The 140,735-nt window shown below is 47.8% G+C and overlaps 1 protein-coding gene and 1 long non-coding RNA gene across 2 annotated transcripts; one reads left to right on the top strand and one right to left on the bottom strand.

Moving 5' to 3' along the window:
* The first annotated feature begins 82,792 nt into the window (after positions 1 to 82,792).
* STUM (stum, mechanosensory transduction mediator homolog) lies at positions 82,793 to 134,053 on the top strand. The gene is made up of 3 exons (XM_031438462.2): positions 82,793 to 83,155; positions 127,716 to 127,895; positions 132,558 to 134,053. The coding sequence occupies exons 1-3, from the start codon at positions 82,963 to 82,965 to the stop codon at positions 132,590 to 132,592; spliced, it is 408 nt and encodes a 135-aa protein (XP_031294322.1). The 5' UTR covers positions 82,793 to 82,962; the 3' UTR covers positions 132,593 to 134,053.
* On the bottom strand, positions 132,249 to 134,142 carry LOC135318792 (uncharacterized). The gene is made up of 3 exons (XR_010377152.1): positions 134,017 to 134,142; positions 133,308 to 133,419; positions 132,249 to 132,684 (listed from the first exon to the last, which is right to left on the bottom strand). It is a non-coding gene; the product is annotated as an uncharacterized LOC135318792 (long non-coding RNA).
* Positions 134,143 to 140,735: the final 6,593 nt, after the last annotated feature.

Genomic DNA, 140,735 nt, shown 5'->3' with positions numbered 1-140,735 from the left:
TTCCTTTGTACCAATTTCTGTTAGATATTTACCTAGGAATGGGATTGCCAAATCATAGGGTTTACACATGTTTAACTTGAGTGGATTCTGCCAAACAGTTTTCCAAAATGGTTGTCCCAATTTACACCCCCAAAACAGTGTCAGAGAGTTCCATTAGCTCCATGTCTTTACCAACACTTAGTATGGTCAGTTTGTAATGTTATTTTTGTTTATACAGTTTTTGATTGCCAATAATGGCTGAATATCTTTTTAATATTTCATTGGCTATTTCAATTTCTCTATGAATTTCTTATTCTACATTTTGCCCATTAAAAAAGAATCCCAGTAGGGGAGGGATAAATTAAGAATTTGGGATTAGCAGATACAAACTACTATATATAAAATAGATAAACAACAAGGTCCTACTGTGTATAGCACAGGGAACCACATTCAGTATCTTGTAATAACCTATAATGAAAAAGAATATGTATATATGTATAACTGAATCACTACACCGTACACCAGAAACTAACACAACATTGTAAATCAACTAAACTGCAATTAAAAAAAATTCCCCACATTGTTTACTGTAAGGGTCACAGTTCTTTGTAAATGATGTAAATATTCCCCTGTTTGTTCTTAACTTTCAAATGCTCTTTACCATACATTATGTTGCCTGGTTTATTAACAGAGTGAGGCTAAAGAAAAACAATGCTCTTGCAGGATGAAGGAAGAAAGAAATGATCATGGGAGACTGGGGTGGGCGGTTGAAGCCGGGGTCTGTGCAGAGTGAGAGGCAGAGAAGGGCTGTTTCCATGGCCGCCTCCACCACACATGGCCTCACCCTCCTTGCCTCGTCCTCCTTTTTAAAAGCCACTATAGAAACTGCCTCGTTGTTTTTCCTGATTATACAAGTAATACAGGCAGCCTGTAGGAACAAAAGAAAGCCATGTTACTTCGGGGATGAGGAAGGATGAAAGACTTCTGCTCTGCTCATAAAGCCATGCTGCTTGGTGGCCACCCCAGAAGGTGGGCAGCTCTTGTTCACAGCTGTGTCCCTGGTGCCTAGAGCAGTGCCTGGCATGAATGTGGAGCCACAGGTGACTACAAGGCTCCCCCTCACTTCGAGTACCGCCTTCTGAGCCTTGTGCAAGAGGAGGAAATGTAGTTTGAGCTGAAGGAGCTCCATGAGCACGGAGCCCTTCTGGGGCCCCCTATGGGGGACAGAGAATGTCTGTGAGGGTCCAGCTGTTTAGTTCAAAATGCAGGCCACAGTCGTGCTGTAACCAGCACGCTCCTCCACGGTCTGAGCCCTGGCATCTTTGGGGTCCTTGTGGCCACTTGTTGCCCGTGGACCTCAGATGGAACTGTTCTAGTCGGTCGGGGAAGTTTTGGTGAGTAAGTGGAGAAGTTGGGGTCTGCCTTTTCCTCCCAAGAGTTTTCTTGGCCCCCTGCAGTTTTGTTTTCTCCCACCCACTAATACTCTTGAAGGCTGTGCCTCCAAAAGGGGTAATGGGGGGGCTGGAATTTTTGAATGATTGGCAACACTTGAACATAGATTATTCCAAAGGGACACTGGGGACAGCCAATTTAGAAAAAGCATCTTCTCTCAAAATGAATGAATTGAATGAATGAATGAAAGGCAGCCCCCTACAATGACCTTTATCATGACCCTTAGCATTTCCTACTGAACCTGTAAATTTTTTTGAGGACTGGCCCTTATTACTTGAGAGTCTTATTATACCTCTAGTGCCCTATGAATGAATGAATGGATGAATGGAAGAATGGGTGACTAACACAGCTCTCCTACTTGGTAATATAGATAAGTTTTAACACATGAATTCTTTTGTATTCTTAACCCTTAGCCTAGCATCTAGCACTTAGTAAATGTTTGTTGAATGAATGAATGATTGAATACACATATAAATATGTAAAAAAAATTTCTTTGACTTGCCTTTAAAGAAGTTGGGGGCAAATCCAACAGGGCCTGGTGAAGAGAGGAACCCTGTAGTGGTGGGCTGAGTCCAGCAGGCAGGTTGAGCCCCTGCCAGTGCCCAGTGCTCTGCCGGAGCCGCTACCCACCTCTCTGCCCACGGAGGCCAGCTTCTCCTGAGTGTATTTCTCACACAGCAGTAAGCCTAGTTATTTTGAAACATGAGGCTGACATAAAGAAACTCACAATTGCCTCAGAAAATTATGTTCCCTTTCAAGCCCACGTAATTGTCCTGGACGCTAATTTTCTGCAAAAATGAGGCTTGATTGTGATGGACTGAGATGTTCTAGAAAGAGCTGCAGGAGGATCACAGCTTGGTCTGTAGGTCTGGGGCCGATGCAGGGACTTAAGTGCTGGCAGCAAGCTCGTTTCTCGAGTGAGAGCAAAGCCATGTGTTATGGACATTTTTATCCCCTTGCTTCTAGTTTAAAGATCTTTGTCCCTGTTCTCTCAGTGACTGAGCCGATCTTATTTTACTCCTTTGTTCTTTTAAAAAACATATAATGAAAGAAAGGGAAGAAAATAAAGCTACAGGTAGCTCACCAATTTGAGGGGGAAATAGATTCACCAAGCCACAGCTACATTACAATACAGTCGGGAATCTCTGTGTTTAGGAAACAGAGCTGCTTTGGAAATCATTACATAATTCTAGTCAGAGTGCAGAGTTCCTAACCGAATTCACACACAGGCTCTTTTCAACTGTTATGATTTATTGTTCAATAATTATTCTTTTTTAAAAAAAATTGCATCAAAATCAGTGATTCTCCTTTTTGTACAATTTCAGAGGGCGGAAAATTTAGTTAGAACTAAATACACACAAATAATTTAATGTTTTAAGATTTGATGTTTTGAATTACAGTAGAACTCTACTCTGGTGTGATTTGTTATTTGACTTAAGAGAACTAACTGAGTTGAATCTAATTCCCTGGAAGACAATAATAGCAACCCAGCACCCCCATTCTCCACCCCCAACACATTTTAAACAGGGAGGGATCTTGGAGCTGTGTCTGGTCTCCTGGATTTATAGCTGAAGCCAGAGGTAATGTGATTTCCCAAAGTTCAGCCAGCTAGCGAAGGCAGAGTGGGAGAGCACAGCCATTCCATCCCATGTCTTCCCCACTCTGCCCCAACAGGAACACGATTCATTCATGAGTCGAGGGCTAGTCTACTGGAAAGAAGCATTCTCTTATTGTGAGATGAACATGTGGGCAGGGGGATAAGGAAGTGGCAGTGGGTACCAGTGATGATTCAGACTCAGGAAGCCAGGTCAACCCTGGATTACACTGCGGATGGGGCATGGAGGACAAGTCCCCTCTCCAGACCCAGGGACTGTGTCCTGGGGACACAACCAAAGAGGCCTTCTTCTCTTAAAGCTGCACAGAGCCTAGCTAAACTCATGGACTCTCTTCAACCGTATGCTACATCCTGTTTTTTAATAATCCGCTCACATCACTGGCTTTCTCATTTATGCTGTGAATTCTTGAGGACAAAGAGTATCTGGCTCATTTTTGAAACTCTACCTAGCACAGTAACAGACACAAAAAGAACTTAATAAATGTTTGCAAAATAAATGAACAATGGCAAGGAAAATTATATCCAAACAAACACTGAAGTTAGTTTTGAGGGAACACAAAAAGGGAGGAAATTTGCAAACTGCAGTGAAAGAGGCGAGGAAACGACTGACTGGTAGCTTGATGTTGCCCGTTGTCTGGGTGTCCCAGAGGCTCCCCCATAAATGGCACCCTTTTCTCTACCCTGGGCTTTAGAGACACTGAGAAATAACACAAAAGAGGAAAGAAAAATATCCCCTTTACTACAGATAGGGGCCAGCTTGAAGGACAAGACTTTGAGTCAGTGGTCTTGCTAATACTGAACCCCAGAATGAGGTGGACCTTGAAGGCATGTCTGGACCTGCCTTGTGGGTGTGGGGACAAAGGTACCAATTAGGTACATCTATCTCCTATGGGCGGGAGAGGAAAGGAGAAAAGAAAGGCCAGGACTATACTTAAAAAACCTTTCCTATTGGGAGTGAGGAAGAGTCCTTTCTTCTTAACAGTGATGGTGGTGGGTTTGGGGGTTCTCGTGGGGTCATTGCACTTTTAGGAACCCCAGTCTCTCATTAATAAATATTAGGCAAAGCCATCTCTTATTCCTTCCTTCTTTCTTTGTGATACATTCCTATATGATACCATGAAAACGTCCCCAAACCCCAGTGTAGTAGACTCTGTTGGTGCCCCCACTATGTTCCCTTGTCTCCTCCACCCAGCATGCCCCCACCCCAATTCCAGCAGCCGGGATCTGCTCTGGTTAATGATGTATAAGTACCCAGATCCCTTGCCCCAGGGGTGGGATCATCGTGAAGCTCCCAGGGTTTCCCATCTGGATTAAACTTCAGTTGCCCCCAGAAGGAACTGGCTTGATTAAGTGGCCTAACTAGGTGATACTTTCTCCCCTGTCTCATTTCTTCCCCACTTCCCTCCTACTCCAAAATAAACCACCACCCAAATCCTTCTACCAGATCTGCTTCTGAGGGAACCCAAACCAAGGCACTCCAGATAGATGGACTTTCTCCCTTTCCAATCTATCCTTGAGTCAAGCGTGGAAAGCGTTATCCTCATCCTGTGAGTGACGTTTCCGAAGAGCTGCCTCTTTATAGGTGGACAGCCATTTGTCTTGGTTTGCCTCGGATGGTCCACTTTACAGCCATTTGTCTTGGTTTGCCTCGGATGGTCTGATTTAGCATTTCTCTTAGAAGAAAAGTGTCCTGGCTTGGATGATAAATTATACAGTCGTCCCATTTCCAGGAAAGCTATGGTTGGCAGGGGGAGTGTGATTTAATACAATCACATAGGCTGTTAGAACTGGAAGGGGTTTTGGATTCATCTAGTATAAGCTATGTGTTTACAGATGAGGCAACGGAAGCCTTGGGCACTGGGAGAACTGCTCCTGATCAGGCATTTGGCGCCAGAGCTGGCCCTTGAGGCCAGGTCACCCTTTTGTGGAACAACCCTAATCTTCCCTTCCTTGAGTGCATTGTCAGGGCAGCTGCGTGGACGCAGGCTGTAAGTTGCCTTTGCCACACTGACCTTATTGTGAAGTCAAGAGCAATCTCTGCCTTTAAAATCTGGCTATGTAGTAAATCTTTGCTATTAGGAAGCTTGACTAGGGCTTGGGGAGTTCATTCTGTAGGTTGGAAATAAGTTGCCCTACTGTCCACTAGATGGTGTCCAATACACACACACATCCTGCATACACATCACTGGAAACGCACAAGTAAGCATGGTGTTGATGAAAGAAACCCACAAGATCTAATCCATCCCAGTTTGGTTATGTTTTGTTTGCTGGCAGCTTGCTCTAGAAGAGATGTGGGAACTGACAGGAGCGGAGGAATATGTGCCTTTTAGACACTCTGGTTGTGCTGTTGGAGGCAGAGAAAAACAGGGGCTGTCGGAGTCATTCTGGTAAGAGGTGACGGTGGCCTGGACCATGGCTGTGGGCAGTGGGGATGGAGAGACATGGATGGATCTGGAGGCAGGAAAGACAGGCCTTGATGGAAGGTTGGATATAGCACTCTTTGAATTTACTAGTTTCAATCTCTCCTTCTATAAGATGGCAGAGGTGTTGGCTTATCAGTGTTGACATTTCCAGTGCAGAACGGAATAGATACCCAATATCTGTCGACATTTTGGATAATAATGAATAAAGTAGTTGACTTGCTGAGTGCTTAATGTGAGCCCTTCTAAGCACTTTCCATGTGTTAATTTCCTTTATTCCCTCCAAAATACATGTCTTGGGCCCCTGCCCAGATCAAAATCTCTGAGACTGTCTGGGCTGAGCCAGTATGTTTTGAAAAAATCTCCCCAGGTGGTCCTTAGACACTCTGGCCCTGGTGGGAGCAGCAGCTGAGGCCTAGGCAGGCTTGTCCTGTGCAGGGGACCTGGGGGTCCCGCCTGGCAGAGCTGCGGGTCGAGGTCTCCCGGTGGCCTCAGTCCATGTGCCTCGTCCACGTGGCCCTTCTTCTCACTTGGGTCTGTCGCACAACACACCTTCCGTCTGCCCTCCCTCCTTCTCCCTCTCCTTCACAGAGCACCGCCAGGCCCTGCTCAGCCTCTTTGTCCCTCACCCGAGCCCAGGAACGCTTCTGTGGGGTCGGCCCTGGTCCCCTCATTCAAGAAGCCCTGTCCACTTGGTGCCCTCCAGAGGGGCCGTCCTCAGCAGCCTGGCTCCTGCCCTCTTTGCAGGGACGGTGCCTGGGCTCCACCTTGGCCCTAGACACAAGCCTCAGGCCCACAGCCGCGGACCTCAGCCCTCCTCACCCTGTCTTGCTGCTGGCCTTCTTCAGGGCCCTGGCAGCCCCAGCTCCAGTAACCTCCACTGAACACACCCTCCCAGCCTCTTCTCGGCTGCTACGCCTTCTCCTCACCCGTGCTTGGAGCACACAGAGTCGTGGGGGGCCTGGGCCAGAGCCCTAAGGATGTGGCCACGGGAAAGCCTTCGCTTTGCTGCTCCCTTCTCAGGAAAAGTAAGAAACATAACTGTATTTAGTTCAACAACCGTTCATCGGATACCTAGTGCTGAGCTAAGCCCCACGGTGACCAAAGGGAGTAAGACACCCTCCTTCCATCCAAGGGCCTCACGTCCGTTCACAGATGCAGCCGAGAAACATCTGTTACATGACACCTGGTGGAGAAAAGGTGTCGAGTGCACTGGTCACAGGGAAAGGCGGATGTTAATTAAGGGTATGAAAGTCTGAGAAAGCTTCCAGGGAACACTATTGCCCCTTAAATCTTGGCTCAAGTGTCACGTCTGCCCCAGAAAACCTCAAGCCCTGTTGGGCAGACCCCCAGGTTGATTTAGGAGCCCTGCCTCTGGGCTCCCGCAGCTGTATGGCACTGACTGCACTGCATGGAGAGCCCTGATTCCCAGGTCCCTGTGCTTGAGCAGCTTCAGGCAGGAACCATGTCTCCACTTCCCACCCCAGGAATCAGGGCCTGGGGCACAGTAGCTGTTGTGTATTTGCTAATGAAAAGGAGGTGCCACTTGAGCTGGGCCTTTGTGGACTGGGAGGAGTTAGTGCGTGAGGGGTGGGGGTGGGGGCACAGGGAGGTGAGATGCGATCAGGAAGAAAGAAAGCAGATCTACTTCTGTACCTCCTCCTCCGGTTTACTCTCTGGGGCATCTGAGCAGCAGGGACCCCTACTCTGCCTCCAGGCAAGCTTTGCCAAGCCAGCCTTCTTCCTTAAAGCCCAGGGCACTCACCCAGGGTCTATACCCCTGTCTTGTTCTCTGGCTTAAAGGGGTATGTGGCTGGCCAACAGCCCTTCAGGGGGTGGGTGGCCCATCTTTTCTCTCCCTCCCCAGCAGCCGTGGCTGAACCTGCTGATCTCATCTCTGGTGAACTTTAGAATCACCAGGGAAGCTTCTCAAAAATACAAATGCTTTATTTAATTGGTCTGTGGTGAGGCTTGGGGACCATCGTTTTAAAATTTCCTCCAGTGATTCTAAGGCACAGCCAGCTCGGAGGAGCACTGAGCTAGCCCCCAGCCGGGGCGGGGTGCTTTCCCCCTGCAGAGCCTCTCCCCAGCCTGCTTTGATCTGCTCCAAGCCTCCTTCCCAGCAGTTTTATCTCAAGCAGCACATCCCAGAGCCTCCTCTGCACTGAATTATACCCATCCCAGCAGACTGCTAAGGTGTGAATTACTGGGGCCAGAGCTGTAAAGACATCTCCTGGCAAATAAATTAAAGTGTTCAATCATTTGGCCAAGATCCAAGGCCAGAGAGATGCTCAGCCCCTGGAGGGAGTGACAGGGGGACGAGGGAGCATGGGTTGGGAGAGCTGGCAAGGGCTGTCTCTCTGAGAGAAGGAAGCCTCTGAGGAAGAGGGGAACAGAAGGAAGTGCATGTGTCACAGCCAGAGAAGAGGGCCCCCTCCCATGAGTCCCCTCTTTGGAAGGCTGGGACAGAAGACCCCTGTCTGGGGTGTGGAGGTCACAGGCAGCAGGGGCTACTGCTTGGGGGTTGGGAGGGCTGAGCATGGAGGTCTGTCTGGGTGGGCAGTGTGCCATTAGCCAGATAAAAATGGAGTGTTTAAAATGCCACCACACAACTGCCCTTCAGGGACTGACCAGACACAGACATTTTCTTCAACAACTGCCCTTCAGGGACTGACCAGACACAGACATTTTCTTCCTGAGAAACAAGGATCTGGCCTCCCAGCCCCCAGGCCACAGATAACTGGGGCTTCCACAGGCAGGGCTCCTGGGAGCCTGCAGTCACTATTTACACCTGTGAGTGATACCCCCAACAGCAGCTTGTGCTCAGTGCTGCTGTCTTGGCTCTTGTAGAATCACAGGCTCGTGACACAGGTGTGAGGGTCTCTGGGGCAAAGGGGGAGCAGGGAGGGTGATGCTGGCACATCTGCTCTTGCTGGGACACATCTTTAAAGATGGCTCTCTTTCTCCTTCAGCGAGTATCTGGGCTTTTGTCCAGGAACTGCCAGTGGGGACATCAGCTATGGACCACAGATCCCTCCCACGTGGCCGTCCTGTCTGTGGGATCTCACAGGCGTGTGGTGAGAGAGCTGGTTAGGCACGGTGGTGGTGAGCTAGGCTGAGGATTGGTGCCCAGCCATGCTTGGTCTATTCCTTGACCACGAATGGTGTCTTGGCAGCAGTTCATCTCTGCCCTGGACTGGAGGCCTCAGGTAGGCCTTTCCTTTCCACTTGCCAGACAGTCAGATGTCCAAACATAGGGCCAAAGGCCAGGAGCATCGTCCTAACACCCCAAGGGCAGCCCTTCTTGGGGTCCCCAGTTATGGTTCTGCACGGCCCCAAGAAGACAGTGGTAATCTCAGCACAAACCAGAGCTGAGCCTCAGTGGGGGGAGGGGGGGTTCCTGTGGCACCGATAACTGAACAACCATTTGGTTAGATAGCCCTTGCTTGGCACTCTTAAAATTCGATAGCACACATTCCAAAATTTGGATTGGCTAATTGTTCAATTGAGTCACTATTCTAATTGGACCATATTTAAGACTTTTTTTACATAAGTGAAAGTGAAAATTATACATCCACCTATATAAATGAGGAAGTAGGCTGTTCACATCCTCTGATTAAGAATTAATGTTGCTCTGCCTGTCCTGGAATTGTACAGAGGGCAGCGGGGGCCTGGAGGTATAGTTGGGTTATTCTGCATTCAGGCACCTGACACCCTGAGGAAGGATGCCTATCAGCGTTTTCAGCGCTGTGCCAGCAGAAGGGAGGCTGGAATGATGTCTACCGCCACGTCTACCACAGGAGGGCGCAGGGCCAGGGGAACACAGCCTAGGGTGAGGACTCGGGCTGCTGGCAGAACCTGTTTATCCCTCACCCAGAGGCCGTCATCAATTTCCAATTAGCGGGCGGCTTGGCGAGCAGCTGCGGGCTCCAGACTCCACCAGATTAATGAAGGCACCGTCCCTGCTGGAGACAGCGCTGCACAAGGATGAAAGTCAAATTAGGTTATCCCTATGGAGGGACATCCCAGGCTTTGGTTTGGGACTGTCGGCTTACCTCTGGCAGGACCAGGCATGTCCTTCGGCTCGAGGGTGAACTCTGCCCATGTTCCTCTGGGCTAGGGTGCTGGAGAGTGGGAAATTTTTACCCCTGGAGCTGAGCCTCACGGCTCAGGGTCTTCCTTCTAGAGGGGAAGCAGGAACTTAGAACAGAGCTGTGGGGTTTTCTGTCATCTTGAGCTTGTAGCACGGAGGAATGCTGGGGTCCCAGGGCTGGGAGGGATTTGGGCAGAGGGGCTGCATTGTCGTGCGTATATAGATGAGTCAGGGGGACTCAGGGATGGCTGGCCCCTCGAAGTGATGGAGGCGACTCAGACTCCATGATGGTAAGTCTGATCAAGCCTCAGGCCCCTGCTCTGTTGACAAAAGCAAGCCTATTTGCAATAACAGGAAAGAAGAGGCCAGGAACTCTCACCTCTTCAGTCAGAACACCGAATGGTGGCAACACTCTCCAGAGCAGTTGCTGGGGGTCTGTGGGGAGTGGCCCACACTCCCTTCTGCAGAGGCAGACCCCTGGGGAGTATCAGCTTTCCTTACTGACTTGCCATAGTGTACCAGATACAAACAAGTTTTCATAAAACTCAAGGAGACATCTGCTAAGAAAAGCAATTCAATGGGCAGTGAAGTGTTCCTCTGGGGAGTCTCCACGCTTGTTCTATTCTCTCCCTCTCCCCCGGCTGCTCAGAGGGGTCTAAGGTGTGGATGGGAGCCCAGTCTGAGAGTCCTGGTGGCCAAAGGCTCAGGTAGCCCAAGATTCAGGACCGGCCCTTTGTCTTCCTGCCTGGGTCCTCAGGAAGGAGGGAACAACTGGGTGCTTTGACAGATTGGGAACCTACCAGAGCAGGTGGGCATGCGGCTCATCCTGACCCACTCTCAACACCTGTGTCACTAACTTCACGACCACCATAAACTCTCCCATTCCCATTGCTCAGTGTGTCCAGCATCAGATAAGGAGACGTGAGAGGAAGGGGGAGAAATGGGCGACAGAACTGAATTAACACGTTTTCAGTGAAGCCTTGAGGCTGAAGTGCCAAGGACTTGGGCTGCGTTCACAGGCTGCGGACCCGGATCCTCGGCTTGGGCTGGAAGGTCCTGAGAGGGGCTAGGCCTGTCCGCAGACACGCAGGGGGTGGTCTTCACAGGAGCCCCGCTTGATAAGCTGGTCAGACATCTTCTCCATCTATAGATGGAAGACAAAGTAGAAGGGTCCCAGGCAAGTGAAGTCCAGGCAGAACAGAGACATAGAGAGAGGGTTCCGTCATCAGACCCCATGCCTTCTGCCCTCACTGGTTCTCAATATTTAGATCCTAGAAGAACTTTGAGGAGGAGGTGTACAAGTGAAGATTTCCAGCCCCTACTCCCGTAATTCTGATTAAGGAGGTCTGGGGTGGGGCCCAGGGATCTGCATGTTAACCTGAGGGGCCAGGGGGACCACACTTGGAGAAGCATTGCCTCAGTCCAGCAAAACAAATAAGTTTCTACAAAGATTTCCAGTTGCTTTAAATTCTCCCAGAGGCTCAAATTAATTGACAAGTATTTTCTAAGAGCCTACAATCATAGTCCCAAATCAGTGCCCGACTCATGGATGAGCATGTGGGTTGTACAGGGCCCCACAGGCAGAAGGGCCGCCACATTTGAAGTTTAATGCTTTGTAGTGGCTGTTTTAAATTCTTAGTAATTTTATGAACTTGTGCTTCCATAAGTGATGGTATAATGGATCACGGCAAGGGCTTGGAGCCTAGGTTCACACTGCTGTCTCTGAAGGATGGGTTCTTAGCCTCATAGACCCTGTACTGCCCCATGACCACTGCTGCCAACTTTCCTAGGGTGGGTCTGGGCAGAGATGGGGACAGTCAGGGTCTGGCTCCTGGGCCCCTCCATATGGGGGGCCCTGCATGGTAGCAGCTTGTCCCACATCACAATGGTTTGCAGTGCCCCCTTGTGTCTGGAGGCCCCAGGATGGCAAGGGCCCAGCCTCCCATTCACCCCTACCCCCAGGTCCAGGTGCAGTGGGTGGGCTGTGGGTTGGGACAGTGGGTCCATAGAACCAGGAGATGCCTGGCTTGACTTTCCCAGACCTGGCTTCCTGACCTCCAAGAGGCTATGGCTCCCCGACTGCAATGAAAAAGAAGGAAGCCACATTTATTGAACACATTTTACCCCAAATTTCATTTCATTTTCACATTATATCCTGGTGCCTAGGACACTGGCATGTGGTCAGTGCTCAAAAAAGATGAGGGAGCAAATGAATGACTGAGTAAACTCTTTGAGGTAGATATTATATTCTCTCCCTTTTACAGGTGAGACGTTGACATTTAAGGAGGGCAAACAATTTGCTGGAGGTGGAGAACCAGCACGTGGCAGAAATGAGATTTGAGTGCATGTTAGAACTCCAAAGCCTCTGCCCTTTCACCATCTCCCAAGTGTGAAGTCATGGTCCAATACTCACCCACTGCCATATGCCTGTGAGCTAAGGTTGCTCCTGGTATGGTCTCCTGGTTGTCCAAGAAAGGAAGGAGGGGTTGTGAGCCCAGCGTGAGATTTTGTCATTGGATTTTCACTAGTACTGCTCTCCGTAGGGAGAGCAGACGAAAGAGCTATACTCACTAAAATTATGATTCATTGGACTCAATTAGGATTCTTCCAATTGCTTAAAACAGAAACTTTAACTCAAAATGACCTAGACAGTACTATTATCTCATGAAACAGAAAAGTTTACAGCTAATTAGACCTGAGGGTTGGTTGATCCCAGGACTCTTTCCATCTCTTACTGTGCCATCCTCAGTGTTGGCAGCTCCAGATGTGACATGTGGATACAGTCACTGAGACTAGATTAGAGCATTCATCTCATCTAGGGTGGAATGAGTGTGTCGGGGCATCAGCTATAAGGTCCCCACGTCATTAATGCACAGGCAGCCCTGCTTCAGGATCTCTCTGGAAAACATTCCAGAAAGAAACCATCTTTCCTGCACTGCCAGAGACCACTGCCCAGCCTGGGGAGCCCGAGGGGTCCAGCATATCAGCCACATCAGTGGTGGCAGCTCGGGCGGTAGCAGCAGAGTTAGTGGGGCTGATGATGGTACGTGGCCCGAGAAGCAGCAGCAACACACGTCCAGTGTGCTTGGTAGTCAGCCAAGGCGCTGACAGCAGCCATCACTGGAGGGGCCTGCACCTGAAGAGCAGGAGCAGGAGGAAGACTGGCAGCTGGCACGGGACAGCCAGGACTTGTTTGTTAGCACACCTGAGATGTGCCTGGGGAACAGCAGAAACAACTGAGGTTTCTGCAGGTGGCTGACATCCAAGCCTAACAGACGGTGTTGCAGGACAATGGGGCACGAGAGGATCCCAGGTCTCGGTTGAGTCCCCGAGACATGCCCCATCAAGCGAGGGTCCTTGGCTTCATGCAGGAGAGAATTCAAGAGTAAAGTGAAAGCAGATTTATTCAGGGAGATACACGCTCCATGGACAGAGTGCAGTCTGTCTCTCTTAGAAGGGAGAGCGGCCGTGAGGTGAGCGGGTGGTTAGTTTTTATGGGCCAGGTAATTTCATATGCTAACGAGTAAGAGGATTATTCCAACTATATTGGGGAAAGGATGGGAATTTCCAGGAATTGGGCCTCCTGTCCACTTTTTGGCCTTTTCCCGTCAGCCTGGGACCTGTCATGGCACCTGTGAGTGTGCCATGAGGCTCAAGATCTACTGAAAGTCGAATCTTCTGCCATCTTGGTTCTAATCAGTTTTTGTCGTATCCTCAACAGCTGTCATTCTTTCAGTGGTTGTGCCCTGCCCTCTTCCTTCCTGTCTCAGTGGGTTGGGGCGAGTTAGCAGAGCTCAGCTCTTCTAGCCAAAGTGATCCTCTGGTGCCCAGACAGTGGTTACATGTGCAATGCCTGTGGGAGCCCCCACTGCGCAGGGTCTCTCCCAGCTCTGCCTGGGGAGGAGTTATCACAGCTGGGACATACAGCCAGGAGACACCTTGACCAAACTCTTGTCTTTGTGCGTGCCAGTGATCACTTAATGCTACCTCTGGCTGTGATGCAATGAGATTGGGAGATTTTCTTCTCTCCTCCCCTCCTTTTTCCTCCTCCCTGTTTTTTTTTTTTTTGCACTTTTCCGTACTGCTAAATTTAAAAAATATTTCATAGAATTTTCTGAAGAGATATATCTCATGGTCCAAAACTAAAAAATATATTTACAAAGTAATTAGTAGAGTCTTCATTAATTTATTATATCTCCATCTGCCCAGGTTCCCTTCAGACCCTCTCTTTTCCATTATAATATCTTTTGGTTTATCTTATCTTATATCACCTTGTGTATACCCCTAAAGTTTCTTTATGTATATGCAAGAAAATAAAAAAATGTTAAAATTTCTCCCTTTTTTTATACATACATACTGCTCTGTACCTTACCTTTTCATCCTACAATATGTCTCGGAGGTCTTCATCAGTACACAGAACATCCTCAGTGTTTGTAGCATAGCCCTTTGTGATAGAACATGATAATACCATGATTTTTAAAACCAGTCTCCTAGTGATAGGCCTTTGGGTTATGCCCAGACTCCTGCTATTCCAAATGATGTTGCAATAAAAAGTTTGGCACATACATTATTTTGCATATGCACAAGTATTCCCGGAGGCTACATCTCTAGACGCATAATTGCTAGGTCAAAGGGTACCTGGAGTTGTAATTTTGATTAATTCAGCAAATTGCCCTCTGTAAGTGTTGTACTAATTTATGCTATCAAGAGTGATTTTTTTTCCCCACAGTTTTGCCCACAGAATTTATTACCAAATTTTTGGAATTTTGTCAATCTGACAGGTGAAGTGTATCTCAGTATGGTTTTAAAATCTTCTTTATTGAACTAAGTTTTCATACAATAAAATGGACTGATTTTAATTGTACACTTCAAAGAGTTTTGACAAATGTATATACCTGTGGAACCAACACCCTCAATTAAGATATAGAACATCTTTGTCACTCCAAAAGCATTACTCATGCTTCTTTCTAATCAACACCCTCCCAATTCTGTCCTGGGAAACAATTGCTCTGATAGCTATCACTATAAATTAGTGATAATAAGTAAATTCATTAATTAGTTTTAAATAAATAGATGAATAAAGATAATCAATAAATTAGTTTTGCCTGTTGTAGAATTTCATAGAAATGAAATCATACAATGTGTGCTCTTTTATGACTGGTTTCTTTTGCTTACCATGATTTTGAGATTCATCCATGATATCGCACGTATCAATAGTTCATTCCTTTTTCTTGTGAAGTATTATTCCATTGAATGAATATGCAACATTTTTTGGATTGTTTAGTTTTTCACTCAGATATTGATGAACACTTGAGTTGTGTACAGTTTGGGACTCTTATGGACAAAGCAGCTATGAACATTCATGTACAAATGAATCTCTTTGTGTTCATATGTTTTTATTTCTTTTCAATGATTACTAAAAAGTGGAATTTCTGAGTAATATAAAACATGTATGTGTAACTTGTTAAGAAACTAGTCAACTGCTTTCCAAAGTAGTAGTATCGTTTTCTGTTCCCATCAGTGAAGTATAAGAGTTCCAGGGGGTGGGTGTAGCTCAGGGGTAGAGTGCATGCCTAGAACACACAAGGTCTTGTGTTCAATTCCCAGTACTTTCATTTAGAAAATAAAAAAGTAAATAAATCTAATTACCTCCCGCCCATAAAAAAAAAGCACATTAAAAAAAAGAGTTCTAATAGCTTCCCATTTTCATCAACATTTTGTAGTCTTTTCAATTTTAGCCATTTTTGTGGGTACATAGTGGTGTGTAATCATAGATTTAATTTGCTTTTCCCTGATGGTTAATGACGTTGAGCCTCTTTTCATGTGCTCGTTGGCCATTTCTATCTTTTGTGAAGTGTCTTTTCAAATTTCTTTCTCACTTTTTGTTGAGTTGTCTCCTTAATATTGAGTTGTGACAGTTCTTTATGCATTTCTCAGTAAGGATTTAACTTGCATTCCCTTGTTACATATGAAGTTGAGCATCCTTTCACATGCTTAGGAGCCATTTGCAGTTCCTTTTCTGTGAACTGTCTATTAATACCCTTTGCCCACCTTTCTATTGAGTCATGAGTCTTTGTCTTGGTGATTTCTATGGGGTCTGTGCGCATCAGGAGGAGTAACCTTTTATCTGAGATAGGAACGGCAATGACTTCCCCTGGTGGGTTGTTTGCCTTTACTTTAGCTCACGGTGTTCTTTGCCTTGCAGAAGATTTTGATGGATTTGAATCTGTCAATCCTTTTTCCTATGGCTGCTAGATCTTAAGTCATAGTTAGAGGGGCCTTTCTTATTCCAAGATTACCAAGGAAATTTACCCTGCTTCTTCTCTCTCATGTCTTAGCCCAAGTTATTTAGAGGACAGAGCATGAAGCAAAACTATAAAAATGCTTTATTAGGAGATGCAATCACAGGGCATCAAGAGAGAAGGTAAAAGAGGTTTGAGGAAGGGGAGGAGGGGAGGCAGGAAGGCACGTACAAGGTAGCATGTTATCAAGCTGGCCATGGCTTCACAAGAAACACAGCAGGTTTCCCCCAACCAGATCTTTGGCTGTCATGCTTCAGAAAAACCCCTTAGTGGTAGAAGGGAAAGGAATTATCCATTGACTCCTTCGTTTTGTGTCTCATTGGTCCAAGTTGGCCCCAGTGGTGCCATGGCTCTGGACTTCCAGGCTGTGGCCTCTTGGAGCAGTCAAATCTCACACTTCACAGCCCAGAGCTTCATCTAAATCTGGAAGAGGCAGGAGGTGTCAGAGGCTCCGTGGGATGGCCCTGTTCATCACGGTGCTGTATTTCCTGCCATGGTGTCCCTGTGGAGCTGTGCCAGAGCTGGACCCCTACTGTAAGCAGATAGGGTAGAGGGTCCCCAGAGAAAAAGAACCAGTCATGGCTTTATTGACAAAAGAGAAGCCATTTTTGGCCTAAGCCATTCTGTGAGCTAAACCTGACCACAAAGCTTGCCCTTGAACAGGTCTCAGTAAGTAATGACCTTCAGGGAAGTGAGAGAATGCAGGAACAAAGGAAAAGCAGTCAAGAAACTGTAGTTCAGTGAAAAAAAACAGAGTTCTGGTTCCTCCTCAAGGGATGTACATAACAATCTGAAACATACATATCTTTGAGTTCTGCAGGAACTGAGGCCCCCACCCAGGTGGAGGATGGAATGATGCTGACTTTTCCTGATCCTTGCAACTTCAGTCAACTAAAGCTTGGATTCTGTCAAGCTTTACGCTAGACTCCTTCCCCTTGGTGGTGGGAAGGCACAGGCAGGGGCTCACACCAGACTTTGCCCTGGAATCCACTTTCACTATCTGTGAATCACGGTGTGAACCGATAACTGCCTGCTGTGCACCAACCACAAAGCCAGCTTTGTCTTATCTTGCCCATTCTTCATTAGAGTATTCTAAATAATTTTTATTTATAAAAATATGTATATACTCAATTGTATTTAAAGGTATTTTGGTGACTATTCATATCCTATGATTTTGTGCTCCAAAGAAAGGTTGAAGCAATCTTGTCTGGGAAGGAATGAAGAAGATGGAGAGCTTAGGCTCTGGGTGCCTCAGGGCTGTCTCTGGTCCAGTTTTTAGGATAATGTAACTCTTGTTTCCTCTCTCCCCTCCTCTCATCCCATCCCACAGCAAGCAGCAGAGCCCCAGCCCAGGTCTGCAGAAGACCCACTACCCCATATGCTCTCTGAACCTTTCATTGATAAGCTGCTTGTGGGCAGGAATGACAGTCTGACCCAATGGCCAAGCTGTCCTTTGTAGAACTCTCAAATTCTCCCCTGCACAGTCATGTGATCTCACCTTTTCCTCTTTTTCTCTTTCTCTTGGCTTTGGAGAGGCTTTATAAATGGGAAGAAATCAAGTGTATGAGCTAACTAACTAGGGATTTGGTTGTGAGGGTCTTTGTTCCTCCGTCAATGGCTGAGTCTAATCAAGTAACTGTTCAAGGAGTTGAGTTTATTATGCTGTGCCTCAGGATACCAAACAAACCTGCTTGTCTCTCCAAATAATCCTCAAATGAAGGAATGTCTCAGCCAAGTTGCCTGTGGCTGCAGGTAATAAAAAAACATAGCTCAACTCACTTAAACAATAAGGATAGCTATTGTTCTGCATACTCCAGTCCTGGCGTGGGTAAGCGTCAGGGTGGACACCATCCAGAGCCTCTGGCGTTGTTTCTCTGTGAGCCTCTCACTCAGCCCTCCTCTGTGTGCTGGCTTTATCTTCAGGCTGCTACAAGATGGCAGCTCAAATTCAGCCTCATAGTCGAATAGGACAATGTTCACAGGAGGAAAGTGAAGCTAACTTCCCAGAAAACACCTCATTGGCTTAAATGAGGTCACATGCCCTTTCTGGAACCAATTATTTTAGGGGAGATGCGAGTACCTACTCCTAGAGCTGGTGATAATTAAACTTTCCCTGAAGCACAGGGGCTGCATGGGGTGAGCATTATACCGGAACTCAGTTGGAGTTCTGTCAGGAGGGAAGGGAAATAGGTAGGCAACCAGCAGTGTCCCCCAGAGATGGTTCTAGATCCTTCTCATTCTTGGTTAACTTCTTCTGAGTCTTTTGTGGAAATTGGCCTTGAATGATGAGAACAGCTTAAATACACAGAGAAGAATGTGGAGAAGGAAAGAGTTATGTGAATATGTAAGGACTTCCTAGGAAGTCTGTGGCTCTGTCTGTTGGAGAGGGTGCTCTGACCTGCGGAAATGACCATTTGACAACGGGACAAGCACGAGTCATCTGGTTATTCCAGCCTGAGGAACATATACAAATTGACTATTCAAGACCATTAGTTTTACTTAATTTTTACCCTGTGACCTCCTTAATTCAATTTCTCAAGTAGATTTTCTTACCAAGAAGACAGTGTTGACAGTGGACAATATAAGTTCCCTGATCTTGTCAATTAAATGTTAAATGTCATATTTCTCATTCTAAATGAAAAAATAGTCATTCTGATTCCTAATAATTAGTAATTCCTAGTAATTTCTTTGGAATTTCATTTAAATCAGTTTGCCAAGGCCTGGTCATCCCTGGTGAACTGAGGACATTTGGACCTCCTGAACTGAATGATCAGACCATGTGTTAAAATACCTAGATAAGTGTAGATGTATAATATCCTCATGAGGGTGATTGTGACTGTTGGTGTAAGGTTCTGGATGATCATAAAAGAGTGACAAGAAGATGGGTGGACCCGTCCTGAAAATAATTTGCTGTTTTTAATCTGACTACACAGACTTGGTTGGCCAAGGTGGCAAATGATAAGGTTACAGGTAATAAGACCATCCAGGAGACATTTGGACATTTTCTAGGTACATGTTTCAAAAGAGTGGGGTGGCAGCTGCTGTAACCTATAGTCCATGGAACTCTGTCCTGCCTGCCTGCCCCCATAAGAATTAGCTTAGCACATTGTTAGGGCAACTGTGGTTGTAGAAAAACTTTAGCTACTGTATATACCCTTAATTAATCAGTCAGTGAACACTTATAAATCACTGCCTATGTGAACACAATGAGGGGGTATGAAAATCATAGCGTGAATAGATAACCATCACAGTATCCGAAAGACTGGGTTTGACAGAAAAAAAACCTGCCTTGTAGATAGAAATTCTATTTGCTTATATAACAGGGTTGCTGTCACTTTAGGCACAGCTAGATCCAGTTGCTCAAATTCCCAGGGTCTCTCTCCTTTTCCATCTGGCCATGCTTGTGTTATATCATTGCAGGCACCATGGCTGCTGGTTGTCTTGGACTCACATCCTCCTGGCTTGGCCACTCCAGATGAAGGAGAGGCTCTCTGTGTTCATAAATTAATCTTAGGGAAGCCTATGTTTGGCTCTAATTAGGTCACATGCCCCTTTCAAAACCAATTACTATGGCTGGAGGATAAGGTACAGTGACTGGCACATTCTGGGTCAGCTCTATCAGTCCATATGGGATTCTGGTAGGGAATATGTTTTACCATTATCTATCTTTTAAATTTATATTTGATTTTTTATTGAAGTATAGTCACTTTACAATATTGTGTCAGTTTCTGGTGTGGAGCATGTTTCATTCATACAGGTACATACATACATTCTTTTTCATATTTTTTCATTATAGGTTGCTACAAGATATTGAATATAGTTCCCTGTGCTATACACTAGACTTGTTGTTTGTTTTGCCATTATCATCCAAAATCATTTTGCAGCCCTATGCAGTTGTTTGCAGAGGATGTCGCAATAGGGGTGTAGGAAGCTTGAGTGACATAGTTCCTGCACCCCAGTTGTAAAGCTTCATCTTTGACTGGGGGAAGAGGGAATTGATTAGCATCTGGTTTCATTCCCTGCTCATTGAGAAGCTTGCTAGAAAGGGGCAGTTTGAAAAGAACTAAGAGAAATGGGACTCCCTTAGAATAAGGGAGACTGAAGCACATTTGTGTGGAGTGTATGAATTATGACTCAATACCAACCCATGAGGGCTGCCAGCATCCAAATATGCAGGCCATCTTATCCTATTTACATTAATATATTTGGTTACCTAATTTGCATGTACATGAAACCTACAACCAGTTGGGAAGGGGTGACAGAGCCAGCACATACAGCTATGGAATCTAGGACCATTGTGTAACTGAGTTTGCTATTTTGCATATAATCCACAGTCTCTGATAAAAGTCTTTATATTGGATCCAATCCACCGGTTGACCCAGGCAGCTGCTGGGGGGTAGAATTTCCATTTTACAAGGTGACCATGGAACTGTTCCAGACACCCAGAAGTTAAGTATGTGTGGACTTTTACCCTGACTTCAAAGAAATGTGTGTGTTTTACATAAAAAGAGTGAGTTTAGATAACTTTACACTGGACAAGTTTTGTTAGGTTGAACAATCCAGTAACAAATATAAGTAATTTGAAAAGCTGCCTCTGGTTATTTTCTACTGGTTACAGCAAAGCCAGTGAGCGTAACAGGGTTCTTGTAGGCTGACCTGCACCAGGCTCACCTCGCTTTGCCTCAGTCAGGGCCCTGGGAGGGAGTGAAGAGGGGGACCTCAGAGCTTCTCCCGCTCTCCTGCCAGAACGACGGCCTGCTCAGCTGTGGCCGGCTCGTCCCTGGCACTGCTGTGCCCACACTCCCCTCCCAGGAGGCCCAGCCACACAAGGGCCATGCTCATCTCTCCTGGTTTTCCTGGAGGCTGAGGGCAAAGCTCTGACTCCCACACCTGCTTCCACACAACTGGCTAAGTATGGCCTGTCACTCCATCAGCTTTTATTATTCTGCAGATGTTGCTCAGAAGAGGGGGAGGCATTTGGAACACAGGTCCTGTTTGTCTTCCAGGCAGGCCTTTGAGGAGGGTGGAAAGGCTGTCATTTCAGATCTGAAGCACGGTGGGTGGGGGTCCCACAGTCTGGCCTGTGGCAGTGGCTGAACTGGATCACTGAGCCACCCCAGGATCATTACCTCCCAACCACCAGAAAAACTCCACTTGCAGCAGACAGCCTTCTGCAGAAGGAGCTTAGGAGCTCAGGGACATTTCCGAGAAGCAGAAAATAGCCTCCTTGTCTCGGCCCCGCCCCCCACTCAGCATAGGGGCGCAGGTGGGGAGTCTCCTTGTGTCCATTAGCTGTACCTCCCTGCACTGGACTCCCTTAGTTGGTCCTTCCAGAGGGCACACTGCAGAAGTGAATTGCAGAGGGAAAGAAGCGTGTACATTTCAGCTCTGAGAATCCATTTCTCTGTTTTCAATAGTATTAGGACTTCAAGAAGAGGGCAGCACACTTTAGGGCTTGTTGGATCAGCTATTTTTACTTCTCTTTTGCTAGCTCTTAGGCCTGCAGAGCATTTACCTTGACAATAGTCATAATGATCCGAATGCCGGCAGCCTGCCTGTGCGAGGGGCCTTTTCTTTTCCAGCAGCCTCACGTAGATCATCTCATTTGAACAATCCTGGTAATCCTCTCTGAAGGCTCTCCAGGGCATCTGAAGCCAGCTCTTCTGGGGCACTTTGAGGCCCAGGAATCAGAGGGTGAGTTGCATGTTGCAGGGTAAGAGTGTGTAATTTGACAGGGGTAGAATCTTCCCTGGAACTCTCAACTCCAGCCCCCAGCGCAGAGCCTTCTGGCTGACTGATGGCTGCTTAACAAGCCAAGATGTATGAAATCCTTCAGGGAAAGGGTTGTGCAGTTTCTGCTTCACATTTTGTTAGATGATGTATCTATTTCCGGGGCTGGGTGCTATTAGCACGCAGGGCTGGCTGTGCAGTGCCCACTGGGACAGCGTCGGCAAGGGGCCAGGGCAGGGCTGCCCACCTGCCTGCCTACCGCCACTCTGCACTGCAGACTGGGCAACACTGGAGGCAGGTGGGCAGAGAAGCACCAGGTTGCTGACACAGGCTCTGGGCCCAACAGACTTTTTGTGTCTGTAGTGGGAGAGGGTGGTGAGGGGGAGGTAATTAGGTTTTTATTCATTTATTTATTTATTTTAATGGAGGTACTGGGGATTGAACCCAAGACCTCATGCATGCTAAGCATGCACTCTACGACTGAGCTACACCTCTCCCCCACCCCCTAATCAGACTCTTAAAGACCAGTCAAATAAACAAGTTCAATGAGAAGGACTAGAGGAAATCGATGGGGAAGTTCTTTAAATGCAGTTTTAAAAGCAGGTAAGTGTAGGTGGCTAGGGAGGCAAGTGAACAGGAAACACTGACAGGTTCAAATAAGGTCTAAGTACATCTCCCCTCACCCCACCCCCGACCCCGTTGACAGTTGGAATTCATGCTCAGGAATCACAGAAGAGGCTGTCAGGCATGTGGGGACAAAGACACGCTTTTCCTGGAGAGGTGGAAGGGCGAGATTGGAGGGTGAGTGGGAAAGAAATAGAAGTGATTCTCAAAGCCTGTGCAGAAATACTTCCCTCAAATGCATCAGGTGCAAATGAACTCGAGACCTCGTTTTGCACCTGTATTGGACCCTGGGGCATGTCCTACATGTGATCAGGAGCTTCTCTGGAGAAGAGCCTGGCTGGGAGTGGGAGGGCAGTTAAAGGAATTGGGTGGGTAACCCCGTGTGTGTCCGGAGGCAGTAGCAGCTCCTGCAACCTGTCAGCATAAACCAGACAGTCAGTTGGGCTAAGTTTTCCCAGAAAATTTCTCTCCTGGGTCAGCTAGGGCCCCATCCAGGTTCTGTTCTGGTTTCCCTTCTGACAGAGCAGCCCCTGCAGGTGGAGAGGCAGACTTGACCAAAGACTCCTTTTAGTGATAGCAACATCCTGATATCTACAGCTCTGGTGCCTCGCTCATCAGCTCATCTGGCCACGCTGAATGGCGCCAGGAGCACTCACTTAGGAGTCCAGACAGGTGGGCTAAAGCCCCAACGCCACCACTTCTGAGTCTGACCCCTCCTCTCTGAGCCTTGGCGGTTCAGGTAGAGGTAGAGAGCAGTGAGTCACCCCTTCCTCTCCCTGCCAGCACCTTTAAGGGAGAGGGACTAAAAATGCCTCCCTGCCCACCTCCCTTTCCCAGAATTAGAGATTTGAGAAAGGTATAAAATACCTGAAGTTTCTTGGACAAGCTGTTATTAATATTTCCTTTGTCAACGTCATGTCTGCAAGGCATGTGAAATTAATAATAAAGGCAATAGTAACAACTTGCCCTTATAGAGGCTTTTTGCTTTCTGAGCCCCGCTACCTGGATTATCTCATTAGAAATAGTCACATGACTCCAGGAGAATTTATGGGGGAGGGGTCGGCAGCTCTGGAGCTGTACTTGGTTCCAGGCATTGTGCTGGCGCTGCACTTGTATTCTCATTTAATCTTCGCAGCCTCCCACCTAGTCACGTGGCCACCTGGACACTTGGCATCAGGAGCCTGATTTGTGAGATGAAGAAAATGAGATTCAGGGAGATTAAATGTACTTGTCTGCCTCACCTCTGGTCCTTTCCTTTTTTCTTTTTTCTTTTTTTGAAGAGGCAGATATAAATTAATCAATGCTAAATAAAAGCCACTTGCCCATGGCAGCCCTGTAGACTCTTCGACCCCCTAGAGTTCTGACCTGGAGCTGGGAGAGTCACTTACAAAAACAGGCAGTAAATAATTGAAGAGAAATTGCACCCTGTACTCGAATCTCTTGGAGGGCACAGAGGAGGATCCAATTTATACTTCCCAGCTGTACCTCTAGTCACTCCTTTCTCACCTCCCTGATTCCATTCCAGATTCTCCTGCGCTCCACGTTTATCACCCTCTCCCAGACCGCACCTCTCACCCAGCCCAGCTGCCTTTTGCTTCCCTCCCTTCTCTTCTGTGTTTTGTATTCATCTTGTCATTTAGATTTTAAATTTCATATTTGGTGAAAGAGGTAGTTCAGACTTGGATTTACGGCATTCATAACTCTGTGCATCCATCAAAAGGAAAATATAAATTTAAAAAATTCATTACGATATGTTTCATTCAACAACTGTCATCAATGCTGCCTGCTGTCGACAATCATAAGCCATTCCAATGTCAGAGTTAAACACCTGTGACCCACCTTGCTGAAGAAACAGAACCATTTCCACCACCGTTAGAGGCCTCTGTGTCCGTCTCTGTGACCACGTCTCTGCCCTTTTCACACAAGGGGCAGGCATTCTCCTGAACGTTGTGTTTATCATCCCCTTGTTTTCCCTACAGTTTTGCCAAACATGTAACCTATGTAGTACGTTGTTTGGTCTTGCTTTTGATCTGCTTCATAAATGGAATGATATCATATATATTCTTTCTTTTTAAATTTCATTCTAAGACAGCCTTATTGAGATGTAATTCACATACTGTACACAAGGCACCCATTTAAAGTAGACATGTGCATCCATCACCACAGTCGATTTTAGAGCATTTTCACCACCTCAAAAATAAACTCTAATTATCACTCTCCTTTCTTCTCAGCCCCAGCCTCAGCCCTAGGAAACCACTGATCTACTTCTTGTCTCTGGGACAGAAAAAATAGGATTTGCCTATTCTGGCCTTTTCTATGAATGGAGTCGTACAGTACGTAATCTTTTGTGACCAGCTTCTTTCACTCTGAGCGATGTCTTCAAGACATACCCATGTGGTAGCTCGTATCAGTATTTCATTCCTTTTTTATCATAAAACAATATTTCATAGAATGGATGTGGCACATTTTGTTTACTTGTCCATGGATGGAGACTGGATTTTTAAATTTGAACACTATGTGAGATTCATCCACACAAATGTGTGTAGCAGCTATTAATTTCCACGGTAGCTTATGGACTCTGAGCATGAGATAAACATTGAAGCTGTTTCTGGTGTTTTGCTCCGACAAATTATTTTGCTATAAAGATTCTTATAGTTTCTCCTGGAGCACATGTGTGAAGTTTTCTCTAGGTATAAACCTAGGAGTGGAATTGCTGGCTGATGGAACTTTCTATGATGGTGGAAATGTTTGATTCTGAGTTCTTCACTGTCCATCACGGTGGCTGGGAGCTACAATGTGGCTCTTAGCACTTGAAATGTGGCTCGTGTGACTGAGAGGCTGAATTTTAAATTTTATCTATTTTAATTCATCTAGATTTAAATAGCCGTTTATGGCTCGTGACTGCCGTATTGGAAGTCCAGCTGTCTAGATAGACTTTCTTATTCTATTGCCAGCAAAGGCTGCTGGTCCCTCCTTCTGCCCTGAATATTTGAGTGAACGTGAGTTCTGTTCTTGCTTAATCTGTCCTTGCTTAATGGACTGAACTGATATCTAGGTTCAGAGACTTTCAGGGGGAGGGAAAGGAAGAGGAGGAAGAGGAAGAGGGGAACGGTGGTGGTCCTGCAGTGGTGGTCAGACTGTGACTTTCAGCCCTAGCCCTGGGGAGCCAAAGGTGGAAAGGAGTTGAGGCTAGGGGGACACTCAAGTGGTCCTGTTGAGCAGGGGTGTGAGGTGGGCTCCACTTAACTGGACTTTGGGGTTTCAGGCATGGGTGACATCACAAAATCCACTCTGACGTCTAGGCTGCAGAGCATGGGATTTCAAACAGGAGACAGCATCCCACTCTGAGACTTCATGCTTCTCTTGTTATTTAGTTAAGCTGGGATCAAGAGAGCTGGGAGGGTTCTTTAGGGACACTTGCTTAAGCCCTGGTCCCTTCTGCAGCTTCCTGCTCTGGCATCAGAGGTCACTGTGTCCTTGGTCTCAGATGTCACAGGATCTCCAGCTCTCACATCTGTCTGTGTCTCCCCGGTGGCCTTGGCCTCTGGGCTGCTCTTTCCACCCTCTTAAACATGACGTCACCTCTGTATCATGTGCTGGGGACACTGTTTGGCTTTGAAGTTCCTAAAAAAGAGCCAGCTTTGATGGATCGCTTTCTCGCAGAACTTGAGCGAGCTGTAGATGGGCTCCTCGTGACTGTGAGATGTCCCAGACGCCTCTGTGGAGGGACTGCGTGGCTGCTTTTGTGAGGGGGTGGCTGTGTTCTCTGTCTCCTGGGCTGCTCCAGCCTTTTTTCTTTTTGCACCTCGAGTGGGTCTCCAGCTGGCTAAGGACTGGAGGGAGGACGATTTAGGGGTTGACTTGTCCCTCTCCTACACCCTCTCATGTCACCCGCCCTGTCCCGGGGGTGACAGATGCTCCTCCTCCTGAGAGTTCTGTCCTTTCCACTACTTTCTCTTCTTTCTTCCCAAGCCTGTGGCTGTCACCATCCAGAGTGGCCTGTGGTCACCATCCAGACACAGCTATCCACATGTCACTGATGTGGATAAAGTCGCCCTCAAACACAGGTGTCCTTGATAATCTCCCCCATACAGTGTGGCCACAGCTTCTCCCTGGATGTGTGGGTCATGCCCCCTGCATGGCCACATTATCCTCTGTGGCCCTCAGGGACCTGCTATGATACACATCCCTTCTTCCTCCCCCTGCAGCAGCCCACCAGGCTGATGTGGACCCCCCCACACAAGGCCTCCACCGCAGGGAACAGGCTGACCCTTGGGGATCAAGTGGATATTTTTCCTTCTCTTTCTGCAGATCAACTTACCTCTCTCGCTGTCTCCCCCCATCTCCCAGGGCCTCTCAGGCCAGTCTTTCTGGCTCCTTCTCAGATTCCTTCTGCAGCCCTGAAAGCCTAGGAGTCAGTCTTGAGTCAGACCCTTCGTAGAAGATGCTGCTTTTGATTAGCAATCCCAGGGCTCTCTCGGGGGCTTGGGGAGGGGGCTCTGTGAGGACTCCTAGCAATTTTAGTGGGAATGTATTCAAACCCGTTGCCTTTGACCTAAAACGTAAGGTCTCCTCATAGTCCTCATTGCCCCTGTACTTCCTGTGGTGCTCTCAGCATGGGCCGAGGGGGAAGAAAAGGACAGGGAGCTTGAGGGAAAAAAGATTATTTTTGACCTTGAGAACTCCCCATCTAGCTGGGGACCCTAGACTAACACACAATAAAAGAATGCAAATAAGAATAACTTCCTCTGATCGTTTAGCATTTAATAGTTTGCCACGTGGTTCAGCTGGTCTCAACCATCCCCCTGGAGTGCCCCTACGGCCCAAGTGCAGGACGGCAGAGGGCAGTGAGTTGTTCTCGGGGGTCTGTGGTGTAGCCCAATGTGGCTCGTGTGCAGCTTTAAAGTCTTCCAAGTCCAGTGTCATCTTAAATCATCACGGGGATTTCTCATTCTACTCCATGCTAAGCCTGTGTTGACCTAAATATAAAAACAATGTGCCGAATTATTTTCCTTGAAGTAAAACAAAGGCACCTGTTGATCCTGCAGTTGGAGAGATGGGGGTACCCCCCACAATTAACCTCAGCCTCAGGGGATGCTTACTGTCATTGGAGATGCAGGGGAGTTAGTGCCTTGGGGCTCCCAGGACGAAGGTTGACCCCTCTCTTGTAGACTAATGCCCAGAAAACTAATGCTCAGAGGGGAGGGACCAGCCCAGGCTCACAAGTGTGGGGCTAGGTCTTCATTCCAGCTCTCTGGACTCTCCTGATCAAAGGCTCTTTGCATGTGCAACTGGCCTGACCAGCAGGGAGCCGAGTGTACAAAACAGGAACACACACTTTCTCTCTCTGCCTGGCAGTGGGAGTGGGTCAGGGGAGGTTTTTTTTTTGCTGAGAGATGGGCAGTAAGTGACTTTTTCTTCCAAGGTAAGAACAAGATTGCAAAGATAAAGAACAAGCCCTCGGTCATTTCATTTTGATCATCTTGGGAGTCACCAGTGGACTTTTGGAGGACTGAGTGACAGAAGGGCACCTTGCCTCATTTCCCCCCCCCACTAGCTCTGATCACCTGATTTGATTTGTTCTAGTTAACCCCCAGCCCACGAAACACAGTACAGCCCCGGGAGGGCCTTCTGCGGGGCCCACAGCCTGCAAGCCCCGATGCCCCTGCTGTACTGGCTTGCTCCCATGACTGGCAGGCTTTCAAGGCAAGTGTCTGTAGAGGCTCTCACCCATCCTCCACTCCGCCCACACACCTAACTGACCTCCACTCCCCACGCCCTCTGTAAAATGTAACCACCCACAAACCACCAGCACCCTAATTGACATGCATTTTTTTTCTTTTTAATAGATTTTATTCTTTTAGAGCAGTTTCAGGGTCACAGCAGGATTGAGCAGAAAATAGAGAGTTCGCACATAGCCCTCCCCACCCACATGTATATACTCCCCTAACCTCAACATCCCTCATCAGTGTGGCATATTTGGTACAATCGATGAACCAACATGGGCACATCATTATCAACCAAAGTCCATAGTTTACATTAGGGTTTACTCTTGATTTTGTACATTCGGTGGGTTTTGACAAATGCATAATGACATGTAGCCATCATTATAGCATCATACAGAATAATTTCATTGCCCTAAAAATCCCTTGTGCTCCATCTATTCATTCCTCCCTCCCTCCCTCTCCCCAAACCCCTGGAAACCACGATCTTTATATTGTTTATGTAGCTGTACCTTTTCCAGAATGTCATTTGGTTGGAACTGTACAGTTTGTAGCCTTTTCAGACTGGCTTCTTTCACTTAGTAATATTGACATGCATTTTTGCTTCCATAGTTGACAAGTATTTTGACCCAGACTCAGTTGTTCCCAAACCTGGTTGTGATTTGTTACTGCACTCACATAATTTAATTAATATTATGTAAACTGATAAAACCTGCATGCAAAAGGTTTTCTTGGGAAATTAACCTAAATGTTTTGGAAGAATTTAATGAAGGCAAATAATACAAAACATTTTAGATATAGGTGAGAAGTAGAGGGAGAGATATTGAAAAACCAGGATTCTGATTGCCTCACAAGCATCTTTACCACTTCCCCCCACTTTAAAGAAGTGGAGACTGGAAATCCTGTGAGAAAGAGGACTCATAACTCCAATGGCAGATCTCCAAGCAAAGCCTTGACTCCATATTAAAAGAATGGAGGAATATTTATGTGATTTACATAAAAAGAAAGTGTTTAAGGGACACTTCATTTTAAGTGATTTCATTCTTTGACTGTTTTGGTTAACATACTGACTTCCAGGTATGAACATGTTGGACAAGAGGTCTCTGACTCACTGCAGTTCTAGCGGGATGAGGGGCTGCTGACTTGCCAACTCACTGGAATTCAGAGAGTGTGAGTGAGGCCCATGGGAGCCTGGGGATTCAGTGGTACTTGGCCTAAGTCTTAAAAGAAGGTCAGATCTGGGGTTGTGACGTTCCACAGCCCTAGGGGCCACCATTCTCAGGACCATCATTTTCTTCCTGGTCCTCATTGTGCAGAGTCTCCTCCCACTTGGGCTTAAGCAGCCTAAAAGCAGGGACTAGGTGTGGTTTTGCTCCCCATTGTACCTTCATAGTGCCTGGCACACAGTAGGCTCTCAACTAACATTGGCCCATGAATAAATAAATAAAAGGGTCTCATGAACACCAGAGAGGTTCCTAGGTTACCTGTTTGTGTATGTGTTTAATTTTTTTTAGAGCAATTTTAGGTTCACAGCAAAATTGAGAGAAAGGTACAGAGAGTTCCTATAAACCTCCACTGTCACAGATGCACAGCCTCCCCGTTATCAACATCTCCAGTAGAGTGGTACCTTTTTGACAGCTGATGAACCTACATGGACATATCATCATCCCCTAAAGTCCGCAGTTTACACTGGGGTCCACTCTTGGTGTTGTATATTCTTTGGATTTGGACAAATGTATAACGACATGTATCTATCAGTATAGTATCATACAGAGTGTTTTCACTGCCTTAAAAATCCTCTGTGCTCTGCCTGTTTACTCCTCCCTCCCCCTAACCCCTAGCCACCACTGATCTTTTTACCAGCTCCATAGTTTTGCCTTTCCCAGAATGTTATAGAGTTGGAATCATACAGTATGCAGCCTATTCAGACTGGCTCTTTCACTTGGTAATATACAGTTAAGAGTCCTCCAGGTCCTTTCATGACTTGGTAGCTCATTTTTTTTCAAATTGAATAATATTCCATTGTCTAGATGTGCTTCAGTTTATTTATCCATTCACCTACTGTGGGGCATCTTTGTTGCTTCCCAGCTTTGACAATTATAAATAAAACTGCTATAAACAGCTTTACAGTGCTATAAACAGTGCACAGGTTTTTGTGTGGACATAAGTTTTCAACTCATTTGGGTAAATACCAAGGAGCACGATTGCTGGATCATATGGTGAGAGTATGTTTAGTTTTGTAAGAAACCGCCAAGCTGTCCTCCAAAGAGGCTGGACCACTTTGCATTCCCACCAGCGATGAATGAGAGTTCCTATTGTTTTACATTCTCACCAGCATTTGATTTTGTCGGGGTTCCAGATACTGGCCATTCTTATAGATGTGGGCTGCTCTCTCATTGTTTTAATTTACATTTCCCTGATGACGTATGGTATAGAGCATCTTTTTATATGCTCATCTGCCATCTGTATACCTTCTTTGGTGGTTTAATGAGTTCAGATTTACATCTCCCAAAGGTAGAACAAGAAGGAATGTTCTGAAAACTTTCCCTTGGAGCTACGTGGGGACTGCCTGATGAAGTGGCATGGCCACTGCTATTTACTTTACCTGTTCTGTTTCACTTACCACATCAGGCCCCCACTTTGCCCCCAATTTAGTATATAGAGCATAGAAGCTAAAGTAGACCAAAGACCTTTGGTCAATATGAAGTGTTAAACAAAAAGATAGAACAAAAATTAGGTATTAGTATATTAAAGTACCAGTGGAATTTGCAATAGCCAAGACATGGAAATCGCCTAAATGTCCACTGACAGATGGTTGGATGAAGAATTTGTGGTATATGTATACAATGGAATACTACTCAGCCATAAAAAAGAATAAAATAATGCCATTTGCAGCAACACGGATGGAACTGAGATGATCATACCATATGATATCACTCATACATGGAAACTAAAAAAACAGACATAAATTAACTTATTTAAAAAACAGAAACAGACTCACAGACATTGCAACATGTTCCCCAGGGAGAAAAATTGCCCTGGTTGAGAGCCACTGGTATAGAGCCTGGCTCATAGAAAGTGCTCAAGAGATAGTAACTATCATTATTTGCTGAATAAGTGGATTGTTTAGAAGGGAAGTAGAACATGGTGCTTAAGAGTGTGGACTCTAATGGGAGTTCGAGATTTGCAGATACTAACTACCACATATAAATAGATAAAAAAGTTTCTTCTGTATAGCACAGGGAACTGTATTCAACATCTAGAAGTAACCTGTAATAGAAAAAGAACATGAAAAGGAATATATGTATGTACATGTATGACTGAAACATTATGCTGTACCCGAGAAATTGACACAACATTGTAAACTGACTATACTTCAATTAAAAAAAAAAAAGGAGTATGGGCTCTAATCTCAGACTGCCCACTTTCTGATCTCGAATCTGCTCTGTGACCTCAGGCACATCACTTACCATCTCTGTGCCTCAATTTATCATTTGTAAAAAAGGGAAAATAATATCTACTTCTTAGGGCTGCTGTAAGAATTAGATTAGATGATCCAGATACAGCATTTAGAATAGAGTCTGTCATACTGTAATCCTCAATAATAATAATAATTATTGCTGGGGGAGAGTATATAGCTCAGCAGTAGAGCACATGCTTAGCATGCACGAGATCCTGGGTTCAATCCCCAGGACCTCCACCTAAATAAATAAATAAACTTAATTACCTCGCCTCATCAAAAACAAAACGAAACAAACAAACAAACAAAAAACCTAAACCTAATCTTAACTGACTTGATCCTATCCTAATCTTAACCCTAATCCTAACCCTTATCTTCCTCTAGTCTTAACCAGAATCTCAACCCTGACTATAACCCTACCCTAACCTTAACCCTAACCCTAACCCTAAATTTAACCCCAAACTCAATTACAACTCCAACCTTGTATCAGTCAGTTTCTCCAGAGAAACAGAACCAATTGGGTGTGTGTGTATATATACATAAAGAAAGATGTATTCTCAGGAATAGAACTATATGATTGTGGAGGCTGGGAAGTCCAACATCTGCGGGGTGGGCCTGCAGGCTGGAAACTTGGGAAGAGCCAATGTTGTAGCTCAAGTCCAAGGACTGTCTGTTGGCAGAATTCCCTCATGCTCAGGGGAAGTCAGTCTTGTTCTATGCAGACTGTCATCCAATTAGATGAGGCCCACCCACTCTATGGAGGGCAATCTGCTTTATTCAAAGTCACTGATTTAAACATTAATCTCGTGCAAAAAATACCCTCACAGACACATTCAGAGCAAAGTTGGACCATATATCTGGGTACCATGGCCCAGCCAAGTTGACACATAACATTAACCATCACAAACCTCAACACAAATTCCAGCCCTAAATCTAATTTCCCAAAAGAGTCCATTGTCCCTACCAAGCTGATCACCTCTGCAGATGGGCTGGTTGACAGGACACTAGGGGCCCACTTGGTGAGTGGAGCGAGTGTGGACACCATGGATCTCTTGAAGTCGCCTGCTTTGGCACAATGGGGTTAACAGCTTGGGGGAAGGGGATGTGGGCAGAACCACAGCAGAAACAGTATCTTCTCAGACCAGGCCCACCAGGCAGCGTGAATACTGGTGGTATTTGTTCTATAAGGTAGTGTAACTTCAGAATGCAATTTTACCAATTTGGCCTGCACACTGAGTTTAAGTACAATTGTAGCAAATTGTGCTGATTTCTATTTCACAGGCTTGGATTTAGTGGCTTTTGAATTCATCTTCTCAATCTATGTAAATTATCCACTTTGGCCCCAAATCCAGTCATTTTTATAAGAGGACTGTAGTGTTTTAAAAAAATTTTTTGGAGGACTGTAATTTTTGTAGGAGGATTTTATACCAGCTTCTGCTAGCACTGGCTCACTGGGCATGGACCCAACAGAAGATTCAAGTGAAGAATGAAAGAGCACTAGTGAAATTCATAGGAACAAAGAATACTTTTTAGAGAACAGAGGAAAAGCAATAGATGGTTCTGACTCTGTACAATTCAATAAATGCTTTTTGGATACATGCAAAGAACTGGGATTGGCACTACGGGAAATCAAATATGAGAGAGAGAGATGATTACCAGGCCTGGGGATGGGGAAACTGGAGAGGGGGCAGCAGGACCAATCCATAAATCACTTCCCACTCCCTCGTCCAGTGCTTCAGTGCTACGGTATCAGAAGGGCCTTCCCTGTGCACTCTAGAGAGAAGGGCAGCCCTCCTGTATGAGTCTAGGTCCCATGGAGAACAGGAGGTATATTCCATAGGGATTTTGAAGAGCATTAAGGAAGAGTTAGGAGCAAGGAAAGAAACCTAACTAAGGAGAGTGAGGTGCCCAGGGACCAGCACCACTGAGAAGACACTCCCAGTCCCAGGCCTGAAGAGGCAGGAGGAGGGAACGGGAGTGTCAGCATCTGGTTAGAGCTGGAGCGGCCTGAGGGGCGGAGCTGCAGTCCTTGAGGGAGGCAGCCCCTGCCAGGACTGAGGATGGGAGGAAGCTAAGCAGACATTCCCAGACTTCCTTCTCCTCCTGCCAGTGGTGCATTGAAACTGGCCTACACTGGCTCAGGAGAGCCCACTGTATGTATCTCTTCCCATCAAGCTGGCAGTTTGATATCTCTCAAGGTGGATTATTTACAACACAGAAATGGGTAAATGCTACAAATCAGGATGTTTTTCCTTGGAGAACTGGCTAGTAAATATTTATTAGCACACAACTGACCCCACCCCCCACCCCCACTCTCTCATCTCTCCTTTCTGCCTAAATTAATAGGAAGGCAGAAGGCAAGGGAGCTTGGGTGAAAGAATCATTGTGCGTCTGCCCCTGTGGGCACAGAATGGGATTCAGAGGGAGGACAATGGATGAATTGTGTGGGAGGGAGGGCCAGCACCAGAGAATAACCAGCACATCCTACTGTTACTCTTTTTGGGGGGGGGGGGATTAGGTTTGTTTGTTTATTTAATGGAGGTACTGGGGATTGAACCCAGGACCTTGTGCATGCTAAGCATGAGCTCTACCACTTGAGCTATACCCCCCACCCCCTGCACTGTCACTCTTGACCCCTTGTTTATCCTGCTCTAATTATTTTAAGGAATATATCAGGACCTTCCATACTGCAGGGTTCATTGTTTACCATCTGGCTCTCTCACTGGAAGGAAAGCTCTTTGAGAGAAGGGACTCTGTTTTCTTTTCTAAGATGTCTTTAGTACTTGGGACAGCTAGCAGATTTTCAATAACTTTTATTGAACGAAAGATTACAAGAGTAAAGTGGCTTAAGAAAAGTGCTGGGTTATGCAGAGGAGAGAGCCCATCTAGTGTGGAGTGCGGAACACCCAGAAAGAAATGTCTAGCAGACAGTCAGAAATATAGAGGTCAGAGCTGAAGATACAACCTGATCATGTCTTACCAGATTGAGGGCCTGATCGTGGATGATGCCAGTGTGCTGGATATCACTGGAAGAATGCCAGAAGAGAGGACAAATGCCGAAGACAAGCTTTGGAGGGAAGGAAGGAGGGAGGAGGGGAAAAGAACCAAGGAAGCAGACAGAGAAGTCCTGGACAGGGGAACAGGAGAATAAGCACGAAGTGTGGAATTTAACAAAGGCAAATGTCAGGGGGAAGGAGATGAGTGATGCCAGTGAAAACTGGTGTTTAGTTAACACTCAACCCATGTATGTGTTGAATGAGGTCGAAACAAAGCTTGAGAAATGGCTACTAAACTGTATAATGAGGAAATTACTTATGACCAACATGAGGCATTTTAATAAAGTGATGGACTCAGAAGCCAGATTCTGGTGAGTCAAGGAGTGAATGGACTATGTTAAAAATTGAGTAAAATGCTACAACATGGATGAAACTTGTAAACATTCTAAGTGAAAAAAGCCAATCACGAAAGATTGTGTGATTGCTCAACTCTGTGAATATACTAAGAACCATTGAACTGTACACTTTAAATGGGTGAATTTTATGTGAATTATATGTCAGTAGAGCTGTTACTAAAAATTTATTATGGAATATTTTTCTTACAAATACATACCCTGTATTTCACCTACTCTAAGGCACCATCAGTTATTAGTGCATCACTATTTTATGTACCACAGAGAAAGATAACAGACTACCACGTAAACCATGGCACAAAGCTATTTTTTCTTGTCATATTGATTGTGAGATGCACCCCAATTTCAGAGAGATTAAATTTTTTAAAAGTGTGCCTTAGAATCCATGAAATAAGGTACATAGCATACATATGTGGTTACAGAGGAGGCGGGTGTAGCTGGATATAGGCAAGGTCGTAGACAAGTATTATAGACTGAGTACCCGGCTACTCACCCCAGCACAGTTGTAGCCCTTTTCTCTATCCCCCTCCCTTCCCTTGTTCTGGCCACCATCTTGCTTTTTGTTTTTTTAAATGTGGTACAGTATACATAACATAAAACTTACCATTCGAATCATTTTTAAGTGTGCAGTTCAGTGGCATTAAGTGCATTCACATTATTGTGCGACTATCACCAGTATCCATCTCCAGAACTTTTCCATCATCCCAAACTGAAGTTAAATAAGCTGAGTTAAACAATCCCTCCTCATGCCTCCCTTCCCCGGCCTGGTAACCACTATTTTACTTGCTGGCTCTGTGAATTTGGCTACCCTATGTACCTCACAGAAGTGGATTCATACAATATCTGTCCTTTGGTGACTAGCTAATTTTACCCTCCATAGCATCTTCCAGGTTCATTCATGTTGTAGTCTGTGTCAGAATCTTCTTCTTTTAAAGACTAAATAATATTCTATGGTATGTATATATCACATTTTATGTATCCCTTCATCTGCTGGTGGACATTTAAGTTGTTTCCACCTTTTGGCTGTTGTGAATAATGCTACTATGAACTCTGGTGCACAAATGGCTGAGTCTCTGCTTTCAATTCTTTTGTGTATATACCCAGAAATGAGAATTGCTAGATCAAATGTAATTCTGTGTTTAACGTTTTGAGGAACTGCCATGTGGTTTTCCACAGTGGCTGCACCATTTTACATTTTCACCAGCAAGCATGAGGGTCCTAATTTCTCCACAGCTAACATTTGTGTGTGTGTGTGTGTGTGTGTATGTGTGTGTGTGTGTGTGTGTTGTGTGTGTGTGTGTGTGTGTGTGTGTGTGTGTTTAAACAGCCACCTTAACGGCGATGACCTCCATCCTGATTTTGAGTGTGTAATCTTTTGCTTTTCTTTATAGTTTTACAAAATTTACGTACCTCTAAATAATACATTATTCAATTAGGCAAGGATTAAACCTTTATTTCGAGAAATCAGTTATTCACTGTTGGGTGCCAGCACCCTGCTAGATGGTGGAGGCCTGCCCTGTGGTGCTGCCAGCCTACTGGGCAGGATGCTTTTCCAACGTGGGGTTACAGGTAGGATGCACGCCCTCAAGGGGACTCAAGGAAGAGGATTGTTTAACCTAGTTTAACCTAGTCCCAGGGGGTGGGGAGGGCTCCTGAGGAAATAACTTTGGACATTTGGTAATAAAGAAAAAGCCACGTGAAGGGGAGGCAGAATCAAGAGAAGGATTTTGATTCGGGAAAAGGAAATCTGCCCCAAAAAAGGAGGAAGGAGAGAGGGACAGATTGAAGATGCCATTGCGCGGTGATGCCAAGTTCCAGAAGAGGCAGGTGAAGTGGGCTGTAAATCACTGAACGACGGGCCTCTGCGACAGTGATTTCTGCCTTTCTGCAGGGCATGTGGGGAGGTGGTCTCCGGAGACATGAGACAGGCGCCTGCTCTCGGGATTCGCAGGTGGGGGCCTGAGGCCGGAAGGGACAAGCTCCTGGTGCTCACTGGTCCTGCAGTCCCGCTCCCAGAGGCCTTTGCGGGATCTCCGCGAACACGGGAAAGGCGGACTGTGAATGAAGCAGCTCGGCTGCAGTGGGCCGAGGGGATGGAGGGGAAGGGAAGTGCCGGTGCCTGCAGCCAGGAGTCTCTCGCCACCAGCACAACACGACACGACGAAGACGACGGAGGAGCCGCTCCACCCACCCGTGCCATCTGCCGCGTGGTCACCCTTCCGCTTCGTTCTATTGATAGGCTCGGGGAACTGTTCCACCTCAGCACAAAACAAGTTGACTTGAATTAAAAAAAAAAAAATCTGCAAACAGCAAGTGGGCTGTGGGACAAAAAGGGGTTCAAGCCCCTGGTGCTCCTGCCCCTTTCCTTTGACCTCCCCACTTCCATGGCCAGTGTGTGCAGAGTTTCCCGGTTAGGGGTAGGGGTGGGGCCAAGGTGGCTAGCCCTTCCACTGTGTTCCAGAGCCTGTGGGGTGGAGCTGGAAGGAAAGGTCAAAGGCATCTTGCTGCTGAGCAGCCCGGGACACCTAGGATGGCCATGAGCTCGGAGGGGAAACTGCACAGGCAGTATAGCTCAGTGGAGGGAGACAAGTTCAAATTCTGGCTCTTCCATTTACCTGCTGTGTGACCCGTGGAAAGTTACTTAACTTCTCTGAGCCTTGCTTGCGTCAGCTGTAAAGTGGAGATTACTGTTCTTATTTGCAGATCAGTTTGAGGACTAAAAGAGATAATGTATGAGAACTAACTGTTAGAGTGCCTTTCCTATAGGAAGCACTTAATAGAAAGTAATTATATACTTATAAGGGAATGCCACTCAGTAACAAAAAAGAATGAACTACTGATACAAGAAGCAATGTGGATGGATCTCAAAATAATCATGCTGAGTGAAAGAAGCCAGATGGAAAAAAAAATACATACTGTAATATTCCATTTATATAAAACTCCAGAGGATGCAAACTAATCTCTGAAAGAAAGATCAGTGGTTGCCTGCGGATGGGGGAGAGGAGGGGAGGGATTACAAAGGGTCCCAAGGAAACTTTTGGGGGTGATGATATGTTCACTATCTTGACTGTGTTGATGGTTTCATGGGTGTGTACATGTGTCAAAACTTATCAAATTAAATACTTTAAATATGTATATCATTTATACCTCAATAAAGCTTTTAAAAGCAACAAAAGTGTAATTATGATGATGATGAAGATGGTATTGAGTTGTTTCAAGACCCCACCCTCCCCATTCCTAGATGATCATCTTTCTCAAAAAACAGGAGAAATTCTGCAAAGAGAGGCTGACAGGATATTCCCTTACATAAAAGCTGTAATAGAACTCCTCCAGGGTCATAGCAGAGAAGAGCTGTGGAGATAAAGTGAGGTGGGAAGCCCCATAAAAAAGACAGGCAGGACCCCCAGGCAGGACCACTTCTCTCCTGCCAGCATCATCCGGTTCCCTGGCCCAGCAGCTTTATCTCACTTTTCGCCTCTGAAACGGCTTACTTCTAGGAAAGTGGAACTTACTCCTAAAATTCTATTGGTTCCCTGAGCTAACTCCTGATTGGTCCATTTGTAGTGCTTCATTTGCATGGAGCTCACTCCTGATTGGTTATTTCTCTCCCTCCTGATTGGTCCATTTCTACAAAGCTTATTCCTAATTAGCCAACTTTTGTCATACCTTATTTGCATATGATGTTGCAAAGTGTAAACTGGCAGCCTATAAAAGCCTGTGTAAACATACAGACTGGGTCCAGAGCTTGGAATGTTAACTCCTCTGGGCCTGCTGGAGTAATAAACCTGAGTTCTCCAACTCTCTGAGTGCTGATTAGTCTCTCGCCCAGATCCAGGTTGCTGTCAAAACTGAGCTATAACATCGAGCTGTAACACGCACCCCGGGGAAGGTTCTAGAGGCTGCTGGGATGTACCCCCTCTCGTTGAGAACTATGGGCTAAGGGAGCTGAAGGGAAGGACAAGTGTTCCTCCTGGAAGCCATTCCCTCCCAGCCCACCCACGGTTCAGGGACAGGCTGCTGGCAGCTGAGGGGCTACCCTTCTAGCCCTTGGATTTGGCAGTTACAGGCAGACTACAGCTACAGGAGTCCCATGGGCCTCTTCACAGCTATGTTTCTCGTCCTCTGTTTATGCTTTGACATGTCTGTTGGTTTTTTTTTAAACTTTTTTTTTTATTGAGTTATAGTTATTTTACAATGTTGTGTCAAATTCCAGTGTAGAGCACAATTTTTCAGTTATACATGAATATACATACATTCATTTTTCATTGTGACATGTCTGTTGTGAACACAGCCACCCCCCATTCATAGTGGAAGTCACTGCAGTCACGATGCTAAGGCAGGAGGGCATCAGAGAAGGTGAGAGGCAGAAGGATGTCATCTGACTCAATTCTAGTTTTTGCTCAGGGGAGACAGAGGCCAAGGAAGCCCAGAGACTCTCATAGTTGGTGGCCACTCCTGCTCCCTCCGCCAAGCAGAGGCTGAGCTATGCTGTGCGCTGCACATGGACCCTGGACTTCTTCCTTGAAGACATCTGCGTGAGCCCTTCACCCTCAGCCGCCGTTCTCCCTTTGCTCTTCTCCTCGCCAGGCTGCAAGGGCAGCCAGACCTTTGTCAGTCTTAAGGGCTCAGCTGGGGATGCACCACCCCGGGAGTGTTCCAGAGTCTTTGTGTGTGTGTGTGGAGGGGTACGAGGAGGTTTGGAAGACTGACTGTCACAGCCATGCTCCTGATCCCTGGAGATCATGGGATCCCAGTCACAGAGCTTCTGCCGCGGGCCCCAGGGTAGAGCGTGTAGGCCTGAGGGTAGCCCACAGGCGGATTTCATCTGGTCCATACAGACATTGGTTTTTACTCTAATTGCATTAGTTGCCAATAGGGAAAAATTGAGAGACTGTAAATAAAAATCCAGATTCCCAGCTTCTTTGACAAATTGGGAAATCTGGCATCATCATGTCCACCTTCCTGAAGGACAATAGTTGTCTGGGGCTGAGTCACAGCTGCTCCTCTGATAATAGTAATAATAATAATGATGATGATCATACTAGTAATATTAATATCTAACACTTAGGGAGCTCTGACGGTGTGCCAGGCACACTTCACATGCAATTCACTTATCACCGCCCCCCCAGGACCAACTTCTATTATTTAGGGTCTTGCTCTGACACCTGCAGGCTTCAGTTTGTAAGTCCTGCTCCAGAGGAGGAGGAAGGGCCTGTAGGGAAGAGCCGGGGACCCCAGTACATCTTTCAGGCTGCCTTGGGCTGATAGAAGAGCACATCTCCTCAATGCTGTGCCAGCCACTTTCCAGATCCACTTTAATCTCACTTCTGCCACTTGGCAGCAGCCATCACACTTCACCCTCTGCCACCTCCCATTGCCCACAGTCACTTCCAAACACCAACAGCCTTTTTGGTCTGGCTTTAGGAGGGTGGAAGAGCTTCCTGATCAGGGCCAGGGCCATCTGCCAGATATAACAGCACGGAAGACCCGAGGAGGGTTGGGGGAGCTTGCTGGTGTTGGTTTATTACCTTGGGGAACCTTGGGAGGCAAGTCTTGATGAAATTTCATATTGGAATGCAGCCTTAATTTCACCAAAGTGTTTAATGAAATGTCTCAAGTCCATGCAGCCGAGCTGAAGCAATGTGGGCCAGCTGATGGTGAATTAAATGGATTTCTAACTAATGGAAAATTTCACCCAGACAGTTGTGATTGTTGGATTGATGTCAATGTGGGTCATTGATGAGGCCAACGCTCACTAGAAAGAAAACAGAAAATATGTTTGCCACATGTTTAGAGGATGAAGCCCACAACGCTGAGATTAAGAGCCTGGTCCTGGGAACAAGCAGATTCACATTTAAACGCTGGCTCTGCTGCTTATTAGCTGTGTGACTGCAGGCATCTCCCAGAGGTTTGGTTCTCTCATTTATAAAGTAGGGATAATAGCAATGCCGTTTTGTGGAGCTGCTGTGGTCTGATTGAGTGGTCTGATGCCCTGGGGAGTTCTCAGTAACTGTCACTCTGATGGAGACCAAGTTCATCATGACGCATTGCTGTGGGAAAGCTAAGCAGAAAACTAAGCACAAAGGCCTACTGCTTCCCCAGTTAAAGCAAGTGTGTGCCCACCTTGCTTCCACAAAGCTCAACTCTGTCGTCCGCTGGGTCAAAGGGAGATGGCAGATGGAGGGTCACAGGGTGTCAGCTCCCCTTGGACTCTAAGGACAATGCCGAAGCCAAGATAATCGCTGGGTGAGAAGAAAAGGAGAAGCAGCTGTAACGAAGGAACGCAAATTGGAGTTAGAAGAGGAAGAGGGCAGAGGAAGGTGGGGGGCAGGTGAGGGAGGGAGACACAGAGGGCCTCTCTGGTCTTGTCCTTTCACGGTGGAGAGTCTCACAGTGTGACAGATGGGGACCTCGAGGGGGCTGGCAGTGTCCCAGAAGTGCCTGCGGGGGGTGCAGGGTGGGTGATTGCGATAAGGGAAGTCAGATCCGCTCAGACCCACTGGAAAGTAGAACAAATTCTCAAGCCCCAGCTCGGAGGTGGTCGCTGCTGGTTCATTTCCTGCGCTCTGGAGGTGGCTCTGGCTCCAGCTGAGGAGCTGGAAGCCCCTTTCTCTTCTGAGAGCTCAGGAGAACTGTGTTCAGGTTTGCTCTCATATATTAAGAGGGACATATGGAATATTTTGCCTGAAGTGAGAGGTGAAATTTCCTCTGAAGCTCCAGTCTCCTAGTTCCTGGCCCATAGCGGATGCTCACTCAAAGCTGAGAAAGGAAAGGAATGAAGCTGCAGTGGGAGTGGGCGCTAGCAGCTCAGAGGGGCTTGGAAGCCTGTTCTGATGGGGGTAAGGACAGGAGGGCTTCCCGGCGTAGCCAGCCTCACTCCCTGAACAGACCACACAGCCCTTTTGCAGTTATCAAAGTAATACGTGCACATAGTTTAAAAAAATCAAGTGGTGCACGAGGCTTATAATGAAAACGCTATATCCCTGCCCTTCCCTTTCCCACTCCCCACAGGCAACATTATTAGTAAAATGATCTTCCCTTGGAGATATTTATTGCAGCATTGGAAATGTCTAATTTTGCAATAAAAAAGGCTTGAAAATGACCTATCAAATGGTCAATGAATGCTATACAACAGCAGAAAAACAAGGAAGAACTCTTCATGTACCAATATAAAATGATCTCAGTATTAAGTGCAACAAGTGAGACGTAGATGAATTTGCATAAATTGCTGCCAGTTATGCAAAAAAAGGAGAAATGTAGGAATGATCTATTGATGTCCTGGTATCACAGAGAAGGATTTCTCCTCTTCTCATCCCCCCCCCCCCCCAGGATAATAGCTTCACTACTTTTAGTTAATATCAGTAGTCAGTGTATAATTAGTATAACTGTGTAAATATTGTTTATGGCAGAGCAAGTAATATGCACTGATTCTATTTCCTTCTTTCCTTTGTTTATCCTGGGATTAATTATTAACTCATTTAAAAATTTACCCAGTTATCTATGTACCTTGTCTTATTTCTCCCCCATTTGCTCCTTCAGTTCTGGCAAATGCCTAACGGTATGATTTCTGAGTGGTGAGACCTATCACTTAATGTATTGATCCCATTTCTGCCCTGGCGATCTCCCTCCTGGAGCAGCTCTCCCTCCTTCTCCAAACCCTCGGCTTGCTCTCCTCTCCAGGCCCACTGTACAGCTGTCATCCAGGGACTTGCACTCACTGCTCTGCTCATTCCTAGCTCTGCTATTTCCTCCAGCCTGTATCTTCTTTCTTGGTTTACAGCCTAGTTTTGGTGGAGCACATCCTGCAGCAGCTTCTTAAGACAGGGTACATGGGAAGTCAATTTGAGTCTGTTTACACCTGAAAAATATCTTTTTTCTACCCTCACACTTACTGATAACAGCTGAATATAGAATCCCGGTTGAAAGTATCCTTTCCGCCCTGAGAGTGCTGAAAGCATTGTTCCCCCATCTCCTGGCTTCTAGTGTGCTGCTGAGAAATTGGTGCCATTTTGATTCCTGCTTCTCTTATTGTGTCCTGTTTCAGTTCTCTGCAAGCTTTATGGATCTTCTCTTTATCTTTGGTGTTCTGACATTTCAAAATTGGTGTAGGTCTTTTTTCATGTATAATGATAAGCCCTCAACTGGCTCTTTCAATATAGAAATACATGCCCTTCTGTTCCAGGAATATTTGTATAAATATTTTAAAATTATTTCCTTCCACTTTAAAATTAAGCTTTAACTCTCTAAATTAAGAAAAAAAATCTCATCTATCCTGCTTTTCCTCTTTAAGGTCTTTTTTTCTGGCAGGTTTCCTTTTATTGAATTTTTAACTTAAATTCAACTAAATTTTAAACTATTATATATATTTTTAATCTCCAAGAATTATTTCTTATTTTCTTTTTTCCCCCTCTTTTTTAATGGGGGTACTGGGGATTGAACCCAGGACCTCATTCATGCTAAGCATCTGCTCTACCACTGAGCTATTACCTTCCCCCTCTTTCTTATTTCCTAATTATTTCCTTTTCCAAAAAGGGCACAGTCTGCCCTTGCTTCTCAGAGTTTTCACTAGAATTCTCTTTGAAATTGTCTTCTGCTCCTTGTACCGTCTCTGGGATGCTCTTGACACCCACCCTAACCCTGCCTTTGTTTGATCTCTTTTTCATGTTGAAGACCTTTCTCAAATATCTTTTAATCCTTGACTATCTCTTTGTGTTTCCAAGAGGCTCTGTAAAGCAGATGAGAAGTTCTGAATGCTTTGGTGAAGTGTGAGGACAGATGGGGCTGCTTACATTGGAAATTGCCAAAAGTCAGTATTTAGAGATCTTTTTCTCTGGAGTAGTCAGCTCCTCAAGAGGAGAATCCTCTAATCTCTTGCGTGGGGGCGGGATGAGTGAAGCAGGACCAGAAAATGGGACCCAGAAACCCACTGTGCAGTGTTAGGACTGCAGTCCTGAACCTCATTCCCACCCCTCACTTTGCCTGGTACTCCCAGATTTGGAGCTCTCTCTCTCTCTGCTTCGCCAGAGGACAAGCCTTGGGCTTCTTGCCTGGGTGGGGGTGAAGGGGCTGCTCAGTTGTGCAGGGCAAAGGAGGGAATCTGGAGTAGGGGTTCTCAATCAGCATAGATGTCCACACAAACCTCCTCTTCCCAGCCCCACTCTTGCTCACAACTTTCTGTACATGTTGCCTCCATGTCTGGGGCATCCCAGGTTTTCTGCAGGGTAAACTGTTTGGCCTCTCATCTGGACCGGCCTTTGCAGACTTTTCTGCTTCTCTTCATCTGCTAATTTTCCTCCTCCACCTGCTTTCTATCTTCTAAACTTTGCCAAAATTTCCTATCTATAATTGCCTCCTCTCATATTCTCCTAGTCTTTAGGTTTATACTTTCAAAAACCACATTTGTTTTCATTTCAGTGGGGTTTTTGGAGAAAGACAGGATTAACACCTGGAGTCATGTTTGGGAGGATGCACATTTCTTGTTCTGGATTCCAGCCTGGATTCCAGGGCTTTTCCCCGCTCTCCTGATGGTTCTGAGCAGTGGCCAAGCTCTCGGGGGTTAGGAGAGCTTCTGGCCCAGTACCAGAGCCCCTCTTGCACTCTGGATGGTCTCCTGTGTTTAGAGTCTTATGTTGGAAAGTTAGAACCAGTAAGAAATAAAATGCCACCTCTGCTCCCACTCTGGGGACATCGTGACTTTGGTTAGCAGAAGCCAGAAGCTTTTCCCTTTCAGGGCCACTTCTAGGCAATCTTTTACCCACAGGCATGACGAAGTTGATCAGGAATGTCTCAGACTGGGCTTGGGCTGGCTGGGTGGAGCTGGACGACAGAAGCTAGCCCCAGTGCAGGTGATGTGAGGGAGCCTGGCAGCGAGTGATAGCGAGGCTGGGGAGGCAGGGAGCTGGCGGCCCTCAAACTCCCAGCTGTCACGGGGAGGTGGAGGTCCCAGACAGCAGGCGCTTGGCAATCAGAGGCAGGGACATATGGCAGCAGGCGGAGCCAGCAGGCTAGGCTGACAGGCGCTTGTCTCTGGGGAGGTCCAGCCTCTGGGAGCCGGAATATTCTGGTTAGACTTCAGGGGAAGGTGGGATAACTATTCACAGGGGCATGGTGACTGAGGCAGATTGTGGTTATATAGGGGACAGTTCTTGAGACTGAAGTATAGGAGTGGGGAGGGACAAGGGGACAAGGCAAAGGTCCTGGAATCTGAACTGAAATAACAGAAAGTCAGACAATCAGGCCTCCTGTAACAGGCTTGGGACAGATGATTCTCAAGCATAAGTCAGCCATGGCCCTGGGGGTGGCGTCAGGTGGACCCAAGACCATGGATGCTAGAAATTAGAGAAGCAGGACCTGGACTCAACTTGCTCCACACAGAGGACCTTTCCCCAGGTGGGAACTGACTTTGACCTCTCAATGGCTCCGCAGCAGAGTGAGCAGGAGGGAGACACACCATCCTCTGCTGGGAACTCATACATTGGCTGGCACCTCTCCCAGGCTTGATGATCTGGACAGGGGGAGAGAATGAGCTTCTGTTGAACAGACACTTTACAGGCATTATCTCATTTAATCTTCCCATTGGCCCTCAGAGACCGTCTCGTCACCTCATTAAGCAGACAAGGAACCAAGGCTCAGAGAGGTTGAGCTGGTTGACCAGGATCACACAGCTAGTAAGTGGCAGACCCAGGATTCAACCCAGGTCTGCATGAAGCCAAACACAACCTCTCCCTACTCCACTTTGCTGACTCCCAAGAGGAATTCCTTCAAGGCTTGAGCAGGGTCACAAGCCTCGACTACAGGACCTCCTGTGGACAGACCCAAGGCTGCTGTTGAAGTTGATCAAGGCCTGGAATCAGCTGGTGGGGCTACTTCTCTTGTAATACAGCAGCCCTGAAACCCTGGGGTGCCCAAGGCAGCTAAGCAGAAGCCCGAGTCTGCCTCTCCCCAGCACACAGGGGAGTGTGTGGAGGGGCAGTGCCCTTTGTAGCCAGTAACAGGATTTAATTTGCAAGCCTATCCTGATCCCTCCTAAGTCTGCCAAGTTAATTGGGTCTGGGGCATCTGTGGGCTGTGATGAAGCATCTATACAAACCAGGAAGAGTTGGTCCTGCTGGTTTTGTTGATATGTGTCCAAAGTCCCAACCCCCAAACCACCTCCAGCTGCTGCTGGAGTGTCACAGCTCAGAGCTCGGTCCCTGAGGGAGATTTCAAGAGGAGGAAACAATATGGAGATAGACAGATTAGGATATAGAGGTAGAAATAGGAATAGAGGCATACCTTTAGTAGAAAAAAGCTACCACTTACTCAGGTTCATTTAATCCTCATAGCAACCTGTGAAGTAGGAACTTTTATCCCCATTTTACAGAGGAGAAACCAGGGCTCCCAGAGGTTGAGTGACTGCCCAGGTGTCAGTGATGGAGATCCAGACCACGTCTTGTTCCTGGGGCCTGATTCCCACTACAGTGAGCAGCCCAGGCTGGGCGTGGTCCCTGAATTTAGTCCTTCCTTGCTCCTGGCAAACTCCACACCCGTGGGACTGGAGATCTGTTGCCCCCTGGAAGCCCTCCCGGCCCCAGCCTCTGTCCCTTATCTGCTCTGCCTTTTATTGGAACCTTCCCAACACCGATAATAAAGGTCTGACTCAATTCCTTTAATTTTTAATGTTGTTGAGCCATTTCCATAGGCCAGACACTTCAGTAGGCACTGGGAGAAAGTGGAAAATAAAATGAGATGAACATGGACCTCCTGTAGAGCACAGGGAACTGTATTCAGTATCTTGTAATAACCTATAATGGAAAAGAATCTGAAAAAGAATATGTAAACATATAACTTAATCACTTTGCTGCACATCTGAAGCTAACACAACATTGGGTCAGGGAAGGCTTCCCTGAGGCAGCGATGTCGCCACTGAGGCCTGAGGAGGCCTGTTAGCCAGGTGGAAGAGGAGAGTGTTCTCAGCAGAGGACGTGGCACGTGTGAGGCAGGAGGATGCATGGGAAACCTATGATTTTTTTTTTTTTTTTTTTGGTGGGATGGGGTGTGGTAATTAGGTGTATTTGTTTATTTAATGGAGGTACTGGGAATCGAACCCAGGATCTTGTGCATGCTAGGCATGCACTCTACCACTGAGCTATACCACCCAAGCCGCCCTCCTCACTGGGAACCTATGAGTATTCAGCACAGTGGATGATGGGGGAAGGTGCACAGAGAGACCAGCAATGTGGGCAGGGGCTTTCTAAACCTGCGGCTGTCTGTCAGCCAGAACATGCTCGATTGAGCCTCCCCTGGGGTGGGCCTGAGCCTTGCCCCTCCCCACTGCATCCCCAGGGAGGTCAGGTCCAGGTCCTCCCACCCGCCACAGTTACAGGACCATGCCCAGCCAGGTTCCAAAGTCTCACACTTGGTCTCCCCCTCCTCATAAACCCTTTCCTCTTGCCACAGGAGTCCTGGCAACATCCAAGACCACAGGACCCCAAGCCATATTTTATAATCCTTTCTAGCAGGGTTTGCTGCCCTTAGCAGCTTGGGGCAAGAGAAAAAGAAAAGGACAATCTCCTTCAGTGATTTTTGCTGGTACAGATGATGGAGACCCTGGGCTGGATTTTCCTGAGCTCAGGGGTGGCCCTGAGAGCCTGGCTCCGGCCCACTGCCTCTCCTACCTGTTGGGGGTGAGTCACCCCTGTGCCCCCTCAGGGGCACAAGCTGGGGGAGTGCCCAGAGTCTCCCTCAAAGGGACAGTACGAGAGGGACGTCATCACAGGCTTTGCTGGGTGCTTCAGTACATCCTGCAATTCTAGAACCAGACTGACTCTCTCATTTCCTTTGATTAAACTTTTGTTTTCCCTCAGCCTACTGGATCCATCTTTCTGTTATTTAATTCCAACTGTAATAAAAAAATCTATTGAACTGCACACTAACACAATATGAGGCTGTGAAGCAAACAGCAGGCCTGGGAGGGTGGAATTGAGTAGAGAGGAATCCGCAGGGCTTTGCCATTTTCATGTTCTCCAGGACTTACAGTCTGATCACATTTTGATTCAGCATGTGGGGATGGGAGACGGGAGACGGAAGACGCAGTCAGTACAAGCTGGGGGCTGGATGGGGGGCAGGAGGCAGGCCCTGTGCTGTCCTTGTGGATAACAAAGTGTTGTCCTTTCCCTCAGCCACAGCTCCCTTCCTTATAGCTTCCCATGCGTCCAGGTCCTGGGCCTCCACCCACCCACTCTTAGGGAACCCTATGAAACAAGCCTCAGGCCCCCTTATTATAGTCATATCTTTAGACTGAAATCAAATGCTCTGACCCACCTCCTAAGCCTCTAACCAAATTATCCTTACTCTTTCAGCTTCTGTCTTTCTGTTTCTGGCCTTGCCCCACCCCCACAGACTATACTCGGAGCTGAATCTCTAGCTTTGACTCCCTGAGCTTTTGGTCCCTTCTGGGCCACTGTCAACCTATTCCCTGGACCATTCTTCCAGCCCTCCTGGTTAACCTGGATCCCACAGTTGGTTCAGGCAGGCTTGGGTGTTGCCCATCCTGGTTATTGGGGTCTCTGAAAGAGAGATGGCTGCTCTGGCTAACTTCCTGCCTTGGGGACCACCCCTCTGTGCTGGCAGAGACTGACCCCTCCATATGCAGCTTCCCTGTGGGGTCTGGGGAAGGAGGACTGGTTCATCCCAGGGGCCCAGGAGCTGCTGGAGATGCCCTTTCAGACCAGCAGTTCCTATGAGAGGGGGGAACCCAGAAGAGAATTTCAAAATAATGAAAAAGGTGGTATGCACAAGAATGGGCCCAGCACTGCCCAGGTCCCAGCCCTCCACTGGAATGGGGTCCCCAAGGCCCACACAGGGCCAGGTGTTAACCCTCAAGCTGTGGGACCAAGGGAAGCTCCTGGGTTCCTTTGGGGGCTCCTGAGAGAAGATATCAAGGCAGCAGCTATTTGCCAACGTGTGTGAGTGTATTTCAACGTTTTATCAACAGGTACAGCTGTACCGGTGCACACCAGCTGGCTTGCAGTCTTGCTTGGTTCTGCTGAATGACAGTTGGGTAGAAAAACAGACTTCAATTATAGTGCTCCTTTATGAAGGCAGCTGCTTTGTCTGAAGGCCCCAATGGAGCCACATTCCCTCAGGCTTCCCCAGAGAGTGGTCAGGTTGCTGACCTCAGGTTTCTTGTCCTGCCCTTGTCTGCTGTTTCTGAGAGGAGGGGAGGGGACTGAAGGAAAGTACATAGAGGTCAAGAACTCAGGCTCTGGGATCAGACTTTCCTGGAAACCCAGTCATAAGCTGTGTGACCTTACGAAAGTTGCTTAACCCCTCTGAGCCTTGGTTTCCTCATCTGAAACATGAGGCTAATAACACCTCTCTCCCTGGGGGCCGTAAATGCTCATTATGTTAAAAGTCAGTAAAGTACCTGGCATAGAATAAGTGCTTAATTAATGGTAACTAATATTATTATAATTAATTTGACTCTGATGTATCAAGTGCTATGTGGCGCTTAAATAAATGAACGAGGTACCTCCCTCCTCCATCTTGTGTGGAGACAACCCTGCCTATAATGGTCTATGGTCCTATATTCCCATAGAAAGGCCAAGAGGGTGGAGGACCCCTGCCACATAGGGCCAGTTCCCATACAAAGACAAGGGGCTGTTGGCAGAGGGGTCTTTGACCCTCCTCAAAGGTGGTCTGTCCTTGGGGATGGGGCTCTTCATGACTGAGGCAGAAGGTGGAACAGGAGGGTTCCTGAGCACAGGCCAAGGATAGGCCTCTAGTGCTCAGGGCAGGGTAGAGGCCAGCCTGGGGACAGGGCAGGCTCTCTCTGCCCTGAAGGCAGGATGCTTGCTTGTGTTTCTTTCTGGAGGAGAGCCAGACATTTACTGCACAGAACACTGCCTGTTTCAAATGGGCACTTACATTAGAGTTGATATGTTTCTTTAAGAGGTTTTCCAATGTATGCACCTAAATAGACTATGGAATCTGTCTCTCCATCTACCTACCTATCTAGGGTTCAATTAGAGATCACGGCTCAAATCTGGTCTCTCTGCTACAACTGGCAGTATAAAATCTGCCACACCTAGACGAATAGAAACTGTATTCCTGGCAGCATTGTTTGCATGTATAAACCCAGTGCTGCTGGTAATAGCAAAAAAAAGGGTTCTCACACCTTTGCAATGGAGATAATTGCTTGACTTTCTAATACTGATAATTTGTAAAACAATATTTATACCCATTGCCTGAGGCTAATGCCACAAGACTACCACATCCTTTCAGAGACACCTGTGACCTATGTATACGCTGTGTCCTTGGTGTGAAGCACCTGCAGGAAGGCCAGTGAGATGGCCCAGATGAACAGGAGCCCATGCGATTCTCACATTAGCAATGGAAAGAGGTGAGGCTGCATTTCCTACTCATCAGGCACTAAAGCTTAATTGGGCCAGAAATACTCCCTGGTTCCTGCTTCTGGAAGACAGATCTCAGCTGTCACTAAGCATCTGTGGTACCCGGAAGGGACAAGTGGAGTTCTGTGGGCTGGAGGCTTTGAGAAGGAGATATTTTTCCTCAGTGCCAATTATGTGCATGGCATTTGGTTTTCTTTGTCTGAACATTCACGTCCAAATCTCTAGCCCTGGGGCTCACGTTCTGAGCATGCCTGAGTCCCCAGCACTGCTAATGCCGTGACCCTCAGGGGAGCCTCTTGGTTGAACCCCGGAACTACAGGCATTGTAGCAAAGGGGGACCCTGAGCAGGGGAGGCTTCCAGAGGCAGGTGAGGGGAGACTTGAAGAAGTGATGGTCTTGGATCTTGGAGGGGGAAGGGAGGGCAGTGGGGGAGCTGTGGGCTCTAAAGTACGGTGATCCTGCTCTCTGGGAGGGGGAGACAGGCAACTAGCAAACTCATAGATTTGATTATATCTGGTGGTGAAGTGGGCTTTGAAGAAAAATAAAACAAGATAAGGGGAGATAGGGAGTAGGTTTGGAGGGAGCAGTTGGAGCAGCGTAGGGCAGAAAGCAGCAGGGCAGAAGGGTGCTGCTGGACCAGCAAGGCATTCGGAGAACAGAGGTGGGTATGGCTAGGGAGATGCAGTGCTGGGGACGTGATGTAGCTGGAGAGTTTTGGGGTCAGCGGGGGTCATTACTGATGTAACTAACAGGGTCTGCGAGGGGGACTGCCAGATGTTTGTGCTGAGCCCTCCGCTCTGTGAAAGAACCGTCGCCTTATTCCACCCTAACCCTCCCAGCCAGCCCAGAGGTGAGCAACAAGTGAGCCCACCACCTATCAAGGGAGGAGGCAACTGAGCCCAGAGAAGGGAAGTGACTCATCCAAGGCCACTCGCCCCGAGAGCTGTCTCTGCCCAGGGAGTGGGAGGAAAGGCAGTGCTGGGCTGGCTCACCTTCTGAAGAAAGGGAAGGGTGAGGGGAACAGCTTCGTGGAGGCGAGGCTTGGCTTTGCCGGGTGAGCCTCCCCCATCTGACACGAGGACCTTCCCCTGTTCCCTGCCCTCTTCCCTTTGCCTTCCTCAGTTCCTGCCCTTTCCTCTTCTCTCTAAAGCCCCTTCCTACATTTCCCACCCAGGGCCTATGGGTGTGGTGTGGTGGGTCCAAAAATGGGACTGGATTCTCCTAGCACCTCCTTGTGGAAACTCCCAGATTCTGTGACTTCCCTGATGGAGAGCTGCCAGGAAACCCCAGCCACACCCCGGGCCAAAGAGGAGCCTTTCCCTGGCGAGTCTGCAGACCCTGCACGCGTAGTGCAGAGTTCCAGGGGTGCGCGTATTCCAGGCAGGTCAGGATCTGACTTCTCTGCTTATTAACTCCCATGGGGGCTGTTGAGCAAAGGATCGGCTCTGGTAGAAATTGCCTGTGTTTTGAAGAGCCTATTAATGCAGTCACAGGCCAAAGGCAGGCCATCACTGGCATTTTAGCTGCCCACTGTAATGATCCTTCAATCGACTTGAAAGTCTGAAAGCCGCTCCTTTGAGACATTAATTAGCCTCCAATTAATGTAAGACAGAAGCTCACCCTGGAGAGCAGGATGAGCTCCAGCTCTGGAGTCTGTCCCTTACTTGTCTGCAAATGGGCCAGCACAGCACGATGAGGCTTTCATCCTTTCTTAGCAAAACAGCAAAATAGCTAAATGTAAAAACTGAAGGGTCTTTGGAGGTTCATTTATTTCCTGGGCCTGTCGTGGAAGAGACCCCCCAGGACAGGCCCAGCCGCACCTCCAGCTTTATCTCCAGCTTTATCTCCAGCTCCTCACCGTGGTCTAATCCCAGTACACCAAGAACCTGCGTGTGCGGCAGCTTGGGTCTTTAATTAGCAGCTTTGGAACTAATTAAAGTGTCTCCATGAAGGGAGATGCCAAGGTTTCTCCAAGAATTATCTTTAGCAGGTTGAACATGGGTTTCTGAGGGGAGTGGTGCTGTCATGGTGACCCCTCTGTCCCCAAGAGGAGGATCTCACTGGTCAGGGCAGGCAGCGGGGGCGTGAGTGGGGATGAGAAACCAGGTTCCTAAGTGGGCTTCCGTTTACACCTCAGGCAGTTCTCAGACATCTGCACTATTGCCTGAGCGCTTACGGGACAAAACGAATAAACCCCCAGCTGAGGAGGGCACTCAGCCCTGCACACAGGTGACAGAAGAGGCAGCAGAGGCCAATGGCAGCACCTCACACCACGTCCACTCCAGGAGGGAAGTTTGAAGTTGGCCAGCTCACTCAGTCCTTCTTTTTCTTTATCTCATCCCCAGGAGTGTATTCTCAGGACCCCAGCTCCCCAGGATGCGAGGAAGAGGGAGCAGGAGCCCAAAAGGATGTCTCCACCATGGGCAGGAATGCAGCTGATGCTCTATTTTCCTAACCACTCCTGCCCTAAGCAACCCCAGGCAGGAAGAGTCTTGGAGGCAGGGACAGGGGCAGGGTCACAGAAGTGGGGATGGGAAAAAAGAAAAGATCAGGACAATGAAAGGAAAAGGTGTGTGTGAGACAGATGCATTTCCTCTCCTGTCACCGGCATTCCACCACGCACACGCATGTGCGCGCCTGGGCACGCACCTGCACACATGCGTGTGCACACACGCAAATACTTCGAAGCAGAGGTGGGTAAGGAAGGAGTGAGAAAAAACAGAGGGAGAAAGGAGGAGGATGGAAGGCTGTATGATGGGATAAACATTCATTCCTTAACTATCGCTTGAACTCTAAGGACAAAGCAAATTGTGGCCCCTTTATCACTGCTTTTGAAATACGGCTGTAATTAGCAAATATCAAGAGTCTTCCACGCTGGCTGTTCTGCTAAGTGCTGGGCAAGAGAGAGCTGCCCTGAGGCCATTTGCAGTCTCTTTTCGGGGAGGACTGTCCTTGGAGAACTATATTTAAGCTAGCCCATGGTGGGTGCTGAACAAATGATGAGGTATCCGGCTAAGAACATGACTTGGAGAAACAGCTTGTCTATTTGTATTTTCATATTTTGGCACTTATTTGTGAAATAGAGGCTTAATTTCCAATTGAATTCTGAAGAAAGGTTTAGGTTTAGGTTTAGGTAGCTTCCTTGGGCTGGACAGGCCTGGGTCATTTCCCTAGTCATCATGACAATACGGGTGCCCCAAGCCAGAGACCTGAGGGGGCTGGGCTGGTGGTTCCCTGCTACCACCTTTAGGGTTTAAGTCATTGGTGGCCCCAGGATTTGAATAGGGAAGGGGAGCCACTTCACTTAGAATAAGCTACACTTTCATTTTGCAGCTGGGCAATCTAAGTCCCCCAATTTGTTCATCCTTAGAATATTGTCAGCACGGGAGGCAAGCCCCAAATAGCTTTTCATCTTACAGATCCAGGTCCTCCTAAACTTAGGTGACCAGCCTTGTTGCTCAGATGAGGGGTGCTAAGCCTCTTTTTGTGGCTGGCTGGAGGGCATTTCTACTCAAAAAAACTGGGAGTATATAATGATGCTACCTGTGTAAGGAGTTATGCAAACAAATTCTAAGAGAGTGTAGACTGTTACTGTAATAAAAACTGCGGAATTAAACCTCAGCTAAAATTGGAGTCTGGACAGGCCTATAGGGGAAGCTCTCAGGCCCCACCATGCATCCTTAATTACTTCAAACCGGAAGAGATGTACACCCACATCTCAGACACGAAGGTGTTGCCTACTTACCTAGCAGAAACAAGAAAACTCTTCACTGGAGGATAGCCCAGCCAATCAAAGACGGTAGCAGCCCAACCAATAAGAAGCCTCCATACTTTGGACTCCCAGTTCCTCCAATGGACTCTTTGGTTATTACAGCCCTTTTTAAACCGCTCTCCCTTTTCCGTATAAAAGCAAGTTCCTCTTCCTTGTTTGAATTTGTCTATGGTCCGCTATGGTTCGTGTATCCCGAATTGCAGATCTGGCTCTTCCTGAATAAGCTCGCTTTTGCTGGTAAGATAACTGGCTATTTTATTATTAAAGTGGATGAAAGCAATACGACAAAGTTATTCTGATACATATTCAATGATATAAGAAATCTGTGTGTGTGTGTGTGCGTGTGTGTCTGTCTGTCTGTCTAAGTGTGTAATAGAAAAGTTCATGTAAGTGACTAGTTCAGTTCTTTAACCCTCACCCTAGGGGTCACTTAAGCCCTGCTCTCAGGAGTTGGTCCCTTTTGTCCCGGGTTGGGGCAAGTCCAGAGTATAGCCCCACCCTTGGACACCAGTGCAGGGAACACCTCCAACCTCCCTCATAACTTGAGTTAGTGATGAATTTCTTTATGGCCTGTTGTGTAGCAGTCCTAGGGAGCTAGCCTTTTCTCACTGTTGCCAGCCCCTTGTTTTGTCCCTAACCACCCCTCCCACCCACCTCCTCAGGCCTGGAGACCCTGTGGCCAGTGGAGGACAGATTCCCTTCACTAAGGATGTCTGAATCTTACCTTCTGGAGCCAACTCCATGCCTGAATATTTGCAGTGACATTGCCATCAGCTTCTTGGGATCTACCTGCTTGACTTGGGATCTACCAGCTGAGCTGGGTCTCCTTTCTCTGCCTGTGCTCTGACCACTGGACCTAGCCGATCCTCTTGGCCAGCACATGACTTGACTTTTGCCAATCCCTCCTTCCCAGAGAATTAGATGCCACCTGCTTCATGCCTGAGTCCCCACCTGGAGTCTGATGATGGTGGTGGTGGTGGGGATGATGACAATGGTAGCTACCACTGTGCATAAACGTTGCCTCTTTTTAAAATTTTTCTTATGAAGAAATTTTAAAAAAAGAGAGAGAATAGTAAGGAACCTCCATGTATCCATCTCCCAACTTCAACAATTATCAACTTGTGGCCGATCTTGTTTTCTCTATTCTACCCACTTTGGTTACCTGTTCATTTGTTTACTGGCATCTTTGAAAACAAATCCTAGATTTTATGACATTTCAATCATAAATAATTTCAGTCATTTTGAACAGACTTCATTTATACATATATAAAATATATCCATCATGTCATTATCACACCTAGCTTAATTAATTACCTTTCTATAATTACCTTTAACCAGTTGGTTTGTCCAAATCAGGAGTCACACAAGGTATGAATATTGATTCATTTAGTTGAGTCTCTTTAGATTCCTCCACTTCTTTGTCTGTAACAGCCCTCTTCCTTCCCTTTCATGCCTTTGATTTGCTAGAGAAACTCGGTGATTTGTCGAGTAGAATGTTCCGTATTCTGGACTGGGATGAATGCTTCCATGTGATGTCATATAACTTGTTCTCCTATGTTTTTTATATTTTCAGTAATCTGTTATTTATGTTTAGAAACTTGATTAAATTCAGGCAGTGGTGTGTTAAGGCTGAGAACCATTAGGAACAGACATCCTGGAGGGTACTTTACCACTGACATTGTTTAGAATTGCTAGTGCCTGGTGATGACAAAAAAACAGTTGGTTTTATATTGGTTTAAAATTCTTTACAAAGTAACCTGTTGTGTACAGGCTGTCCCTTGCCTCTCCCAATCCCCTCTTTTGCAGGCAACTAGATTCCATTTTTTAGGCAAGAATATTTCAAAGGTGGTGCTGTACACTGATAATTGCATCACAACATGAGGCAAAGGGGTCTAGTTTGTCTCTTTCTGTCATCAGGTGGTTCAAGTTGTGTCAGCCTGATGGTTTTAACAGCTCAGATTCATTTATTTAATAGGGATTGTGAAATAGTGATTTTTCAATACTGTCATTTCATCTGATTTATTATATGATTATACTTTCTATAAAGAAGAATTTCTCTCCTTTTGTCAGGTATATGAGTAAGGAGTTGGTGCCCTAGTAACCTTGAATATTGACTGATGAGTTTTATTGTTTTTTTAGTATCATTTGGGCACATAGGTTTTTATATGTGTGATGCCTCCAATCAACTGCAGTTATTATTCTTTTGTGTTGCTCAGATTGTCTTGTCTTAGACCTGTGGATACACCTTGTGATTGGCTTTTTTGTCCTTTGACATGACCTCAGTGTTTCAGTGGGACGGTTTGTTATGCAGTGGTAGATAACCCAAACATCTTTTTTGTACAGAAGGAAGCATTCTGGATATGCCACTCTGCACCTTGATTTAATCACTCAGTGAATGCTGGAGATCCCTGTGCATCACATACATTGATTCTTATCTTTGTGATGACCCAGATTGTAGATGGAGATCTGAGGTTCAGAAAGGTTTAGTGACTTGCCCAGAGCTGCACAGCTATTGTATTCATTTGCTAGGGCTGCCATAACAAGGTACCACAGATTGGGTAGCTTAAATAACAGCAGTTAATTTTCTCACAGTTCCAGAGGCTAGAAGTCCAAGGCCAAGGTGTGAGCAGGTTTGCTTTCTCCTGAGGACTCTCCCCTTGCCTTGAAAGTGGCTGCCTTCCCACATGGTCTTTCCTCTGTGTGGGCACATCCTTGGTGTCTCTGTGTGTGTCCAAATCTCCTCTTCATACAAGTTCACCAGTCATACTAGATTAGGGCTGACCTAATGACCTCACTTTAACATAATCACCTCTTTAAAGGCCCTATTTCCAGAGTAGTTACCTTCTGAGGTACTGGGGGTTAAGACTTCAACCTATGAATTTTGGGAGACATAAAAATGTGTCCAAGAGTTTGTAACCATCTTTGATCTGCCACATTGGGTTTAGACTTGTACATATACATAAGATCTTCTCTTTGTGAGGCTGTGGGAGATATTGGAGAATAAATTTGTACTCTCTCAAAGTAATAGGAATGTGATGGGTAAGAATTCAAGTAAAAATAAAGAACTGGTTTGGAAAACATGAGAGGAGAGGGTAAGAGACTCCCATCCCCACCCCCACCCCTACCACATTGTAAGTCTAGTTCAAGAGAATGATTTTTAGGGAAAGCTTGGCTAGGAGGTTAAGGAGCACAGCTCTTTTGCAGAGAGTGCCTCTGTGTTGTGATTATTGCCATTTGCTTAACACCTAATTACCTCTATCTTATTACACTGGAAAAATGTAAAAGGTGTTAAGTGGGGCATAAGTGTCCCCCAAAATATTAATGTCAGGTGTCTCTGAGTCGTGGCACTATTGGTAAATTCTTTCTTTTTAAAACTTTGCTATACTTTTTCCTGCTTTCTCTGAGAATTTCTTTCTTTTATAATGGAAAAAATAAATAGTACAGACATGTTTTGAGACAGACTGGGCCATTCTCTTTCCCACTCTTTTGTCCTGATGAAGGATGGTTAGATACTAGCAAATAGCACCTGGAAGGAAACAGAAGCCCATGGGGCATAATAAAACCCCAGGGCATGGGGTGGCTGGGGCTCTGGGGAAGTACCAGTCAGAGCCTAGTTGGGAAACCAGGGCGCGTGGCAGATACTTTCCTGGAGGAGCCAGTCCAGCTCCTCAAGCACAAAACAGCCCTGAGGCTGTGCAGTTGGCCATTCCAGGAAAGGTGTATAGGGCCTGTCGCTTTGCAGCAGCCGGTGTGGCCCTCGGGTCTGGGCCTGGAGCGCCCACGGAGCTGCCGGAGACTATTGGCTTCAACCCACAAGGCCAGCCTGTCCTCCGCCCCTCGGAGCTGCCTCAGTTTCCCCACAATACCCTGACCAACTGCTGAATCTACTTCTTGTTTTCATAGAGATGTGAAGATGTGGGGGGTTATTTGCTTGAAGTTCTTTCTCTCTCTCTCTCTCCCTCCCTTCCTCCCTCCCTCTGTTCCTACTTTCCTTCCAGTGGGGAAGAGGGGAAAGGGGAAGAGAAAATGAGCAAGAAGACAAAGCACAAACCCTTTCTCTTTAGGCCACCAGCTGCTTCATCTTATGATCCCTCTGACCCAGCGCTCAGGAGGCCCTCCGGCCTTGGAGAGAGAGAGTCATGTGTTTAGTCCAGAGTGGAGCCTGGCTTGGCTTGGCCAGCAGAAGGGGCCGGAGTGGCTTTCCCCAAGGGAGCCGGGAGGGGCCCCGTGTGGTGATGAGGCAGCCTGTCTGGCTCAGGCATGTGCAGCCAGAACATGAAAGGAGCAAAGGCAGGGATGCTGTGCTGGGAGGCACCGGGTGCAGGTGTTTTCATGTTTTTGAACTTCATAGCTAGACCTAGCTCTGCCCTGAGGGGTTCCTGGAGCCCACCTGCTTGCCAGGGGAGGGCTGGGCTGGGAGGATGAGCAGAGCATACTGAGGGAGGCAAGGCCCTGCTGAAGCGGAAAGCTGGCCACAAGTCGCGTCTGCCAGCCAGGACAGTGATGTCTTGCTCCTGAGTCGCGCTGCCTGGCCACAAAGTGCTCTCATTTTGGGCTGCCGGTTTGGAAGCAAATCTGGAAAATTCTGTTTGAAGGATAACAATAGTGCACTTGTCAGGAGTCCACAACTTACGATGGCTTGGATATAAAATGACTTTCTTCTAAGAAACTTGGGAGCCTCCTCTGCTGTGCACAAAGCACAGGTCACACACTGGCTGGCTCTTGGGTTTCTCAGAAGCCACGGCCAGGTTGTGAGGTGCTGTCAGGGGCGCACAGGTGTGCTGGAGGCACCATTGTAAGTCAACTCTGAGGAATTACTGCAAATAGAAAAGGTGCTGGAGGATTGGAGCCAGGCAAACTTGGGCAGGTTTTTTAAAAGGGTATAAGACAGGTTTTAACATCTACATTTTGGTGAATACAATGTCAATCCATAAGAAAATGCTACAAAAATTGTAGTTAGTTGATTTTTTTAGGTACCTAGGGAAAAAAGCAGTCCTCATTAGATACCATTGATTATTTAAAATGAGCTTTCAAGGATTAAAGCTGGATTACAGCATCTTCCTCTCCCAATACTGATACCAAAACCAGAGATTTTATCAGGAAGGAAAATCATGGGCCCATGTCACTCATGAATATGAATACAAAAACACTAAATGAAATATTAGCAAATATTTCCAACATGGCATTAAAAAAATACATCACATTGAATTGAGTGTATCCTGAGTGCTTGGGATGGCTTAATACTAGAAAACTGCAAATATAGCTTGCCATATTAACAGATTAAAAGAGAAAAACCATCTAATCATCTCAATAGGTGCAATAGATTTACTTTCTTGAACTTGAACCCTGCATGCTAAAAACTTTTTCTAAATTAATTTTTTGAAAACAAGTATCCATTAAAAAAACTAAACAAATAAAATCTTTTTTTTTTTTTTTTAGCAAATAAAATCTTACTAGAGAAAGTAAAAGAAGGATTTCCTTTAAAATTAAGAATGAGACCAGGAGACACCCTATCATACGTTCTATTGTATTGGAGGGTTTGGACAGTTCATTAAGATTAAAAAAAGAGATTAGAGAGCTGAAGATTGGAAGGCTGGTAATAAAACTCAGTATTTCCTATGATTGCTACATAGGAGAAAGCCCAAAAAACTGACATGAAATTATTGACATGTTTCATACCAGAGTTTAGCAAAATTGCTGGATATAAGATTAATGTATATTTCTGCATTCCAGCAGCAAACAATTAGAAATGTAATTACTATTGAAGATGGTAGGGAATATCAAATGTCTACTAAGAGCATCAGAGAATGTCAAGAACCTACCAGAATGTGTGCAGGACCTCTATGGGGAATATTATACAATTTTGTTAGATATGATATTAAAGACCCAAATAAGTGGATATGCCAAACTCATGGATAAAAAAACTCATGGATCATGAAGATGCCAATTCTCCCCAACTTGATCTATAGACTCAGTGCAGTTCCTATCAAAATCTGAACAATGTTTTTCATGGAACTTGATAAAATCATTTAAAAATGTATATGGCAGAAATAAAAGGGCAAGAATAGCAGGGTACCTCTGAACAGGAAGAGCGGGAAGGTGGGGTATGCCTCCACCCATCAGGACTTAACATGAACCACAGTAATTAAGACAATGTGGTATTAGTGTAAAAGACGATATGTCTATGTCATAGTCAGCTCGAGCTGCCTAACAAAGTACCTTTTGACTACGTGGCTTAAACACAAACATTTATTTCTCACAATCCTGCAGGCTGGGAAGCCCTAGGTCAAGGTGCAGTGTCAGTTCCTGACCTGTAGGCAGCTTTCTTCTGGCCGTGTCCTTACATGGCTTGGTAAGCCGTGTTCTTCTCCCCACACCATGCTGCCTCCCGCAATCATCTGTCACCTTCTACTGAGCCCACTTCTTAAATATCTCTCAGGGCTGTCCTCCCCAGCTTCTCCCCATCGCCCCCTCCTATTCAGGGCCTTATCATCTTTTGCCTGAGTTATTGTGTAATCTCTTACCAGGCTTCCTGGCTTCTAGTTTCTGCCTTTACAATCTCTTCCTTACATTGCCACCAGAGCTTCTTTTAAAAAACAAACAACTGCTTTAAGACTAGCTGGGTCGATGGAGTGGGGAAGCAGTTTCCCAAAGGGGACAGGAAAACATGCTGGGAAGCACTAAGCTCACAACAAGGGAAGGGTCCTATGTGTGGGGGAGAGGCGCCATATACGTGAGTGTGTAATACGTATGAGTGTAATACATCTAAGTGTATTCAGGTAGTTGTCACTGGGATCACAATTCCAAAAGTACATACATTAATAAATTTTTAAAACCCTGCCATTTATTGATCACATACTTTGTACCTGGCACTTTGCCTACACTGTTCTGTTGCAGTCTCCCAATAATTCTTTGAGGCAGGCAGTTCTGGTTCCTTTTTAGGGATGAGCACATTAAGGCTCAGAGAGGTTAGGGAGGTTCCTGAGGTCACACAGTGGTTGAACAGTGGAATTAGGGTTCCCCACTCCCGCCTCGCCATTGATCTTTCTGGCTCCAAAGCCTCCTACCCACAAATGAGTGCATCATGTTCATGACACATGAGAATACATTGGAGGAAATAGGCCTGCTGGACCTGAAAAAGAAAGACAGGCAGAGACCTTCAGTAGCAAGCTACTGGACACTGGGACACCCACGTGGAGGCGGGAAAGCCAAGGAGAAGGCTCCTGCCTTGCGTAAGAAGTTTGGTGAGTGACCTATGATTTTATAGCCCTTTCTTTCCCACCTCCCTCTTTGCTGTGTATTTCTGAGCTACTCAATTCTAGTTAGGCTTTCCACTGAGTGGAGGGAAGGTGGGAAAAGGGTCGAAGATTAAAAAAACTTAATTAAGACCAGTTAACTAGCATATCTGTCATTAGAAGGGCAGATCACTGAAGTGGCTGTGGCTGGGACTGGGGAGTTGGAGGGCTCCGTCCCTGCTTTGCTGTGGACTCTGTGGTCTCAGGATGGCGCTCATCCACTCCCAAGTCACCTGTGGGATGTGGGGTCCAAGTCAGATACTTGTCCTTCCCTGCATCATCATTTATGAGAGATGAGCATGGATGGTTGTTACAGTTTTTCTATATGAATGTCCTCGAAGCTTTCTTTTCAAGAGCAAAGTGATTGGGGAAAAAACAGTTTGATTCTTATATTTTTCAGTAAAAATGACTTTAAAGCTCCTAGGGCTAGGAATAGGAATAGAGAGTGACTGCAAATGTGCACCAGGATCTTTTCTGGGTGATGGAAATGTTCTAAAATTTGATTGGGATGATGTAAATTTACTTAAATTTACCATTGAATGGTATGTAAATTATACTCTAATAAAGGAGTTAAAAATGATGACAAAATTCTGGAAAACTCTAGACCAAATAACCACGGTTGCCTCCCAGAGAAGTCGCTTTGTGGCAGGCAGCGGTGAACGGGCTGTGCTGGAGCGGGAGAGCTGTCAGATTGGCCCAGGGAGGAGGGGGGCATGAATACAAATTGCTCTATCACACAAAAGTATGTGGTTAAATGGTACCAAAGAGGCAAAAAAACAGAAGCAGGAGGAGGGCCTTTAGGAGGTTTTGATGGGATTCAAATGCAGATGAGAATCCCAGGCAGACTCTGTGAGGGGCTGGAGACCAAGAAAGGAAGACCACGCAGGTCACACACGGTCCCATGGAGAATTAGGAGAGGCAGGGCTGGGGGACAGAGGCCTGGGTGAGACACTCCCTCTTCCTAAGCACCAGGTGACCTAGCTGGACCAGACAGGCCCAGAGTGGCCATGGTGGGGCTCGGGAGAGCATGCAGTCATTTGCCTGCAAGGCTTTAAAACTGGGGACAATGATGTCACCAGCTAGTAAGTGGCAAAGCCAGGATTTGGACTCTAGAAGTAGGATTCTGGTCCTTGGCCCTCAACCATAACCCCATGTTGTCTGTCTTATTAGAAAGGAAACCAAAGCTCAGAGAGGCTGACTGAGCTACCCAAGGTCACACAGCAGAAAGTGATAGGGTTGGGACTCAAATCCAAGTCTTCTGCTGCCAAGGCTGAGGCCGACGCCACTAGTCTCATCTTTCTGATGCAAAGGAAGGCATGAGGACCTAGCTAGTCCTACTTTTTTCTTTGCAGGACACCGGCTGCTTGAAGGAGGCCGTGGCACTGAGGGAGAGTTGGAGGAGTGGCATCTTTCCAGGTGCAGTCAGAGGTTGGGGAAGGGATGGCTCTCTATAAGGGGAAACCTTGAATCTCCTTTAAATACTCTTTTTAGGGTTCTTGTCATTTATCCCAGCAGGAAATGACTTGACAGGTGCCTGCTCAGCATCTAAAAAGGCTGCCAGCCCCTCATGACCAAAGAAATCACTAGGCTGTTCCCCCCACCCCCACCCCGGGAAAAGCCTTCAACTCACCTCCTTCAGGCTGTGCTTTTCTCTCTTATTATTCACTTTAAGAGTTCTCATTCTTTTATTCAATGTGATAACACACATTGAATACATACTAGAACCAACGTTCATTCATAGCTCAATGTGCACACTTGGCCCGGAGCTGGCGAGGGTTCCGAGGCCAGTGTATCCACTCTCCTGAGTGATCTGGGGAGTAAACAGGGCAGTGTGGGAGAAAGGAAGGGCACACTACGTCCCCTGCCCTGGATGCCCCAACAGGGACCCTGAGAGCAGTGTTATCACCCCTGCTTTGTATGAGGGAACCTGGGAGAGAGAGGGATCCAATTCCCTGTGAGTCCACCCAGCCGCCTCCGTTCCCCTAGAGGTTGGGATGTGGCATGCCATCTTCCCCATCCCACTCCCTCCCTAATCCCTGTGGCAGTGTCTGTGGACACAACCTGTTGACAACAGGACGAAATGCCTGTACCTCTGTACTCCCGTGACTATTGCCTCCTGGGAGCCCCCACCGCTAGGGCCCACCCTGGACCTTGCTTTATTCCCAGAGCTGCTCCTCTGCCTCAATCTTTACTTCCAACCAGCGCTTCACCCTCTGACTGCAGCCTCCACAACACACCTTCTTAGCTAAGCCCTGCGGGAGAAAATCACATTGCCTACGCATTGGCCTGTAATCCAACCATCCATCGTCACTTGACTTGGTCCCCTGATTCCCCTAATGACCGTGCAAATCTTCATCACTTTCTTCCAGTCCTCCATCCTCCCATTGACACCCCCCACAACTTTATTGAGCAAATCGCTCTGGGTTGGGTGCCCAGAGCATGTTCCTGATGGGTTTATAATGATTAGTTTGTGTATTTGTTTCCCCAACTCAGCTGTGCCCTTCCTGGGGTCAAGATTTGTCCCTTACTCATCTTTGTGTCCCTGGTACCTGACACAACACCTGGAACCTCTGTGAGTAAAGCAGGGTGACCAATGGCAGAGGCTGGCTCAGCACATCACCCACACAGCACATCACCAGAGCAGCTCAAAGGTTGCATCCTGGTACATGCTGCTTAGCTGGCATTGAAACAAGAGAAAATCTGTCCCTGCTCTCTGCTTTTCTGCATTCTAAAATCCTATGTCGGGAGATGAAACTCAAACTGCAGCCATTCGGTCCTTTACAGGGAGGTTTCCATGGTGACTGTGGCCCATGCCCGGTGAGGGGCAGCCTGCCTCACTGGAGCAGGCTGAGTCCCACCTGTGTGTCCTTCCCTCTCCATTGGGCAGGTCGATGTGTTTCCAAGTCTCTTCTCTCCTACTTCCCACACTGAATAGGAGTTTAGACCATGAGCTTCCCTGCAGAGGTGAGAGCGGGAGAAAGGGCAGCAGCAGAGCACTGACCCTGAAGGGCAGGGCTGCGCCCAGACACCCGGGACTCCTGGGACCTCCACCAAGTGCCACCATCCAAAGTCACCTGATCCAGGTGGAGCCAGGGATCTTTCAGCCTCTCTCTCAGAGGGTGGGGAGGGATCTCAGGGAGATGTGTCAACATAATTTTCGCATATTTCTCACCTCTGTCCTACCCGTCTGGGGTACAACTCAGCTTTGTGGACAAGAACTGGCCCTTTGGGGTCTCAGTTTTCTCATCTGAACAATGAAAGTGTCAGGTGCAATGTTAGTAAGTTCTAATTATACTGCGTTTCTGGGTCTGTCGGCTCCCACTCCCACACACTCCACCACCTTCTCTCTCCCCTCCTTTCCCACCTCACCCTCCTCACTCCTCTCTGCTCTCCTCCCTGCCCCTTCCGCAACGTCCCTTCCCATCCCCCTTCCCTGTTCCACTGGCTCTACTGGCCAAGACCTTCCAGGTCTGCCCACTGACCTCCTGGTCTCTCAGGAGTGAGATCCTGGGAGTCCCTTTGTCTTTCTCTTGGGTGTTTGGACCTCTGTCCATCCTTGAACAAAAAAGAGGGTAAAGGATGAAAGTGCATAGACCAGGCTGGTACATGGCGAGGTTGCCCACCAAATTATGAAGACATCTCTCAAGGCGCCCAACCCCAACTCAACTATGCCTCTTTCTCTTGCCTTTCCCCATTATTTCCTGTCCCCATCTGCCCTGCCTGCAGCCTCTCATGCTGGTCATTAACTCTGTAGGAGCTAGCCCAGCGCCCCTCTCTCAAGAACATTTGGTCTGTGAGTCTGGTTGCTTTCAGTCCCTGCCTCATGGATGAGCTGAGAAGATCAAATGAGATGATGCTTATTGGCTGCCAGCCCAGGGCTAAGAAATTGAGCCCGGCACTCAGCAGACAATCTGGTATCCTCTACTCGGGTAGGTTTAAAGCTTCAGTAGAAGAGCAGGCCTTGGGTCACCCTACCACCTATCAAGGGGCCAGGAAGCCCGCCTTGCAAAGGCCATTTTGGAGATGGAGGCTGATGAAGGAGTGATGGGCTGTGGATGTGGGGGCTAAGGCAGGCGCTGCCAGGACCACTGTGTTCTTGCTGTTTCTCTGTGTGACCTCTGACCACTTTATTTTCTTAATCTGTGAAAAAGTTGATCATATCTACTTCATTTTGTTGTCTAGACAGGGACTTAACCAGGTGACAGTGAGAAAGCACCTGGCATAAGACCTACATCTGTAGTGCAGCTTTTTTTTTTTTTTTAAGTGGAGGTACTGGGAATTGAACCCAGGACCTCGTGCACGCTAAGCACATGCTCTACCACTGAGCTGTGCCCTCCCCACTTAAAGCCCAGCTTTTAAGCTTATTCTCTGGAGAAGATTTCAGAGCAAGAGGACACCTTCAGGCACTCAGCAATTCCTCCAGCCCCAGAGGGCCCCCAGCCCCCCGGGAGACCCCGCAGAGGAGAGTGTGGCAAAGCAAAGGCCTGTGGCCTGGAGTGAGGACAAGAGGAGCTACCAACTTGGAAATTTAGGGCCTCACTCTCATGTCACGGCTCTTCAGCAGTCCTCTTGTTCATGGCGTGTTCACTCCATAATGCTTGGCTGCTCCAGCCTCTCCCATGCTTATAGCCCCTTTTACAGCCAAGGAAACTAAGGCACAGAGAAATTAAGTAACTCGCCCAAGGTAATGCAGCTAGGGATTGGCAGAGGTGAGATTCAGCCAAAGCTGTCTGATTCCAGAAATGATGATCTTACCCACCACAGTATTTTGCCTCTGTTTTTAAAAAAAAAAAAAAAAAAGTCTAAAAGGAGCTCCCTTGTCTCTGCTTCATCCTCAGGTCAACTTTCCTTCTGTCTTTCTCTCCCACTGGGCCTCTCAGCAGCGGCTGGCTGGCCTTTCCTTCCTCAAGGCTCTGCAGTTTGGGGACAACCCATGGGTTTCCTGAATCGACTCCCTCAAAGGATATTCAAAGTCTGCAAACTGCCAACCTCGATGGCTTTGCTCAGTTCTTGTCCTTCCCATGAGGACATGTCTTCTTTATATCATCCATCATTGTGTAAAAGAGCTTGTTGGACTCTGGGAAAATGCCCACACGCTTTCGGGGATATTCATGCTGCTATCCCATCCCAAGTGCACCCCACTCCTTTTGGCGGGATGTTTTCTCTGGAGGGCCATATCCCAGTAAGGCCTGCCTGCTCCGGCCCACTGAGACCCCCTGCTGACCAGCAGGGCCCAGAGCAAGTTCTGTTCCCCAGGGCCCCAGAGAAAAGCTGCTGCTTTTCCTGTTTCCATGACTTCAGCATCATTGTAGGCTGAACTCCTCCTCCTCTTTAACATCTTGGGATATATTTACTCAGAACAGAATGGTATCTTTCTATCCTTGTCTCTTGCTTGAGTTTTTCCTATTATTTGTCAGTTTTAAAGTAATGAATTTGGTTACTAGCATCCTCAACTGATAACCAATTTGTTTTTTTTTTTTTTTAACTCATTCAGACTGAAATAGATTGACCTGTTTCTTTGATCTATTGGAGTTACTGTCCTCACTGATACATAGTGTCACATCTGGCCAGGGAGATCCTCTTCAGCCAGGCTCCTGAGTCCTTCCATCCTGGTTCTAGTTGTCTGATCACTTCCTCCTCGCTGCCTGGTGTGATGAGTTGCTCAAGGTGACGTCATTTTCAGGGACCTCTTCTGTCACTAATGGTGGGAGAGGCCTAATTGAGTTTTCAAAGGAGTTCCTTACAACATCCATTTCCCCAGGGCAGGGAGAAGGGATAGGAAGGTGGGAGGTAAATCTCTTTTTGTTTCAGGCTCATTCAGGAGGTTTGAGCCAAATTCCTTTGGGTTGGGGGAGAGACCAGGGCTGGTCCTGGGAGGGGCCCATCCAGAAGGAGTGAGGAAGTTTCCCCAAGAAAGGTGAAGGGCTATGTTTGGGGATTTCTGAGGGTGGCAGGGGGCAAGCCCTGCTCCCTTTGGAGCCGGGGGATCTGTCAGATCTCTGCAGGGGTGGTCCGTGGATGCAGGAGGCAGTTTACGATGAGCTGTGGACTTGGATTCCTCTAAGGGGATCCCTGCTCCCAGGCTTAGCTGGGTAGAAACAAAGCTGCCCATGGACCATGCCAGCCTGGCAGTCGGCAGCTTAGATACAATCTTGGGAAGGAAGGCTGGAGTCCTTTCCTGGTTTGCAGCAAGTTCTGCTCTCTAATCTCACACAGCTCTTTGGAGGAGGAGGCAGAATTTGACACCACTCTGGAAAGGGGCTCAGAGCCACATTTAATTTAGTATAAGAGAAGTCATCTGTGACCAGGTCTCCAACTTTGAGACACATTCTTTGACTTAGGACATTGTTTTCCCTAGTCCTAATTCTCTGAGGGAACAGGAGGTTGTCCTTTCTCCAGATGTGAAGGAGAGGAAGGGGAGAACCAGTTCTTTAAAATCCTTCATCAAGGCCAGCAATTAAGCTTCCTCTTTGTGCCCCATCATCCCAAGAACTCCAGTCTCACCCAGTGAGGCCCTCCCACCACCCTCTCCTCTATCACGCAACTTTATTGAACTCCAGCTGCTTGAAATCACTTGCAATGAGGAATATGCCAAGTGCTCGGTCACCTCTGGACCTTGGTGCAGCACATGCAGTTGTATCTGTTAGGACTACGTACAGCTGCAACAACAACAAAACCAATACGTAGTTTGAATATGGCCTTTGAATATGGCGTGTGAAAGAAGCTAGGCGGGAGGCTCTCCGGGGCTGGTACAGCTGCTCCTTAGTTGTCAGGGACCCAGGCTCCTTTTAACTTTCTACTCCACCATTCTCAGCTGTTGGTTTTCATCCTCAAGTTTACTGTATGATACAACGTAGCTGCTGGAATTCCAGCCATCAGGTCCATGTTCTAGGCAGGAAAATGGAGGAACGAGGCTGCATCTCCTGGGTGAGACAGAATTCCTTTCAGGAAACCCTATAAACTTCTATTAAATTTCACTATTCGTAACTAGCAACAAGGGAGTCTTTTAGCTGGGCACCTTGCCCACCAGGATAAGATGATATTCTTCTCATAAGAAAGAGATTGTCAGATATTGGGCAGGAACTAGTAGTCTCTGCCACTCAATGTCCTTTCTCTTTGTTCAGCTGCTCAGCTTTGCTACAGCTTCTTTAGGAGTGAGCCTTCTTCTAGGTGCTTCTCTAACCCCAGACTCACCCGTTATCACACCATATTGCACCTGCTAGTTCACCTTCAGTCTTTCCTCTTGAACAGTGAGCTCCAGGAAGGCAGGGACTGAAGCTGCTCAATTAATGCTCCTGGCTCATTGACACTCAGATTGGCCATGTGACTTGCTTTGGCTATTAAGATATTTGCAGCCTGAGGCTTGATAAGCAACTGCAAATTGGGGCTTGCCTTCTTACAAAGTTCCCTCTTAGAAGCCACCTACCATGGAGGCCAGGACAGCATTCATTCTAGAACATTTCACACTAATTCTCCCTGTTCAGGATGCTGTTATAATCCCCAGCTGATCTTGCTGTTTTTTCCACTTCTAAGTCATTACCACAACATGTACCCAAATTGCTTTTTTTTTTTTTTTTTGAAAGAAAAGGCATCTCTTCCCAAACCACTGGGGATGGCATGTGACTTGCACCTTCACAGCTTTGGAAAGCAACTGGCATATCCAATACAGCATTCAAGCCTGTCTGGATGGCAGTTTGTAGGGTAATAAAATGAAAAGTAATTTATAAGTGGCAAAGAATTTGAACCGAAGCATAACTCCATTTTGTGCAGAAAGCCAAGCTGTTCTGCATAGTTTGTCATCCAGCCAGGGCTCTCCAACTTGCTCAAGCCAAAGGCTTCTACCTCCTCTCCATCTCTGACTGGCTCCTTCTAATTGAATTCTAAGTGGCAGGGCTCCCAGTATCCCCAGTTAAGATGTTTGCAATCTCTCAGCTGAGCCAGCTGGTCTATGCTCTTTGCAAATGGCTGACCTGGGATGAAAAATTTTGGCTACACTGTTCCAGAAGCTTGCTCCCAGAAAAAGCGTATCGTAACAACCACTCCAAACTGTAGTGGCATTTTAAATGACAGTTGATTATTTCTCACCATCCTGTGGGCTGCCTGAGCTCAGCTGGGCAGTTCTGCTCTCCACGTATATCATTTAGGTCACTGATGTGGTCACACTCAGCTGGGAGCCCACCTGTTGTTGGAACATCCAAGATGGCCTCTCCATCTTCAGACCTTCTCCCACCCGGCCTTGCATCATTCAGTAGCCTGACTTGTGCTCCCTTCAGCATGGTAGCTGGCTTCTCAGAGGGAACTTTGTAAGAGGGCTAGCCCCAGTTTGCAGGTGCTTATCAAGCCTCAGGCTGCTAATATCGCAGTCGGCCAAAATGAGTCGCATGGCCAATCCGAGCGTCAATGAGACAGGAAGATATTCAGCCACACATACGGGAGGCATGGTTCCTTGGGCCACTGATGTACCAGTCTACAGAGGAGGCCTCTGAGGAGAGTGACACAGGGGAGGGGCAGACTAGCCTGGAGTGAGCTGAGTTCATTTTAGTATACTTTAGTTATATAACTTACTCTTTGAGCCCTAGAAACAGAGCCAGTGGGTGAATGTTACAGGTGGACAGATTAGAGTTTTAATAGGAGCTCCCCAACAGGGAGACACCTGCTTTGTGAGATAATGTGTTCCCCATCATGGGAGGTGTCCAAAGAGAGCCTAGTGGGGTTGTATAGGGAATTCTTGCCTGAGTTGGGAGCTGGATTAAGTCATCGTAAGCTTCCTTTCAATCCTGTCTATTTATTTATTTATTTTTAATTTAAAAACATTTTTATTTTGTTTTTTTTTGGGGGGGTAATTAGGTTTATTAATTATTATTATTATTAATTTAATGAAGGTACTGGGGATTAAACCCATGACCATGTGCATGCTAAGCATGCACTCTACCATGGAGCTATATCCCACCCCCAGTCCTGAGTCTAAAGCTCTCCTTGACAGGCCAGGAACAACATTTGTCTCACAGGTAGCAAGTTCACATGTCAGGCCACGTGTTGGGGGCGGGGCAGGGATCATAATCTTCCAGGTGGAAAATATCTTAGTGGCTGTCTGTATGTTTAGGAACTCAGTCTCTGGGGACTGGGAACATTCTTTGTGCTCTCGTTGATTGACAGCTGTGTTGGGGATGAGCGGGTGGAACTTCCTGTGCTGGCCAGCCCTGAGGAAGACAAACAGGAAGTCCTGACTAAACCTTCCAAGAAGCACTTCAACTGAAGTCAGGGAGAGGGCAGGCAGGGCTCTGCAGGGTAGAGGCCACTGTCCTCCCTCCACTCAATCACTCCACTTTTGTGTCCTCATTTCCTTGTATGATTTTTGTATGAAGAAAGTGTTCTAAGGTTAAGAAAGTAAAAGCTTAAAAATCATTCAGAGAGATTCATTTGTAAGAAACATGAGGTCAGCTCAAGGGCCCTCCTGCATGTGGGGGCATGGGGTGGGGGCGTCACACACAGGGTCAGGGAAGGGAAGGGTTCCCCGAAGGCCTTTGCCATGGAGGAGGGAGGCAGCTGAGGGGAGCAGGGGCAGCTGCCCCTCCTGGGGTTGTGGGCAGGGTCTAAAGTCAGCTCCAGGACCATGGCTGAAGGTATAGTCTCTGTGTGCTTGGCCTATTTACCCAGGGGTGGCCCCGTGTCTACTTGAAGATGGTGTGAGGTCTCAGATGACAGAGCCAGGGCCAGGGATGCTAAGGTGACCACCCTCTGGGAGCACTGAGGGAGAGACTGGTCTGACTGGAAAATCTGTAGCTTCCCCTCAGCTCCAGCAGCCCCGCCCCTGGGTGAGCCTGGGAGCCCGGGAGCTTTGGCTACAGAGCACGTGGCTTTCCCTTAGGGGGAGGCATCTTGGCTCTGTGACTTAGGGAGGCCCCTCTCCTCACAGCAGCTTCAGGCAAGGGGTCTTAGGGGAGCAGGCCCCTCAGACATGGCCCCTTTCCACCCCAGACAAAAACAGAGAGGCGGACCAGCAAGGCGTTCAGGGTTGAGTATTTTGGCCCCAGCTGGTCCTTCTGAAGGGAGAAGCAGGCTAGTGCGTCGCAGCCGGCGCTCTCTTCAACGCCTCCCACCTCCTGCTCCAGGACGTTTCCCTCTGTGGTACTAGTTTTCTCTTGCTGCCACAGGTCACACAAGTTTAGCCACGTGAAACCACACACATTATTCCATCACAGTGTTTGTGGGTCAGGACTCTGGATGTGGACTAACCGGGTTCTTTGCTCAGGGGGGCACGGGGCTGCAATCCCGGGGTTAGCTGGCCTGATTCTCCTATGGTGGCTCAGCTGGGAAAGAACTCACTTCCAGGTTCGCTTGAGTGGTTGGCAGGGTGTATTTCCTTGCACTAATATGGCTGAGGCTTCCTGCTTTTTGCTGGCTTTGGACTGGAAGCTGCCTTCACGTGCTAGGCTGCCAGCTCCTGCCTAGGTTGTGGGCCTCCCCAGCATGGCCTGACTTCATCAAGGCTGCAAGGAGGGCTTCTCACCTTAGGGGGGGGCCCAGTCCCACTTTAAGGGCTTTTCACCTGATTGAGTCAGGCCCACCCAGGACAATCTCCCTTTAAATTAACTGACTATCAACTGAGCTGAAACCTTAGTTATATCTGCAAAATCCCTTCACCTTTGCCATATGTCATTGGTTAGAATAAATCACAGTTCCCACTCAGGCTCAAAGGGTGTGAGCAGCAGGGAGTGGGAATCATAGAGCTGGGGTGTGTCCAGGTTCCAGGACGCTAAGCCCGCCCCTTGCTTGCTGGGACCCATACCCTCCCCACCCCCGCTCCCCTCCACACCCATCTCCAGACCTGCTCTTCTCAGCTAGTCATCAAAGAGTCAGCTTTCCATCTTACCCCAAGATGAGTTTTCGCCCAGCTGTCTGACAAGGTAGTTATGATCAGATCAAAGAAGCAAGTCCCCCAAAGAGAATTCAATGCATTTTCTTTGTCTGGGGCCTCTGCCTTATCCCCAGAAAGTGACCAGTGGTGGAGATTTTAAGGATCCATGATTAGGGAGTGGTAAAGATGATTTATTGAAATGCTGGGAAGGTCACTCTTAAATACACTGCTTAGATGACCACGTAGTTTGCTACTTTGTAGGATCATGCCATACAGGGTTCTAGGGTCCTGCCTGCCTCCTCCCATCACCCCAGTGGACAACTGGCCTGATAAATCACCTGAATTTTGTGTGCTGTATTTTGCAAGTAGGATGACTAGAGCTACCTAGCAGTAAGGGAATTGTCCCAGTCTCTATAAAGTGTCAATAATGATAATGGTAATACATACCACTTTTATTGAGCACTTCCTGTGTGCCAGGCTTGTGCTAAGCACTCTCTATGCAGCCCTCAGGGCAACTTTATGAGGTGGGTACTATTATTAGCTCCATTTTACAAATGGGGAAACAGAGTCTCTGAGAATCTGTCTCCTGTCCCAGGCTATGAGGTTGTTGAGTGGCAGAAACAGGATTGTCCCTCCCTGGAATGTCTGAGTCCGGAGCCTATGTGACAGCCTTTCGTGGGCACATCCTGTCCTCAGTATCGAGTGTGCATGTGCACACATCCCCGGACGTGGTCACACCAGGGGTCTCCGAGTTTCCCCTGGGACCCTGGGAGAGTGGGGGTGGGGATGGGGCGCAGGCCTGAGAGCCTCCTGGGGGGCCCTTTGCAGCACGGATGCTCCAGGAACCCCCTGAGAGCCTTGGAAGTAGTGACATACGTGCTGGGTGGTTCAGGGAGAAACAAACCAACCTACGCCCAGGAACTAAGTGCCGAGAGAGACCAGCCTGCGGTGCCTGCCAGAACAACAGAGCTCCGTGTCCCCATGTGTCATCACAGGAAGCGTGAGACCAGGCAACTGTGTAAAAGCAGCCTGGGGCCTGGTGGGCGGTGCCAAGAAGTGGGAAGAAGGGGCTGGGGAGCAGGGAGCCAGCTGGCCAGGTTACTCGTGAGGGGCCGCCCGGCGAGGCCTTCCAGTTTTAGGGCCGGAGGGAGTTCAGTAGACAGGCTTGGAACCAGGTGGGTAAGAAGACACTGAGTCTATGCTGTGACCCATCTTTGGTGATCTGAGGGTGCCCAGGACTGACAGCGCCTGCCTTCTAGGTTGTCTGGGCTTTGTGGTTGCTGTCTTCTGTTTTGTTTTCTAGCATGTTAATTTCTTAGTTAGATGCCAGGGCTGTGAGTATGATGGTGCATGGTCCACCCTTGTGCCCGGGTTCACATTATCTTTAAGGTAAAAGGCAAGCTCTCTGTCTGTGTCTTGCCTTTCCTCTCCCAAACCCTCCTCTCTCTTTCCCTCTCTCTCTTCCCTGTTTCTTTTTTGATTCCTCCAGGCTTCTCTCATCCTCTAGCAAGTCATCAAGCTCTAGGACTCCCACTGCTTCCGAAAAGACATCAGTGAATTGGGGGATGTCTGGGACAGCCGAATAATAAAAGTTGCATGTGGAGATACATGAATTGATTGGTGCCTGAATGAGTAGGCGAATTCAATTCACATTGATCGAACACCCAGGATATGCCAGCCTCTGTGCTCAGCCTGGTGTGGGAGGGGATTGCAGGGAAGAGGGGCTGGGGGTGGGGGGTGAAGACTACAGATGGTAGGAGCCTCATAGGAGGGCGGGAGGGAAGGTTGGCCTCTTTGCCTCAACCAAGTCTCCTTGCTCCAACTCCACTTGGGTCCCTAGAGAGAAAGGACAGGGAGATTGATTTCCAGTTTCCACAGCATCTATGCCATCTGTCCTTCTTAGCGCCCCTCCCCACCTTGGTCCCCACTGTCATGCCCACTGCTGACTGCAGTCCCCTTCTGTTTGTGTCAGAAACAGCCAAAATCTAATGCAGAGTTTCCAGGCTAGTTAGGGGACTGATACCCATCAGAAAGTCCCGCTCCTTTCCACTTCTGTACCCAAGTGGAGGAAGAGAAACCCCAGGAAACCAGAAGAGGGAGAATTATTACCCAAGAACCAGAAGAGGAAGGGTTTTCGTGAGTGAGAGGATGAGAACTCTGAAAGATTCCTGCCTATCTTGGAGACCCCCTTTTTCTGTGACCCCCAGGATCCTAACCTCCAGACCCAGGTCAGAGGTCTGGTCTGGCCCCCACACCCTCAGCCTTGAGGACAGGCTGGGAGGAGCACAGCAGTGAGCCAGGTCATCTGTGGTCAGTGCCTGGCTCGACGGACCACAGGAGAGGAGAGGTAAGGTCTTCTGAGGTAACCCCATTTTTTCTGTCCATTGGTTTGATTTATTGTTCAGGTCTTCAGCTGTAATTACAGGGAAACGCAAACCTAATCCCCACCATGTTTAATCAGGAGAGCTGATTTATAGATAGATTACAACTTAATCAATTTATTAGGAACTGAGTGGAACCTGTGAGTAATAGGCTGGGTGAGGCCAGCCTGTTACTTGGGACACAGAAAAGGAGAATGAAAGCCAAAAATGTGGGGGGAAAGGAGAAGGGCTAGGATGTGAGGAGAGAGACAGGCCATGGGGAGAATCCAAGGAGAGGGAGAGATGGCTTGGGCTGGGGAGAAAGCTTTTGGGACCAGTCTAGTCCAATTCATTACTGACTTTTCTGAGTCACAATGTCTTCATCTGTAAAACAGCCATCATTGATCCCTCCCTCACAGGGTGGCTGTGATGGTAAAACATAGAAGAGAGGTGCAGTGGGGAGCAGGGTAGAAGGAAGAGGTAGGAAATGGGGAGGTAGGAGGATAGAGAACAGAGAGAAAACGTACAAGAAAGAGAACAGTGACAGAAACAGATTCCAGCACTACATGAGTAATTGCCATGGAAGTTTGCTTCATGCCCCAAACATCCTGGCTCCCCTTCTTCCATAGTAATAAACTTCAAATTTTTGACCAGAATATAGTTTTCCAGTTTCCCTTGTAGTTAGGCAAGGCCATGTGACAAAATCTAGCCAATGATTAAGTGGAAGTAATCGATGCAGGTCTAGGTGATGCCTTTAAAAGGAGCAGGGATGCTCCCCCCACCCCCAACCCCAGCTTCTGCACCATCCTGGACCTTGTGGACAAGGAAACACCCTTGGAACAGCAGAAAGTCCAGATGGAAAGAACTGGGGTCCCCGACTCTGTGGACACCATATGAGCATAACCAGTCTTGATGACTTTGGGGGAACTGAGCTACTTTACTGACTTAGAATGTTATAAAAGTGAGAAATAAATGAATATCTTGGTTAAGCCACTCAGTGTTGCATCTCTCTAATATGCAGCTCAATCATATTCTAACTCGGTGCTGTCCAGTCAAACTTCCTGAGATGAGGAGCATGTTCTCGAGCTGCACTGTCCAGTATGGCAGCCACTAGCCACAGGTGGCCACTGAGCCCTTGAAATGTGGCCAATGCCTCTGAGGAACTGAATTTTAAGTTTTGCTGAATTTAATTAACTTTCAGCAGCCACAGGTAGCTACGGCTACCACATTGAGCAGCACGATTGCTGCTACTTGTCCCAGACGGGCTCCAGGCTGCTCAGGCCTCTCTAAAGACAATACTTTTGCCCTTTCAACTGCTTCCCCATATAGAGAAGAAGTCCCTGGGGTAGAGTCCTCTCTGCTTCTGGTGTTTCAGAATTTAGCCCAGACTTCAGCGGGCAGGGGTCTACGAGTGCTTGGTTCTTAAGAGAGTACAAATCTGCCTGCTTTTAGATCAGAAAGACCTTTGCTAGCTCTCCTGTTCTCTCTCTTAACAGCATCCCACATTTTCCCTAGTAACCTGGTCTGCAGCTGCAGCCTGACCAACTTCAGAAAACTATAAAACTGTTTGCACAGGATGTAGGACTTGCCGAGGTAAAGCTCTGGCTCTGAGTGTCTCCTGCAGGTCTCTTAAAGAGACAGCAGTCTCCCTCCACCCCCAGGACTTGCTTGAGCTCATCCTAACATAGTTTTCTTAGATTATCAAGACTGTAAATTCAGTGTGATAATTCTTCCCTTGGTCCTTAAAGGCTGTGTAGGACAAGGAGCAAGATTGTTTAACAGTAATGCTGGTGCTTACTCTGGGTTCCAGGCCCTTCTTCCCACATGTGGAGATGCTATGCCCAAGCTCACCTTCCCTCTTGGGGGATAGGTTGCTTCTGCCACACTTCACTCTTCCCTGTGAGGGGTGACTTCATATGAGCACTAGGTTTCCAAATACTTCTGTAAACAGCTAGTGTCCAAATCTAGACCTCCTGGTCTGATTAGTCCTCCACAGCCAAGGTTGCTACCATGTTTAGCCTATTAAATAAAAAAAAAAAGACTCATAAAGGGGAGTGCCCCCCGACTATAACAGGGACCCACACTGGGTCCAACAGAGCACCCTGGCTTCAAAATGGGAAGACAGGAGAGGGGGGCCATGCCTCCATTTCTCTGTTTGACCTTGGCCTTATAATTGTTCCTTTTCTCTCATCATTTTCCTCAACAAACATTACACCTGCAGTTTCAGGGGAGGAGTAGGGAGGACACATGTCACTTTGGGAAGGAGGGTAAGAAGTTCCATTCACAGAGGGAGCAGGCAAATGATCTACCTGATCCAAAGATCTGAAATATTACTACTGTTTTAATTTATGATCTAAATCCACATGCCTGGTCTTTTAGAGTCAGAAGGGTAGGCAGGAAAACACCTATTCAACAAATGGATAAATGGAGGCACAGAGAGATGACTTGCTCTGACCAAGATCACACACAGTTGGATAGAAGTGAAGATGTGAGAAGAAGCCAGGCTGAGCTCTACCTTTAAGACCACATTTCACATGAGTGTTGTGTCTGGGAAAGGCAACCAGAAGATGTGTCTGCGGAAGTCAGCCTGTGGATGGAAGTCCAAATGCATGACTCACGTAGATCAAGATCAATGACTTTAGAAGTTCATCACCAAGAAGCCCACTGTCTTTGTAGTCACTACAGGGGTGATTGTCTAGCATGCATCCCCAGACCCCTGTTCTGCTTAGAGTAACCCCGCTTTTTGAGGGGCCCTTCTACCCACTCCTTGACGTTTGATGGGTGCTGCCAATCACAGAATCCCACTCATTACAAGCCTGGTCAAACTTCATATCCAACCACAGTATCCTGGCAACAGTGACTGATCCAAGAGGTGGGCCAATCAAAACTCCTTCCCTGTGGAAAAGGAAGAAATGTCTTTCTGCTTGGCTTGCTTGAGACGATATGAATCTAGAGTGTTCAGAGGCCATCTTCCTCATTACCTGGGGAGAACCACTCTGCAGAATGAACAGAATGAAGCCACCCCACACAGGGAATCAGAGCTGAGAGAAGGAGAGAGAGAGAGATTAATTGATTATATGACCCATTGTTATAGTTGGACCCCTTCTCTGGACTCCCCAGCCATGTGAGCCCATTGTATCAGTTAGGGTTCAACCAGAGAAGCAGAACTAGCAGAATGATAGATATGGATCTCAGTATAGACGTGGATTTATTACAAGGAATTGGCTTGTACAACTGTGAGGGCTAGTTAAGCAAATCTGAGGTCCACAGGGAGGCAGACAGGGAGAGAAAGTCACAAGCAGGGTGGAACCCCACCCCTCCCCACAAGAGCTGAAACTTGATGTTCACAGGTCACAAAGGGAGATCTAGAATGGAAAGAGCAATTGTTGACCTAAAAGCCACTTGGAGTCACCCCCTCAGAGAAGGCCTAAGCCTCCTTTAAAAGCACACCTAACTGATTAAGTCAGGCCCACTCAGGGCAGTCTCTCATAGATTAATTCAAAGTTGACTGATTAGGGACTTTAATCACATATGCAGAATTCCTTCACCACAGCACCTGGATTAGTATTTGGTTAAATACCCTAGAGAAGATGCATAGATGCTATCAAATGGCACTGCCTCCATTTATTCTCCGACTCTTGAGAGAGATTATCACCTGCAGCCCACTCTAAATGGAAGCAAATTAGAAAGGGAGTTCTGGGAACTGTAATTCAGCCTTGCTAAGTTCATACAGCAAAAAGCCATCTCATCCATAAGTTCCTTTTTTATTCCCCCATAAGCTAAATTTGAGTTGGGTTTTTTAACACTTGGGATGAAAAGGCTCCTGACTCAGCTGCCACTGACTATCTTGCACATATTTTCTCCCTTAATCTGACACGGAGATAAGTATTATTTATAATTTTGGAGACTCAGGCCCAGAGAGGTTAAGAAATTGTTCAAAGACACAGAGCTCCAAAGAAAGCCTGTCTTTCTACTGCCAAAACTACAATGTAATCTTTGCCAAAAGGAACCATCCTGGTTGATATATGAATTTCTTGTACAGTTTGGAAACTGACTTAAGCAAAAAAAAAAAAGTTTTTTTAGCTAAAAAGAGGTCCAAAGCTGAGGTACTTTATTCAGCTGATGACAGAACAAGGCCAAACAACAGATTTTATCTTCATAAACCAATGCCTAGCCTAGATGTATTTGGCTGATGCAATCAACTGTTTGATTTGTTTCCCCTGTTGTGTTTATGAGTCTGATTTTGGGGGGAGATTATTTTTCTAAAGTTTCAACTTTTTTGGAGGCCTCTTCTTACCTGAAATAGCTTAGATCTTAAACTCTCCTTCAAACATCAGCCATGGTCACAATGTCAAATAGACATAAACCCCTTGCAAGAGGGATTAAGAAAAAAGAGAAAGCCTACATGAGTAGTATCAGGACTGAAAGAGGAGACATCATTACAGATGTCACAGATGTCAAAAAGATACTAAAAGGATATTATGAATAATTTTATGCCAACAAATTCAGCAATTGAGATGAAATGGACAAATTTCTTGAAAATGGACACAGTGGGTGAGACTTTTGAGCAGGGACTCTAGTGAGCTGAACCTCCTAACTTCCTAATCCAGTGGGCAATTTTGGGGTCTTGATCCTTCTGTGGCATTTGACACTGCTGACTGATCCTCCTTAAAAATCTTTCTCTTTTGGTTTCCATGAAACACAGTGTTTCTCCTTTTAAACCTCCTTCTCCCTCCTTCTCCTTTTCTGCTAATTTCAGTAGCCTCTGGTGAATCTCCTGGGCCCTCTACTCTTCTTATTCCACAGGGTTTTAACTATTATTTGTATGCTGATGGCTCCCAAATCTGCAGCCCAAATTGCTTTACTGCCTCACATTACTTCATTGCCTCACTTTGACTGACTGATAGTCAAGACAACTGGTTACTTAATCAGCAAGTGCCCACCACCCCTTGGATGTCCTCAGTCCCTCAAACTCACCTTTTTCTCCTTGTTTGCTAATAATATCCAGTGTTCACTTGGGAACTGTCCCTCCCCCATTCCCCATCCATGTAGGCCAGAGAGAGTCCCCCTCTCATGAGACCTAATTTTACCCCTTCAACTGAAAAAAAGAAAAAAACCAACCAGCACAGCCTAAAAGTTGAGAGTTATGTTATAGTCAGGGAACTTACTGAGGACTATAGCCCAGGAAATAGCTCCAAGGAATTGTTCCAAAGAGATAAAGGAGGAGCTAGGATATATAGGAGTTTTTGCTGAAAAAAAGAAACAAACATGCAGTCGAATATCAAAAGATTACTGCTAATCACAAAACCTCCTGAACATCTCCAGTTAAGTATTTAGTGCTTTTCTATGGGAAGTTGCAAGAGTCTGGGTTCATTGAAATTATTTCTTTGAGAATGCACCTTAACTATCTAAGGCCAGTATCCCATTTTTTCCTCCATCCTGAATCCCCTCAGGGCATACAATCATGGTGGCTGCAGTGGCTGATGGCTTGATGGAGAGCAACAGTTGTTGTTTATTGAAATGACAGGCAACATTTTTTCTGTCCATAACCCCCTCAAATCCATCCTCCACACTGTTGACTGAGTGGTCCTCCCCTAAACTGTATCTCATTATGGTGGTTTTAAAGCCAGGGCCCAAATTCTTTGATGTTACTCCACTGAGAGATGGGGTGTCCTCCATTTGACGCTAAGCAGGTTTATGACTGCTTCGACCAATGGAGCCCACAGAATGGATGCTGTGTGACTTCCGAGGTTAGGGCAGAAAGTCTGTGCAGCTTCCACTGGTCCTGGGAGGCTCATCGTCCAGAGGCCCCCTCTGAGAAATTTCCTCTCAGAACCCTGCCACCACATTGTGAAAACTTCAAGTCACGTGGAAAGGCCATGTGGAGGTACTCTCCTAAAAGTCCCAGCTGAGCCAGCCATCAAGTTATCCCCATCAAGATCAAGGTACCAGAGATAAGAATTGTTTTGGAAGTGGATCCTCTAGCCATAGCTGTTCCAGCCAGTACCACTGGTGTCTTCTCAGGTGAGCTTCTAGACATAATGGAGCAAAGAAGACCTATGGGAGCTGTGCTCTGCCCAATTTCCTGCCTCACAGACTGGGATTGTAACAAAATAATTGTGTTGAGCCACTTAATTTGGGGGCAGTTTGTCACACAGTAATAGTGACTGGAGCATTCCTGCCATGCCACATACTTGTTTAAAATGTTGCCGCGATTCCACACAATCCAACTTCCTTTGCCTTTCATTACTGGGTTCCTGCCCACCCCACCAGAGTCATCTCTAATCCCTGCCCATACCAGCCCTAGTCCCACCCATACTTCAAGTCCTAGAAGGCTCCTACTTCTCTGGGCTTCCATGCCTTTGTAATGCTGGGGCTCTACCTAGATGTTTTTCTGACATCCAGATATTAAGCGAATCATCTAGAAAATTGGGGGATGTAAACCCACTTCCTTCCTTGAGATCCTTTTAGTGGCCCTTAAACTACTCAGGTGTTCTGTGAAAGAATATTAAAAGCATATGGGTTATTTTCAAGGTCTTTGAATAAAATAACAGGAACACATATTGGTTCCGAAGCCAGATTTCCTGCATTCAAATTCCAGATCTGTCACTTGCTAACAGATGTCTTTGTGGAATTTACTTAACCTCTCTGTGCTCCAATTTGTTTTCTCCATTGGTAAAATGAGATAATACATCCTTACTTCATAGAGTACAGTAAGGATTAAATGAGTTAAAATATGTAAAGTGCTTTGTGCCATGCAGAGTGCTTGGATAAATAAGTGTTTGTTTAAAATAAATCCCCTGCAAGTAGTTAACTCGAGTCATTGCTCAAGTCTTCTTCACCATCACCTTCTATAGGAGACCTCCCGATGTCCCCTCTTGGCTGGTTTTACAGATGGGTCCCTGTTTTCTCAGCACCTTCAGCTCACCGCAGCTACAGCATTTGTCACTGTCTGCAATTATATCATTGTAGTTGTTAGTATCTGTCAATTCATCTATTAGACCCTTGAAGTCAGGTGCTGGGTTTTATTCCTCTTTCTCTCCCCAGAATCCAAGCCATATTAGGCCTTCAATAAATGCATATTAAATTGAATCTTGCTTTGATTTTACAATCACAGCAACTCAAGGTCATTAAGAGGCTAAATAAGTTCTTTTAAGTCATACAGACTAAAACCTTCAGTCCTGTTCACTTCTGACTGCCAAGCCCAGGCTAGTTACTGTGTGTGTTCACCAGTCTCACCACTAACCCCTTCTGACCATTTACTTTTAAAATCATTTTATTCAAATACGCAAAAAATAATGCAATGTCTTTTGGCATCCTTTTCGGAGTCCCTGGGCCATTTCAGGATTATTCAATCACTATTACTCCCGGAGAAAGAGCGTTCATTGGAAGAAGTGGATTTGAATCCTTCCAATTATTCAGACGATTTGCTGACTATCCGGATAATTCCGATGCCTTGAATTCCTCCCTAATCTAAGAGGCGGTTGCTTTCATCCGTTTACTTTTTCCAGGTGTGGAGGTGAGGGCGCCGTTATTCAGAAAATCTAATTAAATATGGGGCCTCCTCCTGCCGGCTTGGACCTGCTGGCCAAATCCTTCGCTTTTACCACCTGCTGCATTATCAACACCAGACGGCGCTGTGGCTTCGCTGGCTTCCAACTTCCAGCTCACAAAAGCTCCAGGTTTCCCCCAAAACTGTTGAGGAGATGGTTCCCAACATACCCCCTTCCGAGCAACAGGCTCATGTCCTTCAGCGTTTCGCGTCAGCGTCTGTGTGCTTATGTGTGTGTAAGGGAGGATCCCATTTTAACTAGTCTCATGGAGACCTGTTTGAGAAGCTGTCTCCCGCTTTCAGCTCTATTATCGATCCTAAAATCGCCCCCCCCCCCCCGCCCCGTGACTTAAAACAAATTCATCTAAATTAGAATGAATTTAAGGCATACTAGGCACCAGGCGCGGCTCGTTTCTTACCTCCATCTCCCTAGCGTTACATGCATCCTCCAGATTAAAGGACTTAACCTCGAAGCCTTTCCCGACCGAGCCTGGTGAGTGCACACACCCAATTTGCGGTGTCCTTGGCCGAGGCTCCAGCCCCATTCACCTGTCTAGGGAGGGAAAGGTGTGTCCATTCCTCCCAGTATCTGGACAACCAGCTCCCTCTACGTTCCTCTTCTACTTTCTCCCTTCTGCCCTGATTTGTAAGCGGTATTGGGGGGGGGGGAGGGCGGGGAAGGGGCCCGGCGGGGAGGGGCGCCGGAGCTCTGTCACCGAGTGTCACGCCGCCCTCCCCGCCCCTCTGCCGGGGGTGTGGGAGCGCAGCGGAGCGCGCGGCAGAGAGCCGGGCGCGTGGGGACGCGGGAGTGCGGGGTTCTGGGCGAGCCGCGCGGCGCACGGAGGGAGCCGGCCGCCACCCGCCGCCTGTGTACTGGGCGGCATCCCGGGCCGCGGTAGCCCGGCTCCAGGGGAGCGCGCCCCGCCATGGAGCCTTCGCACAAAGACGCCGAGACGGCGGCGGCGGCGGTGGCGGCGGCGGACCGGGGGGCGTCCTCGTCCAGTGGGGTGGTGGTGCAGGTCCGCGAGAAGAAGGGCCCCCTGCGCGCCGCCATCCCCTACATGCCCTTCCCCGTGGCCGTCATCTGCCTCTTCCTCAACACTTTCGTGCCAGGACTGGGTAAGACGCCGCGGCTCCGACCCCTGCTCCCCGGGCCCCAGCGCGGGAGGACGGCAGGGGAGGGTCAGGGAGGGACCCTCGGGCGGCGCCCACGGGAGGCAAGTGCCTCGCCCGTGCTCCCAGCGCCCTCTGGCAGGTGGCAGAAGCGCGAGGAATGGGCGCCTGGAGGGAGACGCGGCGCGGGGCTCCCTGACACGCCTTTCACCTTCTCTGACCCGGGAGTCAGGTGATCTGGCCCTGAAGAGCCGGAAACTTTGCCAGGAATGTAGGACCCCGCCGGTGGCGACCTGGACAGTTCTCTCGGGCCCTGCTGGGCTCCCCTCCATGCGCCCCAAATCCTGCCTCTTGCCTCCGCCGCGCGCGCCCTCCCACGAGCTCCTTTCTTCGAGGGACGCGGGGCTGGAGCAGGAGGAGCGCTGGGCTGCGGGTGGGGGCGACTAAGCTTCCGGGCATTCGAGAAGCCGGCCGAGCTGGGAAAAAAGGGGGAAGAACGAGGTTAGGAGACACCCCGCAGCCTCGCCTGCGCTCGCGCTCGGTGCGAGGCGTGTGGGGGCGAGAACTCTTTAGCCATAGTCTCCACCTTCTTCCAGAATGCCCGCGATTCCTCCAGCACCCCTGCCAGGAGCCAAGGAGAAGTAGGATAATTTTATTAGTTTGGATGCCTGTGGGTTTGAACCGTACATGGCCAGTGGTGACCCCATAACTCCCTCCCATCACTTCCGTTCCTGACAAAGTGGAGAGCGCACGGATATAATTCTGTGTTGGACTCTGGCTGCCTGGAGGGTCCCTAATGGCGCCAGTATCCCCCCTAATGGCGCCAGTATCCCAAATTTTAATCAGAGGCCTATCATAGAGGGGTTCCCAAGACTGCATGAAGGGCGGGAATGAGAAGTTTTCTTGACCCTCCCTCTCCTAACTCCCCCAAATCTCTGTACGCTCTCCCCTCACTGTCAGCTTGCCAGCTTGGCACCCGATGTTCTTGAGTGCTAAAAGCACCCCGCAATTCTGTGTGGGGCTGGAGAGGCAAGCACCTCTGCCCTCTCCAGGAGAAAGCCTGCCGCTGTGCGCTGTGCGCGAGCTAGTTGCCAGCGTAGGGCTCCAAGTTAAGAACAGAGGTCAGCTAGAAGTGGTTTTCTGTTTTACTTTGTCCTTTCTCACGGCCCTGCTCTTAGCTAGCTTTGCAGGGTCCTCTCTGGAGCTGATGGCGAAAGTCACACCCATCCACGCAGGTCGTGTTCACTTTTCTCTTCTTGCTCATCTTTCTGCCCCACCCCCCGAGGGTGGGGGTTGGGTGGGGCTGTGGCCAGAGCAGCATGTCTGTCTGAGCAAGAAGGTGGTCTTTATTTAGGCTTTCCCTTTGTTGGTGCCTCCAGCAGCCTGCTTCCCTGGTTGGTGTCATCAGGCCGGCGCTCTCTGCACATTTAAACACCGTGAGGAGGCAAGCCGACCTTCATTTAGTTGTGTCGGAAATTCCCACCTGCTGGAGTGAAAACACACTCCCTGCCCATCTCTCTGGGGATGTGAAGATTATGAGCAGGGATGTGTCTTGATTCCATTTTTTTTTTTTAAGTGGTGAAGCTAATGCCATCTTATGGTCTTTGAGGAAAGAAACACATTGGTGCCAGGTGGGAGGGGCTTCACCAAGTCTCTGTCCAGTCAGGCAATCCCCCTGTGCACCTCCACGTGCCCTCATGGGTCCACCTCAGGAAGCCTCTTTTCCACCCTTAGCCCTGCTGCCACTCCCTCTGGCCCCCTGCCCTCCTGCCCCTCTGCCCTGGACATCAGTTTTTACCTTTTTACACTTCCCTTTGTTAGATCAGAATCCTATGGGATTTTGGTAAGAAACCTTTCTAAGAAGCCAGAAGAAAATAAAGAGGGAAAAAAGCAAACTACAAAAGTAATAAAACAGGGTGAGGTGAGCCGTGGGTATACAGACTTCTGAATTTTCAGTGACTAAATCCAGGCATTTTATTGTTTTGGTTGTCACTGAACAGTTGATTGGGTGCAAAGGCCCCGCCACTCTCCACACTGAAGGGGGTTCTTGATCCTCGGTGGTGTTTTTTGTGTGTGTCAGCGATGCATGTCTCTCCGGGTTGCTGGCAGGATGAAATAAGATTACGTAGAACTTGGGGTCTGGCCAACAGAGAGTGCTCCAGAGACCCTGGGTCTCTCTTGCTCTTTGCCCTTCTGCAAAGCTGAGCACTGGTCCCATCGCTGGTGTGTGTGGGTGCCCTCTGGGACCTTTCTTCTGAGTACCTATTGACCTCTGCTCCTCTGGACCTGCAGTGGAGTCCTGGATGACAAAGCAGCACAGGCAAACTTGCAGGCTCCCCACCGTCCTACCCCCACTCACCCCCAATGGTTTGAATGGCTCAGCTCTTGGAAATTTTTCCCTCAGCCCAGACCCACTTCTCCAGGTCCTCCTGGCTTATCTGACACTCCTGTGATAACTGAATATTCATGTCTGGCTCTGCCCTTTAAGGAAATGAAGCTTCTTTTCATCCATTCACTCATTCATTTGACAAACACAGCATCCACCACGTGCCTGGCACTGGGGATGTGAAGATGAATAAATCAGTCAAGATGTCATAGATTTTAGGGGAAAATTGATGCAAACTTTGTTTAAATCTGGTAAGTGCTATGATGGCAGAAGGAACAGCATTTTAGCAGTGATTGATTCTTCCTAGGTTGGGGTGGGGGTTCAGAGAAAGCCTCCCAGAGGGAGTAGTATTAGGTTAGACCTTGCTGAGAGTATCCATCATGGGGCCCCAAGCATAACTATCCTCACTTCCTTCTCACTCTCTGGAAATTGGTCATAGCACTGGTCCTAAGAGCCCTTCTTTTTTTTCCTGGAAACTTCCTTACCTGCAAATCCTCTCCTCATTTGCAAACTGGATGAGAGTGCAAGCATTGGGCTGAATGAAAGCACGGTTTTTCTCTGATATAGTGTCTCACGTCCATCCAGTCGGCAGGACCTGCCATGGAGAAGCCCAGTCCTTACAATTCACTGGTGCCTTCTAGATCCAAGCAACAATGCTGTCAGGATAACATACCATAAGAGGGATGTGTCCTCTCCCTGGAAGTGGATGGGAAGGAGAAATGATTTGTGATCACTCTGACTCCTCGTTGAAACATTACAAAATAACTTTGAAAAATGGATGATGGTAAAGAGAGTTTCCCCCAGTCGTATTCAGGATCATATGGAATATCTACTAGTAAAGACTATAGCCAGTACCTTCACAGTCCAACAAGGATGGCATTTATAAGTACGTACAATACTCATGGAATGAAAGTTCACCATTATACCCCAAAATGGCCAGAGAATTTATCTATGGCTTGGGAGCAAAATTATACTTTCTTATTTAAAAACTGTATCTATCTTGATTGACGTGGTGAAATGAAAATATTGATAACTCAGATAATGGCAGGGAAAGTGGGAGAGAGGAGAGTTTCCATTGACCGTTAACCATTCCATCAGATTAGTGTTAGCTATTAATCTACTGTTGAATATTCATAAATATTTCATCTATCCATAATATACTGCCTACTCTTTGACACTCACCTAAGGTCTTGCTTCCCTGGTTAGAGTTCCACAGGCTGACTGGGCTTCTTCTCTCTTTCCTGTCAGCCTGAACCTCTAATTGATGATTCCCTACCTTGTGGCATCTTTTGTATCATTGATTTTTTTATTACTGTTTCAAGAGTTTATTCTTTGTCTGTCTAAATAGATTGTAAGTTCCTTGAGCGCAAGAACCATTTCAAGTTTCTCTTTGATATAGTGTGCTACTTATGAATGCACATTGACCAGAATTATACTCCTGAAATAAGCATTAAAGATCATCTGGTTCAATGACTTTATTTTATATATAAGTGAGGCAGGCCTGAGGATGAAAGGACCAAGGAAATTTACATCCTATTCAACCTTTATAAAGAAGTAATTTAAGGATGTATTTCATCAAAGCAAGAGAGTAAGCCAAGAAAGAAGATATGAGGTCTAGGGAATAATGGATCCAATTCAGAGCAGCCATGAAAAGCAACCTAGGATAAAACTGTTCAGCAGGCCTGGAGAGCAGTCAGTCTTCATTAGAGTGGGAGGATGGAAGGCTCCAGGAAAGAGGTTTCTGAGGATGGTATAAGAAGGGGACATTCCACAGAGTAGAGAGTATTATTGGTATACTGCAAGAGATTAAAGTTATGATGAAAAAAAAAAAACCCCAGAAAACAAGCAAGAAAAACAGAAGGCAATTAATAACTGTAGTAAAGACAAAAAGCTATGCAAAATCATTAAGATCCCCAAATGAAACAACCTACCCAATTATATCAGGATGTCAGCAGGCCTCAAGAAGAATAATAGAAGATTCCAAACAATAAATGAGAAAGAATTTGAGGATATTAGGATTATGATGTAGAAGGCACATGTTTCTTCTACTGATAATAAAAAAGAGAGATAATAACAATTTCAGGAAAAACAAACAAAAAATTTTTTTCTAAAGGGATAACTCAGATAGAAAGCAAATCAGTATGTAGCCTGATTTTGAGCAAGTGGTAGAATGTAAGAAAGGCTCTTTTAAGTGTGTAGGGTCTGCCATTGGAACAGTGGTGCACAATATGGGCTCTTAGCTTCTCTTTGATTCTGTAGTGAAGAATATTTGCTTAGTCATAATGATATAAGTGCTCCTCACTAGTTTTTAACTTCTAAGAACAACCACAGGCAAAGAACTGAAGATTACTTAATAGCAGTTATAAAGGAGGATGTATGATTTTTTACCTTGGCAATATAAAATAAAATAAACAGCTTGTAGAAGTTGGCAAGGAGATTGTGATAAATTAAATTATTGTTCCCACTTATCCACTGTCTTCCCTGAAGGATGAGGGCACATCCCAACTTAATGCCATATAGGGCTTACCATTATTCATATGGAGGGGGCTATTTCCTTCCCTGCCCATTGATAAATCAGGGTTGGTCATGTGACTTGCTTTGGCCAACTGAATGAGTGGAAGTGACATATGTCACACAGAGATTTTAAGAGGTATTGTGAGGTTCTGCCATTGTTCTTTTCCCTCTCTCATGAGAATGGCAGGTCTTGGATGAGGGCTGCTTTTCAACATGGTTCCCAGAATAAAGAGGATTTCAGAAGCAGGGCATGACATGTCATGTGAGTGGCTGTGATTTTTCTGCTGTGTGAGTGTTGTTATTGTCTCAACACAACCTACCAAAGCTGACTTAACTTAGGGTACAGGTGTGAACACCCTCCTCAGCTAAAGTAGGTGATCAAGACATGCTGTCTATAGTTGATAGACCCAGAAAAAAGGGCTACCAAGGAAGTCAAGAGATGAACTGAAATAGTGAGGTACTGGGAAAACGGGATAATGTTGGAACAAGAGTAGAAGGGAGATGAAGGCGGTGTAAGTAAGCTAACTCTTATGTATCATAGCAGAAAATCAATAAATGATGCCTAAAGTTGATAAAACATGAAAAAGCAATATAAGCATACTCTGGAGATTAGGAAAACACCAGAAGAATTCCTACACCTTCTGGCATCGTCAATTTTCCTTTGTCTAATGGCTCATTCTTAGCACACATACATACTGAAATTGTCTCCCGTCTCTTTGAAATAGCCTCTCTCGATCCTACACCCACTTCTGCCTATTGCCTGTATCTCTATTCCCCTTTACAGTGCAATCTCTGAAAGAGTTGTCTAGACTTGTCATCAGTCCCTCTTCTCTCTTTCTCTTGAACCCACTCTATGCATGTTTTTGCCTCCATCACTCACCAAAACTGCACTTATCAGGATCACCAGTCTCCTCCAGGTGGCTGAATTCTGTGCTCAATTCTGTCTTCATCTTCCCAGACCTCTCAGGAGCACTGGATACAATTGCTCACTCCCTCCTCAAAACACAGCCTTTACTTGGCTTCTGGAACACCACCGTCTCCTAGTTTTCTTCATATCTTATGAATCTTTCTCTGTTTCCTTTGCTCATCAACTTCTAAACTTGAGAGTTCCCCAGGGCACTTAATCATCTTAATCTTGATCTTCTCTTTGATCTCCATCTCTTTTCCGCCTACATTCATCCCCCCTGATGTTCGTGCTCATGGCTCTAAATTGCATCCTTGTGATAGTGACTCCCAGATCCAAATCTCTAGCTCAAACTTTCCCCTGACTTCCAGAGCCTTATATCCAACTGACTTCTCAACATCTCCCCTTGGAAACCAAAAGCCATTGTAGATATAACTTATCCAAAAACCAAACTTTTGATTTTCTTCCCCAAACTTATTTCTCCCTTGTATTTCCCCATCTCAGCAAATGGCATCCTTCCAGTAGCTCAGACAAAAACTGGGACTCATCCTCAACTCCTCTTTTTCTCACACCCCACGCCCAATCTGTCAGAAAATACTTGGCTCTGCTTTCAAAGTCTAGTTGGTATCTGACCACTTCTAACCACTTTGTGTCTACCTCACTGGTCCAAGCCCTCACCTTCTCCAGAGTGCAGTGGCCTCTTAATGGGATGCTTGCCTTTACTGACAGTCTGTCCTCAAAAGGCAATAGGAGTGATCCTTTTAAAGCATGAATGAGTCAGATCATGTCCCTTTTGAGCTGGAAACCCTCCAGTGGCTCTCATATCACTCAAGTAAAAGCTCAAGTCCTTATTATGACCTACCAGGCCCTAAGCCAGAACTTTTCAAAAGAAATACAACATGAACCACAAATATAATCTAAAATGTTCTAGTGCCTTTATTATAAAGAAGTAAAAAGGAACAAGTGAAATTAACTTTATTAGTGTATTGTACTTAACCCAGCATATCTAAAATATTGCCATTCAATGCTTATCAATATAAAAATTACTAATGAGATTTTTATATTCCTTTTGGTATGTACTAGGTTTTCAAAATCTGTTGTGAATTTTATACTTACAGTACATCTCAGTTTGGACCAGCTCCATTCAAGTGACCACTAGCTACAGTGGCTGCCATATTGGACAGCACAGCACCTGCCATAGCATCTCCACCCCTGACAGCTGTCTTTCTGATTTCCTCTTCTACTCTACCTCTTGCTCACTCTGCTCCAGCCCCACTGGCCTCTTTGCTGTTTCTGGAATATGTCAGAGGCACCTTCTCACCTCAAGGCTTTTGCAGTTGCTCTTCCTTCTGCCTGAGGACTTACCCTACAGCTGTCCATGGGACTGGCTCCTTCACATCCTCTGTCTTTCTCAGACATCACCAGCTCAGTGAGGCCTTTTGTATTAGTTTGCTAGGGCTGCCCATAACACATACCATGGACTGGGTGGCTTAATCAAGAATAATTTATTTTCTCACAGTTCTGGAGGCTGGAAGTCCAGGATCAAGATGTTAGCAGGGTTGGTTTCTCCTGAGTCCTCTCTCCTTGGCTTGTAGATGACCACATTTCCCCTGGGTCTTCACGTGGTCTTCTCTCTCTGTGTCTCTGTCCAAGTCTCTTCTTCTTTTAAGGACACCAGTCATATTGGATTAGGGCACACCCTAAAGACCTCATTTTAAGTTATTTAACCTCTTTTAAGACCTTATCTCCAAATATAGCCACATGATGAGGCAGGGGGAGTTAAGACTTCAACACATGAGTTTTGAGGGGACACAGTTCAGTGCATAACACCTTCCAGATGGTCTCCCCCTCCTCCTCAGACTTCATATCTTATCCTACTTCATTTTCCTTAAGGGCACCCTCACTATCAAACATACTGTATCTTTTACTTATTTTTCCTGCTTTCTGTCTCCCTGCATTTGAATGTATCTTCCATGAGGGCAGGGTGTTATTTTGGTTTTTTTATTTTTTGTTTTTTGATCTGTTTTGTTCATTGCAGTATCCCTGCACCCTAGAACAGTGCCTGGTTCATAATAGATACTCAATAAACGTAAGTTGAATAAATGAATATGCTTAAACCAGAAATAGAAGTGATCGACTTTGGGAAGCTGGACTCAGAGCAGGGACAGCTAGGATAAGGGACTGTAGCCTTTCATTAAAAACTTTTCTCCTCTATTTGATTTTTTAAAAACTGTGCATTTGTATTATTTGCTGTTGCTTTTTTTTCTTCCTAAGGATAAGAGTCAATGTTACAGAAGGAAAAGGGACTTTTATACACTCCTGACAGGAATGTAAATTGGGGCATCTTTTCTGGAAAACAGTTTAGCACTTATATATCAAGAGTCTTAAAATGTTCACATCCATTAATTCAGTAATTTCACTTGCAGGAAATCTTCTTAAGGAAGCAATTAAAAACATGGACAAATTTTTACACGTAAAGATGTGCCATGAAGCTTTATACTATTTATAATTTCTGATATTTATATATATAAATTTATTATAAATTTATAAATGTATTGAAAGTTATAAACAAACCCAAATAACAACAATATAAAAATAGTTAAATAAAAGCTATTTATGGTAGAATATTATATGCTGATTCAAATGATGTTTACACAGAGTTTCTGATGCTGTGGAAAGTTTAGGGTGTAAAGGAAAGAAGTATGTTGAAAACTGGGCTGTCAGTGTAATCTCAAATATTTTTGTTTGCTTGATTTTATTTGCTTGATTCTAAGGCACCTCCTTTCCCCACTTTTTGGGTATTTCTGAATTTCAGGTGTGTATTACTATTGATATTGAAATACATAATTTTTTTCTTTCTTTCATTTTTTCTTAAAAAGTTATTGCTAAATTAATGATGTATTTTTATTTTCAATGGCATCTTAAAATCAAGAAAATATAAGGTAGCTGATAGATAAAGACAGGAAGAAAATACATTAACATGGTAACAGGTGGTGGGAGCGTGGGTGATTATTTTCTTTATACTTTTCTATATTTTCTAAAATGAGCATAAAATGTATTACTTTTATAATTAGAAAACTTAAGTAAGCATTGTTTTGAAAAACAGCCTCACAGGGTTATGGCGCTCTAATGCAAACGCAGCATTGTTTTGACAATGGTGAAATGCTAAATGTCTGGGACGACCATGTCTACACTCCACTCTATTTACCCTCCCTGTCTATGTATCCATTGCAGGATCATTTACAAGCCAATGTCACTTTGAGGGGTGACTGGGTCAGGTTCAATGACATAAAGAGCATCCCCATTTCTTCTGAGATGTTGCAAGGAACGATGCTGCTGTGGGGAGTGAATGTAGTTAGTCAGCAAATGAGACAGAGGAAGTTTGTGTTTCAGTCCAGTGTAGATTGAGGAGCATGCTGAGCAGAGGACAGAGCTGACTCTGAGTGCCTTCTATGGCACACCACTCCCCAGAAGCTCTCTGCGCTCCTGCTGTGGTCCAAGTCTGTACCCAAACTGAGATGCACAGTCAAAGGAGACGCGTTCCCTGCGCTCCAGGTGCTGATGGTCTACTGGGAGGATATAATGTAATACAGCAGATAGTGGATGTGTGCTTTCATGGAGGGGAGGGAGGGGTGGCTGCTGGCCAGTCTAATCCAGGCCCCAGGGGTGAGGGAGTGCTTTCCCGGCAAAGTTGGCCACAGGGGAAATGAGCAGCAGGCTGAACAGATGACCTGGAGGGCACTAGACTAAGTCACATCTCCAGCTGTGCATCAGATTCATGAGGCTCAAGGTGGTGTGGAAAGGGGGTGAACTAGAAGTCAGGAGGCCTGACAGCTGGTTCTAGTTCTCCAGGAGCTTGCAGCCTCCAGCCACTTCACCTCCCTGAGCCCCAGTTTCTCCATCCCTAAAATGGAAGTAGTCCCTGCTCTGCCACCTCACAAGGTCATGATGTTCTGCTAACCATGAAGCACTCCATGGTCAGAAAGGGGGTTATCACTACCAGTTCACATTGGCAAAGTTTCCTTTGTTCCCAAGGTGGTTCCTGGGATTTTCTTCACAGCTACCCCAAGGGCAGCAGGGGAGCCTTAAGCACTGCAGCCTTTTCCAGCATCTGGTCCCTGGTGGCACAGAGCCGAGCACACGCCTGGCATGCTGGGGGGGAGGAGGGAGCAGGGTGCTTTCTCTAGGGCTTGGTTCTCCATGTAGGAGAAGCTTTTGCCAGTGTATCCTCCCAGACCCTGGGCCTCAGTGAGACATGGGAAGTCTCTAGGGCCAACTCTACCGTCTGGTAAGAGGCTGTAGGCACATCAGACTGGTGAGTGAATGTGTGTGTTCACACATGCACACACACACAAATGCCCCTGCAGATGTGCGTTCAGCATGGGAACTTCCCAGTGAGAACTGGGTGCTGGGGTCAGTGGTCCCAGCTGAGTACAATTTCTCCAAGCCATGTTAATGAAGAATGGCATTTCTAGGGAAAAGTCGAGGCAATGGTGAGGGGACAGTATTTTCTTATTCGAAAGATTAATTATGCTTTTATTTTATTTATTTTTAAATTGAATTAATTTTTATTGAAGTGTATTTGATTTACAATATTATATTAGTTTCAAGTGTACAAAGTAGTGATTCAATATTTTTATAGATTGTACTTCATTTAAAGTTATTACAAAATGATTCCCTGTGCTGCACAATAAGTCTATCCTTGTTGCTTATTTATTTTATACCTAGTAGTTTGATCTCTTAATCCTCTACCCCTATCTTGTCCCTCGCACTTCCCTCTCCACTAATTTGTTCTGTGAGTCTGCTTTGTTATATTCATTTGTTTTCTTTTTTAGATTCTACATGTAAGTGAGAGCATACAGTATTTGTCTTTCTCTGTCTGACTTACGTCACTAAGCATGGTACCCTCTAAGTCCATCTACATTGTTGAAAATGGCAGAATTTCATTCTTTCTTATAGCTGAGTATATGTCTATGTACCACATCTTTATCCATTGGTCTGCTGATGGTTACTTAGTGTGTGTTTATTTTATGAAAAGTCTTAAATTCATTGAAGAAGCCATTTTTCTTGAAAGGAATAAAATGACACGAGACCAGGGCTGTCCTGGAACGTGGACTGTATATGGTCCATCGCCAGGTCTTCTGTAAGCTTTGGTCTTCATTGATGGAGAAGTTTGACCCCAAGGCCAAGAATAATGTGTTTGTGGAGAAGACTCTGTCCTAAAACCTCAACAAAGAAAATGTTGCATCTTTCCCAGGGTCAGGCAGCTTTAGGGCCATCCAACCCCTTCACTTTACAGAGAAGAGGCCTCTTCCTGGACCCAAGGCTCTTACCCACAACCTCACATCACTTACCCCAGCCCGAGGCCCTTCTGCTCACCTCAGTGCCTGGCTTGTAGTGGAGGGTTAATTACTATTTGTCCAATTAAATGAGTGCACGGGTGTTACAAAGATCTGGTGAGGGCTCAGGGGACAACACGTGACCTGTCGGTGACCACATCCGATTCCACTGCCTGGACCTTCCTCTGCTTGCTGCCCCGGCCTTTTTTCCCCTCATGACAGCTTTATTGAGACATAGTTGCATACCATAGAAAAGTCACTCTTTCAAAGTGTACAGTTCAGAGGTTTTTAGCAAATTCAGAGCCTTCCACTCCTTCCCCAGCTCTGCCTTCCAATCTCACCATTTGGCCACTTTGCTTTCAGAACCCTGGAAACTTAACGTGCCAAGAACACCTTCAGGCAGGTGCTTTTGGGACGAGTGATTGTTTGGGCATCTTTTGGTGGTGGCTGTGTTGGAGTTCTGCCAGTCAGGAACTCACGGCTCAGAAGGCGAGGCCCACCCTGGTGCCACAGATGGGCGAGACGCAGGCCTCCTGGAGGCTTCGGGGACAGACATTGTTTGGGAGGTTGTCATATTTTATTTTCTGTTTTGTTTTAAAAAGAAGCATCTCACCAAAGAGGGAAAATGTAATAGCATGGCACCAGTGGCCTAAGCTGAAACATGAGCCACTTCCGAGAAGAAGTGAGCCCCTCCCTCTGGGGATAGAGGGACATTGCCCCCGGCTGTGGGGTCATCCTTAGGCCACTCAGCAGAAGGGAGGGCCGACAGCACCTTCCTGGGCCACAGCTCTCTGTGGCTTTAGTATTATATCACTGTTTTATTTTATTTTTGGGAGGGGAGGTAATTAGGTTTATTTATTTAGTTTTAGAGGAGGTACTGGGGATTGAACCCAGGACCTCATGCATGCTAAGCATGCACTCTACCATTTGAGCTATACCCTCCCCCTTACATCACTGTTTTAACAGAATTTCTATGTTAGCAGATTAAGCCATCTCCGCCTTTGTCTTGGCTCTGACCATTTCATTCTTCTGCTCTGAAATCTTCAGTAGCTCCCTGTTGTCCGCAGACTAAGTTCATATTCCACATTGGACCCACAAGGATTCAGTGAACTTCACTTTTTCTTTCCCTCCGTTTATTTAGTCAAACTGGACAACTTGCTTTTATGGTGCTGCTTGTGTGATTTGGCTCCTCTGTACTCCTGCCTGGAACACCCTCCCCCATCATGTCTAAATCCTGCCCACCTTCAAGGCCCATCTCTGACAGCCCTCCCTCCTAAGCCTTTTTTGCCCATTCCTGGGACTGTCAGGCCACTTAGGACAGTTCTCTTGCTCCCTTTAAATTCTGTTCTTCTGCTGTTGTCTTAATCCTCTTACTCGAATCACCTCCTGGAGGGTAGGGGCTATGCTTTGTCATCGTCTGCCTGTGACAGCTCCTAGCTCAGTCTGGTAGGTATTTGTTGAAGGAGAGATGTGTGTGGATACTGACTTCTGGTTGTGAAGGCAGAGTCAAGAGCACGTCCTTGCTCCCTCAGCCTAGTGAGTGTGTCCCTTACCCAAGGGACACAGGCTTTAACGTCACTTCTCAGACTTCCTGGCTCAGAGGGAAGTCAGGGATCTAATCTTGGGGCTGAGGCAGGATGGGAAGAGTGCTGTGTGTCTCTGGGGTGTCCTTGGTGGTCCAGCCACTCAGGGGAGGGACATGGGAAGAGGAGGGGTGTTGGCTCCCCCATTGCTGGGACAGAAGGCTTGCTCTGCAGGGGATTCATTGGGAACAGTCACCGTGTGACTGGGAAGAGCCAGATCACCTTCCATCCTTTCAAGCTGTATAGCTAATAGCTGATAAGTGCGGTCAGGGATGGGGAGGAGGGAGCAGTGGACGTGATCAATCTTAGTAAACCATTTTAATAAAGATTGGTTTGGGCACTAGCCACCAAATTAAATCTACGGGAAATTTCGATGAGAAACAGGATATTCGCATGATCTTAAAGTGTCTCTCCACAGAATGCTTATAACTTGCAAGGGGAAAAAATTATACAGTGGAGAAACCAGACAGCATCTTGACTGGGTGAACAAAATCACGTTACCTGGACCTTGAAACCATTATTCTAGGTGAAAGAAGTCAGTCACAAAAGACCATATATTGCATGATTCCATTTACATGCAATGTCCAGAATGGGCGAGTCTGTAGAGACAGAAAGTAGTTGTCTGGGGAGGAGTGGTATCTTTGGGAGGCTGTGGGGAATGATTGTTAATGAGTAGGGGGTTTCTTTTTGGGGAGACAAAAATGTTCTAAAATTGATTGTGGTGATGGTTGCACAATCCTGAATATTCTAAAAGCCACTGAATGATTAAATGGGTGACTATTACAGTATGTGAGTACATCTCATTAAAGCTGTTTAAAAAGTTAGCATCACCAAGGAGAAACAGACAGACATCGCATGCCTCCTGGCGTGATATCCTGAGAGGGAAACAACATCGTTTGTGTGGTACTCCAGCTCGGGGCACATGATCTGAATCTGCTTATGAGAAAATATCAGAAAAGCCCAAATTGAGGGCATTCTACAAAATACCTGCCCGGTATTCTTCAAACGCGTCATTGTTATGAAAAAGGAGAGGAAAAAATGTGACAACTAAATGCAAAGTGTAATCTTGGGGGGATTGGATTCTGTAGTGGAGGGAAAAAGAACACCAGTGAGGACATTATTGAGACAGCTGACAAAACTGGAATATGGACTGTATGTTAGATAAAATATTGTATCCGTATTAGGGTTCCTAAAGTCAGTAACTGTGCTATGAATACGTGAGAGAATACCTCTGTCTTTGGAAACACACTGAAATATTAAGGGATAAAGAGCCATGATCTATGCAGCCTGGTTCAGAGGAAATAAAATATGAAGACTGAAAGAGAAAGAAGGACAAAACAAAAGTAGTGAAGTGTTAAAAATTGGTAATCTGGGCAAAGGGTAGACAGAAATTTTCTGTCTTATTCTTGAAACTTTTCTGTCAGTTGGAAAGGATTTTAAAGTAAAAAGTTAGAAAATATGTGGTTAAAAGCCAAACATTCTGACCTCATATAGTTCATACTTAGGAACTGCACCTAAATCCAAACCACTATACCCTAAGTAAGTGCTTTCCTATAATTTAAGGTCTGCCAGCTCTAACTAACTCAGGCACTGTCTGGGGCCAGAGGAGGAAAGTCACGGTGCAAGATGGCACTGGCTTGCAGACCCCCAGGGGAATTTTCCTGGGGATGTCTACCATTAATACCCCGAGGTGGCATAGAAGTTTACCACAGTCATTTGGGAATGAAAGCCATTCCTCTGCTCCAGCAGCACCACAGGCTTGATTATAAGTGAAATGAGTTTCTCATGCACAGTGCATGCAACTGGCCTGCCTTGCAGTGTCTGGTTGGGATTGACCCGGCTGCATCATTTCCAGCCTTCTTTGGGGGCTGGTCAGGCATGTGACTGCTTCAGCCAGAGCTGGAGCAGGTACCAATGCTGCAGATCTATTTTTGGAGAAGTTCCTTGTCTTGGTGATTCCTCTCTTTGATATCTCAGTATAGAGTCCAAGAATCATTTGTGGACCTCAAAGAAACCATCCTCAAGCCAGTGACCACTGACCACACCATGCTGGGAGGGCTTGGGAGAGCCACCCCTTGGCCTCGCCCATTCTGAGGGGTCATGTGGATTGAACATACAAGTGGAATCTTTGCAGGGATCACCATATGGCTTAACTTAGGGAGGAAAGAAAGAAACATAACTATCTTAGGACCTGAAACTGGGGTTCTGAGGCTCAAGGCAGAAAGGCAGGCAGTGGCTGATGCACCCAAGCTCACAGGTCGGGTGTGGCCAGGCTTTGGAGGTCTTGTACCTCAGTGCCTGTGCCTGGACTCTGAGCCTGAGACATCCTAAGGAATAGGGCCTCACTCCAGTGCTTGAGAATTGATTTGAGGTGTATTCTCCTCATCACTCTCTCCCTGACCGCTAGTTGGGATAGAATCAAGTGGAATATGGGCTAAAGGAAAGTAGAGAAAAGCCATGGCCTTGGCAAGATACCCCATTGCTTGGGCCCACGCTTGGGTGGGACGGCTGTGGGCTTTATTTTTCCTGCTAGCTCCTCCTCTGAGCCCAGTGCATGGAACATGCCACAGGACGTTGTAGATGTTCCTGTGTGGGTTCCCCTGAGGATTCGAGAGCTGGGTCTGCCTTGTGTCAGGATGTAGGTACTTGGAAATCCACCCGAGCACTCCTTAAAGGTAGACCCAGAGAACAAACAGGGACCTGCTGTATAGCATGGGGAACTATATTCAATATCTTGTAATAACCTATAATGGAAAAGAATCTGAAAAATAAAATACGTAGGTATAACTGAATCACTATGCTGTACACCTGAGACTAACACAACATTGTAAATCAACTATACTTCAGTTAAAAAAAAAAAAAGGTAGACCCAAGGAAGGAAGGAGTGAGCAGCAAGCAGTATGTCTCCCCAGTGCTGTTTGCATCCCATCGCTCCACATTCTGCATGGGGTTTCCCCACCCACCACCCCCAGGCATCAGGGGATCAGCACTACCGCCAGTCATGAGGGGAAATGCACGTGATTCTTAACATCAGTCTGAAGACAGTGCACACTGACTAGCGGTAGGAGAAAGGGTGATGGGTAGAATATGCCTTAAAATCAAGCATTTAATTACTGTTTTGGATTATCTACCTGCTGCTCTAACTTTGGGTTTTCTAATCTAGCCTGTGGGTTAGTCTTGTCTCTTTCATGTCACCCCCTAGAGTGTGGTCCAGTGCAGAGTACGGAGCAGGACCCCAGCCCCACTTGACGACTGATAATGAGCTGGGAAGGAGTGTGGCCCCTGCCAGGCTGAGATCCAGAATCCTGGCTTCTGGTTCCAGGACTGTCACAACGGCACCCTTGGCCCCACAGTGCCCACTTCCCTGATGGGCCCCACTTTGTACCCATCTGAAGCAGGAGTGATGATTATTCTTGATTCCTTGTTTGCACTGAGAGAGTTAATGAGATAAGATCAAGGTCATTGCACCGTGTCCCTTTAAGTCAGGAAGTGAACAGTGTCCCTTTAAGTCAGGAAGTGAACAGGGGCTCGGTGCCTGCAGCTTGTCCTGCTGAGCCCACCCACGTGGCCCGGCTGATCTCACGCTTTCCTGTTCTGAGGGAGCGAGTCTTGCCCTTGCAGAGGCGGGCAGGAGACAAGGCTTTCACCCCCTTCCCTCCCTCCCCCATCCATTCTCCACCCATCCCTGGCCAGGAGCTGACCTGTGTGACGTCACCTGCTCCAGGTGTGTTGGCCAGTGGGAGGCATTCAGAGGGGATGGAGGAAAGGAAGAGAGAGGTTGGATGTTGGCCCCTCCAGCTCCCTTCCCCTTCTTGTGTGTGACCTGTGTGACCGTGGCTTCTGTCCTGCAGCCACCCCTTCCTCCAGGCAACCTCTCCAGACTCAGACAACAACCCCCTTTCTGCACCTTCTGTTGCTAATCATCAGTGTTTCACTCTCTTTGTGGGTTCTTCTGGTCCGGCCCAGGCCTCTGTCAACGGTTGCTGCATTAAGACCCTGACCCCCACTGGCACAGAGACCTTTCTTTTTAGCATCCCCAGCTGGGCTGTAGGATCGCAAACCATCAGCTTGGCATCACTCCTCCCCACCCCCACCCCGCTCCCCAGCCCGGTTTTCCTAAAGAAGCTGGTTTCTAACAGTCTTCCTCCTGGAAGCTCTGGAACAGCCAGTACACGGAGCCAGAAAAGCGTGGGCGTCCAGCTTCCAAATGGCTCTCGTGCTCGTGAGATGCCACATTCCCAAGAATGCCTGGGGTGGGGGCGAGGCGGGGAGGGGAGGGGGGCTTGACATGGTACAGAGCGGGTGCCCCTGGGGTCCCAGAATCTTCTTTCTGTGTTTTCCTGTATGGTTTTTCATCTTCTCGCCTAACGACAGGCATCAGTCCCAGCTCCTCCCTGGGCAGCGCTGGCCCCTGGCGCTTGGCTCAGAGATCTCTGGGCTGCACCTCCCTCCCCAGAGGCAGAAGCCAGGGTTCTGCCCCCTGCCCCCCAGGAGACTCAGGTGCTGGAGCCACTGCCCTCCTTCACCCTGGAGCCCTGTCTTTATTTGCCTGTTGGCCACTCAGCCCACTCTCCCCTTCTCTCCGTGATGTGAGTCCACACACTGTCTACCTTTTAAGAACTAGCTCACCATTCACAGGTGACTTTTTGATATTTGTCCATCTTTGTGATCATTTGGCAGATGCAGCATCGGCCCAGGCTGTTTGTACTTGTAACAGCTATTCCTCCTTATGCTTCCTGCTATAAATGGAAGACACTGAAAGCAAATCACCACCTCAATCCAGTGTGCATTCTGCTCCGGAGGACCAATCATTTTACTTTCTGACCCCCATTTCCTTCGGCTGCCCCACCCACACCCACCCCCCTTGGAGATTGAGAGCAGCTAAAGAATGAAGCCATCAGGTGCATGGTTTGATTTTTCTTCCTCTACTCTCAAAAAAACCCTGCACTGTTTGAGTTGTTAAAACCTCCGAAGATTCCTTGTTATGAGAAGAGTCATCAAAATACGCCTATTACGTTTCAAGTCTTTACAAAAGACACCAAAAATTAGTGCATCATCTACTTAAAAGGATCCCCTTTGATAGCCATACCAATTTACATTTTTAAAGAGCAAAAAGGTTCTGGTTGGGTACTTCTGAATCTGTTTTTTTTTTCTCCCCTCCTGTGTGATTTGTGTTCAGACTTCTGAGAAGCAGGTTTTATAATAGAGATTCAGCCAGGCTAAGTCACAGCGGCAGAAGCTTATGCAACTTGAAAAACCTATAAGTTAAAAATGGAATAGTCTTGCAGAGTGGGGAAGGTAATAATATCAGTGATGTGAAAATAGAAAGTAAGAAATTAGTATTTCGGCAGTTCAGGTCTCTTATCCACATTTTTCTGCACCAGAAGATCTTAGTGTCATTTTCCAGAATAAATCCAAGATGCAGCCTCTTATTAGAAAAATCTAACTTGACTTTCACAAATTCAACCCTCTGTCCCCAGTAAATTCAGGGCGAGGAGCCCTTTTTACTGACTTTTGGCTATCATGTTACAAAACGAATTTTGTCTTTGTTAGAGTCTGTGTGTTCGCTAATGCCCATCAAGGAACCGTTTTTAGATTTTTTATAAGTGGGCTTTGTTAATTTGCTATTTTAAAAATACTTTGTGAGACCTTTACGGTTGCCATGGCGATAAAATTTCCATAAACATGATTTTTGTGGAGATTTTTGCACATTGAAGGCTGAGGTTGATATGGTTGGGGGAAAGTAGGTGGTGAATTTGGCAGCTACCCATCGCTGCTCCCTCAAATGCTACAAATCTGATTCCAAGAATCCATGTTATAGCAGAGACCTGGATATCTGAACAACGCGATCAACACGAGGGGCTTCTGGGAAGTGGACCTGGTCAGGGGAGCGCGAGGCCAGCCTGCTGGCTGGATGAAGCCAGTGAGGTCATGGGTCGTGGGAGCCTTCTCTGCTAATCAATGGTCCCGTCCAGGTCAGAATGACCTGCAGTCTGTCTAAACCCTGGATTCATTAAACCTTTGAAGACCAGACACCCCGGAGCTGCCCAAGAGTTGGTGAAGAGCCTGAGAGCTCTATTTTTCCTTTTAACCAGATTTGTAAAATTTAAAAATCCCATTTAATGCACAGTATTCCTAAAATGCTGAACATCTACAATGGAAAAGAATAGGAAACAAAAATGTAACAATACTAACTGTTAAACAAAGAAAGAAGACATTGGATAAGAAAGTTTTGTAGTCCTCTTGAGTGCCAGCAGTTAAGGAAAAGCAGATTTAATTAGAAGAAGAGGTAAACGGTTCCAATGGCACCAAACTTCATCAATGATGCTAGCCAGATATTTGTTTGGCTCACAAACAGAGGGGCTTCACAGTTCAACTTTATTTTCCAGAAAATGGAATATACAAAGCCATCAAGGGAGAAGCAGAGCAAATAAGACAGAGGGTTTTCTAATAACTAAAAATGTTTCAGAAAAGAGATGACCGGTAAAAGGGGTTAAAAGTGGAACTGTATCAGCATGAGGTAAATTCCACTGAGGGCTCTTTAGTGAGCCGGCCGGGCACTCAGTGCCAGGAGCTGCCTAAGTGAGCACCTGGGCACAGGCAAGGGGTTTGAATCATACAGAATTATGAATCATAAGGAATTATGAATTACTGGAAAGCCGTTGTGTTGACTGTTATTATTTATGTAGCGCAGGAAATTCGAACAGGACCATCCAGAGGATGTGTCAGACTCTCTGTCTGGCAGTTGCTGATCTCCGTTTCCTGAAGCCAAACTTGGATGCCCGGGAGAGGTTGTGTGCACACCCGATGTGTGCGCGTGTGAGCCTGCACACTGGTGCCCTGCGTGTGCACAGGACAAGGGCACGTTCAGAGTCCACACAAGTTAGAAAGGCACAGACCACCAGCTCCACAATCCACAGTCTCACCCTCACACAATGGTGAAAGGCCAGTGGCCTGTCTAGTCTACAAACACCGGAGACAGTAGCCACCACCGACTTATTATTTGTCAAAGTGTGTTTTTTGAAAAAAGAAAAGAGTGTGAAGAGGCATGAGGCCTTTTGTGCTTTTAGAGTAGTGGGGCTTGAAGCAAGGCTCATCCTGAGGAGGATGTGGGCTGTGCCCCACAGTGGAGGCATGTGGAAAGCTGGCATCTTTGCTGCTGGGGCTTCCCTGCCTGGGGCATGACACGTGCCTGGCTGGCAACCCTGGGTGGAGTGACTTGTTTACGACCAGATGACCGGCCTGCAGTGATGGCTTCCAGGGCTGCTCAGAGGGCTTCCCAGGCATTTTTATTTGCCCTAAAATAGCCGGAGGAATTTGGCATGGAGAGCTGCTGGAAAGTGCCTCACTGCCCTGTCCAGAGTGGGAATCAGAATCAGAATGGTGCCTGGAGAGCTGCTCCAGCCTCTTCCCTTAACACATACTTAATTTAGAGGTTTTTTTTTTTTTTCTTTTAATAATACATCAGTAGCAGGCAGCTTGGCTGGGGCTGGTGGGCGGCTAGGAAAGGGAAGGAGCCTGCGGAGCCAAGAACACAGCAGCCCCAGGACTGCAGCCTTTCTGCCTGTTGCCCCCTCTGGTGGCCACTGCCCTGCTGTGGGGAGGAGTGGACCTCCCCTGCCTTAGGGCTCTGAGCGGAGGGAGACCCAGGTGTGCACTGCAGTGGGGAGCTTTGCCCTGGGGCGTTGCCTTCTGAGATGCTCTAAAATGCTCAGGGTACAGAAAGACCAGGACTGGCCCTTGCTCCCCCTGCCAGGAACAGGAAGATTTCATTCTCTGGGAGAGAAAAGTAAGCAGAAGCAGAACTACCTGTCACATTGCACAGAGGTGAGGGTGTGGAAGGGAGAGGCCCCTGGGGGTTCCCAGGCAAAAGGGCTTTTGATGATGGGGAGTCAGGGATCTTCAGTTGTTTTGTGTGTGCTTCTCTGAATCCTGGTGACCCTTGCCTCGGTATAACTTCTTTATTTTCTTGAGGACCTAGATCTCACGCTGCCCTGTGATAGTTGTGTGACCTTGGGCAAGTTACTTAACCTCTTGTGCCTCAGTTTCTTGATCTGCAAAATGGGGATAATGATAGCATCTGCTTCATGGGACTCTTTTGAAGATGGAGGGAGTATTACAGACAAAAGGCTTAGAATAGTTGCTTGGAACATAATGAGAATTACATTCCCCCCCAAGCTCTAAAGGAATTTATTCTTTTACCTCTCCTTTTCCCTACACCCCAGCCTCTGGTAACCACTATTTTACTGTCTGTTACTAGGAGTTTGGCTCTTTTTTTAGATTCCACCTGTAAATGAGATCATGCAACATTTGTCTTTCTGTGTCTGGCTAATTTCACTTAGTATAATGCCCTCAAGTTTCATCCATGTTTTTGCAAATGGCAGGATTTCCTTCTTTTTCTAAGACTGAATAGCAATCCATTATATATATATATACACACATATATATGTACATATATGTATATAAATGTGTATGTACATAAAAATAATAGCCATTCTAACAGGTGTGAGGTGATACCTCATTGATTTGCGTTTCCCTGATGATTAGGGATGTTGAGTACTTTTTCCTGTATCTGTTGGCCATTTGTCTTCTTTGGAGAAATGTTTATTCAGGTTCTTTGCCTATTTTAAAATTGTTTTATTTTAATTTAAATATTATTATCATCCTTAGAGTTTATATTGAGGTGAAGCCAACCCTCCCACTGCAGTGCTGAGAGAACGGTGCTGTGTGAACCAGCAGGGCCGCTAGACCACGGGCCTGTCGAGTTAGGAGCGGTCCTCACTCAGCTCTGCCCTCCAAGGGTGGTACAATGCACAGGTCCTAACAGGTGCTTGGTAATTTGGGAACAGAATAGCGAGTCAGGGACATGGCTGACGTGTGGTCCTAGGCTGCGGTATTTTGGCCTCAGGGTGCATCAGAATCCCCTGAGAAGCTTGTTAAATGTCAAATCCCAGCTTTCATTCTCAGAGAGCCTGGTTTAGTATTAGTAGGAGTAGGATGGGACTGGGAAACCTGCATCTTTAAAAAAGAACAACATCATTTGAGAAACTCCCGGAGAGCCTCAGTCTGTGGTGTTCTGTGGTGTCCCCATAGGCAGGGCTGGGGGAGAAGAAGGGAACCAGGAGCGACTGCTACCAGCAGGGCCTGCCCATGTGGCCACTCTGCCTTTGGGGCTGGGAGGGGGAGGTGGTATCCACACCGGAGCCCTTGCTCTGTGCTGGCTGGTGGACACGCCGGGAAGAATGGAGCCTTCCAGGGAGAGAAGCTGTGGCTGGATTTGGTCTAAAGCATGTTTAACTTGGAACTGCTCTGCAGGGAATGGTGAGGTCAGCGGTTCCTAGAAATCCTAAAAGGAGCCCCCAGGACAAGGCTGCAGCTTGTGGGTTCCTTGAGGTGTCTCTGCCCATCAGGTCCCTGTAGCCTGAGCTGGCCCCTCCTAGGGCCCTCCTTCACCAGTCCCCTGCTCAGAGCCTGCAAGCAGCTTTGACTGGGGCAGTGCCCTCCTTTCTGTCCAAGGCCAACACCCTGAGCTCTGAAAGTGGCTCCTCCGTTTGGGTCATTGAAGCAGTTCTTTGGATTTTCCTTGAGGCTCAAAGTGAGGCCTTTGGAAAACAGCTGTTAGTTTAACCTAAGCGGCCCAAGAAAAGACACACTGGAGTTGAGTGAGGAGGAATGTGCTTTTATGGAGCTGTATGTTTAAAGATACCTCTAGGATTTGTTTCTTAGCAACAGGGCTCATCCAAAGCACGTTGGCAGTGTCAGAACATCCAACGATGCCCGCAAGTACCATATAAAATACAATAAAAAGCTGTAGAGTAGGAGAGAAGAGTCTGAGCATAGCGCCTCCAACAGGTAGAAAGCCTCAGAACCCTGAACAGAGGCAGCAGCCATTGGTTTAAGGCAGAGACTCTGTGGGAGAGAAGTTCCTACCCAGGGTCGCCAAGCCACCTCCCTCCTTGGTTTCCTTCTGGCATCACTTAGGGGGCTTTCCTCTCCTCCTGCCTCCCTCCTTCCCTGGCACAGGAGACCCGGAGTCCAATCAAATGGCCTTCCGTACTTTGTAATTGAAGAGTGGCAGGGTTGAGCCCTGGAGGAGATATTAGAGAGACCCAAATCCAGGGGTTCTGAACTTTGTTTTGGTGCCATTGGACCCACGAGCAGTCTGGTAAAGCCTTGTATCCCTTCTCAGAATGATTTTTAATTCATTTTTTGAAGCATTTAACACACAGACCTACAGAGAAAACTGATGATATTAAAAAACTGTTATCAAAATACTAAAAACAAATTTGTATATAGAAACACCATGCTTCTGAATTAATGCACTGAAATAAGAAAATTCAGCAGTGGGTCTAATAAGTACCATAACTTTGAAATATTAATAAGTGTCATTGATATTCTGAGACATCTACTTCTCAGCTTCAGTGTGATATGGAAGTATCTGTGATTTTTATCCGTGGTGAAGACCAGGTTCTGCTAATATTATGTTAGGGCTGCCGTGAGAACCTGTGATGTGTATCATCAAGGAGGCCTGTGCCCTCACCTCTCTCCACAGAGAGGCATTCACAGCACAGGTGTTCCAGGTCAAGGCCACTGAGATGTAATTTGACCTTGGAAAGATGAGAGCTTTTTTGACTATGAGATTCTCGGGGAACAGGTATGGGGCTTGCTTTCCTTCCTTCCTTCCTTCCTACCTTCCTTCCTTCCTTCCTTCTTCCCCTCCTCCCTTCCTCCCTTCCTTCCTTTCTTTCTTTTTCTTTCTTCCTTCCTTTCTTTTTCTTTCTTTCTTTCTTTCTTTCTTTCTTCCTTTCTTCCTTTCTTCCTTTCTTCCTTTCTTCCTTTCTTCTTTTAAAATAGCTCTGACATGCATTTAACAGCTTTCAACAAGTGTGTATGAAGTGCCTGAAATTTAGTCACTCAACTAAATCCTGGGTCTGCCATGCTGTTCTCATGAAGCTGGGCTATAGTGGAAACTGGGAAACCCAAGGTGTGGAGGCTGATGGTCCTGTGCCGCCAGGTGCCACAGGGAGGCAGAAAGCAGAGCTCGTCCCGTGGCACCAAGGGCAGACCCCGCCTCAGCACAGAGCACCCAAGACCTCTGGGTCAGAGGAGCTCTGCACAAGCTGCCCCAGTGGGCAGACCTGCAGGAGGGTTAGGTGGGCAAGGCAACCTCCCCGCGTTCCCAGAGTCCCTGAGTCAGCCACTGGCCAGTGTTCCTAGGGCCCAGGCATCCTCTCTGCCTGTCACAGGGAAAGCCCATGTAGGTGGTTCCTCCAGCCTCTGAGCAAATGCTCAAATCCTCCCCCGACCTGGCCCCACCCCTGGTGGCTCTGCCCTGCCACTGAGCAGGAAGGCTGTGGGCCCTGTGGTGCTGGTTCTGCCGGTGTGGCTTTCTTCTTTTTCACAGGCCCAGGGCCACAAAAAGTTAGAGCTGGAAAGGTTCTTGGGGAACATGCCATCCAAGCGTCTCAATTTACAGGTGCAGACACCAAGGCTCAGAGGCGAGGACTCGCCTGGGTCACAGGGCAGTCACGGAGCCAGGATGAGAGCCCAGGTCCCCTGACCGTGGGCCCTAGTCTGTGGGATGTGGCCACACCTTCCTTCTCTTGCCCACAGGGGAGGCAGGATGGAGGTCCTGCCCGAGTCCTGGGCCTGTTGCAGGTTGTGGAGTTTGGCTTATTTGGTTTTGTTTTGTTTTGTTTTGGGGGTAGGTGCAAGGTAATTAGGTTTATTTATTTACTTATTTTAATAGAGGTCCTGGGGATTGAACCTCGTGAATGCTAAGCCCGTGCTCTACTGCTGAGCTGTATTTTCTCCCCTGGCTTGTTTTAATACAACCATCTGAAAGTTGGTTCAACACCCACAGCAGTGCTACCTGGGCAGTTCTGATACGGCGATCTGAATCCCCACCTTGGTCAGTTACTGCACACTGAGGTTTTCCAAAGTGTTGCATCAGCCTTGCCATCCCTGGCTCTACTCTTTCTAGCCTTTCACCTGGCAATTCCAGTGAAAAAAGGGTTTTTTCTTCCAATTGGTCCTGTAAAACTCCTGGAACTGAATCTCACTGGCCTGTCTTGAATCATGTGCCCATCTCTGAGCCAATCATGTGACCTGGGGAGTGGAATGTCTGGATTGGCCAGATCTGTATCATGCATCCGCCTTGGGAGTTGGGGGCCAAGGTCAGTCCCACCCAAAATTCATGGCTTGAGCATGGGGGAGAGGAAGGTCCCAAGGGAAGCTCTAGGCCCTGTTTCCAGAGGAAGGGGAAGTGATGTGATGTAAGTAGAAATTACAGATGACTATACAGGTGAGGGATGTGGTGACCTCACCAAAACACGTACGCCTAGGGGAGCTGAGGGTGGGGATGTTATCATTGCCAATTCTCAGGATGGAGAGAGTTGAGTGGCGGAAGGGGCTATGGGGACTACAACTGACTTGCAGGCCAAACAAATGGAAAAACTATCAGAGAAACTGTCCCTGATGCAAACCTGAAGCAGGATTGAGGGGTTTCCTTGGGGGAGTTACTCATACTGATTAATAGATTTGGGTCCATCAGTCTGGTTCCTCTCTACCAGTCTTTGCCCTGTGTGAACAGGAAGCACCTTTCTGAAGGAGATATGGGGCACAGTGTGGGTAGGTGGGTGAACTTCAGAAATCTGTTATAGAGTGAGAGAATCAAAACATCCCCAGGGCTGCACCTGAGCTGGGGCTGTGACAGGACTCCTGAAGCCCAGAAGTGGTGGTGGGGAGGCACGCTGTGGCGGTGAATGAGCCAGAGTGATGGAAGGCGGCACCAAGCTGGGTATCAGGGGACTCCAGGGCTGCAGACCTCATAACCCTCCAGGGAAAGGCCTGCCCCGCACTCTCAGGGGACAAGCAAACAGAGCAGATATGGACTGTCACCCCATGCTAGGGTGGAGAGCATCGGCCTGGGTCACACACCTGGACTCTCACTGCAGGTGTGAGACATGTGCCGTTGCAGGAGCTCTGTGTGTATTAACTCACTTACTCATCACACCAGGCCTGTTGGGCTGAACTGGGTCTGCCTTCCCTGCCTCCCACCTTCATATGTTGAAGCCTTAATCCTCAATGTGTCTGTATTTGGAGATGGGGTCTTTAGGAGGAAACTAAGGTTAAATGAGGTCATAAGGGTGGGGCCGTCTTGATGGAGTTAGTATCTTTATATGAGGAGACACCAGAGGCTCACTCTTTCTCCCTGCACCTCATGAGAACACAGTGAAATGGCAGCCCCCTGAAAGCCGGAAGAGAGCTCTCACCAGAAACCAAAATCCACCAGCACCTTGGTCTCGGACTTCCCAGCTTCTAAAACCATGAGAAATCAATTTCTGTTAAGCCACTCGGTGTGTGGCACTTTGTTATGGCAGCCCGAGCTGCCTAAGTCACCTGTGAAGCAGGTACTGTTAACATCACCCTGACTGGGCAGGAGGAGGACCGGAGGCACAGAGAGCCTAGCTGACCTGCCCGAGGTTGGAAGTGGGCAGAGCTGGGTTGACGTGGACACCCTGGCCCAGGCCCGCTGCCTCACCACCTCCCTTGCAAGGAGCACTCACCTCAAGAGGTTTTGTGAGGGCTGAAGGAGACTTCGCAGGTGGAGCACTTGAACAGGCCTGGCCCAGAGTGAGCCTCAAGTGAAGGGGAGCATTGTCACTCTGCCCCATCACACACAGAGGATGGGGAGATGCAGGAAAAGTAGCAGAAAGTTTGAAACCACCCCAGCTGGGAGCTGAAGGGTTCCCAGAGAGAGAGATTGCTGGCTGGTTCTCTGGCAGGCCACTCTGGCCCCCGTGCTAACAAAGTCCCCAGGGTGGTAGCCTGGGAGAGGCAGGATGGAAGTGAGCCGGCCCTGAACTCAGCAGCTAGGCCAGCTGGTCCCTGGGTCATGGGGAGCAGAGTAGGGGTGGCTAAGTGGCTATGGAGAAGTCTGGGGGCAGAGTGGGTGAGAGGGTAGAGGCAGTGGGCCAGCCTCCGCCTACACTGTCCCTGCTGGGGAGAACGGGACAGGAATTTCTTGGAGTTCATCAGAGGACAAGATTTCCTAACGTGCCATTTCCAAGAAGAAAAAAAAAAAAAAAACCCAAATGTTCCTACAGAACTGCATGCCTTACTCACTCACCCATTTTCCAGCCCTCTTTTAGGTGATGGGGACCTAGAGTGGCTAGTCTGAACTTCCAGAATATCAAAGGGAACCACACTCCAAGCACGACTTCAGCCTTTCACATCTGCAGTCTTCTTGCCCTAATAGGCAATGTCTGGTGGTAGCTGCTCCCCAGAGCTGGGCTGGGGCCAAGCCCCGCCCTCCCAGCTCCTAGGCTGCTTGTTTCCACCGCTGGAAAGAGAATGTTCTGTCGAGGCTGCAAAGCCCCAGCTGAGTCTCCCTTCACCTAATGAGTTCTGCTCTGAGTGCTGTATCGGCTGCGGAAGCAGCTCTGTCTGACCCGGTGCTTCTCTCCTTGGCTCAGTAGTCAGACGGGGATCACCAGAAAGGAACACAGCTCTTCTCCCAGCCGCTCCCTGGCAGGTGGATTGATGGTCTGCCTGACTCCACATCTCAGAAGCAACCTCATTAAAGGGGGTGACACACAATCTCTGGGAGCTTCTGGCTGCAGGGGCAGAGTTAGAGGGATGGCGCTGTACTGGGGCAGGGGATGGGCAGGCTGTGTGTTCCGGGGTCCCCAGCTATGAGTGCCCCTCGCGGGGCCAGCAGCCCTGACTTTGGAAAGTTCATGTTTTTCATGTTACTGAATGCAAGTTCAGCGTACCCGACGCAAAGTGAGGCCAAACAAACCAAAACATCGGAGTTTGGAGCAGAGAAAGGTTTATTGCAGGGACGAGCAAGGAGAACGAATGGGTGGCTGGTAACCAAAAAACCCCCAAACTCCTCGTAGTGCTTCAGTAAGGCATTTGAACAAAAATTTTAAAACATTTTTAAACACCTTTATTATAGTGTGATTCCTGTACAGTAAACTACACATATTTCAGATGTGCAATTTGATGAAATTTTGATAGATGTATACACCGTTGAAATCACCACCACAATCAAGATAGCTAACACTTCCAACACTCCCCAAGAGGTCCGCAAGACATTTTTAAAGGCAAGGTGAGGGAGGGGTGTCCCTGGGTCTGTGATCAGCTGGTGTACATTCTCTAACTGGTTGATGGTGATCAGTCCTCAGGTGACAGAGGGTCTGGGGGCCATGTGCTCCTGATCATCAGACAGTTAATTTCTTCCATTCCCTGTTGGTTTTAGCATCTGAAAAATTCAGGAATTCTTATCTGGGTACTTCAGAGAGAAGTTATAGCAGAGGATATGGGGGCAGGCCCCCTGTGGTCTTGCTCAGTTATATTAACACAACGCCTCCCTGTAGGTTGGACCTCTTTAATCAGCATGGTATTCAAGTCAGAGAAGAAAAAAGGATTCTTCCTGTATGCTAAAAGCCACGATGAAATTAAATTCAGTCATGGAGAGATTCCACAGAGTCTAGGCCCCCAAGTGGCTGCTGTGTAGGGTGTGTGCGTCCCTGGTAAAGGCTCGCCTCTCACTTAGGCTGCCAATGACTAGTGAGTTAGCAGATGTCCAAAGGTCACTTTTCGTATTGTGGTAAAATATACATAACATAAAGTTTACCATTTAACTATTTTTAAGCGTACAACTCTGTGACATTAAGTATATTCACAATGTGTGTGACTATTGCCACGCCACCATCTATCTCCAGAACTTTCTTATCATCCCAAACTGAAACTCTGTATCCATTAAACAGTAACTCCCCATTCCCATAGCCCCTAGTAACCTCTCTTTTAATTTCTGTATCTGTGTGGAATCATACCATACTTGTCCTTTTATGATTGGCTTATTCAACTTAGCATAATGTCTTCAAGATTTACTCAGGTTGAATCATGTGTCAGATTTCCTTCCTTTATAAGACAGGATAGTATTTCATTGTATACATATTCCATATTTTCTTTCTTTGTTCTTTTTTTTTTGGTAGGGGGATGTAATTTGATTTATTTATTTATTTATTCTTAGAGGAGGTACTGGGGATTGAACCCAGGACCTTATGCATGCTAAGCATTCACTCTACCACTTGAGCTATACCCTCCCCTGCATATTTCATATTTTCTATATCCATTCATCTGTGAGGGACACTGGGGTAGGGCATTTTTAAAATGCAAAGATTATTCAGAGGGACTCTCTGGATGTCTAGCTGTGACATCTCACCTTAGTGGTCTTTGGGATTGATTTGGAGATCTGGTTGCCTAGGAGGGCATGTGCCCAGAGGTGAAGAGGAGAGAGGGCCACTACGCTCAGGTAAAGGTCATGTGTGGTGGGCATGGACGTTGACTCCCAGCATCCTTTCCACCAAGAGGACCAGTCCAAGCCAGTCTTGTAACTCCAACCCTCTTATGGGTGACTGGTTCAGAAATGATCAGGTGACCCAGTTAGCACTGATCAGGGAAATGTTTCTTCATGCCTGAAAGAGGGCCAGAGGAGGGGCTGTCCTTATGCTTGCAGACATTGTCATGTCTGGATTGAGATTCCTGGAATAGCTGCAGCCATCTGGTTACAGCCTGAGGTTGAAACCAACTCGAAGAGTGGCTGGGCAGAGATGGAAAGAGCCCAGGCCCTTGGGCTCATGATTGAGCTACTTAATTAGCCAACTTCTGATCTACCTTTGGACTTTCTGTCATTTGAGATGATACATGCTTCATGTCACTCAAACTAGTTTGAGTTGGCTTTATGTCACGTTCAGCCTAAAGCATCCCGAGAAATAACATCTCTGAGTAGTTGTGTTCCTTGACTGGACCCTCCAAGTGGTTATCTTTGGAAACAGAGCATAAAGACAGGGCAATTTACCAGACTCAGGAATGACAGGAGCCTGCCATTAATTGTAAATATAGATATAATGTAACAAATAACCACTTATTTGCACCCTCCATATACCATGATGTCCCCAGACCTTGCTTGGTGTGCCTGCCATTCCACCAGGGTGTCTGCATAAATGCCAGTGCCTCTCTCCATTTGTACCTGCCTCTTTAAGCCCTGGAGAAGTGGGCTGGGCCACTCCAGCCAGTGATGTGCTGAGTCTAGAAGTGCAGGCTAGGCCTGCCTCTGCGCTGATCTCACCTTTAGAGATGAGGTTGGTGTTGCTGAAGGTGACAACTGCCCTCTGGCATCCAAACCTCCTGGTACCCATCCCCACTGGTGAAGCACAGGAAAGGGAAAAGGGCTGCAGTTTTAACCAACACCTATGTGCTCTACCTTTGGACACCATCGCCTGTGAGGGGGTGACTGGGAAATGAATAAGTTCTCATTTCAGAACAAGATTACCCTGCCTTCACCCCGCAAATCTGCTCTCAGGATCAGCAGCACATTTTTTTGAAAATTCTAAATCATTCTCCAAAAGCACAGCACCCAAGGAGGGTGAAATTCATTTCTGGAAAGAGCCAATCTGCAGCCAAGCGAGGAGAATAAAGCGGATGATTGAGCCGAGCATTCGAACTTCTGTCAGGGTGAACCGTGGCCAAAACCCCTGAGCCTGAATCCTGATGTGGGTGCTGGGGGCGCCACTGCTGCAGGGGCCACATCCTGACCGCGCGAGTGCAAAATAGTCACAGCATTTCAGGGCGTGAACGCATGTACTTTGGGGCTACTATCTTTGTAGAATGATGGTTCACATAATCTTGAAATGTTTCTAACATTTCATTCAGGGAAGGGGGCTGTGGTCCCCCAGGCCCTCTAAGGACGTTCTGCCTGATGTGGGCTTGGGTATGTTGGTGTCCGCTTTGGGGCATGGGACAGTCTGGGACATAAAGTTCTTATGCGGCCTATGTAGCTCCTTCTCGACAGGGCTTTTCTTGTTGTCAGGCTGTCCCCCAGGGGCTTCTGTCCCCTTCCTAGACCCTGCCAGGCCTGCGGGAGGGGTAGAAAGCTACTTCTTGGGCTGCACAGCCTGCAAGGAGCTGGGTCATTTCCATTTTAAAAGACAAAGTGGTGCCCAGATCAAGCATCCTGGGGACTGAATCCTGCCAGATGCCAATAATAACAACATCAATAATAATAACCATCCCGGGAGGTGGGAGGATGCTCAGAGAGGGGAAGTGATGGTGGAGGTCCTACAGGGGTAAGTGCCCAAGTAGGGCTTGAGGCCAGGATGTGACTCTGCTCTCCTTTACCACATGGGCTTTTCTAAGCAGCCCAGGAGTTTGGAGCACGTGCAGGCAGCCTGTTGGTCCCTCAGCCCCTCCCACATCCACAGGGACCAGAAAGAATAGAGCCAGCTCCTTGGCCAGCATAGCCATCAGCTTCTCAGCTGAGATGGTCCCTTGAGGGCACTGCTTTAAGGTGATCTGCTGTCCAGTCCTGTGCGTGCGGACCGCAGGAGCTGGTCAGGGTGTGCGATGGGAGCCAGGGGAGATGTATTAAGAAGCACCTGTAAGCTAACCACCTGGGCTTGCCCTCAAGCAGCACACGGTCCACTCAAGGTCAACCATATGACACGCCTGAGAAAAGATAGGAGGACAGCAGAAACAGCAGAAACCTGCAAACACAGCTTGCCTAGTTCTGTAGACACAGATCTTTGGGCCTTCGCTGATGCCTCTGTGGAGATCTGTTCTTTTAATAAACCCTTACTAAAGGCCTGCCACATGCCAGGCGTTGCGCTGGTGCCTGGAAGATAAAGGGGTGTAAAATGCAAACCCTATTTCTAGTGTAGTAATAGTTAAAGCACACAATTCCATGGCCCTTACTGCATACCCTGTACTGTTCTAAGCACCAAACACCTCCTATAATATTGATGACAACACAGAGAAGTAGAGACATTGCTCTTATTCTTAGATGAGGAAACTGAGATGCAGAGAGGTTAAGTGACTTGTCCAAGGCCGCACAGATAATAAGGAGCAGGGCCAGGTCTCAAATCCAAGCAGGCTGTGTTTGGAGTCAGCATTCCTACCTTCAAGTTGCACCCCTCGAAGTGCTCATAGCTTGTGCAGGGGGCAGAGTGTACCTTCTTGGGACCACTCTCCACCCAGGAGTTGTCCTCACTGTGCTACACGGAGATTCCTTAGACACTTGAGTGCCTTCCATGTGCCAATTATGCTTCTAGGCAATGTAGGGGCCTCAGAGCTGGACCAGGCAAGGTCAGGGCCCTAGAAGGCCTTGCACTACAGTGAGAGAGATCTATGTGCAAATAATACAAGGTGGTGATCAGAGTCCTGTGGGCGCCCAGGTGGAGTGTAGGCTGCTTATGGGACTGCCTGGGCTCCGAGCTGGAGTGCTCAGGGCGGGTTGTGCAGTGAGAGGGAGTGTAAGTAGAGAAGATGGTGGGGGAGGACAGACGGTCAGCAAGCGGGTTGGGAGAAAAAAAGGAAACTAGCAAAATCAGCTGAGAAGAGGTGGCTGGTGGGTAGGAACTGGGCACTTGGGGAGGAGCTAGTGCTGAGGGACTCGCCGCCCATCAGTGAGTTCCCTCCTGAGCCCAGCCTGGCCTGGTTCCCTCGGGTCACCCAGAAGCTACGCTGGCTCAGGCAGAGCCACTACCTGGACTTACCACGGCCAGTCTCCTGAGTAGTATTGTAAATGTCCCCTCTGCAGCTGCCGAGGTTTCTCTGGGATTCCACTGAAGTCTTCCTTTTGTCCATTTCTAACTGCAGCCCACCCAGGTCCTGCCCACCCCTCCCTCCCTACTCGTGTGTCTGCCCCTTTGGGCATCATAGCTTCTGCGTGCCCTCCCCTGGGGCCCCCTTGGCTGAGTCATCCTGCAGCCACATTGGAAAGTCTCAGCCTCCTGGAAGCTCCAGTCCCAGGAGTGCTCCCCAGTTCCACCAGTACTGTGGCTGGAGCTGGGATGGCTGTGCGGCCCCTCCCCTGATAGAGGTCAGGGCCAAGCCCCTCCTGGACCTGCGGGAAGGCCTCCATCAGAACAGCTGGTTTTAATTCTTGGTCCTTTCCTGAAATAAGTAGGTTTATCAAATCCATCCTGCTCTTTGCTCCTTTAAGAAATCAGCACGTGAGTGCCAAGTGCTGCCCCAGAGGTCCCCTCTGGAGATCAATCCCTGGGGAGCCAGACCAATTTTGCTTTTGGCTCCTGTTTTCTGAAAAGGCTTTCTCAGGTCCCAGGGTAGGCTCTGTGGCCGAAGCCCAAGTCCAACCCCGCCTCCCCCGTGCTCTTGCTGGAGCCAAGGGCTTCACATTCCCCTTTCCTGGGGGTCACTAGGTTCCTGAAAACAGGCACGGTTGGTGTTTAGTTAGCTTTTGCTGCATAGCAAACCCCCCTAAGACGTAATGGCTTAAAACAGCTGCCATTACTTAGTTGTGAGTTGGACTTAATTGTTTTCAGCCAGGAAAGCTGGATGACTGGAGCCTCCTCCATGTGGCCTCATCCTCCAATAGGCTGGACAGAGCTCTGCCAGAGTAAGCAAAGGCGCGCAAGGCCCTTGTGGCCTCGGCTCAGGACCAGCACAATGCTACTTCTGCCACACATACTGGCCCATGAAAATCCCAAGGCCAGTCTGGATTCAAAGTGTAGGGAAACAGAGTCTACCTTTTAACGGGAGGAGTTGCAAAGTCACATTGCGAAGGGCATGAGTGCAGGGAGTGGAGAATTGGGGCCACTTCTGCAATTGACTACAGTTGGTTAATGCACTTTTATTCTAGGTCTTGTCTGCTAATGGAGGATGAAGACATGGATTGTTGTGGGGATCGGGTGAGGTCATCTAGTAAAATGTTAATCTCTAATGAATGCTCAATACATTCATAAATCCATAATCAGAGTCATAATAATGGTTATCCCTGTGGCTGCTGGAAGATTGGGAAGGGCCTTTCTGCAGACATCAAGCACACATGTCTGGCTGGAAGGACAGTAGAAGTGGTTCTCTTTTATTCCTCCTCAATGGCTTGTTAGTCCGTCCCTGTCCGCCTGGAGAGGTCCTCGAGGAGCCCCTCATCACTGGCCCCTTCCTCTTTCTTTCCCCATAGCCTCGTGGTCCACCATAGCCCTATTTCTACCTCTGCCTCAGGCTGTCATCCCTTGATGGAGTCAAGGATTGGAGGGGGAGGCAAGAGGCATCAGTTCTGTGTCCAGGAGGCACAGAAGTCAGAGTGGCCCAGCGACAGGGCAGATGAGCCTCTCTTGTCCTAGGCTGCTGCCTGGGTGAAAGGTCGTATTAGGTCATATCATACATGGCCCAGCAGCCCCATATTTTGATAATATTGAGTACTTCCAGTTGCATTGCTCCAGTGTGGTGGTGTCCTAACAGAATCCCTGACTCTGGTCGGTTGTCTTATCTTGACATGGAGGATGGGAGTGGGTGGCCAGTGCCCAGAAGCCAAGCAGAACAGGCTCTGTAGGATTGCAGTCAGTGGTAAATGACTGCTATAAGACCCAAACAACCTGCTCACTTCCTGCCCCACCACTGACATGTTGCTCAGTCACATCCCTGTTCCAGTTATCTATTGCTGTCCAGCAAACCATCCCAAAGTTTAGTGGTGTGAAAAAACATTTTGGTATGCTCATCAATTCTGTAGGGCAGGAATTTGGACAGGGCACACTGGTGATATTTTATCTTTGCTCTGTGATGTCTGGGGTCTCAGGTGGAAAGACTCAAAGACCAGGGTGACTTGATGGCTGGGGCCTGGAGTCATCTGGAAGCATCTTCCCTCACAAATCAGGTGGCTGATACTGGCCATCGGTTGGGACGTCACCTGGGCTGTTGGCTAGAACACCTAAAGATGGTCCAATTGTCATTTCTCTGCTGGATTTTATAACACATTTCTCCTCTGTTCGTGAACATCACTGACCACTTACCAGCTTCCTTTTACCCTCCTCTTGTTTCCCCCGCAAACTAAGATTCTCACTCAGGAATCCACACCTTCACACAACCTGGGCATTGTAAAGAAAGTTGACCCCTCTTCTAGCTTCAGGGATGGGCCCAGTTGCTTAATCCAGTAAGTACCTTACACTTCCTTTGCCAAATTGTTGGTTCAAGGGTGGCATATGACCTACACAGTTCGCTCCAGGTTAATCTCGGACTCCTCCTTGGAACACTGGAACAGAAATGTTCTTTTCTGGACAAGTGATATGTGGATGTAAAATCTGGAACTGCTGCAATCATTTTGTCACCATGAAGGAAGTTGGTCTTGCGATAAAGCTGATATCATGGAAGATAAAGCAGAGAGATGGAAGATGTTGGGTCCCTGTTGAATCACTGAGTGGTCAAACCAATCTTGAATTTTTATTAATAATTAGGCAGCAAATAGTGGTTAAGGACTTAGTAATTCCTTGATAACTCCTACCTTACAGATAAGGAACTAAACTTTTTTGATAAGGAGACAGGCTCCAGAGGCAGAGTAATTTGCCCAAGTTCCCACAGGCAGGAAATAATAGCCGGGCATCACGTTCAGCAGCCTGACCCTCAAGCCCACACTCCTAACCACTGCCCCACCCTGTCTTTCTGGACTTTTCCAATTATATGAACCAATAAATCCCTTTGTCATCTGAGCCTGTTTGAGTTACTTATTTCTAAAATAAAGACCACAACGGACAACCCTTCTCTGCAAGGGTGGCATGAGCTGCAATGTCAGCCCTGCTTGGAGAGAGTCATCCTGAGCTCAGTCCCAAGAGCTCTGGCAGGAAGTCGTCCCTGGCACAGGAGCACACACAGGCCACACTGCAGGGCACAGCTCCAGGAAGGAGCAGGTGTGTCTGCTGGACCTGTGCGGAGTCCCCAGCCAGACAGGGAGCACCTGTGCATGAGCCCCACACTGGCCTCCTGCCGCCTTCCCTCCTTCCTCCCTGGTCCTCCAGGAGGCTGTAGCCCCAGCTCAGCCAAGCCATCGCCTTTTCCACTGTTGTCATCACGTGGCCACCTTAAGGAATCCATGATGGCTCCTTGAGGTCTCTTGGGACTGGAGTCCTTTCTTGGCATCCAGACAAGGACTCTCAGCATCCTCCCTCTCATCCTCCCTCCAGCAGATGAACCCAAGCTTCCCATTTAGCTGAGAGCCCTGCTTTGCCTGCTTCACTGGGAAAGACACTCTAGGATTGGGGGCTGCATTCCAGAGATGTTCTTGGACGTTCATGGGCTTTTGTTACAGCCCTGGCATAATCACAGGGCATCATATGTTTTCTGTGTCAGGTGTCTGCATGCCACCTGTCCCCTAGTTTGCTTGACTGCCACATGGCCTTCTGTCACAAGTAAGATACTGTTTTGGTGGACTGCAGAGTTGGATCTTGACAGGTGCCTGAAACTTTTTTATCTGAAAAGAGAATTTAGTTTTGAAAAAAAGTGGAGAAGCTGCCTATAATTCTGCCATGGCAAAACAATTATCATTTTGCGTAATACACTCCAGTCCTTACCCAATACGTAAATATTTTTAAATAGTTCCCGGCACAGTATACATACTATTTTTGTAATTTCACTTAAAACATTTGCCTGGCTTGCTGCATAGTCATCATAATTATAATTTTTACTGGCTGCATAACACCGTGGCATATGGATGAGTACTGAGCCTCCAGCTTCATGAGGCTGACATAGTGAACTTAGTAATTACAATACATTTTGTTTTAGGTGGAGTGAAGAGTAGACCATTGGCTACAAGCCACTATGAGAGCAGGATTCATTGAGATCTTCAGTTTCACTCATGTTCACACAGAGTAACTCCTTATTCGCCAGGGTTCTGCTCCAGCATTGCCTCCTGTGGAAGACTTTACAGATCCCCCTGGTTGGGGTGAGGGCCCTCCCTGTGCTCCTGGACGTCCCAGTTGAGGGCATATTGTGTTCTACGTACTCTGCATGCATGAGTTCAGTCCTCACATCCACCCTATAAGGCAGGCTACCATCATTACCTTAACTTCACGGATGGGGAAACTGAGGTCTAGAGAGGTTAGGTCACTTGTCAGGGTCTCATGGCTTCTGGGGGTGCAGCTGGAATTCGGGTTCTGGCATTCTGATGCCAGAGCCAACCTTTGTAACATGGTGTCAGCCTGCCTCTGCCCCATCCCGCAGGGCTGACCGCTTAGGCTGTGTTCCGTGGCGTCTGTGTCTCTCTCAACACCCTGTGAGATCCTTGAGGGCCAGGACACTCCTCTTTGTTGGTGTACATGGATTTAGCTCAGTTCTTGGCACCCAGCAGGTGTTGCATAAATGCTGCATGAAAACATGGAAAAATGAGTAGGTGAAACGAATTGGGTATGACTGTCAGGAAGAGGCAACTTTGTGCCCAGAAATGCGAGCCTCCAGGCTGGGTGGTCTGATGGGGAATATTCCTCTACCACCTGTGACACACAGGTCAGAGGGCCATGAGGCCTGCCATAAGGCCTCCTCCGAGGGCTCCAGGCAGGATGCAGGGCCTGCTGTCCTCCCACACACCCAGTGTGTGTGGCCACAGCTTGGGGCACCTGGGACAGCTCCCCCAGCACGCCTAGTGATGGGGCTCCCAGGGGCCTGGGGCACCTGGCCTGCCACTCACTTGGGGGCTGCAGGCCCAGGGCAGCCTTGTCCCCACACTTGACTCAGTAAGGAAAGAGTGACTCAGATTCAACAAGCTCAATGATGGCTGCTTCATAAATGTTATTTGTTATTTGGGTGAACCCAGAGGTCTTGCCCAGGTGGACAAAACACACCCACTGAGGCTGCATGTGGACAAAACACACCCACTGAGGCTGTAGTGTATGCAGGACCCCGGTTCCCACTCTCAGTTGCTGGAGCAGCCATTCCCAGAACAGTGCACTTGGGTTTCACTGTGTTGCAGATTCTCACCGCCATGATCTCAGAAAGGCTCCCTGGCAGCTGTGACCTTGGGCAGAGCCCCTCTCTGTTTTTAATCTCAGTGTCTACCCATCCATGGAAATTTCATCTGGTCAGCTTGCAAATTCTAAGGAGATGGAAGCTCTGTTGTCTCCTCCAACAAATGTCACCGCTGTTGCCCTTGGCTTTCTCTCCACCTGACTGACCACCCTTCACACTGGTCCTGCTGGAAGGCGGGAAGGACAAAGCCTGGTCCTCCGGGGCCTCAGCACTGGCCCAGGCTCCCTGCCCTGGTCATTACACAGCTGCCCTCCTGGTCCCAACCCCATTTCCTCAGTTCACCCTTGGGCATTTGAGCCAGACTCTGTTGTGACAAGGCTGAGGACTGGGGAACTGAGCAATTCCATGTGGTTAAATTTCTGCTCAGGCTCAAGATCCTTGGGAGATCCCAAGAGAGACCTACGGTGTCCGATTCTGTCCTGCAGCTCGTGCAGGGCTGGGAGCACGTCTTGGAGCCCGTCACGGAGCCCGTCACGGATCTGGCAGGGTAGTCTGAGGGCAGAGGATATTTGCTAACAAGCACAGGGAGGCTGACACAACGCCCAGCACCATTAAAATGAGTTATCGGCTGCAGTCAACCCTGCCACGGCATGGTTAATCAGCCTGAGGTCAAGGTGGAGCACTAAGAGGGGCAGAGGAGGGAGCTGGTCTCATTTTCTCTGTTCTCAAAGGAAAGATGACGGATTTATTTGTGGCAGCCAGGGGGGCTCCCTGTCCTCGTTCCTTTATGCCATGGAGTCTTTTCAGTTGGAGAATCCAAAGCCCCCTCCGTGGCTGTGGTGGTGACCCGGGACTATTACTAACTGAGGTCTCACTTGTAAGCCCCTTTATCCGTCTGAAGTCTCCTTCCCAGCTGCCCTTCCACGAGCTCCTCCATCCTCGTTTGCCTGAGGCCCTGGAGGGATACAGAGTGGGTGCCCCGAGCTGGTACTTTCTGACTGGAGAGAGGAGAGAGGAAGGGGGCCCCGGGTGTGGAGTAGCAGCTGGGACTAAGGGTCAAGTGGTCCTGGACCTTCTCTTTACTGGGGGGCAGAAGACCTACCTGTCCACCCTTCATTTTTCCCTTCCATGAAATTGATGTTTAGAAAGATTTACATTGTAGTAAATTCACTTTCCCATCTCTAATTGTTCAGAGGTGGGTGGAATGGCCACTAGGATTTGCTGATAGCAGGAGAGAACCCCCAGTTACTGCACTGGGACAATGAGCTTCCAACCTAATGCACATAAGCCGGGTTCTGATGGGCTGCTCTGACTTTATCAGGGGTCTGCATGCTGTTTGGAATGGTGAGAATAGTTCACAAACCCTTCTACTACTGGTCCAGGATCTATGGTGTAAAGATAGTGACAGATTTATGTTTTTTAAAAAAATGTATTGTTCTTCCCATTTTATTGAGATATAATTGACATGAAAAGTCCTGTATAAGTTTAAGGTATATAGCATAATGATTTGACATATACATCATGAAATGATTACCTCAGTAGGTCTAGTGAACATCCATCTTCTCATATAGATACAAAATTAAAGAAATTTTTTAAAAGTTTCCTGGAGGAGGGCATAGCTCAGCGTAGAGTGCATGCTTAGCCTGCAAGAGGTCCTGGGTTCAGTCCCCAGTACCACCATTTAAATCAATCAATCAATCAATCAATCAATCAATCAACTAATTAATTAAAAAGTTTCCCTTGTGATGAGAACTCTTAGGATTTACTCTCTTAACAACTTTCATATGTAACATAGAGCAGTGTTAATTTCATTTCTTATGTTGTACATTACATCCCTATTTGTTATTTATCTTCTAACCACAAGTTAGTACCTTTCACCTGCCTTCATCCAGTTCCCCACTACCTTCATCCGGTTCCCACTCCCCACAGCCCACACCTCTGGTAACCACAAATCTGATCTCTTTTTCCGAGAATGTGTTTGTTTATTTGTTTTTGAAGTATAATTGACCTATAACACTATGTTAGTTCCTGTTACACAATATAGTGTTTTGATATTTCTGTGCATTTCAAAATGGTCATCCTGATAAGTGTAGTTACCATCTGTCACCATACAAAGATATTACATAATTACTGACTATATTACCCACACTGTACATTTCATACCCATGACTCATTTTGTAACTGGAAGTTTGTACCTCTTAATCTCCCTCACCTATTTCTCTCCTCCCCCTCCCCATCTTTCTCTCTGGCAACCACCAGTTTGTTTTCTCTATTTGTGACTCTGTTTCTATTTTGTTATGTTTGTTCATTTGTTTTGTATTTTAGATTCCACATATACATCATACAGTATTTGTGTTTGTCTGACTTATTTCACTTAGCATCTTAGCATAATACCCTCTAGGTTCATCCATGTTGTAGCAAATGGCAAGATTTCATTTTATTTATGGCTAACATTCCATTGTATGTATATACCACATCGTCTTTATCCATTCATCTGTCAATGGACACTTAGGTTGCTTCTCTATCTTGGCTATTATAAATGATAACTATTCTAATTCTGTCTTCCAAGGACTTTTTTTCCAGAATCATTTGTGAACCTGTAGTCACTTCTCTTTCCTTTCCTTTCCCATTTCTGGTTAAAATGATTGCACAGTGATGAAAAGATAATGACCAGATCTACTGAATTAGAAATCTCTGGGTGGTGTAGCCCAGGAAAGTATATTTTTAGCACAATCCCCATTGCGTCTCATGCCCTGCAAGGTTTGAGAACTGAAATTTCATAGGGCTTGAGTTTGCCCCTGAATGTGATCACCCATTTATCTCATTCTGGCTCTGAACTGGACTGTCAGCAGCAGGACCTGTTTTGTAGGGTGTGGCTTGTCCTTCAAAATCAGATGTGAAGTCCAGGCCAAGCCTTCCCTTACATTTCCTTCCTGTCCCCCAAAGCTCACATTCAAGGTTGTGCTGGTAAGAGATTTGTGCTCAACCAGCCCTCCCTGGAGGAGTGACAGAGGCTGTCCAGGTATAAGCCAGGGCCTCTGACAAGCAGCACATCTTATTGACTGCAGAGCCAGGGTAAGACTCGTTTAAAGTAATAAACACCTCTTCATATGGAACTGTGCTAAAATCATTTACAAATTTTCCCATTGAATAGATTAAAACAATGTTTTTACATTATAAATCCATTCACTTCACTCTTACCTTTGATGGCATATGTTGCCTTATAAGGTCAAAGGGACCGATCAGCATTGTTTCCTAATTAGGGAAATTATTTATCCAAACTAATAATTAATTAATAATTAATTTCTCCAAATGAATGCAATTGCCGGTAATATATGTACTTATTGTACACATCAGTACGTGAACAATGTGCTTATATTTTCATATACGTCTTAGAGTTATCACAATGTAAGCATCAATGTGAGTACAAAAATAGTGACCAAAAGTCCCTCCCACGCCACACCCGAGCTGAGGTTGTCTCCTCTTTTAAATAAAATGTGGGTCAGCCCAGCTTTCCCAGCAGATGAACCTTCCTCTTTGCTGACGTTGCCTGTGCCCGGGCGCCCCGGTCTCCATGGCAAGCAGGCAGATGCACGAAGAGGCTTGTTGGCCTCTAATCAGTTGGGCAGTTCTGGTGAGATTCTATCTTTTGACAGGAGATGGACTAGATGACCTTCTAACTTTAACACTGAGTTCAGTGTTTCCTTATGCTCAAGGTTTCCATATACATAGTAGGCTGAGCCATATGAAATTGCTGTTATTCAGCTAGTCTTGACCTATAAAAATGGCAGTTTCATATGATTCAGTCTAATAAAAACATGTTCCCGTTTCTTAGGCAGGAAGGCTGATGCGAGGCCATGGCTACAAAGAAACAGGATCACGGGAGCCCAGCCAGATCCCACGGAGTCAGGACACTGTTGGCCACAGTCGAGGCACCATCTGCTTCAGGGCTTCTGTGAAGGACACTGGCTGGGGCACAGGGAGACATTCAAGGATATTTTGAGAATCATAAATGATGAAGTTTCTTTCCTTTTTCCCCCAATTCTTTTTATTGTAACATACATAACATAAAATTTACCATCTTAACCATTCTTCAGCGTTCAGTTCAATGGCATCTTAATGCCATGCACACTGTCATGTATCCATCACCACCACCCAGCTCCAGAACTCTTTTCATCTTGCAGCACTGAAGCTCTGGATCCATTAAACAATAACGCCTCATTTGCCCTCCCCCCTGTCCCCAGCCCCTGGCAACCACCATTCTATTTTATGTTCCTATGACTTTGACTACCCTAGTTGCCTCATATAACTGAAGTCACGCAGTATTTGTCCTTTCGTAACTGGCTTAGTTCACTTAGCATAATGTCTTCAAAGTTCATCCATGTTGTAGATGTGTCAGAATTTCCTTCCTTTCTAAGGCTGAATAACATTCCATTGCATGTATAGAGCACATTTTGCTTATCCATTCATCCATCTATAGACGCTTGTGTTGCCCCCGTGCTTCAGCCGTTGTGAACACTGCTGCTATGAACACGGGAGTACAAATATCTCTTTCAGGCTCTGCTTTCAGTTCTTCTGAGTATACACTCAGAAGTGGAAATGCTGGGTTAGATGGCAAGTCTATTTTTAATTTTTTGAGGAAGGGCCATCCTGTTTTATGTAACTTTCCTTAATTTTTAATGTAAGGATGCAACATCTCAGATGGAAAAGAGCTCTGGCCTCCACTTTAGGCAGATCTGGGTTTAAATCTGGGCTCTGCTATGTGCGCAGGTCATTCAGCCTCTCAGAGCTTTGGTTTCTCCATCTGGTGAGATGGTAAGAATGAGAGACAGTGTTGGTAGAGGAGGGCACGAGCTGCAGCACACTGTAGGTGTGTAGTTGATGGTATTCGTGTTAATTTTACTTAATATCTTCCTCTTGTTCATCTTCTACCAGCTTTCTTCTTTGGTAATGTTCTCTTTTTTAATAGTGTCAGCTCGTGTTTGTCTCATATCCCACAGCATGATACACGAGCAGAGGCAAAGGATGGTGACACACACTTTCTAATGGGCCCTATGTCCCCTGTTTCCTCCTGTGTCCACTACCAAACCCTGAGTCTGTATCCCCGTCGTGTCTCAGCTCTGCCTTCTCCAAGTTTGTCTTTCTCATCTCAGACACTTTTAGTTCACCCAACCCCCTGCTGACAAAATGGACTGCCCATTTGGTGAGAGGGGAAGACCAGCCTTGGCCTCTCTGAGTCTCCCGTAGGGCCACCCCGGGCTCTGTGCCAGAAACGCGAAGGGGCCATTTAGTCTTGAATCTTGATCTTGAATCCGTGTGACTGATCATGAATCCGTGTGACTGATCATGAATCCATGGTTCTCACACATTAATGAGCATTATCATTATCTGAGTGGAGGGAGAAACTTGCTTGGAAATGTAGATTCCTGGGCCCCCCTAGACCTCCAGCTCTCAGATGGAGACCCAGACACCTGCATTTTAAACAGATCCTGCAGGTGAGGATGCAGGTGGTCTGAGGCTGCACTTCACACTGGTTGCGTATCTTTGGATCCCACATCCCTGCTCCTGTACACCAGGCACTGTGCTGCTGGGGGCAGAGGTGGATGGGATGCCACTGGGCCCTCAGAGGAGCTGTCGGCCACTCAGGAGGCAGGAACACACCCAAGTGGTGGCAGTTGTTCAGCTGAGGAGGAGGATGGGGCAGGGTTGGGATTAGAAACCAGCACGTGGTCTCAGGGGTTAGCCTTCAATTGAGTCACAAAGGTGTGGGCAGAGGGAAAGGCCACATCGGGAAGCCAGTGGGAGCCACCAAGTTTGGGCAGGGATGGGCCAGAACCAGGATGCAGGGAGGGAGGGAAATCGATGCTCCCCTCTCGCTGTCCCCAAAACTGCCGGGCAGTTTCCTCCCGGAGCAGGAAGTGTGAGAAGCGGGGTTGATTTCCCAAGTGGCCTGCTCTCTTGTCTGGACCTGCTTTCCCAGGTCTCTCTACCTGTGAGGCCAAGCAGGGCGTGGCCATTGGCATCAGACAGCGGTGGGGTCAATGCCCACCGTGAGTATGACCTTGGACAAGAAACTTAATTCTTGGCTCTGTGTGTGTGTGTGCTTTAAAATGAGTTATTTATTATTTAGATACGATGAGGTGAACAGATCAGGAAACGCTGGCCACTGAGAAGATAATTCACTCACATTTCCTGAGAGGAGGGGGCACATTGCCCTTTGGGGTGACACATGAGGATGCATCCAGGGACAGGTGGGAAGCAGAGGGAGTGAGGGGAAGATATGGGCAGGAGCCTTTCCTGTGGTTCCTGTGGGAAGGAACGGCAAGACAGGCAAGCAGACTTACGATTGGCTAGTTTGAATCACTTCAGTGGTCTCTGGGGTGTAGGGGCTGCCCCAATTGTCTGTACCTGGCTCTGGGTGATCAGGGTGGGGGTTATGACCCAGAGAGTGAGAGCCCATAAAGGAGGAGGCCAGGTGTGGACTCTGGGCTGGCTGGCTTGCATAGGAAAGCCTTTCACTATCTCTAGGAATTGACTAGCCCTGGGAGGGGGGTCTCTCCAGGGCCAGCAAGGCCCCAGATAGCAAAGCGTCAGAAACACCTGCTCAGTAGGGGAGGGTTCCGGGAGATGTCCCCTGGCCTGCACTGTCCCCTCTCTGCAGGCAGCTGCAGTTGGTATGTGTGCTGGGGGCCCTTTCCTGAATTTACCATGTGGGTGGCTTCCACCTCTGAACTCTGAGGCCCTTAGAATCTTTGCCACACAAGGTATCCTTTCTACTGCCGTCTGTTGTCCTTGCAGGTGGCTGCAATGTTGCTCTACTTGTCATGTGACATCTGTGTCCCCCAGAGGCCTCAGGACTTATTCTAGGTCCTTGGCAGCCCCAGGTCATGCCTCCTTCAGGCCAGGGCATCGGCCTGTCTAGTTTGGGGGCGAGAGGTGGTCTGAGCAGGAAGGTGCCGACACTGGCCGCTCCTCTCAGAGCTCCCAGAGGGCGAGCCGCTGGGCCTCAGGCTAGTGATGAGCACGTGTGCTGTGGTGTCTCCCAGTGCCCTCAGAAGACTGTCCCCTCCGCCTCTCACAGGGACGTTCGTCTCGGCTTTCACCGTGCTGTGCGGTGCCCGCACTGACCTCCCAGACAGGCATGTGTGCTGCGTCTTCTGGCTGAACATCGCTGCTGCCCTCATCCAGATCCTCACGGCCATCGTCATGGTGGGCTGGATCATGAGCATCTTCTGGGGCATGGACATGGTCATCCTCGCCAGTGAGTAGCCGCGGGCACCACACCTCTCTGGGGGGCTGGGGCTGGGCCGGGATGTGGGGAACAGGGCCCGAGGAGGGGTAGGGGCCAAAATGGTCTGGGCGTTTAGATCCTGTGGGGTGTGGGTGCTCACAGGGAGATCTGCGTGGCTGGGCCTGCTTCTCCCCTGCGGCTTACCTGTGTCCTCCTCACTAGCGCCTGTGGCCTCCTGGCATAAGGAATCCTCCCCGCATGCCCCACCCTGATGCCTGCAGAGAACCATGAGGGCACCGGGCAGAGAGCTGAGCTGGGGACCGCGAATAAGGGAGGAAGAGGGGGAGCCCTGTTCAGCTCAGACACCCCAGGCATCACATTTGTCAAGGAAATAGTCCAGTTGACGACACTGGGTAGCAAGGTTGTGGCCCATGTGAGTTCACATCCCCTCTGCCTCCATCATGCCCTTTCCAGAAAGAAGGAAATGGCCTCGAGGCGTATTTGCCCTCGGGAAACCTTGTAACTTTGTTACAGCTAGAACAGTATCATTTCAACTGCTTTTAAACTAAGCTCTCTGGTCCTTGATGCCAAAGCCTTCTTCCTAACTTGTGCTGAGAGGACCTCCACCAACTGTTTAACACAAACTCGATCCCAACACAAAACTACCAAAGACGACTTAATTAGCATTTTTAAAATAACCTAGCGAGGTCTTACAAGAGACACCTATTTTAAGCAGCCGTGCTCGTCACCCTGTGCCCCTATGCGTGTCCCTGTATTGTCACATGTTCCGTCTACCTCATTATTCCTCACCAACAAGACCCACGTCCCCTCAGGCCCTTCTCCCCACACCCCAGGCTCCTCAATGTGTCCTACGCCCGACAGAACCATTCACAGGTAGAGTGTCGGTGTCAGAGGTGAGCTGTGCCAGGTAAGGACAGCAGAGGCGGGAGAGGAAGCCCGGGGTCAGGGAGCTCTAGAATAGTCTAGAATGATCCCTAGTTAGCTCAGCCTGAGTTCAGGATCCTGTGAGGATCCGAGACCCGGGGCACACACAGATGCCAGGGCCTGGCGAGGCCTCGGATCAGTGACCAATCAAGCCACCAGGCCAGAGAAAATGCAGGTCCCCGAGCCTGAGCCAGATCAGCAGAGCCAGTCGATTGGTCAGACAGGCTGCCTGGAAGCAGTGTCTCCAGCCACAGAGGACAGGAGAGGAAGTGGGTGGGCTGGGCTGCCAGGGCACTCCAACGTTGAGCGAACCAGGCAGACACTGGGGGATCAGGACAGCCAGAGGGCAGGGCGGGGACACTGGAGAGGGAGAGGCTGAGGAGCAGTCAGGAGACTGCCCGGCCCTGCTGGGGAAAGTTGTTCTCAGGGCGGGGGCTGCCCATCAGTGAGGGTGTTGGGAGGTGAGGGGGCAGAGCAGGCAGAGACCGAGGCAGGCCTGTCCCACTCCCATCGCCCAGTGGCAAGGCCTGGGATCACTTCCATCTGTGGGGAGGGGTATGGAACACTGCTGGGCGGACAGAATGCTACCAGCCAGCCTGTAAGTCCTGACATTTCCCTGGGGACTATGGTCCTTTCCAAGGGGCCTGCGGGACAGCCTGCAGGCCCCACTCCCAGCTGGAATCTGGGAGGTGCCTCTGCTTTCCTCAGCGGTGAACAGAAAGCCTGCTGAAGGCTGCAAGGCCACCCCGACCCCTCTTCTGGCGCCATCTCCTCGACACACCAAGCGTCTGGCTAGCTGCCGGGGCACCTGAGCAGGGAAACTTTCCATTATAGTGGAGCATACCTGTGCCACAGAGTGAGTCTCCAAAAATGTGCATCGATGCCTAATCTGACCCCAGAGCTCTCTGGTATCCTTTCTTTGGTCACACTCGATACCAGGACCCACGGGGTCTGGATCTTAGAGATAGCTTAAAGAGCTCCCCTTATCATCTCCTCAGCGAGGAAGCAGAGACCCAGGAAGGGTGGATGGGGACCTGCCACTTCCTCACCTTCTACCACTCTAGCAGCTGACTCAGCAGAAACTCCTCTCATGTGGCTGGTGTGGCAGCCATAGCTGGACTGCAGGATAATCAAGTTCCAGAACCCACTTCCCCACCCTCCTTACCCCCTCCCCACTCCCCCGAGCCTTCACTGGGGGTCTCCTCCTTGGATGTCTGCACACTGGTCCCAGGGGTGCTGTCTTTGCCTCAAACTCTTTAGAAGACTGCCTGGGGGATGGACTTGAGGGCTGCATGAGAAAACCCATCATACCTACTGCTACCCACTTACCCTGCCGGGCCACCAGACTCACTCACCCACCTCAGCAAGGGGTACCTTTGCTCTTTCTCCAAGCCACCCTCCAAGGATGAATCATCACCACTGTTGAGATGGTGCTGTGGGCTGGGGTTGCTCTGAGCAACAGTGGGGTGTGCATGTCCCAGGATGACTACATTCAAAGGAATAATCACAATGAACTTGTCTGTCCTAGTAGATAGTTGGATACAGGTCTGTTCTTTCTGGTGTCACTCCAGCCCCTTCCTGTAAAAATGAAGGAAACTTTTCAGTTGCAAGAATACAGGGTAATTTTTTTACCTAGCATTGCCTAGGGTGTCATAAGACATGTACCATCAAGGAAAAACTCCTAAGAGGAGAAACAGAGAAATACAGATCAAAGTAGAAGTTAAAATCAGGAACTTACAAGGCTGCAGCTCTATTTATATTAATAATAACAAATAACAGTCAGCAACAGCCTGTGTTGGTTGTGGGTCAATAAGTACCTGGTGGTTGTATGATAGCCTCTTTCTACTGCCATGCTCATGGCAGACATTGCTAATCAATCATGACACATTCTGCTGAATAATCTTACTTGTTCTCAACACAGGGCTTCAGGCAATCACTACCAATTGATCCATGATGTTTGCAAGATAAAATCTGTTTGCCATCCTTAGCCTGAGTCTTTCCCAAAGATGAGGTTTTTTGTTTTTGTTTTTGTTTTTTTAATGGAAGTACTGGGGATTGAACCCAGGACCTTGTACATGCTAAGCATGTGATCTACCATGAGCTATTACCCTCCCCACAGTGTTAGGTTTTATATATGTGGCTCCTATCCACATAAAAGGCAAACCACATGGCTCAGACAGAGCTGGGCTGGGGCCAGGATGGGTCACTTCAACATCTTTAGGTTGTTGTAGTCAAATCTGTCCTGTAGCCATCCTTCCTTGGGTCCATCCAGATTCCATCTCAAGGTGAACATAGTTTGGGGCAGAAAAAGAGTGAGAGGCAGAAGGTGAGCAGAGGAGTGGGCTTGGCTGAGATATGGAGGGAAGGGAGAAGGGGAGACATTGGCACGAGCTTCCTGGCAGTGTCTTACTGAGTGATCCCCAGGGAGGGACGCCCCTGCCGCCAAGCCCACACTCCCACTGAGGGTGACTGCCAGCTGCAGTAGCTGACCACTGTGATCCTGACCATGGTCCTGTCCATCTCCCAATCCCCATCATGCATCCTCCCTCTCTTTATATTTCAGGCAGTCCCTCTGGCCTCTGTTTTCAGACTGTTTTCTCTTTTTCTTTCTCTCCTCTCCTTCATGCTCCTCCTACCCCTGTGTCGCTCCGAAGTTTCTCAAGGTGAGTCTGTGGGTGGATTTACAGGCCTCACGCCTGGGCTGCCTGAGGCCCTTCACTTAATTGCCCTGCCCCACTGCACACAAACATCCCTTCTCCCCGATGGTCAACGGGCTTCTGTTTTTTAACTTTTTATTTTGGAAAATGTTTAAATAGACACAAGTAGAAGGCCTAGTATAACGAGTCCCTCAATGCCCATACCACCTCCAACCGGTGTCAACTCAGGGCCACTCTGGTTCCATCCGTCACTCCCCTCACCTTCCTGCCCTCTCAACACCTAAGCCTGATGAAGAATCTGGTAAATAAAGAGAAAAAACCCAAGTAAGTCTACTGAAGCTCTTCTGTGGGCTGAGTTACCAGCTAATTGGGGTAACAACTCAGCAAATTCCAGACTTCTAATTTCACCCTTAGATATTTCAGTAGGTATCTTAAAAACAAAAAAACAAAAAAACAAAAAAACAAAAAAACAAAAACCACAATACCCTTTCATGCCCAAATAAACTAACATCAATTCACTAATATCAATAGTGATCAATTTTTCCAATGTCCCCATAATTATCACCAATGTTTTAAAGGCTCGAAGCCATCAATCGCCCTTGCCTGTGTCACAGAGATGCAGCTGATGGAACACACATGCTTGGTTCCTCCCTGCCGTGTGCTGTCTTCCTTTTTTCCTTCCTTCCTCCTCTCCAACCACACATACCAGATGCCCATCACTTGGAGAAGACTGCCTGGTACCTTCCCCCAAGGTTCTGCATTGGGAAATCACAGCAGGCCAGTCTGCGGAGGCCACTTTTGTGCAGTGTGGATTCAGGGGCACGTTGATAACCTTCCAACCCCCACCAGATACAGCAGCAGAAACTCTCGTCCCATATATCCCCATCTAAACCCAAAGATCCCCAGTTCTCCACTCATTCCCCTGGTTTCTTATTAAAAAGCCAATGTCCTTGGGAAAAGCAAGCCCTTGACTGTCATTTACACCTCTGTGTGAATAAGGTTCTAGCATATTCTAGTCTGGGGGCACCGCCTGGAGAAATGCTGAGGGAAATGGGTGTCTGACCAGCTCTCCTCTGCTTCTTCTTCACAGGCTACAAGGAGCAGGGCATCCCACAGCAGCTGTGAGCCCAGGCAAGCCGCTCAGAAGCCTGGTGCCCCGAGGGCCACGCCAGGCAGCGGCAGACACGGGGTCTTCACACGTTCTCTTCTGCCGTTTCCTGGGTTTGGAGTGGAAAGAGGGGATTTAAAACTATTATTTATTTTGAAAATGCATCTGCTTTTCTCAGCAGGTTCTGAGGGCTGCCAGCTTCTCCCGCTGCTTCAGAAAGCCTGGTTTCGGTGGGTGGTGTGGCAGACCCCCAGAGCATCTGGGAGGGGTGGGGAAGAAGGTGGAGACGGGAGTGCTGACAGGGAGGCTGGAGCACCCAGCTCCCTTGGCCTGCTTCGCATTGCCCACTGCCCACCAGGAGGGCAAGAGGTGCTGCATGACCAGACAGCAGTGGCCTGGTCCAGGTGTGCAGGACAGTCCTGCCCATCAAGGGGCCGGACTGCAGTGGACACTTCCTCCAGGTCCCCATCCCCTGCCAGAGCGGTCTCGTGGGGGCAGCAACAGGGCGGAAGTGAGGATGGACAGACTCCCATCCTGAAAAGAATGTGCCCTCAGCTGTCGGGGGTACAGATCCCCACAGGTGTCTCCTGGCCCTGCCCTCTCTCATCACAGCCCCCACCTCCTTGCCACGGAAACCTCGGGGCCTTTGTTTCTCTGGGAAGGAGAGCAGTGGCTCCATGCCTGGGGTGAAACTGCTGGACTTGCCAGATGTTCAGACATAAACGTACCAACCTGGGTCTGAGTGGGCAGCCTTTCACATTACACTCAACACCATTTTGGCTTCATAGTCCTTTCTCTGAAATCCTTAGGGCCAGACGGGTCTCTGAATTCAGAACTTTTGGATCTGAGGAAGAGAGTAAGAGACATTTACCAATTCATTTCCTAACAGCCCAGCAGAGTCTGGAACAGCGCTCTGCCATCAAACACGTGACCATTTCTGCAGAGAAATATGTGAATAGTCAGACTAATTAGGATCAATAACACTGTAAATAGTGTCACCTCAGTACAGGTCAGATTTTGCCACTAAATAAGTTATGGGAGAAAACTCACCATTTGAGAGCTTTTGGGGTTTTAGAATTGCCAAAAAAAAAAAAAAAAAAAAAAAGTATGGCTTGTGGACCTGTCTTTGAAAATCCTTCTTGCATAGATGCCTTCGGGTGACATTGTTGGCGTTACAGAATTTTCTCCCATTGCAAAGGGGTGGTTGGGTCCTTTAAGAAACCTCTGTGAGTGATTGTTACAGAGCTGGCGCCAACAGAAGCTGTCCAAGCTACTTCAGGTCAAGATTGATCAGAAATTAAGAGAAAGCAGATCTAAATGGCAGTAACAAGGTGGACATCTACACGTCTGTTTTATTTTCATTTTCATTCTAATGAAATGTAGGATGAAATGTAGGAATCGCTAAAATGGGACTGGCCCAAAGCCAAGTTTCCAGGCTTACCGGACTTTGTGCCATTGGATGGGTTTCTCTCTGAGGGGCTCTTCCTGTCCATCAGGGACTCAGTCAGAATCCGGCCAGGGCTGGAGAAGTGGCCGGTCTGGCCATTTGCCCCCAGCTGGATGGGAAGTCCTGGGGAGCCTGCAGCTAGACAGGCCCCCTGGCTCCACTGTGAGCCCATTCTGGGGCCACTGCTTGCATGGTCTGTGTTGTTAGACCCTCCATTCTGGGACAGTGGCCCACCCGCTCCATCCGCTGGGCTTTATAGTCCTACTGGGAAGTGGGTGTCGGGCTCGCTATGGCTTGGACAGCAAACTGGCATCCTTGGAGAAACAGAATTCCCTCCAGCCGCTCACCAACCCCTGGGCCCTGACTCAGAGGTGGGTTCTCTGCTCCTGGACCCGATCCTGCCCGGCAGTCTGCCCCTTCATTCTGACGAGCATCTGGTCCCTCTCGCGTTGCTGCCTGGGGCTGCGTTGCACTTTCTGAACACCTGGCTGTGTCTATCTCTTCCCTCCTCCTTTCTTCCTGGCCCTGACCCAGGCCTTTGATGCTGCTTTCATGTTGGGAAGCCTCTGTGTTTTCAAGGTATGGGCTCACGTTTGGTTTCATCCAGAAAGTCAGGACCTGCCATTGTGTGAAGATGGTATCCTCCAGGCCAAGAGAGAGCAGGCTGCTCTCGAGGAAGCGGCATCACAGCATGGAGCCTCCCCTAGAATCAGATAAAAACAGCTTCAGTCGAGGGAAGTAAAGGCCACCAGCCTGTAGCCCGTCACCCCGAACAGCTCCCCTGAGTTTGCCTGGAGTGATGACAGGTGTCAGGTGGGGCTGCCCCCACAGGGACCGAGGTGGATCTGATTTTCCTGGTTTGGCTGGGAGTGGCTGCTGAGGGGGCAGAGAAGAGATAGCAATTTGTGTCTTATGTTTAGTGACACAGTGCAGACATGGGTGGAGTTTTCTTGAGTGACAGTTGTCACCATGAGTCCCAGTATGGGATGGCTTCATGCAGGGGTTTATGTGCTTGGAAGGACAGCTCCTGTCTGCACATCCCCTCCCTCAGGTCCTCCCTTTACCTGCAGCTGCTTCTTCAAACTTGAGAAGACAGCAGTCTCAGGAGGCAGCCCCTTTGCAGGTAACTGATGTGTGGAAGAGACCAAGAGGACCCCCACCTGTCTTCAGAACCATGGGTCTGTGACAACTGCCAGGCGGGCGGATCAGCTCAAAATAACTTCCCGCTAAGTGAGGCCATGGTCTCAGTATTTTCATCTTTAGATAAGGAACAGTGGCTTGTGTACTCCGAGCAGTCTGAGCTGGCAGCTCAGGCCGTTAGATGGCCAGCATTAATTTATAAAACACCAGCCAGCTGAAAAGTAGTGTTCTCAGGCCAGCAAGTGCTTGATTGATACACAGCCCTTGGGTGACAGATTGGGCTCACCTTAGTGGCACAGCAAAAGGGTGATGGTCCAGAAGTCCAAGGGCGCGTTTCAGGTCCAGCCATTTATCTATCAGTCAGAGTTCTGTGGGACATTCCTATGTCACAGGTGTTTGGGGTGGGGATCACAGTGACACAGAGAACTTCACAGTGAACGAGATGCTCTCGGGACCTAATTTTGACACTTGAATCAGAGTGGCAATTCCCTTGAGCCAGAGCAGGATCCTGGAGCAAGAATGAGCTACCTGGCAGCCTGGGAGTGTCCTGTGGGCAGTGGAGACATTGACTTGGATCTTAAGATCTCAGTCTGAGCCAAGACTTCAGGTCTGGAAGGCCAGGGCCCCTGTGGGAGTAACAGGGAGCGATGGCTCCGGCTCCGCTCAGGCACCCCTCCTGCCTGCCATGGTGCTGGGGCTGCGGTCAGGGGCTACCCTGCTGTGACCTTCCCCCAACCCTGGCCTGTCTAGCAGGCAGCCTGGCCTTGGAGCCAGCCTCTGGCTGCACTCGAGGAAAGAGAAGGAAGGGACACGATGCCCTCCCTCTGCTGCCCCCGACACTCCATGTGTCAGCCCCAGTGACAAGGACAGCATCCAAAGGTTGGGCCCTTGCAGGCACTGTGGGGTGCATTTTATCTCCTATGACCCTTACCAGCAGCGGGGGGCTATCAGCTGGGTTTTCAGACAGATCCGACCATGGGAGAAGAGCTGGACCTGGGCTCCGGGCCCACCTCAGGACTTAACCAGGATTTAACGACACTGGCTGTTTTTACCACGTTAGTGATGCTGGCAAAGAAAGCCTCATGCTCTGTGTAAACTGCTTGGGGATGTATCTTTTAAATGTAAATTCTCCGGTTGGTGGCTGCAGGCATTGTTGACTTACTACTCCCTCTTGTCGGCTTGTTTAGAGGGCTTTCAACAGGGGAATTGGAGGTGGATGAGCACTTTTAAAGCACCAGCCCCTCCCCAGCCTCGCTGACCCTCCCCAGAGACCATGACCTTACCTGTGGGATGAGTGGTTTGAAGCAGTTGCTGACCACCGCTGACACACACTCCCCAACGGAACCCAGCCTTTGTCTCCGTGGGCTCCCTGTGTTGGCCTCCGGCAGTCCTACAAGTGCAGGCCGCCTGTTTGCATTTCTACCTTCAGCAATTTCTACATTCAGTGGGCACCAAAGTGGACCAAGTAGGTCGTGGGCATGGCCTTGGAGAAACAGATCAAAGATGCCTTTTTCCTGGAGAGCAGCATCTCTCCATCCCCGCCTCCACAGGTGGAGTAGCAAGATGAACACAGGTTAGAGGTGGGAGATGTGCTCTCCGAGGTCTGGGGCTGGACCCTCATCCTCCAGAGAGCCCTGTGTGTGCTGGACAAGACAGGAAGCCAAGCTGTGAGGGGAAGGGAGGCTGAGGTCAACCTGAGCAGGTGGCAATACTGGGGGTCCTGTGTTTTCCATCACTTTTCTTCCCGTTAGATTCTTAGAGCTTCAGTAAGTTCGTGGGCTCACACAGGTGTGGCAGCTCCTGCTCAGACGCTCCTGGATCCACCCCAAATCCCACATGGAGACAGGATGAGAGCCTCTGGTGACAGGTTGGGGAAATCCCAACTAGAGGGATCCTGAATGCCTCCCAAGCCCCGGGGCTGAGTTCCAGGCTCAGCGCTGTTCGTCTCTCCCACTGTCTTAATGGGTCAGTTTATCCATCTACAGATTGGGAACAAGGAGGAGCCTGGGCAACTGTCATTCTTCCCATTTCTCTCTGGGTGAAAGGCTTGGGGGATGAGCCTCATGGCTGGGGAGGGGGACAGGGACAGGGACAAGGAGTAGCAGAGGCTGTTCTCTCTGTTCTCTCCTGTGCAAGCCCCATGGACTCAGAGGCCAGGACTCCTTCCAGTAAAACATAAACACTGGCCTCTCAATTTCACTCTCACTTCCTGACCCCGTCACAGATGGGGCAGGATATAACAGGGTCCCACTTATGTGTGTCCTGATTTCTGGTACAAGTTGTCTCTCTCTTTGGATTTAGCTGTGGGATTTCTGTTCCCAACCACTCCCCATCCCTGCCTGGATCTGCTAAAATTCCAGCCACTCAGGCCGGTCCAGACTCCACAGTTCACCTGGCTGCCACCCTCTCAACCATGCACACACACCTGCCCGAACACACACTCACACCTATACACAGGTGCACATACACACTCACAGCCCCTTTGATGCTGGGTGAAGGCAGGCCAGGGTCTGCCTGGAGACTCAGAACTGGGGACTTAATGTCTCCAAAGGAGCCCCGTGCCTCGCCCAGGAGCTGTCTCCCTCCATCACGGGCTCATTACCCCCATTCTGGGCCCAGGTGCGCACACTGTTTCCTCTCTCTCCAGGGCCCCTGGTCTTGGACCTCTTCCTCCCAGAGTCTACAAGCTCAGCATCCCCATCCTGCAAACCTGGCTGGGCCCATCTCCATGCCCTAACTTGGCCTTCTATAGAAGGAGCGAGGGGGGTCTGCCCAGAGAAGAGGGAACAATGGTCTCTTTTGGGCTGCAGGCAATCCTCTCTTTGGAGGTCCTTTTCTGTTCCCACAACTCCCCCCACCCCTCACCCCACCAGCCCCCATATAGGAACTAGTGAGGAGAGAAGGGGGACAGAGGTCATGTCCACCCTGCCTGGGTTAGCGCTTGATCCATGTTCCAAGCAGGGAGAGGGCGATGGTGATGGTGGCTGTACCTGGTCTGGGCACCCTGGCCCTGTTCACAGGCTAAGTTCCATGCTGTTGTATGTGGTGCCATCAAAAAAACAACAACAACATACATAGAAACAAGCCTGGTTCTGTGTATTAGCTGAATTTATATATGGACGAGTGTTGTGTTGTGATTTACAGGTTTTGGCGCCATGGTTGGCAGTGCTTGGGTCCCTCTCCTTTCTGTTACATCAGTCGCTGTGCATTTCTATTGTTCTCTGACAAGACCCGACCCACTCTCTGATCTCCCCGGGGTTTCTGGTTTCACGTCTACCCAGACCACTGGGAGCCCACCCCACTTCCATGGACTTTCCCTGGAATCCAATCCAGCTGAGGGGATTTTCCAGTTCATTTCAATGACTGGAGCCTTCCTCAGTTCTAAGAGAAGAAATTTTTAATGTCAGGGACCTAGGGAAGCTTCCAGACTTGCCCTGGCCCAAATCTTGCAGCCTGGGGCCCAGGCCTGCCTGCAGCTTAGCTCTCCCAGACCCTCAGAACCCAGCCCCACCCCCCAATCCCATACCCCATCCCAACCCAGGACCTGCCCACTGCTGCTGTGTCTCCACACCGCCCTCTAGGGGCTGACCAGGGTTCCAATTTCTCCAGCATTCTGCCAGCTTTAAAATGCGTAATTCAAGCACCATTACTGTACATGTGATGAAAAATACCATGTATGACAATAAAAACCTGTGTACATATCTCCATGTACATATTTATATATCCATATTATAAATATATAAAGCATGGCCTCTCTTTGACATTCCAAGTTTGCGTTTTTTTAAATCTCAGAACTATGGCTTTGGAAACCTTTTCTTCCTCTCCCTCTTTTCTATGTAATAAACATTCATGTGGCCTTTCTGGTGGCTTCTCAGAGCCCTGTGTCCTCTTGTTTTCGTCACTGGACAGATCTCTGATGGGGTCTTGAGTGCCCCCCTCCTCTCTCTGCACATGCACTGTTAATGGTCTTCCTATTACGAAGGTTGCCCTTCCCCAAGGTAGGCCTTGCCCTCCTTCAGACCTTTCCCTCGCACCCCTCTTCTCCTGGGAGGCTCATACAAGTCACTCCTCAAAGGGCCACGTTTGGTTATCTGATCCCTTTGCAACCAGGGTTTGTGCACTAAATCAAGTGTCAAAGCCCAGAGTATGTTCACCACAAACACGCGTACAGGTGAAACTCACTTCTTTCTCTTGACCGCTTGGCGGGTGATGAGGGAAATGTGTGCAGTGTACTCATTTGTTGAAGTCTCTGGTGTAAATGAGAAGCTGGTGGTTAGGAGACCTTAGAACTAGCTGTTCACCTGTAACGAGGGACTGGTTGAACATATGTCACATTGGAGGGAATTTCAGGCCATGGCCTGTGGTCCAGCCAAACACTCTCTTTAATAATTGGATGAAGACTTAAAGAGCTGATCAAATTTGTGGATGAAGGGAACTAAATATGGACAAATCAGAATTCAAAAAGCTCTTGACAGGCAGAGGCCGTCTAACAAGATGAAGTCTGATAGCATTAAATGAAAAAGTGCTTGGAATTAAGAAACCTCCAGGTGCTCTGTTGGGCCCAGGGAGTTATCTGCCAGGCAGCTCACCTTTTGGCAGCACTGCAGTGTGTGTGCCAGGACAGACCGTTTGATTTCAGATGCATTAGGAGCAGAGGCTGGAGGCCGGCACGAGGCCACATCTGCAGCACTGCACTGAGCACCAAGGACTGTGGGAGGGGAGTCCCCAGGTATGGCCCTGATGCTCACACCCCAAGGGAAAGGCCCTGCCTCTCACTGTTCCCTCACATCAGCCCAGGACCCATGGGGGCCGCCATCCTTGTCCGCTTACCAGGGGTGTCCCAGTGTGTCTACTGAGAGATGCTGCTGTCCGGGGACCTTGATGCTGCTGCTGTCCCCAAGAGTGAATCAACCTTCCAGTGAGACTTCAGGCTCAACCTCAGGGACCCCTTCAAGGCCCCAGAAATGGCATCTGTGCCTACGAGTTGACTTTAGTCACTGCTAAAACCAGGACGCAAAACCTAAGGCACTTAATGACCTAAGACACATCGTGGTCACCCAGACACCCCAGGGAGCATTTCTTGACCAGGTGCATCTTCCAAGTACTTACTGGGCTCAGATTATGCCAGGAATGCTCTTGGCCGGAGAATTCTTCCTGCAGTGTTCCAGCTTCCTACGGGCTGGAGGGGGGAGGCACAAGGGGAGATGAAGTTAGCACTTGGCCAGTAGCAGAAGGAGGAGGGGGATCCCCCCAGAAAGAGGAGCCAGAGTGACATCCGGCCACATGAATGGGGTACACTTTCACGGCTCAGGGGCAGCCGCGTGTCCTGGGCCCAGGGGCTTTGGATGCTTCCCAGTTTCCGTAGGCACAGCTGTGCAGCTGCTCCTATGGCCTGTGGCTCTGTTGTCCTTGTGGAAAACTTGGAGACCTGACAGCCCCAAGTTATTGCCTCCTCCTCCAGACAGGCTCTGGCTCCATGGAGTGTAATCCGAGGAACAGGGGCCTGTGCTCAGAGCAGGAGCCTGCAGCTGTCTTTCCTGTCAGGGTGGTGGATATTTATATTTTTGTCAAAA

This window comes from Camelus dromedarius, chromosome 21 (genome assembly GCF_036321535.1).
Source record: "Camelus dromedarius isolate mCamDro1 chromosome 21, mCamDro1.pat, whole genome shotgun sequence".
In the NCBI taxonomy this organism is placed as follows: Eukaryota; Metazoa; Chordata; class Mammalia; order Artiodactyla; family Camelidae; genus Camelus; species Camelus dromedarius.
The sequence above is the reverse complement of the archived record's forward strand: the minus strand, read 5'-3'. Positions and strand labels throughout refer to the sequence as shown.

Bases quoted from the DNA above. Each gene is read 5' to 3' on its own strand.
- STUM (XM_031438462.2), top strand. From the start codon at position 82,963: ATGGAGCCTTCGCACAAAGACGCCGAGACGGCGGCGGCGGCGGTGGCG. The intron at 83,156-127,715 runs GTAAGACGCCGC...CGCCTCTCACAG, and splicing joins CACTTTCGTGCCAGGACTGG to GGACGTTCGTCTCGGCTTTC. The intron at 127,896-132,557 runs GTGAGTAGCCGC...TCTTCTTCACAG, and splicing joins GGACATGGTCATCCTCGCCA to GCTACAAGGAGCAGGGCATC.